Source organism: Myxocyprinus asiaticus, chromosome 25 (genome assembly GCF_019703515.2).
Source record: "Myxocyprinus asiaticus isolate MX2 ecotype Aquarium Trade chromosome 25, UBuf_Myxa_2, whole genome shotgun sequence".
In the NCBI taxonomy this organism is placed as follows: domain Eukaryota; kingdom Metazoa; phylum Chordata; class Actinopteri; order Cypriniformes; family Catostomidae; genus Myxocyprinus; species Myxocyprinus asiaticus.
Window position 1 is genome coordinate 9,930,001 of NC_059368.1, and position 120,955 is coordinate 10,050,955.

Below are 120,955 nucleotides of genomic sequence, written 5' to 3' on the forward strand. Positions count from 1 at the left end.
GCTGTGTGTGAGGGACAGAAATAAAGAGGTTTTGTCCATGTGGAGGGAAAGCACACAGAGTGCTGTGTGTGAAACAGGAGCAGTTGTGTGTGTGACAGGAGGCCTTCACAGAGAGATAGCAAGTGTGTAGGGAGGACATCAAAGATTGGGACATTAGGGTGTTGAGGGAACTATCAAAGCAAAAAATGTGAAACACTTTTTATATCCCTCCTTCTTGGACACTGGCATATTAGTTCAGTTTTTAAACTAAGTGAGTTGCCTTGCTGTCACCTGATGAAAAAAAACAAAAAACAGCTTGAACCAACCTAAGCTGGTTTGCTGGTCTTCACAGTTCTCCCAGCCTTGTCTCGTTTGCTGGTTTTAGGGGGATTTCGAGTACCTTTTGGCTGTTCAGGCTCTGGGACCAGCTATACCATCTTAAAACAGCTAAGACCATCAAACCCAAACTTTTTCTTATTGAATAATTGAATAATCAATTAGTGGGCTGCTAGCTTTAGCTTAGTAGCTACCCTGCATGCAGCAGTCTGTTACACTCTTAGGTGCCGTTCACACAGAAAACGTTTTTGCGTCTGTCCTAGGGATGGACATTTTGAGTCATTTTGCAGTCAGGTATTCTATAACACTTAAAAACATAACGAGTAATCGATATCTTGAAATTTAGAATTTAAGTTAAACCTTTGAACCTGTTTCTATTATGAAAAAAATGAGCACTATGCATACACTCAAAAGATAATTTACAGATTTACGCATTTCAATTTTATAACACAGTTCCATCAATTTAACTGAGTAATCAACCAATTTAACTGAGTAATCTTTAATAAAATTATAATCAAAGAACAATATATTTAGAAGTTTAATAATTGTATTGAACATTTAAGCGTTTGAAATTAAATGGAATTGTGTTATGAAATAAAAATGCGCAAATCTTAAAAATTGGCAAAAAAAAAAAAAATTTTTTTTTTTTTAGGGTAAACAAGAACATCTAGATTTAAAAAAAACAAAAAACATTTGCCCTCACCAAAAAGGAAACATGAGGCAATACGTTCACTTTAAATAATGACAGAATTTATTTTTGGCTGAACTATATCCTTTAGCAACAGCATGCATTCACACAGCGCCAAACCAATGCAGCAAGTAAAGGCAGTATTTAGGTGAGAGAAGCCGTTCATTGTTGCTCACGGTAGGCAGAGGCACAAAGGAAAAACAAATTTCAATATTCGAGTAGTGTTTATACTAGTCAAATATTTAAAGCTGAATGAGTACCTTATTAATCGATTACTCATGCACATCCCAAGTCCGTTCTATATACAGTAAATGTGCTGTAGATGGCCATCTTTGACTGATTGTGTTGCATCAAGCTATTTACTCAACTTCTAGTGCAGGAGCACCATGTTTTTCAACCTGGTCTCATAGTGAAAATGTGACTCTATATAAATTCTTGTAAAACTTGTTAAATGTGTCTCCATGTAAAATTCCCTGCAGTTTCCAGGTGAAATCAACAATAGAGACACTACAACAACTGTGTGTTTTATTCACTTTCACTCAAATCACGACTTCGATGGTTGATTATGTCTTTATAAATATTTATTTTTCTCTATTACTCAGAACCTGCTATGTTGTGATTTCAACACGCTTTTACTCTGACGCATCATTTGAAATGCAAGACATTTAACGCTTATATTACATAATCACCTACATACAGTATATACATTTATTCCAATGTGATTAGCTTGCACAGTAGCACACCTGATAGAGTGCTGGACTTTGAACTCAGAGGGCTGCAGTTCAAGACCAGTCAAGAATGCAAGCTGACACATGACACAACAATGTCATAGAAGTGACACAAAATTATGCGGTTGCTTCAGAAAATGTCCTTTTCACTTCTGCATTCTAAACACTATCGGTAAAGATTAGGCATAGGTTGGCTGGTTGCTTTAGAAAATGTGCTTCTCATTTCACTTTTACATTTTGAAACATTATTGGTTAGGTTTAGGAGTTGGTTGGATAAGGATGTCTTTTTTAACATCTCATTTACATTTTAATATACTATTGGTTAGGTTTAAGCTAAAGTTTTAGGTTAGTGAGATATGTTTTAATCACTGATCCTAAGGTCAACTTCTTTTGTTTTAAATGTGCTTTAGAAATAAACTTGACTTGACTTGATTAAAACATCCACCTTAAATTCACCTTAAAACCTTGTCTGATGACATCATCATTTCAATTGCTTTTGGCACCCCCAGCTGGACATTTCATTGGAAAACTGCAGCCAAACATGTAATGCAGCACGTATATTTTGAATTGCCGAAATGTTTTCATGGTCATGTCAATTTCATGAGATCAGGCTGTTTATTAGACCAGTGTTTCCCAACTTTTATTGCCGTAAGTACCCCCACAGCACCATCAGTAAGGCTCAAGTACCCTTTCATCGACACAAATCAAAGTTGTGTACCAAAGGTTAAAAATTATTTAATGTCATCATTAATATTGTAATATCCCTGAAAATTAAAAGATGAAGTTTTCCAGTTAAGATCTTTATTCATCAACAACAAAAATAAAACTGGGCCAAATGAGCCTTGAAATGCAGATTCATACATACTAATGCTGTTTATTATACAGGGGACCTTCTAACTTGGTACATTATGAAATATTAATTTTACAAATTGTATTTTATCAATAGTTAATTTAAGCTATTTAAGTGTTTACATGTGCTAAAACATTTCAGTCTCTTTAAGAAAACCAGCAGTTCAGTGTTTTGTTTGGTTGAGTGCATTTTTACGAGAGAGTCCCATGGCTTCTTTATTGTAATTAAATGCTTTTGTTGTTGTTGTTTTTTTGTTGTTGTTTTTTTAATTTTATTTTTTTGTGGTGTTTTTACATTTACATTCCATTTAGTCATTTAGCAGATGCTTTTATCCAAAGCGATTTACAAATGAGGAACATAAGCAATTTATCATACAAAAGTCAACAATATCTGCACTGCCAAGTTCTAAAAGTGGCTTGAGTAGTAAAGATGCTAGTGCAGTAGAAAGAGAAAGACAAGGATTTTTTTTCATTTTTATTTATTTATTTTTTATTGTTAAATAGTTTGTGCATTTAGTGTGGATTGGTTAAGTGCTCACGGAACAGATGTGTTTTCAGCTGTTTCTTGAATGCTGAGATCGTATCAGCAGATGGTGTGGAGGTTGGAAGCTCATTCCACCACAGAAGAAAACAGACAGTGAATGATCATAAAAAGGACTTTGTTCCTCTTTGAGATGGGACCACCAGGCGCCGCTCGTTCACTGACCGCAGAGAGCAAGTTGGGACATAGACCTGGACGAATTAACTAAAGTAAGAGGGTGGTGTTCCATTGGCTTTCCTGAAGGCCAGAGTCAAAGCCTTGAATCTGATGTGGGCAGCTACTGGCAGCCAGTGGAGTGAAATCAAGAGTGGGGTGACATGGGGCCTGGGTAGCTCAGCAAGTAAAGACACTGGATACCACACCTGAAGTTGCAAGTTTGAATCCAGGATGTGCTGAGTGACTCCAGTCAGGCTTCCTAAGCAACCAATTGGCCCGATTGCTAGGGTGGGTAGAGTCATGTTGGGTTAACCTCCTTGTGGTCTCTATAATGTGGTTCTCACTCTCGGTGGGGCGCGTGGTGAGTTGTGGAAGCTGTGGAGAATAATGTGAGCCTCCACACGCACTAGTTCTCCACGGTAACGCGCTCAACAAGCCATGTGATAAGATGCGTGGATTGACTGTCTCAGACACGGAGGCAACTGAGATTCATCCTCCGCCACCTGGATTGAGGCGAGTCACTACACCACCACGAGGACCTAGAGCGCATTGGGAATTGGGCATGTCAAATTGGGGAGAAAAGGGGAGAAAAAAACAAAAACAAAAACAAAAAAAAGAGTGGGGTGACATGAGCCCTCTTTGGTTGATTGAAGACCTGATGCGCTACAGCGTTCTGGACCAGCTGCAGTGGCTTAATCGTGCTAGCTGGCAGACTGGCCAACAGGACATTACAGTAGTCCAGTCTTGAAATGACCAGAGCTTGGATCAGGAGCTGTGAAGCATATTCAGACAGGAAAGGTCTGATTTTCTTGATGTTGTAAATTGCAAACCTGCAGGACCGGGCGGTTGTTGAGACTTTGACGGTTAAGTTAAGCTGGTCATCCACCAACTCTCCCAAGTTTCGGGCTGTCTTGGTTGACATTAGTGTAGTCGAACCAAGATGAATAGAGAGGTTGTGGTCAACAGAAGGATTGGCTGGGATCACGAGAATTTCTGTCTTGGCAAGGTTGAGCTGTAGGTGATGTTCCTTCGTCCAGGCCGAGATCTCAGAGAGACAGACAGAGATACGAGCTGAGACGGTGGGGTCGTCAGGCTAGAACGACAGGTAGAGCTGCATATCATCTCATAGCAGATAGGTTTTTGATCAAAAACTGACTGTAAAGAACAGAAAGTTAATTTAAATAGACATTATCAATGACAAATGGAGTGCATGGATCTCGTCTTTGGACATGCATTAAACGGAATGAGTCAAATCAAAATTTTACTCTCAACACACAGTGAAAGGATATTGGTGCTTAACTCTGCATATTAAAAGATCGATCTTGGGATTTTAAGAATCAATATTGATTGTTCAAATAAAGATCACGATTAATTGATAAATCTGTAATTTTTATCCATCCATAATCTCTATAATGTTTTATTTTAATTAGTTTTGTAAGCAAAATCCAATTCATTTGTGCACCCCTGGAACCTGCTTATGTTCCCCCATTTAAAAACGCATCTCGAGACACCTGCATTTTGATCTTTTTTTTTTTTTGCGCAAGAATGCATTCAGTCTCAATTGCCCCTCAGGGCCTCTCCTGAATTAGATTCTGTAGCCTTATTCAAAACTGCAAGGCACTGTGGGGCAGGTCAAAGGACGAAAGCAAAGTGTGGCCTACACACAGCCTAAAGAAACAAACACAGGAATATCAGTGGCTCCAGATCCGTTGACTTAGTCTGATTAGTCTTAGTCTGACTGCCCATTTTGTAAATTAGTTTGTAGCAGTCAAATGAAGCATGTCTTGAGACTGACAAGTTAACATCAACAACAAAATATCCACTGTGATATTTTCTGGCCTACATGTCACTGCATGTTCCAGTTGTTTCCAAACCACCTCTGTTGTGTTGATTTTCATTAGGTGAAAAAAAAAGTTTGACAAACCTCCCACCACTTTTCCTCTTGGTTTGTAAAAAATTAATAACTCTCTTTCATACAATTATCCTCGATTCTCCACAGGAGCTGACATGCTAAGCCACAAAGCTTTCTCTTGCATTGTGTGTAAATACTGTAAGTCGGTCTTTGAATTAAGCTAGAAATGAATAAATCGATCTCATGTGGAGAGTGGCTTTACATCATCTGTGTCATGTGTGCAATATCAGGTTATGATACATGGGCTAAATATGTGGCTAAATTAAAAGGAAAAACATTTTTACAAAATAATATTGCATGGCTCCTGAGTCCTGACATGTATTGCGGCAGTTATATATCCACTGAGTGGCTAAAACACAATTGCTGAAGCAACCACATAATTTTCTGGTGCTTTTTTAACACTTTCTCCTCCCGTGTCGACTTGTGTGCTCTTCAGGACTTCAGGACTCTGGTCCTTTACATTGCAAATGCTTTTAGTGGTGACATGTACGACAAGTTATGTTAAAATAATTTTCACAAATTTAAGTATAATAATGTGATTCTATTAGACCAGGTTGCATAAATGATGTCAGAATTTTCTTTTTTTGGGTGAACTAACGCTTTATGTTACCTCATGTAATCTAAGAGCAATACTATCATAACCATTTGACAGCTCACAATCAGACAACAGTGTAAGAATGTTGGAAGAATGCATTTAGTAAAGTTCAAGCATCTGAACACTCAAAATGCACTGAATAACTAAGATATACATATCTGCATCAGATGTGCATGGGATTCCAGCTGTTACAGTAAGTGCTGTAATTATGTCCAGAATCCAATCATTTGTTCATTGTCTTCCACTGCACACAAAACTCTAAGCAGCATTCCAGCATTATTTCATCTGCTCAACCTGTGGGAGAAAAGACCCAGCCCTTGTCCGATATGAGATAAGAGACAAGTGTAAATGTGTCGATGATAGATTAATCTGGGCATTTTTTGAAACTCATTGAATGCCTTCCAACCAGACACTTTGGCTTGCAGCACCAGAGCTCTCAAGACCAATCAGGAAATGACTGCTATGGTTGTTATGCTTTCTACTCGTCAAGGGTCTATTATCCCAGCACGAGCATGTGGATTTATTCAATCGATGTGCGATGTGTGGACCTTGTAGTTTGAGGACAAGGGGCTACTCCCAGTGGGATGGTTGATCAAAAAATAAAACATGTTAAGTAACTTCAAGCACACACTCAGTCATTCAACACACACTTGACCAAAAATTTTGGATTACTAAGGGGGAAAACATTGAGGACCTGTGCCAACTGACTTGCACTGAGACATGGGAAAATGGTTCAAGAAATTGGCCACTGTCTGGATCATCATACTATGGCACAATCAGTGTCCCACAGACCAATGGTAAGATGGTAATTCAATTAAGGCATGAAGGCAGTCTCCCATACAGAGATTCAGTATTGTTCAAAAAGATGAAAGTCACCAATATCCGCCACTTCTCATGCTTCTTATTTTACAAGTGATGGGAATCAGAGAGATGTGGCATTCATGAAGGTCTCCTTTCATACGGGATACTTTCCCAGACCCTGGAACTGTGACTGGGAGATATTCTGCATGTCTATCCATTAACCTTATCATTCCTCTCTAGACCATCAAGTCAAAGCTTCACAAATTATTTTGATCCTATTCTGCTGTTCTTTGAGCAAAGTTAGGAGATGGATGAAATTAATGAATATGTGATCCTTGGAAATTTGTGTCAAGTGAAAGGAATATAGTAGTTCACCCAAAAATTCTGTCTTCATTTACTCATTCCAAACCCAAATGTCTTTCTTTCATCTGTGGAACACAAAAGGAATTGTAAAGGATTTCCCTTTTGCTGATTTCAATACAATGACAGTGAGTATTGCCTCACTTTAAAGATTAAAAAGGACCCAAATGTATCATAAATCATAGCAACTTTGCAACTTTACACTTCACTTTTCACTCAGTGATATGCAAAAGGAAGTCAAGATTTCAAGTTATCAAGTAATTATTCTAGACGAGTATCAAGTATTCAGAAATGGAAAAAAGTGTTGAAAGCTATTTAAATTACTGTAAATTAACTGTATGATCATTAATACTTTTTAAAGCTTTTATAGGTATCCAGTTAAAAGCAGTGAGTGATTTTCTCGTTTTCTTGTTATTGTTGTTTGATTAATATTAACAATATACTAGACAATGTCAGGTCTATTAGGCTGCATTTACATCTTCAAGACTGATATTTTTGTAGCCCACACAGGATACAAAAATGTTTTTTGGGGTTTTATTCTGATGGCTGTTTATAAAGAAAATGGGGCCGTATATATAAAAAATGGAAAAGAAATACAAAAATGAAATATGGTTAAGCTAAATACAACAAATGAAATATGGTAGAGGCTAATGTTAAATGAAAATACAAACAGGGCATTAGCCTACCCATATGCTTCAGCATACATCATCTTCATGCATGCTTTTATCATTCACAGCATTTTATACATTCAAGTACTTGCTTAAATCACTCAAAGCATTCAGTGCATTTAACACGTTTAAACGCTCACAGTATTGTATGCATATAACACATGCTTAAATCACTCAAAGCATTTTATGCATTTTTAACCAGGCTTTAAGGAAATGTACTGTGTAACAGTTTACATACCCAGTTCTTGCATGTGCAGCAAACGTGATCAAACTCCACACATGCAAACCATATGCATCCTTCAAAAATAATCCATAACAAACACTCAATTTTAACATACGACTCTTGTGAACATATTTAATGCAATTTAACAACATTTTGTGTAGAGTTTTATATTTACCCAAAGAATTATGGACAAAACCGGGAGCTCCCTTTGATACAATTTTGCTTTTTTTATCCTGCTTTTTGACGTTTACCTTTAGACTTTAGACATAAAGTAAATTACTTTGTTTACTTGAACACCTGACCTTGAAGTACATTTTACAGTTTATCCGCAACTCCACCGGCGCGCTCAGAAGACATACTTGTAAAGCACGCACTTGCCTGTCATTTCAATTGAAGATACCGATTAATCCGATTTTCTTTTTTTTTTTTTTTTTTTTTTTTCAGCCCTAGTAAAATAACTTTCTGGCTAACTTAACCTAAAAATTGTATACCTTCAGAAGACTAAGAATGTCATGCACAAGCTGGATGGACTACTTTTAAGATACTTTTGGGTCACTTGATGAGTCATCAATAGTTTTGGTCCATTTTCCTGGAGGAGAGAGTTTTAATTGTGTCAGTTTTAAATGAGATATATATATATATATATATATATATATATATATATATATATATATATATATACTTTTCATTTCTTTGAGCATTATGTGATCTGTATCTGTCAAGGCAACAAAAAACTCATTATGGTTTAAAACAAAAACACTTTCCCATTGCATTAAACTCAAGTCAATATCTGCAGCCAACTCCTTGGAAAGTGTGCGACACTGCCTGTGAGAGTCAACTAGTTTGACAGCACTCCACACAAGTGAGGAGAGGGCTAGCTGCAGGAGGCACTCCACAATGCCAGAATCAATATCACTGTCAGTGCTGAGCACTGTAAGTAACAGAGGTTGCCAAATTGGCAGAGCTTGAGTTGTCTGCATAGGAAGCTCTGGTGTGGGCAGGGCCCCTGTTCAAAGCATAGTTGCCCTGAAGGTGGAGGACCTTCTTCCTATTGCATCGTATATTGCAGAACTCACTCACACTAGCTTTCTCCAGCTCCTGGAAGTTTGTATCCACAGGTTCTCACTTCTAGCCTTCTGCAGAGAATTTTGCTGGTGTTGGTCCACCACCAACTAGCACTAAATTACCAAAAACCAGCATAAACCAGACAAAACCAGCATGGAAATACAAACTAATCTTTTCAGCCATCTTCTAACTTGCCAAAAGCTGACACCTCCTCTAAGTGATCTTTTGCCTTTGGTTGGGCTCTTGGCTCACCATTACAAGGAAAGCACGTCATGAAAGCACGTCACACTCACCACTCTTAAAGGCCTTTAAGGTGAGGTGAGTAGGCAGGACTATACCCTGCACTGAAGTTGTGCACCTATTTCCTCTGTGGTTTGGAAAAATAAACACTCAAATAGTTGCTTGCTTAAGGCAGCTATATACGATGCTTGTTTTGCTTGAGCATAGTACAGAGAATCTGGGAACTTTGAGGTACTTATGCATTCCATTGACAATTACAGATGGTTTGACTGGGCATTAGCTTTCATCCATTGGAATGATGGTTGTGTTAATGTTATTTTGGCACCACTTTACAATAAGGTTCTATTTGTTAACATTAGTAAAGGCTGTAGGTATCATGAATTAACAATGAATGAACAATATGTTTTTACCACATTTGTTAATCTCAGTTAATGTTAATTTATGAAAATATTATTGTTTATTATTATTTCATGTTAGTTCATAACGCATTAACTAATGTTAACATATACAACTTTTAATTTTAAAAATGTATTATTATATGTTGAAATAAACATTGCAACATGCTGCAACATTAACCAAGATTAATACGTTTTGTTCATTATGTTAACTAATGTAATTAACTAATGTTAACTAATATAAACTTATTTTAAGTGTAATTGGTATTTTTAGAAGCTAACAAACAGCAAACACATCAATAGTTTTATGTTTTTCTAGCCTTTTTAATTTGATACCGTCATTCACGTTTGATTGTCTTTTTGTCCAATTTTCAAATATGTTTTGCTTCACATCAAAGTTTATAATGTTGTGATTCACCTTGGAAATGGTTGGTTTGGTTCATTGCATAGAACTCTTTTATGAAGGATTTGATAAAATTCCTATGGAAAAAATTTTTTATGGGGAAAATACTTCCAAAAGGCGGCTGAAAAAGTGGGTGGGCACTGTTGCTCTCTGTTCTGCCATCAGCCAGTTGCTATGGATTCATCTTGATTCATTTAATACTGAAGTAGTGATAGGGATGGGACAAGATCAGGAACTGTTGCAAGCCAGATTCAAACTTGCGTCTCCTGTTTAAGCACCATAGCTCAGTCTAGCGGAGCACACACACGAATTGCAAAGACGTAAGAAGTTTGAGTCGAATATGATTTGTGGAGATCAACCAAAAACTTAAATGAGGAAATTAAATAGCTTTTTTACTATAAATTATTTTTAATAGATTTTTAAAGCTGTTAAAAAAAAAAAAAAAAATTTCACACTTCAGCTTTAACATCACTTTAACAAATCATCACTTCTGTTGAATATAGATAAATTAAACAGTTGGTACTCTGAGTCATTGCACTATGAGAAACTTCCAGTGCAACATCATCGCTGCGGTCTCGTTCGGGAACTCTATGTGAAAACAATAAGAATGCTAACGGATATCTGTTTTTAAACGAGCCTGTTGATGGAGAAGGAGACCTTGAGATCAACACGTAATAACAATCAGCATTAGCTCGGTCCTCTGCTGCCGGCCAGACTAATTGTGTTGTGTCGGACGTGCCACCTTGCGCTATCCAGCAAGCACCAACAATTGCGTTACCACAGAAACACAGACCCCACAGATGCCATGGGGCTTCCTCAGAGTCCTCTTTCCCATTGTTAAATATTAAACAGGTGGTGGGAGCATATGCTCACCTGTGCCCCGGTCATGTGATCATTAGTTATATGATAGATCATTAGAGTGACTGAGGGGGCTTTGTGGTTAGCTCAGATTACATTACGTAAGCTGTGTGGTTAATAACAATTTACAGTATTTAACATGAGTCAGGGGCGGATCTACCGGGGTGGCAAATGGTGGCAAATGCCACCCTTAGAAAAGGCAATGCCACCCCATCTGCAACCCCAGTATAAGTATACAAATGTATAAAATATAAATGTAAGATGTTGACATTGTGAAGGGGCTTATTCATGTCGAACTGCCTCAACTCTCACCGGATGCACAAATAACTACACAGACTGATCGTGTGATTGATAACTGCGGCAGCCAATCACATTAAAGTATATTATTGGTCAATTGCGTGATAGGTTAAAAAAGCGGCCAATGGCATGATGGGTTACAGCAGCAGCAGCTCTGGAGCTGTCCTTAAAGACGTTACTCAGGGGGTGGAGTAATAATTTCTGCTGAGATCAAGTGGATATCAAATTATAACAGCTCATTTACATGGACAGAAAGCCGTTTATTGTGCAAAAACTGCTTAAGACACAAAACAGACATTTATGTTTATATGTACTTTGTAAGTGGCATACTCTTTACTACAGTATACAAGGAGTTCAGTCAGTAAGCAGCTCCACAGCAACATTATTTCCCCGCGCTGCTGCTGTAAATAGCGAATATGGGCCTTGGCATCTGAGGACTACTTGTTATTTTCTTTTCTCCATTGTTTTGCTTTATTTTCACATGCCCCTCTGTTGCTCTTGTGTTTGTTTTCATCACAACCTCTCGCTGCATTGAGCTGCAATGGTGGGGTTTCCCTCTTACCTCAATTTACCGCACTTGAGCACATACATACATATGCACACACATATGCACACTCTTCAAAAACCAGTAAGAACGGCACTTTTATTCTTGACACAATGAAAGATATAGAATTAAATATATATATGGAGTGAAAGATACAGACTGGGTCTGGCAAATGGGCCTCTGGTGAAGCTGTGTGGTGCTACATGGCAACAAACATACGATTTTCAAGTTGTTTTTCAATGACAAAGAAGTTAAATCCCTTCACAATCTGTATTTAAATACAAAATATAATATCCCATTTGATGACCAAAAATACTCTGTCATTTTTTAACATGTGTTTTGAGTTAGTGCTTTTCTAATACACTGGGAATTCATCCAGTGGTTTAACATGTAGAAATGAGCACATAATAGGTGATACTTGTGACTTGGTGCATCACAGTAGCATTGGAATGCCAGATCAAATGTAAGCAATTATTATGTGAATCATATCATGCAACGTCATTACTTCATTATCAACTACCAGAATAATGTCATTAATAAATTATATACTGTACATGTGATTATGAATCCTATGTATGGAATGAAATACAAACCTTTATTGTTTTGCAGTGGTGATGACCCACCATCACATACACTACAACAGTCAAGTAACTAAAGCTGGCTATGTAAAGATTTTCTCAATACACAAGATAATAGCCATGATAATATAAGCCAAACATGACACAAAACACATCCTTTATTTAATGAATCAAATTAAGCTCTGCCCTATTACTGTCACAAATCATTGATGAAACACTCACATTTGGCTAGTTAATTTAGATGATTATTAGCCACCAAGGTGTTTCTATCCATTCCTCAGGTGCATCAGTAGCATGTGTATTAATGACTCTCCTAACAAATACACTATCTATGTGTGTATCAAATGCTCAACAATGGAGGCTTTACACCTTAAATCCAGCAGTGCAGTTCTTAGCTGCATTATTGTGCTGTGGGAATTTTGATGGAGGTGTTTGGTGATGTCCTGTGGCTCAGCAAGTCTTAGGTCATCAAGGCTGTGAAAGCAGTAACACCTTTGCTGTTACAACTTATGAACACCATGCTGACTTTCCCCAAAACTCCTCAAACAATCCAGTCACAACATTGCAGTCACAGAAATTTGTTCAACTTCCTGAGGAGGAAGAGGGGGTCATGCTGGTGCTGATGATGATGCTGCTGCTGCTGATGATGATGATCCACTGAAGCCACATCAAGGCAGAATGCATCCTGCAGGAGCAGAAGTCAGAGAACATTTAATTCAGAAAATGTTTGGTTACATTTTTCCATTTTTAAATACAGTTTGGTTACTGTATTTTCTATTATTTCATCTGAGTGACATAACTTGTGTTAATAAACATTTTGTGCAATTTCCTACCTTGGTCTATTTTTCCCCCTGCAAACATTATTTGAAAGACTACTGTAAACAAGAAGTATACATTTGTTTTCTATAACAAAGCCTATTGAGAATATTCCATATTCTGTTATATTCTACTTGTGTGAACACCTCACTTACAATTTTTTTTTACACTTACATAGTGCTTTTCTGACACTATGTTCAAAGTACAGCAGATATGTTGCATATACTGTATGTACAGTACAGATAACTTTTTATATCAGTGAAAACCTTTAACATGCATATTGTGTTTTACATATTTAACCATATGTGAAATTTCTCTTTGGAAAATGTTGTAACAAAGATATTCGCTTGTAAATATTAAATAATAAAATAACTCACCTTTTCTACACAAAAACGAAGCCAATCCTGTGTTCCAAGCGTCATAAATAATGCCTTCGGAAGGCACTTCGAAGGTAGAACAATTGTAACAGTCACACTGGAAGATCGTTTCAAACTGAATTTCCAATAAAAATAACTTTGAGCACCACAACTTCAAGCCTTCCAAAGCTCTCAAAGTGGATGGTGAAGTATTTGAAAGGAATTGGGCATAGGGGTGATAAGTCTGAATAGAACACACCCCAGCTGCAGCGAAATCAATGAAGTCAACAACGCAAACTAACAAGGAACTATGCTTCTAACCACAGGTGGAGAGATGTAGTTCCAACTACACAACTTTGCGACGCTGTTTGCGAATGTTCATTGGAACTACGGTTTCGGGAAACACCAAATCGTTGAACTATGTTGGTAACGATTAAACTTGCGACCATAGTTGGCTAACGATGCTTTTTGGGAAACACATCCTAGGTGGATTAAAGACCCCAACAATGGAATTTACTAGATGACCTTCGTCTTAATCCCACATTTTTTACTTGCTTGGCACACTTTATGTCCCAGTTTTTTCCATTTTTTTTTTTTTTTTTTTGGTAAATAAAACAATTTCTGTAATAATAGAACTTCACTGGTTCATTGAACTTTGCTCTCCGCCCGTTGAAGCTTTGCAATTCGTTCTATTCTAGCTATTATTAGTGGTGGTGATTGCCAAGACAAGCATCAGTATTATTATTTTTATTGCTCATAATTTAGAGGTCTGTTCTAAACCCTAACAGGCATGAATGATACTTCAAATCATGCGTTTGTGATCAGATTTATGATTTTTGCCTGGAAAGCGGGCTGAAAATTTCCATAGACTTACATTGAAGGAGGGACCAACTTAGTCTCATGACAACTCATAATAATTTGTATCAGATGTCAAAATAGTACGATTTGTAACTTGACTTGTATGAAAAGGTACTTTTATTCCAATAGAATCAAACTTCTATATATATAGAAGTTCTATCTATATATATAAACTTCTATTACTGTATTATAGAATTTCAAATAGATACAATACAGGCATAACAATTTTTTTTTAGCCTCCTATCCAACACTTTATTTTTAAGAAAGGAAATGTCTATGAACAAATGTGTTTCATTCTATATTTATTCATGCAATACAAATGACTGATCTATATGTCAATAACCTGCAATACGCTTCTCTTGTCTTATTCCAAACCCTGATGTTTGCCTTCTTCCGTGGAACACAAAATTAATTTTCTGATTAAATCATGGTTAGGTTTAGGTATGGGTTTGGATTAGGGGTTAAACTTATAAAAATCTTTAGAACACTCGTTCAAAACTCTGATGTTTTTCTTTCTTCTGTGGTAAACAACAGTGATTTTCCTATTTGGGTAAGTGGTTACATTTTATGGTGAGGTTTAGTTTTGGGTTGGGGTTAAGCTTAAGAACAATTATAATAACAGTGTTTGTTGGTTTGTTTCTTTTTTTCTTGAAGGAATTAATAGTCGCATGTTTTTGTTCAAGTCCACTCATTCGATTTTTTTTTTTTTTACAATTTCACCATCTCATACTATTATTACATCTTGTCATGAGACTGGATTGGAGGGACCCGAACCATATTTAATGATAAGAATATCATAGAGACTTGAGCCAGTAAGCAAAGATTTTTCTAATGAAATTGTAAATAAAAATCTAGTTGCAGCCTGTATTGAAATGTAACAACCAAATTCATGCACTTCAATTCGGCTGACATGCATGGTTCTGACATATTTTTCAAGGAATGATACTAAAATTTTGTAGTGTGTTATCTGAGAAATCCTCTCCAAAAGATCTTGTAGCTCTTACAGTAAAATATAAATTGCTAAATAGTAAATCATTGACCCACTGCAGCATTCTCTTTCACAGAGCATAATTACATTTTTCGCTCCACACAATTCTCACAGTCATTTGAGCAGCTAACTCCCTCGGCTTATTCTCATGCGTCATTGAGACGCTCTAATTTCCACTGTCATACTCTCATGCTCATTAATTAGGGTATGATTTAAGGATGCCATTTTGGTTCTAAATTAACACTAAATCTTAATATATATTTAGCGAAAATAAATTTGCACAAAAATTTGATGTTGTACCAGATTTATTGTCTTGCTCTTTTGTCTGCATATATGGGGAATAAAAGAGCATTTTTTTAATACCTCAAAAGAAATAGAAACCAGTTAAGCCCTGTAATTGACTCAGTGATTCATTCTGGCCCAGTGATTCATTCTGATTAGAGTGGCGGTGGTCTCGGAATATCTTTGGTGTGTCTTTGAAACCCAGTTCAACATACAAAGACCATTTTATTTAGGCCTCATACATTTGCAAGAGAACAATCGAAGCAATTTAGAGGTTGTGGCAGCCACTGTCTATGTTCTGATCACCCTGAACCCTGTGTGATAGAAACAGACCCCATAAACAAATGGAAACTGTACCAAGAATTAAACAGGAGGATGAATCAGCTGAACCAGGGAGGGCATTCAACCTCAAGGTCTTTCCCACACCCCCTGCGTTCCTCACAGGAATGTGCCCGAGCAAAAGCTCTGCATCCTGCACCCCACTGCTTGCATCTCAGGAACGTGTGGGGTTGCACAGCCACAATGCGTGCTCTGACACACTAAGGTCATGCAAATGAAAGGTTGAGTCGTGTAAGTAGCTGGTTTATTTTGCATAAATGTGAGCTGTGCTGACGGTTTGGCCCATTGTGTCCGAAAAACGAACCACCTTCTCTCATTCTACAAGTGGGCCAGGGTTTTGTACGTGCCTTAAAGCCGGCGATGTAGTCCATGAACGCAGATAATCAAGCTTTTCTTCATCAAACGTGACCAAATTACACACTTCTGTCATGCACTGTCACTAAGATTTAGGTTTATATGGCAGATTTAAATATTGAAATGGCGAGCAGCTAGTCAAAGGCTCTATTGCGATGGTAATTTGTAATGAATAATTCTGATTTCATTATAATAACAAATCACTGGCTTGTGAAACCAGTCCAGCACTGAGACTGCTGTCTGGATGGCTTTCATGTCATACTGTATAACCAGTTCATATTTAACATTTTCAGCTTTGCAGACTACACAGTTTAAGCCCAGAATTATTTTCAATGCCAGTCTATACCAATTCCCATAGAGTGTCCTGATTAAACGTTTTAAACATTAAACGTTTTTATATTCTAAAACAATTTTTAAGGAATGTTGCTGATTCCATGCAATACCACATAAGATATTTGTTCGGGGTAAACTCATTATGAAAAGTCAAAACAAATACAATATTCCATTATTCCCAATAGCCATAGCCTAATTAGAGGTTTAAGGCACACTAATGTATTTGGAAACACTGGTTACAGCAATACCTATGGGACCTGAGAACTTGTTTGTCTCTCACCACTCTCTCGCTTTATAAATAGATCCAAACAATGGCTCAGACAAAAAAAAAAAAAAAAAAAGAAAATGGTCTGCTCTGTAGACCACAAAAGTGTCACAAACCAGAGAGTGAAAATGACAATGGAGAGTGCCAGAGGAAGAAAAGGTCTGGCTTTAAAAAGCTTGTATTCAGCATAAAATAGACATTGTGTTGAAGGACACTGATACTGACATTGATACACTGATCTCTTTGTAAAGCTGACCACAATTAATGAGCAAAGTATGGTTCTTATTAAAACATAATTATGTCTTGGCCTTTTTCCCATCAGTAGCCTAATTGTTGACCAGCCAAATGCTAAAAGTCGTAACATGCATTTCAATGACAGATTAAAAATAATAATAATAATTTCATAATCTAAAATTGTTGCCTTTAAAATGTAATAAAAAGCTCCATACTGTAAAGTAGTTTGACTTTTGATTGTTCACTTCATCAGTGTTGCTCAGAAAGTTGATTTAACTACATTCAAAAAACATTTTGGCCTATTTTTAAGATTTAAGCATTTAAAGTTCATCAAATTGAATTTTGTAATTTTTAGCTAAATTACATTTATAAAACTTTAAATATTTTAATTTTTTTAATTTATTTTGTTGAAGATTACTCAGTTCAATTTGATGGAATTTTGTTATGAAATTGAAATGCATGAATCTTAAAATGCATTTTTGAGTGTATGTATTATTTTTATTTATTTTTTTAACTAAGGAATGCATGTTGGAAAAACAAAAAACTAAATAGAATGCATGCACTCTGTTCACTTGCTTTTTCGTCGTTTCAACTTATTCAAGATAAATGAATATATGTACACATTGGATTGCAAAAGCCAGACTAGAGAGTCAATATTCAGAAATAAAATCCTGCATAATCTGCATAATTTATTCATTCCACAGCATGTACTGGGAATTTAAGTAGGCCTACATCATGTTACAATTTATGGTGCTAATTTCATTACACATAATGAATTTACTAATGATTAAGCTAATGAAAGAAACCACCTTGAAACTCTAAAAACCTCATATAATCAGGCAGAAATTATTGCCACCTGTCAAATGGATGGAAACAAACATGACAAATAAAAAAAAATAAAAAAAAATTCAGTCAAGTGTAAGTCAAGATCTAAGAAGGCACTAAGATAAACTTATTCTTTTTAGTACCCCAAAGCCAGTGGTCTCGCTGACCACTGATGACCATTGAGGTACGAAGCCAAATGACTATAAACTTTCCATTTGCAAGAGCGCAACATTGGTCAAACATGTAGTAGGCCTGCTCATATGGATATTTCCATATGATTACACAGTGCTTTGCCACCACTAGACAAGTCACTTGTTCAAATGAACTCTCTGTTTCAAATGCTAAGTGCTTTTTTAAGGCCATACACATTCTGCCCTCTGTTGATGCTTAAGAGTTAATAGGGCCCATGAGAAAGAGTGTCTCACAGACTTTATTTAGACCCTTGAAGAATATCCACCTCCTGCCCAGTCATTGCCACAAGCTTTTCACCATATTCAGCATTCCCAAGGTGCATGTAATGTTTTATGGGGGTTTGAGGGATGCTTTTCAACACACTGCCTATTCAAGTCTTGAATATGATGGAAGTTAGAAGGACATAACTCAGTAACACTTTAATAAATGTAAATGTTAAAATAATGCATTATTTAATCACTCTTTTTGTCCTTTATATGTAAACTTTATAAGTGTTAAAACTGTAAACTCAGCAAACTGGATTATGATTCTGACATCGTTTTCATTTGTAGGTAAACTGCTCCTTGCCTGTATATCAATAGCCTATGAAAATTAAGGAAATGTACACATTTCTGCATCAGTGCATCACTGACTCATTCTACAGATGAGTGCAATGAGCAAGGCAAAGAATTTCAGTATTATTTGGGGAGCCATCAATGATGACTCATCGATGATTTCACTCGTCCATTAGCAGGGACGACGGTCTACACACGCGCTTCCCGCGGGTCTGTCGGTGGCAGCTGACTTTCTCACAGGCTTCATGTCATTACGGAGCTATGCATAACACAAACAACTCCTCGTTCCCAGAGTGTTTATCTTGTGGCACAGAGCGCGGTGTGCCCACACATCAAAGTCTGAGGGAACAGACGCCGCTCAGCGCGGCAGCAGCTGCGCTCAGATCCTGTCCACACCCTTCCTGTTTGCCGCGGTCTACCTTGGGGCTGTTATTTTCCCAACAGAGCGACGATAACCCCTCTCTCCCTCACTCCTTCCACTGGTTTCACTACCACTGAGTGCTGCAGTCTCGACCAGCGCAGCACCTGCAGCTAGCTGCTCACTACCTGAGCTTCCCTTTGATGAGCAGAACATTGTTGTCAGTTGCCTAAAATAGGGAATAGAACCAGTCTAGCTAGTCTAGCTTTGAAATGAATGAGAGACCAGAAATGCAATTTAAAAAATAAAAGGCATAATTAGAATTTAAAATATGGGCTTGTTTTTGTTTTATTTGATATTTCAGAGGGTGGACATTCAGTGGGTATAATTAGCAACTACATTATCTGTGAAAGATATCCAGCTAGCAAAGGTATAGTGATGCCTTTATTTAGGTTAACATAAATATATAGAAATTTTAAATTGCATACATTTTCCCTATATCTTTCCATAACAGGGTGGATATGTTATGCTTTCATCACATATGACTATCACAAAATAAAAGGAAAACATAGAAAACAGAAGAGTTACACACTTCAAGTAACACCAAGTTTATTTAGCTGAATGGCTGATGTCCACCTCCAAAGTGTGACATCATTTAATAACATAGACCTTTAATTAAAGGTCGCAGTATCATGACATCATGGGATGGACAATCAAGTCAAGAGACACTTAAAAAAAAACAAAAAAACTTCCATAATAGTGTTAAAAGTACACATTTACCACAAAGGAATACATGCTATTGAGAGAATGTAATACTAAACATTTAACTGTAAGGGGGGGAAAAACAAAATTGTATTGTTCAGCACTTATCTTTGTCAAAGATGTGTATGATGCAGCTCTGGGGACATGAGGACTTGACACTAGTGCAATAAACTAAAATGATTTCAATTATTTAAAATTTGACTTCTAGGCCCACAGAAGTGTGTAACATTACATAGGCTTAAAAAGACTATTAAAATTGTGATCTGTTGAAATGAAATATTATAAATACCATAACTTGTAAGGGGGTCTAAAAAGTCACCAAATTGTAGGACTGACCCATTTCTATTAAATAATCTTTAAAAGGGCCGAGGGAATCTACTTTATTATTATTATTATTATTATTATTATTATTATTATTGGTATAACTGTGGTAGTTTAAGTTTTTAATTGTGTTTAGGTTACCACTGTTTATAAAAATGTCATAGTGAAACCATAGTACATAGACCTGACCATGGAATGAGGAGCCATCCATGCTCACTCTCCAACCTCTGGTTGCCATGGTCTTACTACAAATGCCACAGTTGAACTACAGTTAGCATGCCAACACTATGGTAAATTTTTATAAGGGTATTATTTTCAGATTGCAATACCAATATATATATATATATATATACACACACACTGTTTCCTCGGTCAGAAAGGTTTGTGTGGAGAGAGGATTGTGTCTCCAGCTGCCATCACACAAAAACATCTTCACAAGGGTGCAGCAGCAGCCATGAGCTACATCAAACAGAGCTGATCAGATATCCCCTAGACCTTCCTTTCGAACGCCTCTGTCTCATAGACCATCACAAAGGGTCAGAGAGCACTGTTACACTATCCTAGGGACTTTCCATGGAGTGCAGAGCCTGTACCTCTGTGGCATGTTGGCAAACAATATTTGAATGTTTCATTGATATTTCAATATTTTAATATTTTCTTGCAATTTATCTTAAACTTCACTCAAACAAATTTGGACATCAGCTGGAATTGTGTAATGTTTAACCACATTTAATTAATAAAACGTAATATATTTGTTTTTTTTCTTAAGGTTAAGCAGAACTGCCTGTTCTGTGTTTTCAACCTTGAGACTCAGCAAGTTTGACTTCTTAGGGACTTTTTGGGAGTTCTAGAGGGAATCTTGTTGTGAATGTTTGAGATCGACGGGACGTATCAGTTTGTCAGTCAGGATGTGAGTTCTCAGAAGTGTGGAAGCATCTACTATAATCTAAAGTAAACAATCATGTTCCAGGAGAGATTGCTTTACGATATATGCAGCTCAGACAGTAAGAGGGTGTCAAGTGATGTTTCCCCTGCTTGTCTCTGCCATTTATCTTGAAATTTACAAAGACATGTCAAGGGATGTAGGGATTCCCAAAACTTCACTCAAACTGTTTATGTTTTATTTTTATCCCTGTCCACTTGTAATGCAAGTTAAGGTTTCTTGCACCACAAACAGTCGTAATTTAGTTCCAATGACGTTTTCTATCCTCTCTCTGACCCTTTGAGTGGAACGAGCCGATTAATTCGGCCTCTAAAGCCTGCATTACATTGTGACACATTCACAAAACAGTCCATGCTGAAATGTGCTGCACAATTTGTAAAGGTCGAAATGATGTAATCAGGAACCTAATTGAAAATAAACTTCAGCCACTCTTTTCTAACAATATGCAGAGCATGTGCTACTCACAATCAGGAACAGCACAACATTTGGCGGACTTTCCCTATACAGAACCTTACTCTTATTGATAGTTATACCAAATGGAATGGCCGTATCTTCCTCTAGTCTAGTGTTTAGAAATAATGGTATCTATCCTACTTCACTGCAGCTGGACAGGCCAAGATGCTAATACTGAATGGAGGCCATTGACATGTAAATGTGGACAGTTGTGTTAATGTTTCAGGTTTCTGATTTTTGGGCGAATGGGCCATTTTTGCAGCTTAGTTTCAATAAATGGTCTCTCAAACCTCATTGGTTCTCATCGCGTCCTGTGACAAATTATCATGACATCATGTCACATATTTGGTCCCGAAATGTGATAAGAATCGATGAGATTTTGTTATCAACGTAGCCGCTATGTTTATCGGCATGGTATGATCTGAGAGTGAACAACAACTTAAATTTTGTACTGTTTGCACAAAGTGATCGTATCACTTCAGAAGACTTGGAGTATAGTCCATGATAGTATAGTATGTTAGTATGGTGTTTATGTAGGAGTTTAGAGCGACATTAGGGTAATAATAGAGTAAATAATGACGGAATTTTCATTTTTGTCAAACGAAAACCTAAGAATAAATTGACCTTAAATACTAACTAGTGAATATTTTGAGGTAAACAGTCAGATGCTGTATATATATATATATATATATATGATATCATGTAAGTGAGGCTAACTGTTCTGTATGTTCATGTAAGTGAGGCTCTGTTCTTACAAACCATTAATTATTTGTACCAGAAAAACTTGGGATTATTGAGAATTAATACAAACACATTGATAAATTGGTTTCCTTTGGCGTAAGCCCCATCTTACGATTTAGCTCTCGAATACTTGCTCAGCTGTCAGATCTTGCCGAAAGGCGATGACGACAGGGGAGAGGAGCTTACCCCTATGACAGGACGGGATTTAAACTGGTGGTGATGCGGTGGTGGGAGATGAAAACAACAGAGGCATAATGAGTGATGAAAGACAGCTGTGCAGAGTTTATAAAGCAGAGGCTGGATTGTGATTGGATGAGATTCCTGAATTGAATGAATGCGTAAATATCCCAATTCTTCCAGACAGAACTACTGCTTACGCTTTCATTAATTTAGCATGGCAATATCCTCATTATTGCCTATGCCAGCTGCCTGTCAGCTCCTGTTAGTTACTCTTACTGGCCCTTTCTGGAAGTCAGCTCTCTGGTCTCTGACCGGAGGCCATTCCTCTGCTGCAGTAAAGCCAGAGTAGCCACAGTCAACCTGAACACTACATTACAGGAAGAAAGAGAGTGTGGATACAAACAATGGAAGCCACAGCTGTTGCCTTCCCATACAGTAGCGCGCTGCATCCAGTCACTGCTAAGACTGCCAACACATCTGCCACTTGAAGAATGAGTGTAATATGTCTTTATTACATAACATAGATTATTGAAATTATCCTGTTGCCTAGTTAAACAATGGCCTGCCACTTTAGTCATTGCCTCAGTTAAATGTAAAGTCCATATTCCTTTTATGAGGTAAACAAATGTCAACACTCAGCCTTATCTACAGCTTTACATAAATACAGAGTTTTTTTCATCAGCAAAAAGCAAATGCTACACATAGCCATATTTAAGTACTCAATTGCCTATTTTTAAACTGTATATACAACGCACACATAAGCAAACATCCAACCCTTACAACCCACTCGATATTTACATCACAACCCAATGGTGTGTGGCAGGCTACTGAAATGAGAACCCAAAAGTCCAGTCTTCCGTTTAAGTAAACCCTTCAGTTTAAGCGTTAAAGTCAAACATGTTCTTGCGCTAAAAAAAGATAGACTCACCACAGCGAATATAACAGAACACGGGTGTCTCAAAATCTGTTTGAAAATTTCAAGTTCTTTTTAACTGGAGTCTAAAAACACGGCGCTCCTGCATGAGACACTGAATAAACAGTGAGATGCAGCACACTGGTCAAAGACAACTGTCTTGCGCATATTTACATAGGAAAACAATTGGTAACACCTTACAATAAGGTTCCATTCATTAACAATAATGCATTAGGTATCATGAACAAATAATGAACAACATATTTTTTTTTACAGAATGTATTCATCTTTGTTGATGTTAGTTAATAAAAATAAAATTGCTCATTGTTAGTTCATGTTAGTTTATGGTGCATTTACTAATATAAACTAATACAACTTTTTATTTCAAAAATGTATTAGTGTATGTTGAAATTAACATTAACCTCGATTCATAAATTCTGTAAAATTATTGTTCATTGTTAGTTCATGTTAACAATGAAAAAACAGAGCAAAGAAATGCAAAAACTTGTTCGGCACTGGTTAGCCATAATGGTTTGTATCTTCAACAACAAAAAATCCCACACATACAAGGCAATAAAAAAGTACTCAAAAGCCAATTTTCGAAGTGTGCCATGTGTGTTTACAAAATACAGTGCGCACAGATGCAAACAATAAACCCACACAATATTTACACCACAACCAGTTCGGTCCATTGAATAAGAGTCTTTTTGCTTAGAACAGTCAATACGTATGTGGATGCATTACACAACGTGGGTCAATACTGCCATTTTGCACATAAACAAATTTATTACACGGCTCTCTGGATTACTTTATACTAATTGGTCAGTCGAGGCATTCTGCAGTCAATAATTATTGTAAAATTGTATAATTGACTGTTGTTCCAGCTAACAGATTTCCAATATAGTTGTCACTTTATGGTCTCTTTTTTTCTTATATTATGTTAATTTTGTTCATTTATTTGTTAAGTAAAAAGCAGGATAATGTACAGTCAGGCATTCATTATTGCAAAATAATCAGGACCCTGATACAAAGTGTCGCTCTAACACAAGTATATCTAACTGTTATTGTATTAATATGTTATCTTATCAGAATGGCCCACTGGTTGACCTTACCTTGCATTGCCTTGTATTGCTTAATCCAGGGTTTTCCAAACTGGGGTCTGAGGACCTCCTTGAATAAATGAATAAATAAACAAATAAATAGATAATTACATAATGTAAAAAAATAAAATAAAAATAAAAACAAAGTTTGACATTAACAAATTTGACATTATTACTGTTTAATTCTGCTTTCTAAAGACTGGTTGTAAACCATGAAATAATTATGTTTTTTTATTCTAATAACAGTGAATGTTTTTATAGGTTTTTAAATTTATGTTTGTGATTAAAAAAAAAAAAATCACAAACCTTTTGTTTTCTTACTGGGGGTTTTAGGCCACATTGTCAGTAAGCTGCTTTGGAACAATTGTATAAGTGCTATACAAATACATTTGAATTTAATTGAACATTATTTACATACAAATATTAATAGTGAAAATGGTAATAAAAAGGGTTGTAAATACAAAATAAATATTTGTGGACATAATATTGTACAGATGATATTTTAATCATATCTTTTAGCTTTAGTACAATGACAAAATAAAAGCCAATTATTTAATTTCGCTAACATGTTACCTTTATAACATTACACTATTTTTCTCACACAGTAAAATTGGTTCTTTATACAAAAAAAAAAAAATATATATATATATATATATATATATATATATATATATATATATATATATATATATATATATATATATATAATCTTTTTTCTCTTTAATAGACCTTCTGCCCTACCCAACAACTTTGACACAGAGTTTTTGGGCAGTGTGTTTTCTGCCCTTTTGAAAGATCTGGTAGCTGTCGTGGACACCTCTTCCTCTGTGTTACTCCTGGTGTAAATGTAGCAAGATTCCAGCAGCTGATCGCGGCTCTTCTGATGACAGGTATTTTCCAGACCTGGACCACCACAACCACTGGCTCAGACCCTCTGGCCAGGTTTTCCCCTGCAGGGTGTGTGAAGAACGGGCAGATGTGTTGTTGATCTGGGGTCTGCATATGGTCAGCCGGTGGCCCTCACTCAGACTGATAAGGGGAGCTGACCCTGCTGCTGTCACATTCTCCCCCAGAATCAACAGTGCTGTCTCGGATGATAGCACAAGACCAGAGTGTCTGGAGGTCAAGCATGTGCACTAGTGCTTTTCAACTGCTCACACTGATAAGGCAAAGTTTCTGGACTCCCAAACAATGACGGAAGATGAGTCAGTCGTGCCTAAAATAAACCACACACAGATTTATTTTTAGATTCGGTAATATTTAAAGATTAACTATATTAATGATGCCTCACAGATGTAACATTTAAAGTTGTATTATAAAGTGTATTATATTCCAATATTTCATCGGCCCTATACATAACCACAAAGGTCTGGGCTAAGCCCCGAATATTCACTGACTCTAGAACCACCCCTGACCTTTGGCATCATTTATGTCCAAAATTCAAGCATCAAATTTGAAAATGCGCAAGTGTGAAAGAGATTTGGGAGCTATGGCGAAGGAAGAATGTCAAACATTAATTACAGAATTACATTTTTAGATAAATTGTTCCTTTAATGATCACAGTGCTAACAAAAACTGAAATCTCCTACCTGGTCTCATAGAAACAAGTTACTATATCTACATTTTTGCAAGATAATTTTTACATTTTAATGTTTTGTTCTACATACCGCCTGGTAAAATGAACACTAGAGGTACTATTACAACAATTTCATTCCCTTTTACGCAAATCACGAAAAGGCAGATTATCAGTTCAGAAACACTTTTCACTCTGTTCCTCTCACAGTGCTATCTTATGTCATCAAAACACTTTTACTATAGCACATTACTTTCAAGGCGATACATTTTTAACATTTTCATTACATAACTAACTACATTTATGAGCTTGTTCGAGTGTGAGTAAATTGCACGGTAGATCAACTGATGAAGCGTTGTGATGCAAAAGGCCAGAAGAGCATGCGAGTCGACACGTGATGCGAAAGTGTCATAGAAGCATCACAAAATGACGTGGTTGCTTCAGCAGTTGCGTTTTTCGTCTCACATTTTATTTATTATGACACTATTGGTTAGGTTTAGGTTTAATGTTGAGGGTAGGTTTTGTTGATTTGAAAGTCGATTAGAGCATTAACCTTAAAAGCCTCATCTGTTTGGGAGAAAATGCTTTAAGGTCCATGCTTTAAGATCCACACAGTGGGCATTTCACCTGGGAAGTTTCGAAAAAATTCACCACAGTCTCTTAATTTTCATGAGATCATGGTTCCAAAAATTGTAATATCCTAAATGCATTGCCCATGATTCTCCATTACAAAAGTCCATCACTCAGTAGTAATAGCACACCCATTGCCATTTCACAATCATGGGGAGTGGAAGGATGCATGCTGATAAAGAACCAGAGGGCACAGCCCAAAACAACAATATGCAGCATTGTTTATCACCAGCAAGTGACAACCCTATCAATGTTGTGGCTCTGTGGGGTCTTACCCTGGTAGAGATTAGCAGAGAGCTCTTTCCTGGCTCTTTCTCCAACCTTGTGCTTCCTCAGGGTCGGTGATACCCAAACCAAGCAAGCATTAAGCTCCTGTCTTACAAACAGAGGGGAGAATCACACAGAATGGCTGGGGCTGTTGCCAGGAGGCCAAACTTTGTGTTATTGCTTGAAGGTTTATTTTTTTGTTTTTTTTTGTTTTTTGCACATCATAAGAGACCAAGATAAACTCTGTGCATAAGCTGTTTTGAAAAACAAATTTCGCCCTGTTCATAGATAAATGTGAACAATGAAAGGTTATCTTTTAAGAGATTCCATGTGTATCAACTATAAATCCAAAAAAATATATAAAGAGTTCTTATTCCTTTCAGACACTCCTTGGTAGTCTTTAAGGCATCTGTAAACAACAGAAATTCCATAGATTTCCAGCCAGGAAGGCCTTACCAATAAAACCAGACCAGGTCACATGACCTCCTTTTGTTTGTTTCTGATATTATGAACTATATTTGGACATTTTTTGAAGAAAATGTGAGTGGTACTTGCCCTGGCAAAGCTCGCTAACACGATACTACGGTGTTGTTAGTGGTTGCCAGGGCGTTGCTTTGCGGTTGCTAGGTTATTCTGGGTGTATGACAAGGCGTTGCTAGGTGGATGCTAGAGTATTCTATGTGGTTGCTTACAGGCCAAAGTCAAAAGTGCCCAACCCCAAGATTCTACGATATTCTGGTTACTAGATTTGGCTTGGCCAGTCCTTCAAATGCAAATTTATGGGGGTTTTTCGACTGTCTTGTTGTCCGCCAGGTGAAAATCTAGTCTAGTCTAATCACTTCAAAAAGTAATAGCATGCATTTAATCAACAAGTTTCCAGTGAGTGGCATTAAAAGCGAGTTAAATTTTCTCCCAAACAGATGAGGTTTTTATGTTAATGCTCTATTGCGCAATATGATCACAATCAAACAAGCTTCTAAATGTAGTTGGTTGTTTAATGCAAATGTAAAATTTAACATTTAACACAGCCTTACAAGTCATGCACTATAGTACAAGTGTTTTGATGTCATAAGGTAGCATTTTGCGAGGAACAGTGTGAAAAGTACATTTTTATGAACTGATAATCTGATGTTTTACTTGTGATTTGAGTGAGAGGGAATAAAAGTCATTAATGTTGATGTGCCCGAAACCAAATACCGTATTCGGAAATGGCACAAATAATGATTTCAAAATGGATAAATGATTCATGTGAATACTAGGAAAAAAATTTGTTTGACTGATTATCCAAGAAGCACAAGAATAAAGCAATGTTTTAAATAGACACATCCCAAAATTACAATTAATTTATGAGTTTGTGAATCAAATATTACCAAAGTGAAAACCGTATGAATGAAAATGCGCACGATGTGATTTCAAATCGGATGGCCATGGCCTTGACGCCATTTGCAGTCTCTGTTTATTGTGCACTTCTGGAGCTTGTCAAGAGAAACATTAACTAAGATACTACATTATATAGATTTTTTTTCACTTCTTGAAATGTCTACGTTAATGTTATATAAATAATATTCATTTATAAAACAACCTGAGCGCAATGTAAATTCCTGACCTGAAGTGGTGACTTCTCAGCGGAGCTTCTCTTGAAGTTGACCACATTTATATCCACATCAGTGATTAAGGTAATTATATGGTTAAAACTTTATTCCAAAAACATTTTTTAAATGCCCCATAAAGGTTTAAATGCTCCATAGAATGTACATCTATTCAGAATATTCCTGCTCATGTAATACGAAGAAACTGAAACATGCTCGTTATTCCCCTGACGCATTTCCGGTTTGAGCTCATTCACATCCGGTTCTATCCGAATACAGATACAGATACAGATAACTTTGCAATAGGAACAGAAACAGATACAGATAATTGCTTTTCTGCACACCCCTAGGGCCTTCAGTGTTTATTTCACCAGCAAACTGCCGCGATATGCACCACGAGCAACGCAAAATAATTTTGCAAAAATGTAGGTATAGTAACACGATTCCATGAGACCAGATTGTGATTAGCACAGGTGCCAGAAGAGGATACCCTTCCTTTCTTCTGTTTGCATTTCTACACTGTGTAGAAGAGGAGATAATCTTGTTGGCCTTCACTGACTGGTGTTTCGTATTAAAGCATATCTCTATCTCTCACTGTGGTTGTATCCTGTCGGCTCAAGTAGTGATTTCACAGTGGTCGGGTCACTTAATGTGTATGCTGATGACTTCCTTTCTCTTGTCTGTTAATTACTTTTACACATTTGCCTCTTGATTCTGCTCAGACTGGGGGTGTTCAGGGCAGCTGCTTCCCTCCAAGCAGAGTTAGCCTGAAGCCACTGATCTGGGATCAGAGCCAGACTGCTTTTGCAGTCATGCAAATTTGCAGTGTCGTACAGTAACATCAATGTACTTGTAACCTGCTCCATCATTTTGAGTCATTTATTGACCCATAAACACATTTTGTCCTTTTTACTCCAGTGCATAAATATCTAAATGTGTTTCTGGGTCTCAAAAGTGACTCAAAATGATGGAGCTGGTTACATTTGTTTTAGTGTGTCACTTAAAAAACAACAACAACATTTTGGACAACACTGAAAGCAAAGTAGCAACAATAACGAAAAAAATAGCTCCAGTCAGATGACTCCAGTGAGAGAACTTTATTTGGATGATTATGAATATTTGGTTGAATGAAAAGATGCTGAAGCTTTTTTTTTTTAAACAAAAGTACATCACAACATCTGTAATAGATATGCTGTGGAATAGGGCTTTCCATTGGTGGAACTGGAAAACAGTGAGCTTAATTGAACACATGAAAATACTGTACTACAATGGACTTTTTATTAATTAGATTCAAGCCCTTATTTGATATTTTATTTATTTGGCCCATATGTTCTGATGTTCCCCTGCAAAATAAATAAATAAATAAATAATAATAATAATAAAAATAATAATGTTCATATTCAGTATTATTGTCCTGTTTTCCAGTAAAAATATTGAAACTATTGAAAATATTGATCCTTAAAACAAGATAAATTTACTTAATAAGCAAAAATGAATGAGCAAAAATAAAGACTGATTTTCAGAGAATATATCATGAAATAAGTTTATTTTTCTACCCCATTGGCAATTTCTTTCTCATTTCAGGTATAAATATAACAGAATTTAGTGAGGTACTGTATATGCTTAAAACAAGAAAAAAACTAATTCATGAACCTTACTTATTCTTTGAAAAACTTGTTTTTATTTTGTACAATTTTGCTTCTCAAGTAAATTGATCTTGTTTTAAGGATGTTTAAATATTTTTTACTGTAAGATGAAAATACTTAATAAGAAATTGACTTTTTGCACTGTAAGAAAAAAAAGGAAAAAAAAAGTAGTATTTAGCCCTCAAACTTTGTCGTAAGAACTGATAATGTTTCAGAACCTTTGGGTTCCAAGTTCCTACAGTGGAAACGAAGCTATTGTGTATATAATGTAGGTGCCACAGTGAATAAAAGGTATGCACAACAATTGAGTAACAAAGTTTGAACAATGAGAGCTGAATGCAGGGGGGAAACCCCATGGCTTCCTCAAGCTCATGTATCCTGACAGGAAGCTCAGGTCATAAGACAGGAAGTAGAGTAGGGGCACCTGTCTGTGTGTGTTCTCTTAAAGAGATAGAAGCGGGCTGAGTGGCCCCATAAATGCCAATAATTATGCAAGCTATTCATATATTATACAGTGAATCCACACTGCACACTATGTAACAGTTTAGAACTTATTTCTTAAAATAATTAGCATGTTGACATGAGTATAGACTCTCTTGATAGTCATGCAAAGTGACTTTGTACTGACACTGTGACATAATGCTGGCACACACTTTGTGTCAAGCCACACAGTCACCATTCATTTTAATGCATCTTTTTTCCATACAGTGAATGGTGACTGATGCTAACATTCTGCCTATCATCTCATTCTGCATCCCACGGAAGAAAGAAAGCCATACAGATTTGAAACAACATGAGAGTGAGTAAATGATGACAGAATTGTCATTTGTGGACGAACGGACCCTTTAAGCATGCGGGTTGATGGGTGCCATGGCCAAATGTCGTCCACATTGCGATGGAAAGCCGTAAAAGAAATACTGCCCTGAATCTGAGAATGGCAGGAAGGGCCCTATTATTCTGACCCATTCTCCTCAACGTTGGCCCATACGACGCCTGGAGCCTGTCTGCCATGAACTCGCTTACCAGGATTTCCGACTCACAGCCAGCGCTTCGACTAAAAGCCAAATATTTCACTCCAGAGACGCACAACGCTTCCTGATATAGGATGCACTTGCTTGTCTCTCTGTGACCTTAAAAACTAATAAAGCGCCTATAATATGACTTTGGAGTCAAAAGTCCACAATCCTAGGATATTGTCAGTTTGTGGCAGTTCGCTCTTCCACTGACAGGAAAAATAAACAGATGCCTGTGTGTTTCAGATTGGATAACAATAAGAAAGAAGTATGATTATTTACTCGGGGGTTAATTGTTTTAGTTTGGCACTGAAATGAAATCTCTTCTTGTGCTAAAATTCAGAATGTCATCAAGGGAAATAACCAGGTTGGTGATAATAATTTTTTTGGTGACATACTTTAAAGTCATACAAGTTTCCAAAAACAAAGGAAACTGTATTTTACTCCCTTAAACCAGTTTAAGGTGGTTAGCTTATCTCCCAAACTGGACAGGCTGGTGTGTTTTGCTGGTTTAAAAGGGTTTGGGGCACTTGTCAGCTGATCATGCTGAGAGACCAGCTGGCTGACCAGCAAAACCAGCTGAATACCAACTTAAAACCAGCTTAGGATAGGGTTATGATCTCAGTAACTTCCCAATTTATTTTACTTCAATAGAGTGCAAAAGTGTTCACCCACTTTTTCAGCCCTTTTGGTTCCGGAAGTATTTTTTCCCCCATTCATTTCTTCCATAGGCATTTCATAAAATACTTCATTAAAGAGTTCTAAGCCATGAACCAAATCAACCAGCTCGGAGGTCAATCACAACATTTAAAACTTTGATTTTAAGCAGAAATGTATTTGAAACTCAGACAAAAAGGCAAAGACTGTGTACTTAAAGTGATAGTTCACCCAAAAATGAAAATTCTCTTATCATTTACTCACTCTCATGCCATCCCAGATGTCTATGACTTTCTTTCTTCAGCAGAACATAAATGAAGATTTTTAGAAGAATATCTCAGCTCTGTAGGTCAATACAATGCAATGCTGATGAATGGTGATCAGACCTTTGTAGCTCCAAAAATCAAATAAAAGAAACATAATAATATCCATATGACTCCAGTGGTTAAATCCATGTCTTCAGAAGTGATATATTAGGAGTGGATTAGAAACAGAACAATATTTAAGTCCATTTTACTCTAAAACTCCACTTTAAGTTTCACTTTCAGATGAGAAAGCGAAACTAAACAGGCACCACATGTAACTTTCAGATGTGAAAGTGAAAGTGGAGATTTAGAGTAAAAAAGGACATACATTTTGATCTGTTTCTCACCCACACCTATTATATCGCTTCTGAAGATATGGATTTAAACACTAGAGTCTTATGGATTACTTTTATGTTTCCTTTATGTTATTTTTGGAGCTGCAAAGCTCTGATCACCATTCACTTGAATTGTATAGACCCACAGAGCTGAGATATTCTTCTAAAAATCTTTTTTCATTCATGCCATTAAGAAAACACAGTTTCACAATGAATAAGACACCGTATGCCTATCATACATTACGTGGCAGTCAACTAATAATACCAGTTGACATTTTAAAAACATGTCCATGCACGAAAGCCAGAACCAAGGAGGTCTAATACCAAGAAAAAGCTCTCTAATAATATTTGCGATTTAAATTTTGCTTGCAATAAATTTTGTTTCATCAGGGTACACAGTTACTTTTCAAAACTTGATCCGACACTGAATGCTCAAGCAGCCTAATTTACACTTAGAAAACTCCTGATGTTGCTATAACAATGCAAAAAGCACTTACCAATTTACTTGAAGTGAAAATCAGTCCTCCTTTCCTGTTTAATTAATCAATTGCACGATCATGCAGAACATCTTAGGTTTTTAAATCCATAACGATCTCTTTCTCAGTGGCAATAACATCAGTGACGATAGCCGACTCAGCAAGATCTTGCGCACTTCGCTTTCAAATTACATACATCACTTAAAGCGTGATTGCGTCACTCAAAACCAGCTAGAAGGCCTGGACTGGGACATATCCTAAAGACCACAGCCACCAAGAACAAATAAATCAATCTGATTGGCTGAGGAATCTGACAATCTGACTTTAGATGCCTATTCATTGCAGTGTTGAGGGATTCTGTGGAAATTCTGAAGGCCTGACGGGGTGGAGCTCAGACTCACGTGCTACTTCGGCTAAGGAGCATGGCTTCGGCCATGCGATTTGTGAAACAGTTGTCACATTTTGCTTGTAAGCATCGAGGAATAAATTCTGATTTTAAATTTTTTTTTGTTTTTTGCTATTCGTTTGTAGATGAATTAGGAGTGGAAAGCGATTGAAAAATACATAGGCAAAAAGATCAATGAGAATGAAAGGATGAAAAAATATTTATTTATTAGGCATGTTATGCCAGTAGAGAAGGCTTTGCTGGCCCTGAGAAATCACCACTGCGATCCACCTCACTTTGGTTGCATTGCTTCAAAAACATAACATTTTTAGGTTGCTGTGTTATGTTAAACATAGAGCGACGCAACCAAAGTGAGACACGCCAAAAGCATCTGTTTGACGCAGGTGTGCATTGACGGGTCCTTAGACAAGCCCTCATTATAAATCTCTGACTGACTGACTGATTGACTTGCAAAATGGATTGCTGTGAACTGTATGCCAGTAATTGGCTTATGTTCAATAATATGCAATTAAACAATACATTGGATTCTAAAGCCGGTTTTTTGTTATCAATCCTTACAAAATCAATGCTTAACTCCTCTGCTTTAATAATATAATGCATATAATATAATATATATATATATATATATATATATATATATATATATATATATATAAAGATAACTGTAATTATTTCATCATTATATAATGAATTATTTTTATTTGAGGGGCTTTCTCAGCAATTATTTATATATGCGATTAATTAATTGAGACACCATGTAATTAATTCGATAAAAAATTTTAATCGATTGACAGCCCTAGTAAATAATATATTTTAATTTATTACTAAATATTTAGATAGAAGCATATATGAGTAGTTTGAGAGTGTAGGAAGACCGACCCAATTGCATCATCCGCATTGCGTCACGGGAGTGGGAAGTCACTGCAGAGCTTGTCTGGCGCACTTTGTCCTGTTTCTCTGATTGGTGGATCGCTTTTAGAGTAGTTCTTCATAAGGAATTCTGCTGTTAAACAGAACCTTTTTAAAATAAAGATAAAACTCAGAATTATGGCTTCAACAGAAACAAATGCCATCAAACAGCAACCGCAGAGCACAAGGTACAATTGGTTTGTCTTTTAAGGTTTTTAAGTTATCGTTAAAAATATATTCCCCTATTTTTTATTTTTATTTTTTATTTTTTTAGATTTTCTACCCTTTTCTCCCCAGTTTGGAATGCCCAATTCCCAGTGCGCTCTAAGTCCTTGTGGTGGCGTAGTGACTCACCTCAATCCAGGTGGTGGAGGACGAATCACAGTTGCATCTGTGTCTGAGACCGTCAATCAGCGCATCTTATCACGTGGCTTACCGCGGAGACGTAGCGCGTGTGGAGGCCCACGCTATTCTCCATGGCATCCACCCACAACTCACCACGCACCCCACCGAGAGCGAGAACCACACATTATAGCGACCACGATGAGGTTACCCCATGTGACTTTACCCTCCTTAGCAATCGGGCCAATTTGGTTGCTTAGGAGACCTGGCTGGAGTCACTCAGCACGCCCTGGATTTGAACTCGCAACTCCAGGTGTGGTAGTCAGTGTCAATACTTACTGAGCTACCCAGGCCCAATATATTCCCCTATTGAGAAATTGAATCAGATTTTCACTTCCAGAACTAGACTGTTGTGCTCTCTTGACATTGAACATTCAGTCTTTGTGTTGGCGGTCCAGATCTTTGCTCCATTTGCTATCATCACTCCAGCTATAATCATTGTTGACTTGTGAATCCTGGTTCTGAGGAGAATTTACTGAGGGGTACTAAATGCCCATGTTGTTTTAAACACAGACTTGTTTTAATTTTATTCTCACTATACTTAAATTTAACTAAACAAATGTTTGTTCGCCCTGAATCACAAACAGGTCAGTGTACTCTCAAGTAAGAGGCCAAGCAGAGGAAGCTGGTGCCGGGGCAAATAGTGTCCGTTGCCATGAAGCAGTTAACTTTGTTTTAAAAAGGCAGTTTGCGACTGACTAAGGGCAGCCTTGTGTTCAGAGAAGGGCTTGAGATTGTGGCTGTTGCTGTTGTTTTCATTGTGTGCTTGGGACTCGGGGAGGGTAAGAACAATAATGCATGTAATGCTGATTTTGGAACGGGTCCACCCAGCTTTTCCCAGGCTGGCCAGCCTTGGGAACCACTGATAGCATGGCACACCAGGGCTGGGCCCCTCTTGCCGGGCCCAGGGGCAGGGCTGCCTGCCTTCTGCAAGCAAGTATGTTTGGGATTAAAGGAATCCTTCCTCCTGCCTGGGAATAGAAGAAGCACACACAAACATCCACACCAAGTTGCATCCCAAGGTTGGACTGACTTTGCCACATGCTCAAGCCGCAAAATTCTCAGAAGTGACATTGATGAGCTTGTAGCTCCACGCTGCTTTCCGGCAGACTTGATGGCAGCCATTTTCTGATTCTTGTTTTGTAGTCCTGGCCTGAATTGATATCAAAAGCTGTTGTTTTCTATCAGCCAAGGATAAAACACATACACACACACACACACACACACACACACACACAAACAGAAACCAAGGAGTCAGGGAAACTTTCGTTTGCTTCACATTGAGTAAAAACACGACTCCTTTAAAGGGCTAGTTCAGACAAAAAAGAAATGCAGAAAATTCTGTCATTAATTACTCAACCTCATGTCATTCCAAACCCATTTGAATTTTAAGAATGTTAATGCTGCACCTTCCCATATAATTATGGTTGATTGTGACCAGGAACAGAAATTTGCTTTCTTATCCACCTTTTTCATAGGCAGAGAAATTACCCATTATGCTTAGCTTGTTCTTCCAATGCGGATGCAACAGACTTCCGCTTCACAACTTATTCCCATTACCAAGCACTGAAATATCACTAACAACAGTCAAAAATGGAAGAACAGTCTGTGTTTACTTAACGTAAATCACTTTCTCACTAATGTCTACGTATGGACATTAGGTTTCGACGGCAATCCCGAATAGATGAGAACACAATCACACATATTTGCATGGTAAATTTACTGGATTCCCAGTGCTCTCTGCACTCACCCTGTATGTGTGTGTGTGTGTGAAAGAGAGAGAGACACAGACATACAGCATGCAGAGAGAGAGAGAATTCACTTATATGATGAGCTAGATTTCATTGCGTTTCTTGTTGTGCACTTCAATATGAAAACAGCCAAATCCCGGACATTTAGGGAATCTAGAAATCTGACCGGATGCTTTATTAAGGTTTGAAAAAGAGGACATGTTCGTGAAAAGAGGGTGTATGGTCATCAAAGGTTCCATTTAGGGGCCTGGGTAGCTCAGCGAGTATTGACGCTGAATACCACCCCTGAAGTCGCAAGTTCAAATCCAGGGTGTGCTGAGTGACTCCAGCCAGGTCTCCTAAGCAACCAAATTGGCCCGGTTGCTAGGGAGGATAGAGTCACATGGGGTAACCTCCTCGAGGTCGCTATAATGTGTGGTTCTCGCTCTCGGTGGGGCACGTGGTGAGTTGTGCGTGGGTCTCCACACGTGCTACGTCTCCGCAGTAACGTGCTCAACAAGGTCCCAGACACAGAGGCAACTAAGATTCGTCCTCCGCCACCCGGATTGAGGCGAGTCACTATGCCACCACGAGGAATTGGAGCACATTGGGAATTGGGCATTCCAAATTGGGGAGAAAAGGAAAGAAAAATAAAATTCAAAGGTTCCATTTAAAAATTTTCCGATTTATGGCGTTATTTCTGCATTAACAAGTGCCGCCTTCTCACGCACTCTGCCAACAACTACTCTGTCTCTACCTCATTCACATACACTCACAGCGTGACATGAGATATGAACCTTGTAAAAATGATTGATAAAAAAACAACAAGGAGCTTGGTTTAAATGTGCTTCATCTATGTTATCTTCCAAAATGACGGACAGTATTTGGAATTATCTGTCAATGTTTTAAAAAATAGGCAAGTGACAGAGAATTCGTTTAATGCAACCTCTGCTTATTACATCTGGTTTGACTCTAAATGTTTCAGCATTGGCAGCTTTTGTGGGGGCTTATTGTTGTGACATTTATTTTCCAGTAGTTTTTAAGGCACCTGTAGTTGTTATAACACCCTATAACAGCGCATAATTATCCAGACCCTTAGCTGCTCGCAATCACCAGTAACGTTAGTCTAGCTGATAACAACAACTAAGCGTCAACTAACCATCAACTCAAATTATGTGATAATATGTATTAGGCTTAGAATAAAATATTAGAAAATATATCCTAAGCCCCCATTCATTTCTGAACCTAAAAGTGAGTTTGTCAGTCCCTAAAGTTCTCCCTTACATTTCCCTTTGTGTTTCACAGAAGAAAAAACATCATATGGATTTGGAACAACATGAGGGTGAGTAAATGGCAGAATTTTCATTTGTGGGTGAACTATTCCTTTAAGAGTATATGTTTATGAGACAGTGAAGGAATTAAATCAGGAGCTGCCCTGTTCAACAGCACAGTTATATTTGCATTTATTTTTGAAATTTCAATGTATTCTGCATTTACAATCTAAATGCAGTGAAACAAAGCTTTACAGCTTAATGTATGGCTGCTCTCCTGTCAATATTATCATAATAATACTGTTTATCCTATAAAAAGATTTTGAAAATTCTTGAGTGGGCAACTGGGCATATCCATCAACATGGGAAAACGAGGGAAATTCCAGCTCTGTGAAGCCGGACAGACTGCTTTAATTAGCCCTTATGTACTTTAGGTCACACCTGGGAAAGCTGCAGTCTGCCCAGGGCAATGAGAGGCTGTTGACAGGCTGATTGGAGCTATCTGTGGTGAGGACTGGATCTGGTGTGGGGTGTTAAAGGCAGTGGATGATGCATAAGTACTGAAGTTCCAGCCTACTAAAGAATCTGTTTATATAAATATGCATGCATTTGAAAGTATCCATGGTCTGTCAAAATATTATCTTCAAAAAATGCTGCTGTTATTGTATATATTATGAACTTTACATAAAATGTTCTGCAGACTAATCAGCACAACAGAAAAAATCTTTCAACAAGTTCAACAGATTCCAATGCTAAGTTGCAGAAATGAACGAAAGCTCATTTGCTGCCCTCCTCTACAACGATAGCTAGATATTTCTGAGGTTTTATGTCATGTTAGTTAAATTGGGCATGCAACAAAAAATGTGAAGAATAGGGTTATGAGCTGCGGCTGCAGTGGTGGGGGTGCCGCTTGGCTTACAGTAACCTCCCAGTGGCAGCGGCCCTGCAGGCCCTCCCAGTGTTCCTGGCCGTCTCTTACATAGTGATTGGGTTTCAGCGCAGGGCTCCAAGCTGTGGGAACGAGTCATCACACTGGCGGCCTGCCTGGGAGACTGTGCTCCACCAGGGGGAAGGCACATGATGGGGGGGGTGTTTGTGAGCCCAAACAATGTGCCATTTTCACTGTTTTAACACAGAAAATTCACTACATCTGCGGCCTCCAAGTGGATGAGAAGCCCATGTGAGAAAGTGTGTGTCTCGGTCGTGTGGACAGGTTTGGGTGGTTTACGAGGACATTTTTTTTAGGTTACAAACTGGTAATCACTAGGGTATTATGCCATAAATGTGGTTTATGAGGATATTTCTAGTGCCCCCATAATTCAAATCACTTAAAAAACATAATAAATGATGTTTTTTTGAAAATGTAAAAATACAGAAAGTTTTTTGTGAGGGGTAGGATTAGGGGTAGGGTTAGGGTTAGGGGATAGAATCTATAGTTTGTACAGTATAAAAATCATTATGTCTATGGAGAGTCCTCATAAGGATAGCCGCAACAACAGGTGTGTGTGTGTGTGTGTGTGTGTGTGTGTGTGTGTGTGTGTGTGTGTGTGTGTGTGTGTGTGTGTGTGTGTGTTCATTTCGGCAGCCTACTGTTTTGGGCCAATCCTTACATAAATAAAATACCTGAATACGACTATCATCCCTCTATGTGCAGTTTTTATTGAGACACTAACTGAATTTGAGTGTCAATTTATATGTCAAGGAACTTTTGAAATGAAAATAAAGCCAGCATTATTTCCAAACTTGCTGATGAATTTGAATAAATGTGTAAATAAACATAAAATAAACTCTTCCCATTATAATAAAGTAAAATAATAATAATAATAATTAATTAATTAATAAGAAATCCATTTATAAATAAACTAAGTATAAGTAAAATAAAGACATTTCAATAAACTGTCAAACAAATCAATATTTAAAAACTCCAATACAAATATCACCAGTAAAATAAAGTAAAAACAAGAAAGCAAACAAACAAATATATACATATGTAAATAAGACATTTAAATAAACGGTCAGACCATCTTGTTCCAAACATATTCTTTGTATTTGATTAATTGCGATTTATAAATTCTTTCCATACTTGCTCATTAAGAAATGTGCAAAAATAATAGAATAAAATAAAATGCGTCTTTCCCTAACCTGATTCTTTGTATTTAATTACTTGCAATTTATAAATTATTTGCATACTTGCTCATTAAGAAATGTGCAAATAAATATTTGTAAACTTTTGATAAATAAACAAATACATGTAATATATATATATATATATATATATATATATATATATATATATATATATATATATATATATATATATATATATCATCTTGTGTTTCAGAACGATTATTTGTATTTGAGTAATTGCAATTTTTAAACTTTAAAAAGACAAATTTGCGTTAAATTGTGTATAAAGAAAATTATAATGCGTTTTCATGTTAAAGCTGACCACAGTTTAGAAAGTCTGCATCCTCATTTCACCCTTGCCAGACACCCTTTACCAACATGTCTTGCCTACAGTATCTGCAGACCGCAGCCAAGCTCTGTCAGGCGATGAATCCCCGTCGCCTTTCTCGTGTAAAGTGTTTCTCACGCTTCTGGGGCCCTCGGGTGCAGCGCGCGAGTGTTGAAGCAGAGCAGAGTCAATTATCAAGGGGAATGAAGTTTGAGACCTCCATTCGGTGACTCGGGGCGTGTTTGCTGTTTTTTTTTTTTTTTTTCTTCTCCGGTGGGTGTTCCCAAAGCAGGACGTGGGCGTGAATGTGAAACTGAGGCTCCAGCAGTTCGTGGGAAAGCCGCTCAGAAGGATTTTGTGACTGTACCTGAGCGCACGACATCATCATGAAGCGGCCTTGTGAAGACACCACGTCCGACAGCGATATGGATGAAACTATTGATGTGGGCAGCGAGAATAACTACTCTGGGTAAGCACGCATGCGAAACACAGTTTGTCGTTCTGTAGCATCACTCAAAGTATTCACTATTAGGTGTTATATCTTATGTCGCTGGGAATAGACATAATTAATAAGTCTAGTTTTTTGTTTTTTTTTTTTTTTGTTTTTTTGTTTTTTTGTAGGCTAGTTATTCTTTGAAATTGGATATATTCGGTTCGGTTGACATTTTTAGATAACTTTTGAGAACTTTTAATAATATTATCAAACATAGACCATAATACTTAAAAGTTAAATTGAAACAGAAATGTCATTCAACTTTGATTTTCATTTATTTCATGTTTATATTTAAATGTATAAAGTACTGTTATGCCTAAAGTTTAATGAATTATAATAGGCTTACATTTTAAAGAATGTTATTATGAAGTGTTACTGAAATTTCTCAATGTTTGAATGTATAGGCCTATTAAAGTAGCCTCTATAAAGCAGTCTAGTGATTATAATGACTTATCAAAGTTATAATAAAGTGTTAACAAACAGCTCTGTTCACACAGAAATGTTTTATTGTATATCCCAAAAAATGTGCTTCTAGTATAGTCTGTTCAAATAAAAAATAGCAAGTCAAAAATATTATTTAATATCACTGAATCAACCCGACTACATGAGGCTACACCAACAAAAGTAATTTTAAGGGTCAGATCAGGTAGAATTAGCTCATGTTTACAGTGTACTGATACACTTTCCTCACTTTTTTCTTCCCTGAAGTCAAAGCAGTGGTTCATTTATAAGATGTGGCTCACCTACCACAACATCCCAAGTTATGGCCAGAAAGAAGCGGAGAGGGGTAATTCGCCACTTTGGACATGTTCTTGATTTGATTTTAAGATAAAAGTGGATTCATTTCAAACACTGATATATTATATGTTGATTATTATGTAATCATCATTGCAGATCATTGAGAAGAGACGCAGAGATCGAATAAATAATAGTTTATCGGAGCTGCGTCGCCTGGTCCCAACAGCATTTGAGAAGCAGGTGAGTTCATGTTAGATTTCTGCTCTAGTTTCTGTCTGCTTTATGTATGCAATTTCAAAGTACTGGTTATTATAAAAACACTAAATAAACAGTACGTAAATAGAAGAGGGTGTTGGCACATGATTTCATCCAAGATATCATATTAAAACCATATAAAACGTTTTTTTCCCCCTTGCATATCCCATTTCTTCTCCCTAGGGATCTGCTAAATTAGAGAAAGCAGAAATATTGCAGATGACGGTTGATCATTTGAAGATGCTCCAGGCCACAGGAGGGAAAGGTATGAGCTGTTGGCTACATGTTTTGTACTCCACCTAACACTGTAGTGAAATTTGAGCGTGGAGTTTCCATTTGACAGGATTAAAGTGCAAATCAATGTTAATGGTAGGACTGAACTCGTGGGAAAGCGCTGGCAGGACAAAAGAAGCACTTGACCCTGGGAATGTGTTTGCTTTCATAAATCCATGGGAGGGGAATGAGGACACATTCACAGGCTGCACTGTTGGGGTTTGTTAGGCTTTTCCAATGAGTGTTAAAACCGAAGCACTGAAACACAACAAACATACAAACAGTTCAGGTCACAATCCCAGTCAGTCTCTTGAGCACTGTGGGGTTCCATTGGTCGGTGCTATTGACGGCGTATCTCTGCTTTGATTCATCACGACCAACACCAGCTGTTGGCTCACTCTGGTGCATTTTTGGGCTTCCGCCTGCAATTTTTCACACTCAAATTTAAAAGCTCACCATTCACACAAACTGTGGACTAATTGAAAATAAATAAAAATAAACAAATGTGTCAAATAAAAAAATTAAAAAATAATAATAATAATCCAAATTAAAAAAAGACTCAAATTTTTCATAATTAATATTGTGTACAGTATGTTTACATTCTTTTGATGAACAAAAAGTAAGATTTTTTATTGTTGTTGTTGTCCTAAATTTGTAAGCATGTGATTCTGTTTCTGTTCACTCTATCTCACGTTGAAAAGTCTTATTTCATTTCACAAGATGGCAGCAAGCATTCGAATTTTTTCATCAAATGCCATCAAAATTTATAGATCTGAAATGTTGTAGGTGGCGCTCTAACGCATTTCAGCCCTCACAGATGTGATCATCCTTAGACATTCAGTCTAATTTTCAGTTCATGCATTACCCTCATTGTTTTATTGAATATCTTAGACTCCAAATGGACTAGAAGCTCAGTCTAGGTGTCATTACAAAGCTGAGGTCCTCCCATTTGCAATGATGTATAACATTGTATAATTAGTAGTCGAAAATATATTTTTCTGATGATATGTTTACCATACTTTTCCTGCTGGATGACATATTTTGTTCCGGACATCTAAGATATAACATTGGATTATTCAGCCTAGCAAGCTCAAAGACAAGTAAAAAAAAAAAAGGCTTATTTTTTAGAAAACTTCCTGAGGTAAGAGCAGATATACCTTTTTTGGCTGCTTGGGGCTTACAGCAGCAATGATCAGCGTATAAGTGAGACATTTGTATTTGATGTCTTACAGAAATCATATTTCAGGTTGTGATGCTTTTGAAAATCTTTCGAACTGTGGTATTAGGGCAATTAAATAAACTATATAGCCGCATTCCTGAGAATGAGAGCTTTCTTTTGATATGTGACTTGTCTATTTAAGTGCTATGTGAATGACATTTATATTCACATTAATATTTCTACCTATTACCTCTAGGGGGCACTAATTTGCAACACGGATGTTTTCAGCCCATATTTTGTTATTTTATGTAATATAAATGCAAAAGTGATGGTATTCTTTGAAAAGTTCAGATTGTAAGCTTTCCAATGATACCTCATATGCCTGACTTACTATATGTATACGGGAACTTTAAAATTTTAAGCGCAATCTTTTTTCGTGATATAGCGCCGTGATATTGGACCCACCGGTGGATTCATAAAGTTTAAGGGATTTTAAAGTTTCTGATAAAAGAGCTTTTAATTATTCACTCTCTGTCTCTCTCTCAGGATATTTTGATGCCCATTCCCTGGCAATGGACTTCATGAGCATTGGCTTCAGGGAGTGTCTAACTGAAGTGGCCAGGTATTTGAGCTCAGTGGAAGGTCTGGACTCCAGCGACCCCCTCCGCGTCCGTCTGGTTTCTCACCTCAGCAGCTGCGCCTCTCAGAGGGAAGCGGCCGCCATGACCACATCCATGGCCCATCAGCAGCAGGCCCTGCACCCGCACCACTGGGCATTGCATCCCATTCCCGTGGCGTTCCTGCAACAGAGCAGACTTCCGTCCTCAGAGAGCTCCTCAAGCAGGCTGTCTGAGGTCCCACAGAGGGGTGCAGCCCTCCTGACCTCGTCCTTTGCTCACAATGACACTGCACTAAGAGCGCCATCTACAGGCAGTGTCACTCCATGCGTACCGCCACTTTCCTCCTCGCTCCTTTCGCTATCAGCTACCGTTCACGCGGCAGCAGCCGCGGCACAAACCTTCCCTCTATCGTTTCCTGGAGGATTCCCGTTCTTCAGTCAGAGTATAACAGCATCAACATTGGCTTCTTCGGTTGTAAGCCCTTCTGTTTCCACATCCCAACAGAGCAGCGGAAGCAGTGGGAGCAGCAGTAAACCATACCGACCATGGGGAACTGAAGTGGGAGCGTTTTAAGTGTTGGATTAGCTCAAAGCTCTTGTTGCAGCTGGAAATCTTCCATTATTTGTACATAAAAGATGTTTTGGTCACCACCACGGGGCTTTTTGTGACCAGTTTTACACACTTCTGCACATATGCAACATCAAAAATGAGAAAACTCTCTGGAAGGAAAAAAAAAAGATTTTTACTCATGTGAAAATCTCAAAGGTGATGTGTGTAATTTCTTCAATGTTTAAATACTTGTACATATCCCATTATGCAGGGACAACTATAAGTAAGCCATTCGTTGATTGATTCCCATGAAAAATTTAAACACTGGCTCTGTGGCGCTTTTAACCCTGATTGGTTTGTTTGAATATTCCGACTAGCCTGACATTGCAACACTGGTTCAACCAATGGCGTGATTTTGAGTGAGTTTCACTGACAAATAGAAGTCGGGGAAGTGTTCGGGAAAGCTGTTTGTAAACAATTATTATTTTTGCAATTCAGTTTAGTGACACTAGTGAAATTACACACTTCACCTTTGAGGATGAAGAGCAATGCCATTTTTAAAGAAAAAATCCCCATCAATCTCTTTATTCTCTCACTCATCTACTTTGTTTTTGCAGAGAAGTTTGGCTGTTTTGCTTAAAGGAATATTCCGGGTTCAATACAAGTTAAGCTCAACTGACAGCATTTTTTGCATAATGTTAATTATCACAAAAATATATTTCGTCTTTCAAAAAAAAAAAAAAAATCTGGGTTACAGTGAGGTACTTACAATGGAAGTGAATGGGGTCAATCTGTAAATGTTAAAATACACACTGTTTTCAAACATATAGCCATAAGATGTAAACAACATGCAAATTAACATGATTTTAGTATAATAAAATCGCTTATCAACCTTTTCGGTGCAATGTTATATCCAATTTTTCAAATTTGTTGCCATGACCCTGTGATGGCGTAAACCAGAAAACCCTAAAATGACCGTAAAAATGATTTAAGCAACTTAACAGCTCAAATAATGCACAATAATTAAAGTAAATGCTTCGATAATTATAAGCTTCACATTTCTCCCTGTAGACCCTCCAAAAATTGCCCTTATTTGCTACAATTGTAAGTGCCTCACTAACCTTGATTTTTTATTTTTTTAAGAAAAGGAGGGACAAGTAGAAGTCTTTTTCTGTAGTAAACAACATTATGCCAAAAATGCTGTCAATTGAGCTTAATTTGTATTGAATACAGAATATTCCTTTTTCGTTGTTTCATTTGAAAAGGGCTATACTGTGTAACAGTGCCTGCAAAAACACTCCTAAAACAAATATGCTACATTTGAGATTTAATGCTTTGAGATTTTTCAGAGAAAAAGTGTATTGTCTGATTTTCACAAATGCTTACACACACAGTATTTTTTTTTTTTTTTTTGAGTAAAACAGAAAAACTTTTTCAAAGACAAACCAAAGGTTTTGCAGATAATCACTAAAGTGAGGCGTGAATCAGTTTTGTAATGATTTAACAATCCAGTTTGTAAATCTGTATATGTGTAAGATTCAAACTAGAGTTTATATTGAAAATAGATGAGTAAGTTGGTATGATGCACTTCAGTCACTACTGTTTTTGGGGAGACAGGATCTTCTCCATATTACACAACAGACCTCCTGAACAATTTAAAAATAACATTCATTAATACTCATATCTGAGATTCTCAGTTGAATAATACTACTGTGACTTTGTTACCTTTTTAATAACCATGCCACATTCTGTAAGATGTAACCATTTTCTATGCAAAAAAAAAAAGAAAGAAAGAAAAAAAAAAAACAGCTGTCCTAAAGAAATTGAAAGAGTTTTGTTTTTCATTTGAACACATATGCCATAAAACCATCATTCTGTTTCCTTCACCACAAAAGATCCTGGAATGTTATGAGAGAAAGTAATTGTTTTCCCATAGCATCATTTGAGTTCTTGGAATTGTATGGTAGAAAAAAATATTTGTGTTCTTTTATGTGTTTTTCTAATAATGCAAAAGAAACCAATGAATGAAACAAACAACTGCAGTTATACGTGCCACTTCAACACTAATAAATCTGTCAACAAACTTTCAAGTTTGAGTAAGCAATAAACTAATTTAACGAAGAAAACACATACACCATCAAGAAATTGAGAAGTTAGTCAGTATTGTTGCATTATCACCAGCAATTTTGTCATAATTTACTCACTTTCATGTTGTTCCAAACCCATATAATTTTTTCTTCCATAGAACACAAAAGGAGATGTTAGGCAGAACGTTAGCCTCAGTCACCATTCATTCTCATTGTACTGAAAAAAGATGCAATGAAAGTGAATAGTGACTGAGGCTAACATTCTGCCTAACATTTACTTTTGTTTTCTATGGAAGAAAGGAGGTCATACAGATTTGGAACGACATTAGTGTGACTAAATGGTCACAGAATATTCCTTTTTGGGTAAAAAAAAAAAAAAAAAAATATATATATATATATATATATATATATATATATATATATATATATATATATATATATATATATATATATATATATATATATCGAATGCTGCAACAAGTTCTCAAAACAAAAAACATATAAGCTATTTTCATTGGATGTTTATTGTTTTTTGAAGACAAGGTCGCTCAAGGCCCCCCACTGGTCCCTCAGGGAAAGCTCAAGTCAAAACGTTTGTGGCAGTTTTGGTGTGCGTGAACAAACCATTGGTCCGGGTGCAGTGTGCGCCACATGAAAGCAAAACAACGCCCGTCTCTCCTCCCCAAGATGGGTCTTTATGCTGGCCTAATCCACTCCCTTTATGCCAGGGTCTGTTAGACAGATTTACATTAGTAAATCACTGTCACACCATTAAATTCCTTAAGAGAAAAAGTATCAGCATTTCCAAGTGAATAGGGATTAAGGCAAACAGCGCCTGCTGCCCACCGACATTCATGGGAAAAGTGCGGGGCCATAAATCCGCCAGTTATCTGCTTTAGAACGGCTGATTCTCACGCTGGGCCCCTGCCTTTGAAGTGGCCGTCATATATCAAGGGCACACATGATCTCCCCAAAACACCACACAGCCAGAGAGTCAGCAGTGTGAAAGTGGCCAGGAAGCCTGTCAGCTGAATCATTTTCCACACATGAAAATGGTTAAGCTTCTACAAAATGTGGTTTATATAGTCTGCCTGCAAGATATAAGGAGTATAAAGATGTGATCATGGCTCAGATAGATCTCATTCTAGGCTTTAGGGCACAGTGAGTTTGCACACAGTCGCTTTGACTTACTGACCTCAAAACTGGTAGGGCCAATATCTGGCATATCTAACACACACACATACACACACACACACAGGGGCACATGAATTTGACCTTTAAAATGCAAATTTGCAACACTTTTCTTTTCTTTTTTTTTTTTTTTTTTTTGTAGTTTGTCTAATTATGTTATTATATACTATATCTAGCTTTAATTAATTGTCCCTGGAATGCACGTTTATATAATTATCTAGCATAAAATTAAGTTAATAAATAATAAAATAACTAAACAATAACATCCTATACCTATAAAGCATATACGTACATCTAAACCCTCCAACACATGTCTCTGTACTGTTTGTAATTTTGTAATTTTTGGAAGTACCACTGTGAAGTACTTTGGAGTGCCATGTACATACCATGATCCATGATACAGGTAGGGTAATCATTCTGTACCTATCACAATAAGCATAAAAGAAAATAAAATAAAAAAATTAAAAATAATTTAAGAGAACGAATTATCTTTTATGTTTTATATTAATGATATTAAATCGTTGAAAACATAAAAACATTTGAATGAAAAAAAAAAAACAGAAAAAAATTACTGTAATGAACTGATTGATTTTTGGGGACGTTTGAGAGGTCTGAGGAGGCAGTGGTCTTCACGAGAGAAATGTTGCCATCTAGTGGTTATAACCTGATAAGCGTCATCATTAGTGACTACATACAGTGATTACTTAGCAGAGACGGGCCACTTCTATTTAAATGAATGGGAGACACTGAAACGCTCAACCAAGGAGCTCTAGCGCCCAATGGTCAACGGCTGTAGAAAGAAAATCCCGTCTTACAGTTAAAAGAGCCAATCACCTTATAGATACAGACATCGTCTGTCAAGCAACTGTAGAACGCGCATGCGCATTAACTATACAAGGCGGAAATATTTCGTTTATTAGCTTAATATGGGGTAAAGAATTACAATTTATGATACCAGTATTGTCATATTTTATTGATGATTTGAAATATATTCTTTGATCGTACTCTTGACCAACCGTTTTTGAGATTTTGGTCTTTCTCCATTCAAGTTGATAGGAGCTGCACTGGCATGACTGGAAATAGCCTCCCGAAAGCGTTCCAAAGATGGCCGACAGTGGACTGACTTGCTGTAAAGCCTTTGCTGCAAACCATTCATAACCCCTTTTGACCAATCAAAGTGCCATGTTTTCCACGTCTGTCAAAACGCGTAAGTAAACAGCGATACAAGAGTACAAACTCCAGTAACTAATATGCACGTGCTTTTATGTCAAATGTTTTAATATCTTAGTAATTTTTTTTCTTTTCTTTTTTTTTTTTCGTATTCTGTCATTGCTTCGATTGTAAATTTATTGTGCGATCACCGTTGCAGTTCAGGGTTTTATAGACTAGAATGATTAATTATCGTGATATAATAGCTTCACCTTGGCGTTATATCAAGTAAAAAGTGAGTATGAAGTTATTCAGGTCTCCAGGGCGTCATGGTTATGCGGTGGAGATATCTCCTTTTCTCCCTTCAACACTCGCCTGTGCTTCATCTCAGTACTATGGAATAGCAGGTAGTGCTAATATTGTGCATAATCATATAATTTGCATAAATACACATTATTTAATAAGTTGATCAGTTACATTTAATTAAATGTTTTAAAATCGTTTTTGTTCCTTTTAGGATGTGGGACACTTCTTGTGCTGGAGCAAAGAGAGGCAGAAGTTGCACTTGTGAGGAGGTAATTTGTTGTATTTCAGTACATTGTATAGAGTGTGCATATAGTATGGTGAATCTCGCAAAGAAATGCCAGAGTCATGTCACCCAGACAAAATAAAATAATAATAATAATAATATATATATATATATATATATATATATATATATATATATATATATATATATATATATATATACATACATACATGCATACAGTATAGATAGATAAAGTAGATACTGTAGATAGATATACAGTATATATACACTACCGGTCAAAAGTTTTGAAACACTTATTCTTTATTATAATTATTTTTCTTCACATTTTAGAATAATTATAAAGTCATCAAAACTATAGAATAACATAAATGGAACTATGGGAATTATGTTGTGACTAAACAAAATCCAAAATAAATCAAAACTGTTTTATATTTTAGCATCTTCAAAGTGACCACACTTTGCCTAGAATTTGCAGACATGTACTCTTGACATTTTCTCAACCAACTTCTTGAGGTATCACCCTGGGATGCTTTTTAAACAGTATTGAAGGAGTTCCCATCTATGCTGGGCAGTTATTGGCTGCTTTTCTTTATTATTTGGTCCAAGTCATCAATTTCAAAAAATTTTTTTTTTTTAAATTAAATTTGAGTTTGGTAATGAAATAAATTAATATGGTGGCACAATTATATTTTTGTCTACAAAACTAATTTCAAACATTTAAGCATACGCCTTCAAATCAAAATATTTTATTTCTTTTTTTGGATTTTTCCCCTTTTTCTCCCAATTTGGAATGCCCAGTTCCCAATGTGCTTTTAAGTCCTAGTGGTCGCGTAGTGACTCGCCTCAATCCGGGTGGCGGAGGACGAATCCCAGTTGCCTCGTGTCTGAGATCGTAAACCGGCGCATCTTATCACGTGGCTTGTTGAGCGCGTTGCCACGGAGACATGGCGAGTGTGAAGGCTTCACGCCACCCACCGCGGCAACCACGCTCACACGTGCGCCCTACCGAGAACGAACCACATTATAGCGATCACGAGGAGGTTACCCCATGTGACTCTACCCTCCCTAGCAACCGGGCCAATTTGGTTGCTTAGGAGACCTGGCTGGAGTCACACAGCACGCCCTGGGATTCGAACTAGCGAACTCCAGGGGTGGTAGAGATCAAAAGATTTTTAAGATCATGAGAAACATTTCAGTCAAGTGTTTCAAAACTTTTGACCGGTAGTGAGTGAGTGTGTGTGAGTGTGTGTGTGTGTGTGTGTGTGTGTGTGTGTGTGTGTGTGTGTGTGTGTGTGTGTATGTATGTATATATATATATATATATATATATATATATATATACTGTACACTAGAGGCCAAAACTTTGGAATAATGTACAGATTTTGCTGTTTCAAGAGGAAATTGGTACTTTAATTCACCAAAGTGGCATTCAGCTGATCACAAAGTATAGTCAGGACATTACTGATGTAAAAAAACAGCACCATCCCTATTTGAAAAAAGTCATTTTTGATCAAATCTAGACAGGTCTCCTTGAGTAATCATGCTAAATTGCTAATTTGGTACTAGAAAATCACATGCCATTATATCAAACACTGCTGAAAGCTATTTGGTTAGTTAAATGAAGCTTAACATTGTCTTTGTGTTTGTTTTTGAGTTTCCACAGTATGCAATGGACTGGCATGTCTTAAGGTCAATATTAGGTCAAAAATGGCAAAAAAGAAACAGCTTTCTCTAGAAACTCGTCAGTCAATCATTGTTTTGAGGAATGAAGGCTATACAATGCTTGAAATTGCCAAAAACTGAAGATTTCATACAAAGGTGTACACCACAGTCTTCAAAGACAAAGGACAACTGGCTCTAACAGGGACAGAAAGAGATGTGGAAGGCCAGATGTACAACTAAACAAGAGGATAAGTACATCAGAGTCTCTAGTTTGAGAAATAGACACCTCACATATCCTCAGCTGACAGCTTCATTGAATTCTACCCGCTCAACACCAGTTTCATTTACAACAGTAAAGAGAAGACTCAGGGGTACAGGCCTTATGGGAAGAATTGCAAAGAAAAAGCCACTTTTGAAACAAAAAACAAAAAGAGTGGGCAAAGAAACACAGACATCGGACAACAGATAATTGGAAAAGAGTGTTATGGATCTTAACCCCATTGAGCTTTTGTGGGATAAGCTAGACTGTAAGGTGTGTGAGAAGTGCCCGACAAGACAGCCACATCTATGGCAAGTGCTACAGGAAGTGTGGGGTGAAATGTCACCTGAGTATCCGGACAAACTGACAGCTAGAATGCCAAGGATCTGCAAAGCTGTCATTGCTGCACGTGAAGGATTTTTTGATGAGAACTCTTTGAAGTAGTTTAAGAAGTTCTGAATTTTTTTTTCAAATTGTAATAGTAATTTTTCACGTTATTAATGTCCTGACTATACATTGTGATCAGCTGAATGCCACTTTGGTGAATAAAAGTACCAATTTCTTTCCATAAGAGCAAAATCTGTACATTATTCCAAATTTTGGCCACCAGTGTGTGTGTAGATGTATATATATATATGTGTGTAGGAGTGGTGGTGGCGTAGTGGACTAAAGCACTGAACTGGTAAGCAGAAGGTAAGCACCATTGTGTCCTTGAGCAAGGCACTTAACTCCAGGTTGCTCCAGGGGGTTTGTCCCTGTAATAAGGGCACTGTAAGTTGCTTTGGATAAAAGCATCTGCCAAATGCATAAATGTAAATATATATATATATATATATATATATATATATATATATATATATATATATATATATATGTTATATATAATTTTTCACTGTTTTTTAAGGCGAATCAGTTGGTTAAAAGCAATTGCAAAGAAAAATTATGTTAGTCATGTATAAACTGTAGCTATAGCTATGTTTCTAATACAGTGAAATTTACATAATATTTATTTGTGATTTACATGTACATTATTTCATCTTGCAAGGATTTGGTGCACATGAAGACCCTAATAAGTTTACTTTACTCAATTGATTGAGTTAACTCGTTCCCTCAAAACTTGTGTGATTAAGTTCATATAACTTGGTGTCCATATGGAATGAACGGAACTATTTAAGGTAACTAGATGCAAGTATACTCAGACTGGCTATTTTTGTTTCTACTTAATAATTTAGTTGAACTGACACAAATTTAGATCTTACAATATCACAGCTCAAATAAAGAAGATTAAACGATTCTTGGTCAGTCATTAAATAAATCAAATGTTCCCCTGAAGTGCGTATTTACATGTACTTCAGTTGCACATTAACTGAGTCCAACTTGACCAAAGGGGGCACAGATCACCCTAATGCTGACATCACACGAAACAACTGCATTTTCAACAAAACAACTTAAATAATACCACAAAAGAGCTAAAGCGTCTATGATTTCCTAATAACAACTATTTAAATTCCCCATATGTTCCCTTTGACCAAGGAAACATAATTAAATAATCAAGCGCAAGGCATTATGGGTAGTCCCCATCGCCTCAACTTTTTACTCAATAGTTTGAGTTATTAACACTTAAAATGTTAAGTCTATAGATTTTTAAGATAAACAAGTTCAAGGAATGTAGATATTTGAGTTATGAACCCAAAACATGACATTTCAAATTATATTTAGACAACTTGATTTTTCCAGTAATGACAACATTAGGGTTTACAGTGCAGTGAGTGAAAGGATGATTATCTTTTTGTCTTATGGGCCGTTTTGACTGGAATGATGGGCTCTTCCATGTAACATGGAGCGAGAACAATGAACATGTGCTGGTGACGGGAGGAGGTGATGGATCTTTGCAGATCTGGGACACAGCCAACCCTCAAGGTCTTCTGCAGGTGCTGAAAGGGCACACACAAGAGGTGAGTTCACACTCTCAACTCCAAATACAGTTGATGTTAAAGCTCCTTTACTTTCATTTACTTTCATATGTAACACTTTGTAACTTTTATGACTGTAAAACATATGATCTTATAGGTCTATGCAGTAGACTGGAGTCAGACACGGCAAGAGAACCTGGTGGTATCAGGATCATGGGACCACACAGCCAAAGTGGTAAGTGGAGTGAAAAATGCATGTTTTCAAAAAACAAGGCCTTGATCTTTCTTCCTGTTGAGTCTGTTTTAAAATTATGATGGCATTATAAGGCATGATACCCCAACATAATGGCAGATCTAGCATTAGATTTTTTTTTATGTATTGATTTTTTATTTTATTTTATTTTTTTCATATAATTATGTTTGATGGTTGTCCTGTTTTCCTACAGTGGGATCCAGAGAAATGTCAGCTGTTGGGTTCCCTGCAGGGTCATGAGGGAGTGATCTACAGCACCATCTGGTCTCCTCACATACCTGCCTGCTTTGCTTCAGCCTCAGGTAAGTAGAATGAGTTGAAGTAGAAGTTCTACGGTGAAGGTGGATCAGAGTATGGGGTCATGGATTGTAGACTATCTCACAGATAGGCCACAGTTTGTTAGACTGCAGGGATGCTCATCGGAGCTGGTACTGAGTAGTACTGGTGCACCGCAGGGTATATATATACTATACACTAGCGGCCAAAACTTTGGAATAATGTACAGATTTTGCTGTTTCAAGAGGAAATTGGTACTTTAATTCACCAAAGTGGCATTCAGCTGATCACAAAGTATAGTCAGGACATGACTTCTGTCACCTTTTTTGTTCACTGTATACACTCCTGACTTTCAATATAACTCTGGAGCGTGCCATTTGCAAAAGTTCTCAGATGACTCATCCATTGTCGGATGTATTACAGAGGACATGGATGGAGAATATAGAGATCTTATAGGGAACTTTGTAAACTGACAGAAACCATCTTCAGTTAAATGTAAAGAAACTAGGGAGCTGGTGGTTGATTTTAGGTGAAGTAGGCAGCCACCTACTCCTGTCACAATCAGGGGGGAGGGAGTTGAAATTGTGGACAGTTCTAAATTCCTAGGGGTGCACCTCAACAAACTGGATTGGTCAGATAATACAGAGGCAGTCTATAAGAAAGTGCAAAGTAGGTTGTTCTTCCTTAGGACGTTACGGTCTTTTAATGTGAGTACAAAGCTGTTGCAGATGTTTTATCAAGCTATGGTGGCCAGTGTACTTTATTTTGCTTTTCTGTGCTGGGGGGAGGCACTGGGACAACTGGGGCCAATAAGATAAACGAACTAGTGAGGAAAGCAAGCTCAATGGTGGGGATAAAATTAGATAATGTGGAAAGGGTAATTGAGGTGAGGATGAGGGGGAAGCTGGGAGACATTATGGGAAACCCTTCACATCCTCTTTATAAGGATATGAGGAAATTGAAGAGTAGGTTTAGTCAGAGATATATTCAACCCTGTGCTTCAAAACGTTTAGGAGGGTCTTTTGTGCCATCTGCCATTAGATTATTCAATGCCACTGTCCACAGCATGTCTCACACTATTGATTAAGTGTCAAACATTTTAAATTTTAAGTTTTAATTTTTATGTATGTGTGTGGTTTTTTAACTGTGTTTAAAGCATGTGTTTATGTATATTTATGGATATTTATTTATTATGTATATGTATTACTATTATGTGCTACTGTGTCGGATTGAATTTCTCCTGTGGGGATGAATAAAAGTATATCGTATCTATCTGTCCTCCCATGAAACTCTGAGGTATTGCTGCTTTATCTACTCCTCAAATTTACTGTGTTGGGATACCATAAGATATTCAAGAATCTAAGTGTGATCAGACATGCATATGCATTAAAAACATCGTTCACTCAAAAGCAAAAATTCTGTCATCATTTACTCATCCTCGTCTTGTTCTAAACCCATATGATGTACTTTCTTTTGTGGTAGACGAAAGGAGATGATTGGCTGAATGTCAGCCTCTGTCACCATACACTTTCACTGCATCTGTTTTTCACACAATGAAAGTGAAAATTGACTGAGGTAAACATTCTGCCTAACCCTAACATCTCCTTTTGTTTTCCATGGAAGAAGGAAAGCCATATAGTTTTGGAACAATATGAGGGTGAGTAAATGGTGACAGAATATTCATTTTAGGGTGAACTATCACTTTAGGGCAGCTATGAATAGAAGAAAATGTATCGGTATGTTTTTGGCAATGCCAAGGTCACTGATTCCAATTTCTGGGAGCCCACATACTGTATTGCTTGAATGTAATGCAAAATGCCAAATGCATACATGTAAACATAAGTTCAACATATTTAGTGGTTAATAAAGTAAAATGTTTATACATATGCAATGTTTTGATTTTTGATCTAATACTTGGCTTATTAAAATTGAATTACAGGTTAATTAAACACCATAGAGCAACTTGTTACACTCTGCATTTTAAGATTTACGCATTTCAATTTAATAACAGAGTTCCATCAAATTGAATTGAGTAAACTTTAATAAAACTAAAAAAAGTATTTTAAGTTTTATTAATTTAATTTGGTTAAATATTGCACAATTAAATTTGATGGAACTTTGTTACGAATTTGAAATGTGTCAATCTTAAAAAAAAAAAATAGGCTCAAATATATTTTTGAGTTCTACAATCACAACTGTATCTGAGATGTGGCCTAATGGTTGGAATTCATGCTTTAATGTATTAAGTTGTGTTGCATCATTTTACAATCCTATTCCCCCCATCATTTTCTGTGTTCTCTCTGCTATCCCTCTCAGTAAAAGTGGCAAAAAGGCCTAAAATAAAAGATCACAAATTTGTTCCTGAAAGCCAGAGCATCCGTACATGAACTTAATAATGCTGTCAAGTTTTTAAACTTGGACGGGTAGTACCATCATTCACCACTCGAGGTCAGAAGCATACTGTTGAACTTACAGAAGATTTACTGTTTGCTTTTTGTTTTGATACTGGTTGAATATCTGCATCTGTGTTTGCGTGAGAAAGAGATCACAAGGTTCTCATGAGTATGCCCAAACAGAAGGGATTGGTGAGCACTTTACTTTGCTGTCAGAGCCTAGAGTTCGGCAGCTCCAAACTGCACTGTTCTGATCTTATCAGCATCACAGACGGCCTTCAGCAGCATATTATTTGTGTGCTTCTACTGTTAGTGTTAAATGTACCGGAGCTCTCCAATTGAAGCCCAGACTCATTAAACTTGTGGCCTTATAAGCACGTCCACAGAATGACAAGTCCCTATGAAGATCACTTTTTTGAGTCATGTCAATATTTAGAAATCATTTTTGTGTTCCACAGATGAAAGAAAGTAATGAGTGTCTCATTACTGGGTTAATGATGACAGAATTTTCGTTTTTGAGTGTTGACTCTTATGCATTTTAGGAGTGCTTGACTCCTTGTCACAGTTCTTGAATGCATTATAAGGGGGGAGCATGTAGCAATAACCATCACAACAGAAAAAATATGTCTCAGTGTATGTCACAATCCTTTAATGACTACATCTGAATGTACATATCTAGCCCATCTCTGGTTCTTTGAGAGATCATGTACATAAAACCTCTATTAAATTTGCTATTAGGTGTTGACCCCACATATATAATGAGGTGTGTCTGAAAATCAATACTAAACCCCAGGATAGAGGCAACGCTGATTGTGATCATGGGAGAAAGGTTCTGTGAAATGCAGCATCATCAGAGACACATAGGTTATTGATATGCTGGGTTTTCTCATCAGAGGAACAACTTATATAAGCAAAGAGCAAGAAGCCAACATCAGACTTTTGCTTTCCTTTATATGTGGCAACCTGCCACAGCTTGCCATCAGTTTACAGAGGGCTGGTTGTTACTTTCTGCATAAAATTATTTAAAGGGATAGTGCATCCAAAAATGAAAATTGTCATTATTTACTCACCCTCATGGTATTTGTTTTTTTTGCGGAAGGGTAAATACTGACCCCGTTTACACCTGTATAAAGATGCGTTTCAGGTGATCTGATCACATGTGATCAGCGCTACATACAGGTCTAAACGGGATCTAAAATGTTTTGTGATCACAAAAAAGAGATACGAAGTTAGTCCAAAACGCATGTGAAGACATTGCATTTGAGGTGTAAACACTAATCTGTCCTGAATGTGTCCTGGACACCAGTGAAGCAGGTTTTCAGGTACTCCAGTTAAGTAACGGCAAATTCTGCTTGAAATGTTGCTATTGTGCTTAGGTTAAATTTCAAATGAATCTAGGAGAACCAGTGTGTCGTTTTTTTTTTTTTTTCACGCTTTCTTGTCTTTTCTTATTTTGTTGCGCTTCAATATCATGCAGTAACACAGTAACCTAGTGATTGATGTATGTTGCCTTGAAATCAGAGACCCTCCCCTCGAAATCCAAATGCAAGTGGTCACAGGAGACACATTTAAGTGACCAGGTTTAAACAGCGATGTGTCTCGTCTGACCACATGTGATCGGATCACCCAAGAAGCATCTAAAAATCAGGTGTAAATGGAATATTCTTGGTTCAATACAATTTCAGCTCAATCGGCATCATTTGTGGCATAATGTTGATTACCACCAAAAATATTTCCCTTCTTTAAAAAAAAAAAAAAAAAAAAGCAAAAATCAAAAATCTTGGTTACAGTGAGGCACTTACACTAAAAGTGATTGGGGTCAATCTGCAAACATTAAATTACTCACTGTTTCAGAAGTATAGCCACAAGACATCAACAAAATGCGTGTTAACGTGATTTTAGTGTGGTAAAATCGCTTACCAACCTTTTCCATGTAAAATTATGTCCAATTTTGCAACTTTTTGCAATGACATGTAATGTGGAACATTAGTCTGCTGCAAAAACAACGATTTAAACAACTTTACAGCTCAAATAATGCACAGGTTTTAACTAAATTAATGTAAGTGTGTTTTTTATAAAATTATAAGCTTCACATTTCTGCCTTTTAAGCCCTTAAAAATTGGCCACATTCACTTCCATTGTAAGTGCCTCACTGTAACCTAAATTTTTACTCGAGAAGAAATGATGTCCAAATTAATTGTTGTGGTAATCAACATTATGCCACAAATGCTGTCGATTGTGCTTAACTTGCATTAAACTCAGATTTATAGACTCTAAGAGGTGTTGTTCAATGAAAAAGAAACTGTGAAGATTCTTCAGAAATGTTCCTTTTGTGTTTCATAGAAAAAGGTAACAACAAACAACCTTGGAATGAGTAAAAAATAACGAAAGGCAGAATAGGTGTTATTGATGTGAAATGGAGTTGTATTAACCACATTTATGGTGCTTTTTTTTTTATTTTATTTTTTTTCATTTTTGAGTGATCTATCTCTTTAAAGATCTGAGTTGGTTACTGAAGGGTTCAAACTCCACAAGGGGCGATCCATGAACCTTTGTGTCTTTAAGCAAGTCACTTCACCCCACGTTGCTCTTAGAGGAACCAGTGTACTGCTGGAATACTGTAAGTGTACTGTCAGTTGCTTTTACATAAAAGTTGCCACATGTTGGCCAATCATGAAAATGGAACCACATCTAAACCAATCTGTTAAAATCTTCCTAGAGCTATTTAAATACACCCACACTCTGCTTGTATGTGATAAGCCTGATTTATTGGGACTGTGCGGCACAGGCTGGAATCCCCTGTGAGTTATGTTTCAGAGTGGCTTTTATTTATTCCATCAGCTTCACATCACCTAATCAATAGAGGTTACAATAGTCATAAGCCTCCTGAGACATAATTAACTAAAGTAGGGCTGTTCATTTGAATTGTGATATATTGGATCATCAATAAGTAAACCTATTTTGATTGTGCCATTTTTAGTGTTGTGAAACTGAGATTCATTCTGTATTGATATGGACCTATTTACCACATCATCCCCTGCTAAAATAAACAGCTAAACCTTTAAGCTGGTTTGCCAGCTGACAAATGCACCAAACCTCTCTAAAACCAGCAAGCAGACCAGCTAAGACCAGCCAAGCAGCATATGTTGTTTTAAGATGTTTTTTGTCAGCTGGGACCCCAGACCTGGTTTGTATTCACAAGGAACATCTCGTAATTAGGATCAGACAAGATTTTATACTATACTTTTACAACTAGTGCAACAACTTCTACAGACAATGTGAGTGTTGCTTGTTAATGCAAAACTTGCTGCCACAATGCTTGGGTGGTTTGTTACCAGGGCATTATTTTGCAATTACTGAGGTGTTCTGAGTTTTTTAAGTACCTTGCTATGGGGTTGCTAGGGTGTTCTGGGTCGTTGCTATGGGGTTACTTACTGGTCCAAGTCAAAAGAGCCCACCACCAAATCTCTGTGATATTCTGATCCCTAGATATGGCTCCATTTTAAATAGTTCTGCAGTGTTTCAAATGAATTTTTAAAAGTAAAAATATACCATGTATTCCCTCAATTAGAGGTAAACTGATTTGTCAGTTTTGCATAACGGTGCCAATAGTTGCTTTTTTGAACTATTGGTTATCTGCAAAAATCTATGCCGATAGTTGCCATTAGATTTGTTTTAATTTTTATTATTATTCCTCTTTATTCCTTTGTGGACAGAGTCTACAGTTAAAACAGCTTGATTCTACAGTATGGCAGCGGCCACTAGAAGTGAAATAAAACAATCACTGGCACCTCATGGTGATCTGAATCTGTCATCATTGATAATATTCATCTATATTTTTATCCTCACTTCAATGCATATTTTTATTTTGATTAGATAAATCAAGTGTTCGAAATTAAAGCGAGGGCATGCAAAGAAAATTGCGACTATATGGAAATGTCCCCCGTCAGCAAATACATTGTCTCACCAGCTTCATATCTTGTGAATAATAAACCTTATTCCTGAGGATATCTATATATGGGTGTGTGTGTGTGTGTGTGTGTGTGTGTGTATACAGAATATATATATATATATATATATATATATATATATATATATGTCAACTTCTCAAAAGTATTTCTTGTCAACAACATTTATTGTAGATTGAGCTAATCATACCAGCTCAGAGTTCCTATGCATTGCTCTAATCTAAACCATACAGAGTTTCCCCCAGTGACTGAATCTTTTTCTGTAGTTTGGAGAAAGTGCTAACATTGTAGTTTTCTTGCGACTTAAAAGGTGAACGGTGAGGCTATTTACTACTGAATGGAAGTGCTGTGCTTTTAGAGGAAGGTCAGAGACCGAGAGTAAAGACAAGAATAAAAGAGAGATACAATAAGAAAGATTCCCTGTAGAAATCTGTGGCCCGTGCAATGTGGGGTCTGATGCAGTTTCTTGGCAAGCGATCGTTCCCTCCTGCCCCGAGTCCATTCATGCTGAGGGCGAGTGGCCCTTGAAATTAGCATTATGGTTCACTGGGTTCTGCAGACAGTGCAGACTGGGGATTTATTTGAGAGTTTTTCTTGCTTTTTTTTTAGATTATTTAAAAGTATAACATTTAAGATTTGAAGCTCACCTTTGTTGGTAGGAGACAGGAAACTGCGAGTATGGGATGTGAAAGTGGGATCGTGTAGGCTGGCTATCCCTGCACACAAGGCTGAAATCCTCAGCTTTGATTGGTGCAAATATGACCAGGTAAGTATTTCCTCTATTTAAGCAGAAGTCTATTCACTGTCAGTCATTACATATTGGATTTGTATTTAATTATAATTTCAAAACTGAAGATAACTCATAATAAGTTTCTCATACAATGGACATTTAAGCGTCAAAAAGCCAAACGTTAAGACCTTTTTAAGCTTTTGGAATACATTTTTGATGAAAATTGTATTGAAATATGCAAAAGCACTGTTTAATTCTGGAATCAAAACTATACAGCCGCTCTCTGATTTGAAAATTATCTTATCATTTACTCACCCTCATGGAATTCCAAACAACACAAACAAAGACTCTACAGGCATAATGGTTTGTCCATACAATTTAAGTCAATGGGGTCCATAATTTTCAAGCTCCAACAAGGTCATAAAGGCAGCATAAATGTAAACCTGGTCTGTTGCTGGTTTTGGGGCTCTTGCCATGCCGGGAGACCAGCTAAGACTGTGTACTGCACAGTATGCAGTATACAAGTAGTATTCCATGTCTTTCAATTACTGTATGCAACAGGATCTGAGATGACAGAATAGATGTTGGACAAAACATTTAACTCTGTTTTAGAATGTTCTGGTCACAGGGTCCGTAGACTGTGGTCTGCGCGTGTGGGACCTGCGAAGCATCTGGCATCCTATAGCTCAGATGATGGGCCATTCCTATGCCATCCACAGTGTAAAGGTATGTATCAATAGTTTAATCTCTGCTACTTTAGAAAAAAGTTCTGGTATTTTCTTTTAATCTTTTTTTTTTTTTTTTTTTTTTGTCTCAAGTTCTCCAGGAAAAGAGGGTGAAATTACTTAACAGTTTAATAGTCAGCTGGATATACATGCATTACTTCTGCCTTTCAATGTCACATTGATTTGATCATTGCTTTGACTTAAATTAACTTAACAAGTGTGTAGTACATTAATGAGGCATGAGGCAGCTTCTGCCTGTGTGAAACTCCCCATGTGTTTCTGTGCTTTGTGAGACAGCTATGGATTTCCTTATGTAAACAGATTTTCTTTAGGGATGTGTTTAATTGAGTTGGAGAAAAATTGTGGAGAAAAGTGCTTGTGTGTCAAAACAGTCACCAATTACGAACATTACCCAGAGTTCAGTGCACTTTGCACCTGACCAGTCTGCTGTCAGACATGTGACTCCAATATAAACAATCTCCATTCCTATCTGAAGGAGTAAATCCTAAAAAAAAAAAAAAAAAAAAAAAAAGCAACAGTCTTTCCACCTGTTTTTTGGTCATAATGCTAATTGTTATGTCCAGATTCATTACTTTATTCAAAATACATTAAAAACGCAATTCAAATAGACTCTGTGATGTTATTTTACATTTCTGAATTAAAATTCTCATGGGGGGTGGGGGGTTGCATGTGATGTATGGACTTTTCAGGCTGTGCCTTATCACACCCTCCACAGTATTACCACGTTTCGGCACAATGTGTGGACTTTTCAGACGACCCCTTACCCACCGTATTAGATAAAAACTTGTTTAAAATTATATAAATGTTTTTTCGAAAACATATGAAATCAATATGCATACAGAAATAATATTTGTAAGAACTTCGCACATGCGTTTTAAACTAGATTGATCATTTTCTTCATCTCAAACATCCTTATTTGCGATTGACTCTTATGTCACAAAAGCAACCTGGTATCTCCAAATAACCACTCATGAAAACTACCCTCACTGGGTCAGAGTGAAATCACAAGCTGTTTCAAACTAATGGTTTTGCTCTTAACTTTCAGATAATGTTAAAAGAAATACAGAAAGTGTGAAATAATGAGCTACAAGCACAGATAAAGAGTATTACTGCACTGAGAATACAGGAGGGCTGTGAACCATGGGATTGTGTATTGTTGAGTGTAATCACATCCCATTGCTTTCAAATGATCTCGGTTTATTTTTATTGAATGATCATTATATAATCTTCGATTGCACTATAACAGCCTTATCAGTGATCAAGAGGTCCATTCATTGTCTTTTTTCATTTACTCTTCTGCATATTATGGAAAACTCATTCTCCCTGGACATGAGGCAGATAAAATATTTGTGATCTCTATGTGTTAATTCAGCTGAGATGATAGAGTCAGGCAGAGGGAGAGAGTTAATCAATAGACATGTGTAGATCTCTGAGATCTCATTTTGATAACACATTATTTTAGCCTGCTAACAAGTATAGATTTCTGCATCAGGCCTTTGCCTGATGTCTTGGGGAACATCCTATCTCAGCATTTCAAGGAAATCACTGACACTGTTTGAAATAAATGAAGTGCCCTGCAAACTCAGACATTTTAAATCAAACTGATATTTTGGCCAGGCCAATTCGTTGGGCAATATTTGCCTATTTTAAGATAACTGGCATCAACCAATTACCTTGCCCTCTTGGCTGTTTAAAAATGTATCTACCAACGGCTTACCTTTGACACTGAGTTATGTGTTAAATTGAGATAGGAAAAAGTATTTTTTTTTTTTTTTAAATTGTGTATTTGAATCTTTTAACTATATTGTGTATATCTTATTTGCTATCATTAAGATGTATTTTATACAGTATATTGCAATTAGAACGGCCATCAACCACACTCCTCTCTAGATGTTGATATTGGCATCAGCCATTAAAATATCCACAACCTTAACTAAAAATAATTCAAATCACATTTCGAAATGATTCATGATGCATGAACAACGCATGCATTAGGATATCTCATTTCTAAAGAACTTTCCAAAAAAAAAAATGTCCTGTACTATCTAAATCTACTCAACCATGTTGTGGGCAAATGATGTTTCCTAGTGACATTTGGATTACAATATCCATATTTAGAAATGTTAGTGTTTTTCATAGGATTCATGGAAAAGTCTGCATTGCTGGCACCTTAGCAGAAGAACTGGTGCTCTGGTCTATCAAATGAGGCTGTAAAACACATTGATCTCATTTCAGGGTATATTGGTTTATTCCTTTTTCCGAGAGTTCATTTGGTTAGTGCGCGCTTGTGTTTTTATCGAGCATGCTGCTAGGGTTGTGTGGATTACCAGTACTAATGAAATATCTCGGTACCAAAAAAATAAAAATGGTGCGATGTCATCTTGTTGCTAATTTCAGTACCATATTACAGTATACTGTTGCCTAATTACCGAATGATATGAAATGTGACAGTTTTGAGATTAAATCAATAACAATTTGAAAATAAAATAAAAACCCTCTGGATATGGCCAAGTATGATCATTAAACAGCAGAAGGATGTTATTTAATTAAATATTATACAGTCACATGTGCTGCACCCTACAGAAAGAACAAGAGGCGCTGCTCTGCTCTCTGTCATCTGCTTCACACACACGCACACATTCACACAAATGCAACACACACTACTGGTGCTTAATTTTCATGCAGTGTGTTTAGAGTATAAATGGCTATTAACACTTAAATGAACTCCATTGGTGCAGCTCAGAGATTTCAGCTCGAGAGTCACGATGGGATTATCCCAGCTTTAATGGGAAGCTTGATATAACCAAAACATTAAAAACAGGAAGAACTCAAAGGTCTGTCAAAATAAAAGTCCCACTTAAATGAAAGCTCTATTCAACTGGATGCGTGAAATTGAAGACCGAAAAAAGTAACTACTGTATAAAAATGTAATATTCAAAAAGTACCAATAATACTCAATTATAATAACAATTATATAATAAGAAATTGTTGTTTTAATATTAGTAGTAGTAGTAGTAGTAGTAGTATCTTTAAGCAATATTACAAATGCAAGTGTTTTATCAGCATGTTGTGATTCAGCCATAGCAGCCTTGTGCCACAGGTAATCACATTTTTTTCCCATTAATGTTTTCATTAATACTGTGAAGCTCTGTTGTGCAGCATTTAATTTTACCCCCTCCCCCCCAAAACATTTATTTGATTAAAGCTGTATGTATCAATTTGATTAAACACCATTTGATCATAACATTCAATTAAAACATGTAACATGGAATCCAGTAAAATTTAAATTGGAAACGCATAATTTGTACCTGTGAGACTTTCTGCAGTTCTTTTAATCAAGTCATTTTCTGTGTAATTTCATCAAAAAATCTGAGGCTTTTTATTTGTTGATTATAGTATCAATTTAGTATCAATACCGAGGTACCAGGGCTGGTATCGTACCAAAGCCAAAATTTTGGTATCGGAGCAACCCTACATGCAGCTCATTTTTACATAGGGATCTTTAGAGGGCCATCAAGGACATATCAACAGTAGGCATGGTTGCAAATCAAACTTCACTTCACTTCAGCAACAGAGATCTTATTTTTGATAGTAAAATGTTTTTGACTTCATTCTTTCCTAGCTTCCTGGCTTAGATGGTGTTTCCCCCCAGATCTTATGCAAATACACTCTCTGAGTGTTATGATCAGATCTGAACATACCGATTTTACTTCCATTAACAGAATTCTTAAATATCATTTCAAAGATAGCATGCTTTTATACCAGTGCCACACATATTATTCTTATCTTTTTAAGGTGGTTAGTGATTGAGGAATGTAGGGCTGTCATGATTACTCTATTTAATTTGATTACTCGATTTTATAAGTTCCTCGATTATACAGTAAAATTGCCAAATCGACGAATCGAAAATAAGGCGGAAGTGACAGTCCACGAACGAGGGTCCAAACTTAAGGACAAGTGGTGTCAGCTGTATAAGACTTTAGATTTGAAAAACAATATAGTTGTGTGTCGATCTGAAAACCCATTTCATCACTATAGCAATGCAGCAGCTCTTGAAAAGATGACATCCCGTTTTCACAGACCCGCTGAACTGCAGTGCTGCTTTCAGATGCATGGGAGAGAAGTTGAGTCCTCGTTACTGCACGGGACACGCTGAACTCAGCAAAAAACACATTGGAATGCACTCTAAACCTTTTTATCTACACAATCATTTGCAATACAGGCTTTTATGAAGCAACATAAAATAATGTCATGAAAAAGACGTCTGTCGGACTTGATGAAAGTTACACGTGCAGTTACGGATGCACAAACATTTTCTGTTCAATAGATCTGACTGAATCCTGACAGTCTTAAGGTGAGAGTTACAAAAACAGCAAAATCTCCATAAAATATAACTCATTCTCAATAAGCAAGATTGGTGGGCATACATTGTTTCCGAAAAGATCAAATGTTTTATTTCCATGACCAGTTTTCCCATATTTGAGTTCTGAACTGAAATGGGTAGATCGTGTTGAATTAATTCATGAAAAAAAGTAGATCTTGCATTTAAAAAAAGTTGGGCACACGTGGAGTTGCCAATGTCTGTCAACTTGAATTATATAATTTTTTTATATTATAGATCTGCTTTGGGTGTCATTTGGCTTTAGATATTGTTTGCACAATGTTTTTTTATCATTCAGTTGTAGAGTTTATCAAAACTTAGGCTAATGAATGCATTTTAGCCAAACGTGACTTTACCTCGACAACTTTATGCAAACAGAGTTTTTGAATAATTTTTCTGATTACTCGATTAATTGTCAGAATAATCGTTAGATTACTTGATTACAAAGATAATCGATAGTGACAGCCCAAGAAGAATGTTCTGGCTTCAATGCAAGTTGATTACAGCATGCTGTTGATTACCACAGAAAATTATTTCAACTTGTCTCTCAATTTGTAACAAAAATCAAAATAGTGTGTTTACAGAAATGCAATTACATTGGAAATCTTTGGGGCTGTTTTTTGAAAGGTTTTGAGTATAAACTAGAATAGCCAAAAACAAAATGCCTAAACATTATACATGTTAACATTAGACTAGTGTGATTTTAACTTCTGTCATGACAGTAAACCCCTTAATTTGCATGATATTCTCACAAGAACAGATTACATGGAGAAAATCCAGCAACATTAATTACGTTGCTAACACAACCAGAAGTTTACACGCCTATATGACAGTAATACCACCTCTAAAAGGACAATTTAGACAACCTTACAGATCAAATAACATAAACTTTTTGTACAGAATAATTATTATAAGCATTAAAAAAAAAAAAAAAAAAAAAAAATTCTGCTTTCAAAGCCTCTGGTACAGTTGCCCATAGATGTCCATTGTTAGTGCATTACTGCAAAATATGTGCAAATGTATTTTATTTTTTTACAAACTGAGGGACAAGTAAAAATTATTTTTTATAATAATTAACAGTATGTTACAGATGCTGTCAAAAGACCTTAAAATTGCTTTGAATCTGGAACAATCTCTTAAAACTAAAGGAAATTTAGTCTACTTTTCTCTCCCAAAAAGGTCAACTGGGAGCCACCATCATGGTTCATAGAGGGATGTTTTGCTGGAGTCCTTATATACAGTATATATATATATATATATATATACAACCCCAATTCTGGAAAAAGTTGGGACAGTATGAAAAATGCTAATAAAAACAAAAAGGAGTGATCTGTAAATTATATTCACCCTTTGCTATATTGAAAGCACTACAACTAAACATTATATGATGTTTTACCTTGTGAATTTCATAGTTTTTTTTTTTTTTTTTTTTTGAAAATGTACAGTAATTTCAAATCAGATGATTGCAACACACTCCAAAAAAGTTGGGACAGTCGAGTGTTTACCACTGTGAAACATCACCATTTCTTCTAATAACACTTATTAAGCATTTAGGCACTGAAGACACAAGTTTGTTACGTTTAAAAAGTGGAATATTCCCCCATTCATCCATTATGCATGTCTTCAGCTGCACAATTGTACGGGGTCTTCGTTGCCGTATTGTGCGCTTCATAATGCACCACACATTCTCAGTTGGAGATGGTCAGGACTGCAGGCAGGCCAATCTAGCACACACACTCTCTGCTTATTCGGCCAGTATGTGGTTTGAAGTTGTCCTGCTGAAAATTCTGGGATGTCCCTGGAAAAGACTGGATGGCAGTATATGTTGCTCCAAATTTGTACATATCTGTCTGCTTTAATGGTGCCCTCACAGATGTGCAAGTTACCCATGCCATGGGCATTGACACACCTCTGGCCCGGAGAACACAGCGATTTGAAATGTGGATTCATCGGACCAAAAAACACGGTTCCACTGCTCTACTTTCCATCTAAAATGAGACAGAGCCCAGAGAAGTGGGCAGCGCTTCTGGACAGTGTTGACGTAAGCTTCCGCTCTGCATAGTAAAGTCTTAACTTGCATCTGTGGATGCAGCGGCGAATGGTGTTGACTAACAAAGGTTTACTTAAGTAATCTCAAGCCCATGTTCATGATATCCATTACAGATGAATGATGTTTTTTAAGACAGTGATGTCTGAGGGATCAGAGATAGCATTCAGAAGTGGTTTTCGTCTTGCCCTTTACGCACAGAGATTTGACCAGATTCCTTGAATCTTTTAACTATATTGTACACTGTGGAGGGTGAAATGCCCAAAATCCTTCCAATTTGTCTTTGGATAACATTGTTCTCAAAGTGCTGGATTATTGGCTGAAGCATCTGTTGGCGAATTGACTCAAAAGTCTCGAATGATCCTTGCTCTTGAAGGACTAGGCTGTTTTTGGAGGCTCCTTATACACTATGACATGATTGCCTCACCTGTTTAACATCTCCTGTTTCACATCACCTTGTTATTTCAACTCGTCAAAATGTTATTAGTCTTAAATTGCCCCGTCTCAACTTTTTTGGAGCGTGTTGCAATAATCTGATTTGAAATTACTGTACATAAAAAAAAAACAATGAAATTCACAAGGTAAAGCATCATATAATGTGTAGTTGTAGTGTTTTCAATTTAGCAAAAGGTGAATATAATTTACAAATCAAATCTTTTTTGTTTTTATTAGCATTTTTCACACTGTCCCAACTTTTTTGGAATTGGGGTTTGGAATTTTGTGTGTGTGTATATATATATATATATATATAAATGATATACACTTCCATTAATGTTATTTCATAGTTTTGATTAATTTACCATTATTCTAAAATGTGGAAAATAGCAAAAATATAGAATAAGGTGTGGGAGTATATACAGTCATTGGGGGGGTTGCAGCGTGAAGCATTTATATGTTTCCAATGATCATGGTATAACTACTGGGGGGGTTGTAATTGCTTGTTTTGATTATTGGGGGGGTTACCTCCCCCTCATGCCCCCCGGAATCTACGCCAATTTATACAGTATATATACAGGGTATATATATATATATATACAGTACTGTGCAAAAGTCTTAGGCACATAAGATGCTTCACAAAAACATTTGTCTTAAGATGGTTATTTATATTTTCAGCTTTAGTGTGTCAATAGGAAATATACATTTTAGACTCCCAAACATTTCTTTTGCAGATAGAATAGAATAGAATAGACGAACATATAGCCCTGCAACAGATGGCATGGCCCCACAGAGACCCCCCCTGAATATCGAGTCAGTCTGGGATTACAAGAAGAGACAGAAGCAATTGAGACAGCCTAAATAGATCTGTAGATATATATATATATATACAGGTGCATCTCAATAAATTAGAATGTCGTGGAAAAGTTCATTTATTTCAGTAATTCAATTCAAATTGTGAAACTTGTGTATTAAATAAATTCAATGCACACAGACTGAAGTAGTTTAAGTCTTTGGTTCTTTTAATTGTGATGATTTTGGCTCACATTTAACAAAAACCCACCAGTTCACTATCTCAAAAAATTAGAATACATCATAAGACCAATAAAAAAAACATTTTTAGTGAATTGTTGGCCTTCTGGAAAGTATGTTAATTTACTGTATATGTACTCAATACTTGGTAGGAGCTCATTTTGCTTTAATTACTGCCTCAATTTGGCGTGGCATGGAGGTGATCAGTTTGTGGCACTGCTGAGGTGGTATGGAAGCCCAGGTTTCTTTGACAGTGGCCTTCAGCTCATCTGCATTTTTTAGTCTCTTTGTTTCTCATTTTCCTCTTGACAATACCCCATAGATTCTCTATGGGGTTCTGGTCTGGTGAGTTTGCTGGCCAGTCAAGCACACCAACACCATGGTCATTTAACCAACTTTTGGTGCTTTTGGCAGTGTGGGCAGGTGCCAAACCCTGCTGGAAAATGAAATCAGCATCTTTAAAAAGCTGGTCAGCAGAAGGAAGCATGAAGTGCTCCAAAATTTCTTGGTAAATGGGTGCAGTGACTTTGGTTTTCAAAAAACACAATGGACCAACACCAGCAGATGACATTGCACCCCAAATCATCACAGACTGTGGAAACTTAACACTGGACTTCAAGCAACTTGGGCTATGAGCTTCTCCACCCTTCCTCCAGACTCTAGGACCTTGGTTTCCAAATGAAATACAAAACTTGCTCTCATCTGAAAAGAGGACTTTGGAACACTGGGCAACAGTCCAGTTCTTCTTCTCCTTAGCCCAGGTAAGACGCCTCTGACGTTGTCTTTGGTTCAGGAGTGGCTTAACAAGAGGAATACGACAACTGTAGCCAAATTCCTTGACACGTCTGTGTGTGGTGGCTCTTGATGCCTTGACCCCAGCCTCAGTCAATTCCTTGTGAAGTTCACCCAAATTCTTGAATCAATTTTACTTGACAATCATAAGGCTGCGGTTCTCTCGGTTGGTTGTGCATCTTTTTCTTCCACACTTTTTCCTTCCACTCAACTTTCTGTTAACATGCTTGGATACAGCACTCTGTGAACAGCCAGCTTCTTTGGCAATGAATGTTTGTGGCTTACCCTCCTTGTGAAGGGTGTCAATGATTGTCTTCTGGACAACTGTCAGATCAGCAGTCTTCCCCATGATTGTGTAGCCTAGTGAACCAAACTGAGAGACCATTTTGAAGGCTCAGGAAACCTTTGCAGGTGTTTTGAGTTAATTATCTGATTGGCATGTCACCATATTCTAATTTGTTGAGATAGTGAATTGGTGGGTTTTTGTTAAATGTGAGCCAAAATCATCACAATTAAAAGAACCAAAGACTTAAACTACTTCAGTCTGTGTGCATTGAATTTATTTAATACACGAGTTTTACAATTTGAGTTGAATTACTGAAATAAATGAACTTTTCCACGACATTCTAATTTATTGAGATGCACCTGTATATATACCCCTGTATACTTCATATACCCCCCCCCCCCACACACACACACATTTTTCCACATTTTAGAATAATTGTAAATGAATCAAAACTATGAAATAGCATTAATGAATGTAGTGACCAAAAATGCTAAACAAATCTAAAAAAAAATTATTTATGTATTTATTTATTTATTTATTTTTTTTTTAGCTTATTTTAGATTCTCTCTTCTAACTTCATGAGGTATCCACATGTGATGCTTTTAAACAGTATTTAAGGAGTTCCCATTATGCTGGGCAGTTGTTGGCTGCTTTTCCTTCACAATCCAGTCAAATTCATCCAAAAACATTTCCAATGTGATTATTATTATTATTTTATTTGTATATAAATTCATATGTTGGCACAGTTTTTATCTGTCTACAAAATTAATTTCAAGCATTGAAGCAAAGCCTGTTGGTCAAAAGGTTTTTAAGATCACTAGAAACATAAATTCAGTCAGGTGTGTCCAAACTTCTGACTGTTACTGACTACAGTTGGAATTGACAGTCTAAGATTTCAAGCAAGAACTTTGAGTTTGTTATCATTCTTTCAGCTCTTTTAAAATGAATTATAGCCAGTTAGCTGTAGAACTAGTATTTGTGGTTTTGCTCTCATAAAAGTCAATTTTATTTAAAACAGGAAATTTGCTGTTGGAACAGGATGGGTGCTCGTACTTCACTCAGGTGGCATCTAATTAATTCTACTAACACTTTTACACTGTGTAGATTAGATAATGCAGACCGCGTGAAAATTACCGGAAATGATTTGCACAGGAGGATGGAAGAACGTTAATCTTTTTTCCCCTTCAACATAGAGAAAAGGGTGTTTATTTAAATACAAAGCCATTTTAAAGGGTTTACATTCAAAAGAACATGAGAGCCACCTGTTGCCACACACACATACACACACTTTGCTATTTACTTAAACCAGTCTACTCAGTCACTCTTTTGGCTCTGTCATCTCTCGTTTGCTGGAGATAAGGTGTCCTCTTTCATACACAACAGCTGGCTTTTTTAGTTGCTATGGCGGCACACAAAGCATACTGTACATGCTAGTTTAAATCAGGTTGAGTACAGAAGGAAACGTATGTCTCTCCCTGAGTTATTTAAATTGAATTAGGCAGGGATGTGGATTTTTCTATATTGTTTACTGCATTGTGTTAGTAAAGGAAGTGTCTTTGTCTTGTCAGCCCATGACAACAGTTTGCTCAGTGATTACACAATACCTTAAATTAACTACTGAATGACAGATAATCAATGATATTATTGGTTCTAAAGGGGCCTATCAGAGAAAATATCTATTAAACAAACCTGCTTCCTTCACAAAAGATGACCTGGACTTGACCAGCCTGTCAGGTGCAGCCTTTTGTTGATTGAGCATCCCTCCCAATGTTTACAATTTCAGAGAAACAAGCATTATGTCACAGTATGGTACTATTGGTTTTAGTTTAGTTGGAATTCATTTGTTGGCCCAGATGGAATTGGAACTTATTTTTACATTTTCTACCCTGACTGTGGGGGGACAATCTGCGAAAATCTTAGGAATGGATTTTAAACCATGCTGAGAGATTTATTATTGGTAGCTGAAAGTATTATCAAATAAGCCATATTATTAAGTTAATTTGTGTAATTTCTGCACCACTATTGGTAAAAACAAAAATATGTTAAAAAGTGGAATTTCTGGTGAACTACACGACCCGTAAATCCTAAAGATAAAGCTCCACCAATCAGAGCTGTGACAAGGAGGAGGGCATTGCCAGGCCGTGAGGAGGCACGCCCAGACTTGAATTGTTCTAATCACCCAGAAGGGGGATAAAGACGAGCCGGAGGCGCCAGTTCAAGAGAGAGAGAGACATACGCGGCCGCTGTGTGTGTCTGTGTGTTTACGGTGATTTAAATTGATTTATGTCATTAAAAGTTTCGTTGACTGCTCAGCCAGTTCCCGCCTCCTCCTTGCCCATCCTTACCCATTACACTGGTGCCGAAATCCAGGAGGGAGGAGGGATGCGCTGTCGTGGAGTCCTCGCAGCTGCTGTCCGCCAGGGGAGGAGTCGCTACCGGCCGCCAGGAGTCGGAGGAACTGCTGCCGTCCACCAGGAAGGGGTGGAGCCGTTCCGTCCACCAGGGGTCGGAAGACTCGCTGCCGTCCGCCAGGGGAGGAGCGGCTGTCGTCCACCAGAGGGCGGAGGAGTGGCTGAGGACCAGGCGACCGCATGTCCGGGGACCGGCGAGCAAGTTTTTCTCTCTTTCTCCTCTCTCTCTGTCTCTCCTCTTCGATCTTTCCCTCTCCCCTCTCCCTCCCCTCGTCTCTCCCAGGGCTCCAGAGAGATGCCGGCAGAAGGACGGCCAGAAGGGCAACACCTCCCCTCCAGGAAGGGAGGGGAGGGGATTACGTCATGCCGGAGGTTTCCCCGGCCTGAGTCGGGCAGTGGAGGAGTGTGAGGAGGAGGAGGGCATGGCTGGGCCGTAAGGACGCATGCCCGGCCCTGAATTGTTCTAATCAGCCTGGAGGGGGATAAAGACAAGCCGGAGGCACCAGTTCGAGAGAGAGAGACACACGCGGTCTGTGTGTTTAAGTTGATTTAAGTTGATTTACAGGTATATCATTAAAAGTTTCGTTGATTGCTCAGCCGGTTCCTGCCTCCTCCTTGCCCATCCTTACCCGTTACAAGAGCGTTGTAGCAAACAAAGTGCGCCAAAAGAGCTCTGCAGCGACCGCCCACTTCCACGATGCACTCTGAATATGACGGGATCGAATCGGCCTTACTACACTCACAAACTACTTATATCATTGTATAAATCTGAATATTTTGTAATGAACTTAAAATATGCTGTTACTTTTCTTATAATCAACAACTTTAAATCAATAGTTTTGTATTTTTTCAATTGTTTTTAGTACGATTATGCAATTCGCAATGCTTCATGGGTTTGTAGGTTCATTCCTTCATTAAATTTGTAATTTTGTCCGATATTTTTTCTTTCTTTTTTTTTTTTTTTTTGCTTTTTGCTTCAAATTAAAGCTCTTAATCTTGTGATTAACCTCATAGCTGGTTGGTTTGGTTCATGGCTTAGGACAATTTTTTGAAATCTCTGTGGAAAACATTAATGGGAAAAACACTTCCGGAACCAAGACGGCTAAAACAGTAATGTGCACTCTATTGCGAAAATAACTAATGTTTTCAAACAGGTGTTTACAAACACTCAAAACAGGTAGCCCCCCACCCCCCAAAATCATGCATTTGTTGAGCCAGAAGTTGTCATGTGTTGTCATGAAACATAGTGTTTTTAAAGTGCCCCAGAAGCACAGTGTTAACACTCTACGAACCTACGAATGGCTTATTTATAGTTATCTCTGCAAATAAAACAGAGAATGGAGAAAGTGTTTTAACATAAAAAATGTATACGCATAACCTTTAATAAGCGAAAATGCAAAAGATGGGGGGAAGTGTGGAAGTTTTATGAATGACTGGCGATCAGATTCTGTGGCTCTTCTTGCAGAATTCTGTTTTCACAGGTCTAGTCATTCAGCTCAGGTTTTGCTTTTTGAATTGTGCTTTGCAACATAATTGTTGGATGACTAATTTTTTTCTGAGTACTTTCTCTTTTAGTGCTCTCTGGCTTTGTTGTGTCTCTGAGCCTTTAACACACACTCATTGTATTGATACCATACTGCTGATTGATATCAGCAACTCTTTATAAAGACATCCACACCCCGAGCACCTGTCGCCCCACTGCGCTTATTAATAATATCCTTCATGTCTGCTCTATGGCAATGCTAGTATTAATGCCTGCCTAATGTTTTCCTATAGACGGGGAGTTTTTTTTTTTTTTTTTTTTTTTCAGAGTGGTGATTTAATTACATTTGCTGAATTGATCAGTCGGGGCCTGGTGAGCCAGGGCTGCGTCAGGACTTTGCGCCACTGCCCTGTCAGAGAAGACAAACGGGTGTTCAATTAGCATGAGTGCTTTCTGTTGTTCTGCGTCCACAGATTCTGGGACTACTCCAAGGACCAGCCACTGCTGGAGACACTGGAGCACCACTCGGAGTTCGTTTGTGGCCTGGATTTTAACCTGCACATCCCTAACCAGGTAAATCTGCAAACACACACACTCCCAATCCTGCTTTGCTGTGGGGAACACCTGCAGCGAAAATGATGTATTATTGAGAGCTGTAGCTGAAGTGAAAATTCTGAAAATGTAGTAGTTTTCGTTAGAGCCAAGTCCTTGTGATTAGTGCAAGTGTTCAGACACATGTGCTATGGTGCTCATGTGGGAATCTGGAGTTTGAATTCAGCTTTTCCTGTCCACTTTCTTTTTGTTCTATTAATAAAAATGGCAAAACTAAAAATTAATGAAAAAAATGTATGAGCTTTAAATAATGCAAAAACTAAACTCCTTACCTCAACTCCTGATGAAAAGACACAACCTCTAGTCCTGTTTTAGCTGCAGAAGATTCAGTTTAAAGGTGCTGTAAGTGATGTTAGCCAATTTCCCCTCTTTCCAAATTCCCTCCCTCCAAAGACATTTGAGCAAACCTGAATGCTTAAAATGACTGACATACAGAGAGTGCCTCAAAGTCTTCTGACTGGCTAAACCAGGTTTTTTAAACATTTTCAGACCCATGGATATCCCCCTGACTCTCATCCAAACCAGGGTCCCCAATATAAAATTACAAGATTTCCTCAGTAATACTTTATAATAACTTTCAATGAAACATTAACTAACAGAATTTGATATGTAATACTTTATCAGTTTGTTAATTCAGTTAATCTTTCAGGTTTAATACAAGTTAAGTTTGTGGCATAATGATGTTTACCACAAAAAAAAAAAAAACTTCAACAAACGTCCCTTGTTTGTTTATTTTAAAAAAATATATACAAAATTGTGGTTACAATAAGGCACTAACAATGGAAGTGAATGGGGCCAATCCATAAGCATTAAAATACACACAGTTTTAAAAGTATAGCCACAAGATGTAAACATTATATGTGTTAACATTTAGTGTTATATGTGTTAGATTTTTTTGTGATAAAATCACTTACTTACCTTCTGTGTAAAGTTATATCTATTATTACAACTTTGTTGTCATGCCAATGTAATGCTGGTGAACCCTGAAATCTGCTAAACACCGTAACGCTGGTAAATTCCTGATTTTATCACACTAAAATCATGTTAACACGTATTATGTTTACTTGTGGCAATACTTTTGAAACAGTGAGTATTTTAACATTTATAGACTGGCCTCAATCACTTCCATTGTAAGTGCCTTACTGTAACTGCAATTTTTTTTTTTTTTTTTATAAACGAGGTACAAGTCAAAATTATTTTTATGCTAATCAATATTAGGCCACTAATACTGTCAGAACCCAGAACATTCCTTTAATGTTCATTAAAATTGTTAGAAATGTCATGATCATTTTTTATGAACTTTTCTGTGGACCCCCTGCAGTCCACTCACAGACCCCGACTGAAAACCATGGACTAAACAATTGCGTTCCACAGTCTGATTCACCGGAGTTGGGTGTGATATCTCAATATGCCTGTTTCAGTGATATCTGTCAGGGAGTAGGGACATTTGAAGTGTGATATTTGCTAAAAATTGCTTACAGCGCCTTAATTGAAATCTATCCATCTTAGAACGGCAGCTCTTAGCTGAGAGACATTTCCATGACACCATCAGTGGCTCCTATCAATTCCTATTAACCCTCAGCCTAAGGCCTGGTCTGTTAGAGACACCACCTTGAAACACCTGTCTGTTGATCTGGGAAAACGGTCATCGTTGCAGAAGTGGCATACCCTGTTCGTAAAGCACACATGGAAGCAGTCACGTACAATAACAGAGCAGTGACGTCCTGGTTGCAAAGCACTCAGCTCATTGAGATGTGGGCTGCAGTCCTCAGGGGAGTGACTTCTGTCTGACAGCAGCACTCACAGTGATGAAAAAGAGTCAGAGCAGTCAATGAGCCATCAGTGAGCTTGACAGGGGAAGTCTGCAGCAAACCCCCATCAGCTCCACTGTGCCAGTATGCCATGCTTCTGGGTTTGAACTTTGAACACAGTGTTAACTATAGGTCACCTACATGCCTCTTCTTGAGTAGCCAGACTTTTGACATGCTGCATGAAGTCTGGTCCTTATTGCAGCTTATTCAGGGAAAGAACTGCCCACTTAGACAGGAAGAGAACGCCTGACTGTCATGTAAAGTGACCAATCACATTTTGTTTGTTTACATGCCATTAGGGACATTTAATACGTTTGGTCTTTTTTTGGGGGGGGGATTCTGGAAAAACCCTAATAAGCCTAAAGCTTCATTCACACCGAAAACGACATTGTCGCTCTGTGTCGCTAGACTCTATGATCTGTTTTGCTGGTGGTGGTTCCTACTGCTGTCACTGTAATGTTATTGGTGGACTGCACGTCTGACCATAGTAGCTTTGGAAATTCTGATCACAGATTATACGGCCGGTAAAACTACCAGCTACTTGTTTTTTTACATGGTTTGCATAAGAGTACTATGACTCCATTCAGCTTTTTCAATGAGTTACTTTTACCCTCACGTCTTATTTCATTAAAGAAGAATTACGTGCCAATCTGACTACAAATTGAGAAAGTTTTTAAGCTCACTAAGACGTCTTGCCCATTTTTAAGTATTTTGTATGTCTCTTACAAGATATGACTTGCCTCTTATGCTATTAGTGCACAAGCAGTGAAATCACAAAAATGGACCACATTATGACAGAGCCAAATTGCAGGATTGAAAAATTATGCATGTATGGATTCTCACGTATTGTTAGTTCTGCATGGGCGTGTGTACAGCTGTTGGCAGGCTGCAGGTGGTGGGTTGTTCCTGCAAGACGAGGCCAAGAACTGTGAAATGCTTTTTCTACTGCAGTCCCCCTGTTCCCAGCCAACCGTACATGCACACACACACACACACACACACACACCAGCTCATGCTTCTCTCCTACTCACTCACACCGAGCCATTGTTCAAATAAAAAATATAATTGATAAAATCACTGTAACACATGGCCTTGAGTGGCTTTTTGCTTTAATAATGACCACTAAACTTTATTATTGACCTTTTTCCCATCCAACCAATTTCCTACATAGTTTCTTAGTGAAAACTTTAAGATAATCTATTTATATGCTATTGGTCAGTGCTGATCATCTCCATAAGGCCCAGCCGATATATCGGTTTATGCCCACTTTACACACATACATCAGCTTAAACATACAACATCCTCAACCAAAATTCCTCATCACCCTCTTCTTCCACCTTACTTCATTAACATTAGTTTGATGGATCACCTCCGCTCAAGTTTGTGCACCACACTGAACATCTGCAGAGTCATTACGCCTTTGAACATAGGCAAGCCTTCAAATGCAGAAATTATACTGTTACGAGTTCTTAAGAAAGAGCCAGCTTCCGACTTCATCTACACCCACAGCAGGTGATACATAATGCCTTCACACCTTTTGCCAAGCAGCTCTAAAAGAGGACATGCATTCTTTTCACATAACAGATATTGTTCCTTTGCCTGCAGTTAAATTGTACTTTGTGTTATCAGCTGACCACCCCTTCTCTCTACCGCCATCCCTGCATCTGTTTCTTTTGCACTGCTGCTGTCTGTCTGGCACTCGGTCCCTGTTATGCATTTTGTAGTCAAGTAATTAATGAAGGACTTTTCCTCATCAGTGCTTAACTCACATGCTGGATGCGAGAGTACTCTGGAATAATGAGATAAATAGAAAAGGACTGAAAGCGGATCAGAGCTCAAACGTTTCTGCAACACGTTGGCAATATTACAGTATATACAGTATATTACTTTCATATTGTGCTGAATTTGAACTCATTTTAAAATTTGAGTTTTACATACAATATTGCATAGTGTATCTAATGGGAAGTCATGAAATTTGCTATACTCCATCTGAAACTATTTTAAACTTTATTTTCTAATTCTTGTATAATTATTATGCCTGCTGTTTTTATGACTGTTTTAATTGAGAAACAAAATGGAATAATGTAGGCCTGCTTTTATGAATTCATTTGTCACACCGCAGGACTACTTATGAGAACTGCTAAAATGTGATTGTAAAAGAAGTGAATATTTCTCAGGGCACTGGAAGTTTTATTAAGGAAATATATTTTTGTATAGTTACATACCATAAAGTCTTGGATACAGCAAAACTATTAAACATTTCCATTGTTATTGCCCATGAAATAAAAAGTGTGGCTCTTTGAACACGTTCAATTAACAGCTTTGCTTGACAGCATGACCCAGTAGATAGATTTTCCTCCTAAAATCTACATTCATCATATAGTTGGCAAAAATAAATTCTAATTTAAGAGGGTTTTGAACTCTATAGGTGTTTAAAACCATTATACAAAGTCTCTGTAGGAGAAAACACACATTTAAGTGATTGGACTTTTGACTCAAAAATGTAGTTGCTGTGACAACTTGCCCCAGTGCCCCTTATATATACATTTTAGAGCTCATGTCCATGTTTTATCAACTACCCGATTTGATAAGCTTTTTATTCGATTCGTTTCATGTGGGTGTGTTTCAATTTGAATGTCCATTTTGCTTACATAAGTTTATTTTATCATTAATTTTTCTTACTTTTGGTCACATTTTAGCAATTTAAAAATGTACAAAGTATTACATAAATAAATATGTCTTGAAAATGAATATATTATATTGCATATATAAATATTGTTGCATGTTTATTGTTTACGTGCAAAATTTGTACTGTTCACAAGTTTTTACCTTGATTTGTAGAACACGTGGAACCGTCTCTTTAAGAAAAGTGGCAGTTCAGCCAATGTCTAACAGAACTGTTTTGGTTGAGCGCATTTTAATGGAAGAAGAGTCACATGGCTTCTTTACTGCGTCTGTGTGTTTAGGATTAAAAGGTTTTTTTGGGGGGTTAAAAACTGGCTGTAAATAAAAGAAAAATGTATCAAAAGAGACATTATTCAATGACAGATTATGTGGATCTCGGCTTTGGACACACATTACACGAAACAAGTCAAACCACACTTTACACTCAACACACAGTGAAAGGATTATGTGGTTAATCACAGACATTTTTAATTGTGTAGCACGAAAATTGGTCAGATATGTGAAACATTTACTTACATTGTAGAAGGTTGAGTACAAGATCGATCTTGGGACTAAAGAATCAACATTAAAATGTTCAAATGAAGATTGCATTGCATTGGAAAATCATTTTTATTTTATTTTTTTGGTACTATATTACTATTTACAATAACATAACAGTGGTTCTCTGTTGAGTGTACTCACATTGGTGGCAATTTGAATAACCACTTGCATGAGCAAAAGGAGGTGTTTTAAAACCTTTTTGAAGCTGCATCAAAAAATAAAGACAATTCACTGGCTCACTGGTCTTACCTGCAGCATTGAGTTAAACATCATTACTGTGCATTTCAGGAAAGCAGCATATGTAAGTCAATTTCTTTGTTTTCCAATATCAAGGGTGCACTCTCAGCACTGCCAGATGTACTGAGGGAAGTCAGCAGAGGTTCCTTTTCTTTTTTTTACTCCAGTGACATTAACTAACATTTTAGTGGATTTTTTTTTTTTTTTTAATTGGTCCCTTTTTAAGCTCTTTCCATACACAGTTGGACTATTGCTCAATCAATCTATAACAGAAGTGTCAAGTTTTTGTATCTCAAATAGTTGTTTCACTTTTTTCTGAGTTAAAGATCTTAATTGTTGCTTATGAGTCATTCATTGGTGAGACATTCAGTTTCATTATTCTTTCCAATCAGGCAATAAGTTGACAGATCTGCAACTAGATACAGTAAAATGTTTCTTTTAAATTGATGATGAGTTAACCAATTATGCTGCACAATAACCAGCATCAAGCGAGTACTTAAGCTTTTCATTTCTTCTTCTGTTACATAAATGCAGTTTTAATTGTGTGACCGCTGTCTTTTTTTTCACAGGTTGTGGACTGCTCTTGTGATGAGACCTTAAAAGTCTTCACCCCTTCATACCTGGCCACTCTATAGAGCTCGCTCCGCCGTAGAAAGATTGTGCTGCAAGGCACGGGGGAGTCGCGGCTCTGTTTTAAGCACAGGTGCAGAGTTTGCCAAGATTTCACTGCGGTTTTCTTAATAACGCTATTAAAGGAGAACACAAGGGATGCATCAGGAGTAGTGAGTCAAGAGCACACTACAGAGGAGGGGGAATCTCTTGCGGTCACTGTGTGTAAAAAATACTCACCTTCAAGGGCTTTATTGTACTAGGATGTTTCAGAGGTGTAATAAAAACTACCTTAAAAAATTGAGTGCCATTGTTGCCTAATGCTCCTTGCCCTACTGGAATAAAACAAAAACAAAAAATAGCTAAAACCAGCCTAAGTTGGTTTTCTGGTCTTAGCTGGTTTAAGTTGGTCACCCATCCTAGCTAAGCTTGTCTCGGTGGTCTCCCAGTCTGACCAGTTAAAAAGTCCCCAAAACCTCTCTAAAACCAGCCAACTGATCAGTCTGGACGACAAGCAGGTTTAGATTATTTTTTTTTTTTTAACAGAGTGGTAGTTTATTTATTGCATATTTGTTGTCTTTCCATTGTTGAGCTGATATTAATAAATCAATACAATCTTTCAGTCTCAATTGAGGTAAAATCTCGTTATTGCAGCTATTTCAAACTTAAAATAAATATATGCGCTAGCAAATTCAAATCACAACCCTAGTTCTATGTGATCTAATTAAGATATTTAATGCTTCATTTCACACAAATGTGTCAAATGTATATAAATATTTTATATATAATGTATATAAATATGAATATTTGTGTAAAGACACAGATTAGTCTGCAGAGTTTAAAAGCTGCCTTTACCTAAACTGAAAATCAACAAACAAATGGAATTGAGGAATATAGGATAAGTTTGATAAATGTATAATTATATTACTATATAAGACTAATATATAAAGTTAAAATTTAAACTAGCACTGATATCAAAATCAAGATTAAAGCAATAATAATACTACCATCACAAAAAAGTACTCTGGCTGAACAATTTGATGGGATCAGATGGAACTGCCATGATTTCATATACCATGGTATCTGATATATATATATATATATATATATATATATATATATATATATATATATATATATATATATATATATATATATACACACACACACACACACAGTACTGTGCAAAAGTTTTAGGCACTTGGGAAATATGTTGCATAGTGAGGAAAAAATAATGCCATAAATAGTTTTCATTTATCAATTAACGTCATACCAACTCCAGTAAACATAAAAAAAAGCTAAATCAATATTTGGTGTGACTACCTTTACCTTCAGAACGGCACCAATTCTCCTAGGTACACCTGGATAAAGTTTTTCTTGGTTGTTGGCAGATAGGATGTTCCAGGCTTCTTGGAGAAGCACAGTTTTTCTATCTATTTCGGCTGTCTCAATTGCTTCTGTCTCTTCTTGTAATCCCAGACTGACTCAATATTCAGTGGGGGGCTCTGTGGGGACCATGCCATCTGTTGCAGGGCTCCCTGTTCTTCTATTCTATTCTATTTGCAAAATACATTTTTGGGAGTCTAAAATGTATATTTCCTATTGACATACTAAAGCTGAAAATATAAATAACCATCTTAAGACAAATGATTTTGTGAAGCATCTTATGTGCCTAAGACCTTTGCACAGCACTGTATATATATATATATATATATATATATATATACAGTGCCTTGCAAAAGTATTCAGACCCCTGACTAATTATCTCATATTACTGAATTACAAATGGTGCAATGAAATTTCATTCTGTTTGATATTTTATTTTAAAACACTGGAACTCAAAATCAATTTTTGTTAGGTGACATTGGTTTTATGTTGGGAAATATTTAAAAATAAAATAAAAAACTGAAATATCTTGCATAAGTATTCAACCCTTGTGCTGTGGAAGCTGCCAGGTTACACCGATGAAAGAAATTGCCCTAACGAGGACACAGTTACTTTACCATTGGCATCCACCTGTGAATCATTTAAGTTGCAATCACATTTTCTGGATAAAAACCCCATTGTTGAAGGATCATTGGTCAGGCTGTGAATCTGAAGGGAAATGAAGACCAAAGAGCATTCCACAGAAGTTAGAGATAAAGTAATAAAAATGCATAGATTAGGGAAAGGGTACAAAATAATATCCAACTGTTTGGATATTCCAGTGAGCACAGTTGGATCAATAATCAGGAAGTGGAAGCTGCACCACACCACCCAGGCACTGCCAAGAAAAGGCCATCCCTCAAAACTCAGCACTCTAACAAAAAGGAAACTTGTGAGAAAAGCCACAGAGAGGCCAACAATCACTTTGAAGGAGCTACAGAGTTCAGTGGCTGGGAGTGGAGTAATGCTGCACCAGTCAACCATATCAAGAGCACTGCATAACGCTGGCCTGTATGGGAGGGTGGCAAGAAAGAAGCCGTTACTCAAAAAGTACCATATGAAAGCACGTCTGGAGTTTGCCAGAAAGTATGTGAGTGACCCAGCTGTGATGTGGGAGAAGGTTTTGTGGTCAGATGAGACCAAGATAGAACTTTTTGGCCAAAACTCAAAGCGCTATGTGTGGCGCAAACCTAACACTTCCTATGCCTTAAGACACACCATCCCTACAGTGAAGTATGGTGGTGGCAGCACCATGCTGTGGGGATGCTTCTCATCAGCAGGGACTGGGCATCTTGTTAGAATTGAAGGAAGAATAGATGGAGCAAAATACTGCAAGAGAACCTGCTTCAGTCCACTAAAAAACTGAAACTTGGGAGGAAATTCACCTTTCAGCATGACAATGATCCCAAGCACAAGGCCAAAGCAACACTGGAGTGACTCAAGAACAAAAAGATAAATGTCCTACAGTGGCCCAGTCAAAGTCCTGATCTCAATCCTACTGAGAATCTGTGGCACTGTTTGAAAATTGCAGTCCACATGCATCACCTAACCAACCTGAACAACCTGGTTGAACAAGTTCTGCCGAGAAGAATGGGCCAAAATCACTTCGTCACTGTGTGCAAACTGGTACATATATGTACCCCAAAAGACTTAAAGCAGTTATTGCAGCAAACGTGGCTTGACCAAATATTAATGTGTGGGGGTTGAATACTTATGCAAGCAAGATATTTCAGTTTTTTATTTTTCATTAAAATATTTCCCAACAAAAAAACAATGTCACCTTACAATAACTGATTTTGAGTTTCAGTGTTTTCAATAAAATATCAATCAGAATGAAATTTCAGTGTACCATATGTAATTTGGTAATATGAGAGAATTGGTCAGGGGTCTGAATGCTTTTGCAAGGCACTATATATATACGGATGGACGGACGGACGGACAGATAGACAGATAGATAGATAGATAGATAGATAGATAGATAGATAGACATGATACTTTTATCAAGTGTATTATAATATTATTCACCATTTCCACAAGGTTACATTGAAATAAATAGTAGGCATAAAGTGCATGTCAGTTAAGGAAGTTACTGTAAGTATTTTCCAAAGGCATGTTGTTAACCAAATTACCTTGAATTTCCAGAACTGATATAAAGCCTTTGCATCATTAAACACACAATTTTGAAGCTCAAACGACAGCTAGAGATAATCTAGTCATTTTCCATGTAGAGCTGGACCTGGTGCACAAGGAAGGCAACATAACAGTCTATAGTTCTAATTTACGCACAGTCTGTTTTGTTGTTTTAGTACTGTAGACCTCAGAGATTCAATAAAAGTGTAAAGTTCATCAAAGTTAATGGATTGGCTGCAGTGGACCCCAATGCAGTCCTTCCACAAAGATGGAAGCAGAGCTGCGCCTTGTGTCGCATTTAATCAGCAGCTCCAGAGCTTTGTGAATTACGCACGGGAGGACAGAAGCGCGGAGGTGAATATTCAGTAGTGCACTCAGGACTCGTTGAGTGCGTAATACGGAGATTCCGGGAACCCCCAGTCTATGAGGACACGCTTGGCTTTTCCTAATGAACAGCTCATCTTCATTTTGATTCGTTTGTGCTTATGGTTTATATTCGCGCACACTTCTTATTCATGGGAGCTCGTACTGTTAGGAATTCATGCTGAGTTTTGTCTTAATGCATGTAAATGGTTAATGTTTTAGATCTGATCTGATCATCTGAATTTTCCACCATTCGTGTAAAGCATTACAAGGAAGACATGGAAGTTTGCAAAGGACGTTTGCTGGGCATCTCGGTGGCCGTCGCGCATGGATTCTTTTCAGGATCGCTCAATATTTTGTTAAAATTCCTCATCACGACCTATAGCTTCACATATCTCACTTTAATTCAGTGCCTGACCAGTGGCACTGCGGCGCTCACATTAGAGGTGTTGAGGAGACTGGGCAAAATAGACATTCCACCTTTCAGCTTTCATTTAGTGAAAGTTTTCGCGAGTGTCTGCATTTTGGCAACTTTGCAGTCCACGTTAACCCTCTGGTCTCTGAAAGGACTGAGTTTGCCCATGTATGTTGTGTTCAAGCGATGCTTGCCCTTGGTGACGCTAGGAATTGGAGTGTGTGTTCTGAAGAATGGGATCCCATCAGCTGGGGTTATAGCAGCAGTTCTCATCACCACTGGAGGAGCTGTATTGGCTGGTAAGAATATGTTGGATATTTATTGCAAATAAATTGTTTCTACCATCTTTTGTCCCAGATGGGGCTTAAAGAAAGAAAGGTTTAAAAGGAATCATTGCTTCCATTTGTGAATGATTGTCCTTTTCAAAAATAAGTGAAAATAACACTTAAAATAACACAGTAGTAACTGTAATACTTATTTGTTACACATATTACATTTTAACACAATAAATGATTATATAAATAATATTAATGTGTTAACAATGTGTTACAATCAAGTCCACAATGTTATAACACAAAGAAGTTACTCATAATAATGATACAAGACTACAAAATTGTATTTAATAAATTTTTGCTTTTTTTAAAAAAATGTATGCATTTCAATTGCATAACAAATTTCCACCCAATTGAACCAAATATCACCTTAATCAAAGTTTTATTTATTTTAAAATACTAGTGTAATTTCATACATTTGTAGTTGAAAGTGTCACATAATACACTCCATTAAAAAATATTTTAAACAGCATTTTGCTTTTTTAATTTTAAATTTTACTGATGCCATTTTATAGCCTAATATTAGTGGAGAGACTACATGTAATATTTCTACTAATATATATATATATATATATATATATATATATATATATATATATATATATACACACACACACACACACACACACACACTGGCAGCCAAAATAATGTACAAATTTTGCTGTTTCGGAAGGAAATTGGTTCTTTAATTCACCAAAGAGGCATTCAACTGCTCACAAAGTATAAATCACTATCACTGTTTGAAAAAAGTATTTTTTGATCAAATCTAGACAGGCCCCATTTCCAGCAACCTTATCCTTGAGTAATCATGCTAAATTGCTAATTTGGTACTAGAAAATCACTTGCCATTATATCAAACACTGCCGAAAGCTATTTGGTTCATTAAATGAAGCTTAACATTGTCTTTGTGTTTGTTTTTGAGTTTTCACAGTACGCAATAGACTGGCATGTCTTAAGGTCAATATTAGGTCAAAAATGGCATAAAAGAAACAGCTTTCTCTAGAAATTCGTCAGCCAGTCATTGTTTTGAGGAATGAAGGCTATACAATGCTTGAAACTGTCAAAAAAAAAAAAAAAAAAAAACCTGAAGATTTCATACAAAGGTGTACACTACAGTCTTCAAAGACAAAGGACAACTGGCACTAACAAGGACAGAAAGAGATGTGGAAGGCCAGATGTACAACTAAACAAGAGGATAAGTACATCAGAGACTCTAGTTTGAGAAATAGACGCCTCACATGTCCTCAGCTGACAGCTTCATTGAATTCTACCCGCTCAACACCAGTTTCATGTACAACAGTAAAGAGAAGACTCAGGGTTGCTGGCCTTATGGGAAGAATTGCAAAGAAAAAGCCATTTTTGAAACAGAAAAACAAAAAGAAATGGTTAGAGTGGGCAAAGAAACACAAACATTGTTCAACAGGATAATTGGAAAAGAGTGTTATGGATCTTAACCCCATTGAGCTTTTGTGGGATCAACTAGACTGTAAGGAGCGTGAGAAATGCTCGACAAGACAGCCACATCTATGGCAAGTGCTACAGGAAGCGTGGGGTGAAATGTCACCTGAGTATCTGGAAAAACTGACAGCTAGAATGCCAAGGATCTGCTGTCATTGCTGCTCCTGGAGGATTCTTTGATGAGAACTCTTTGAAATAGTTTAAGAAGTTCTGAACATTTTTTTTCAAATTGCAATAGTATTTTTTCACGTTATTAATGTCCTGACTATACATTGTGATCAGCTGAATGCCACTTTGGTGAATAAAAGTAGCAATTTCTTTCCATAAGAGCAAAATCTGCCAGTGTATATATATATATATATATATATATATATATATATATATATATGCCTATGCATGTAATGTCTGTATTACACATCTCTTGAGCCTGTTTTATGATCATAAATTTATGTACAGCACACTGGGCACGGTCTGTTTAACTTTGCACCTCGTCACTTTGTTTCTGTGCAGGTGCTGGGGATCTCACAGGTGACCCTTTTGGCTACGTGACTGGTGTTTTAGCTGTGATTGTCCACGCCTCCTACCTGGTGCTCATCCAGAAAGCAAGTGCAGACAGCGATTATGGCCCACTCACAGCCCAGTATACCATTGCCGTAGTGGCCTCTCCTGTTCTATTCATCTGTTCCATTGTTAGCATGGATGCCATTGATATGTGGACCTATGAAGGTTGGAAGAACCCTTTTATCACAGGTATCTTCTGTGCTTGCATCCTCATCGGCTGTGCAATGAACTTTACCACACTGCATTGCACCTATATCAACTCTGCCGTGACCACCAGCTTTGTAGGTGTGGTAAAGAGTATAGCCACCATCACGGTTGGCATGCTGGCCTTTAGTGATGTCACACCAACCAAACTGTTTGTGGCAGGCGTAGTGGTTAACACAATCGGGTCCATCACATACTGTGTGGTGAAGTACCATGAAACTCAAAAGAAGGTGACCTACCAAGATATGGATGAGGCCACCAAGGATGAAGAATTTCCAGGGGAACCTTATGTGGAACCAGACAAGCCTGATGGAGATACGGAAACTCTTCCGAACAATCCTGACAGTGTTCCTAATGGCAGCCTGACTGCATCAGTTGATGGTGATGACCAGGGTCCCATTCGTGAGAATAAAGTTGCAGAATCCATACAACTAGAAAGACCAGCGGTCCAATCAGATGGGGAGCCTACGAGACAGTCTCTAAGCGACAGTTATGTAGGGGTCTGGAGATCCATTCGCACCTTGAAGTTACTTAAGAAAGACACTTTACTTGACAATATGGAGGTTCAAAGTCCTTGATGATTGCTTGCCCGCCTGAAATGCATGTTAAATATAAGTATTATTAAAAACTGATGGTGTGAACAATGTTTGCCTTTTTCTCTCCTGAACATAGTTTTATGAATCACATTTTTTTTAAAGAGGTATAGTCTGTTTATTCATTGAGTAATACAACATAGCATTTTGGAGATTATGCTCTAAACTAAAGTATACGACATTGAAGAATCCCCAATAACAAATGTGCCAATGTTTTGACTTAAAAAAATAATATAAAGGATCATCTGATTTTCATAACTTTCCTCACCAAATGTAGAAAATCAGTTTGAAATGACTTTGGAAAAAATCAAGAGACAGTACAAATATAAATATCTTAATTTAATTGGATTGCTTTTAATTTTGAATGATTATTTTGGTTTATATGTACGTGATGTCTGTGCCTGTAAATTCTGTGTTTTCTCTATGAATGCATTTCTTGAACAGGAGGCAGTGAATTTTCCCATTTGCATGTTGTATGCAATATTAATTGCAAAGGATTTTGTATCTAAATTATGATCTTTGTGTATCTTTAATAATGTGTATAATACATTCAACCCACCAAAATTTTGATAAAACTGCAATCATTTAAAAAAAAAAAAAAAAAAAAACATTTGACTAACAAATAGATGTCCATGATACGGTTTGATTACAAAACAATGTACTGTAGATCTGAAAGCTACATTTGGAGCAAAATGACAGCAGGTTATACAATGTGAATTCAATATCTTTAGAGCTTGTATTGGCTGACTACCAAATTGAATGTTTTCTCATTCCATTACAATGCATTTCACTTGTTTATTTATTTATTTATTTCAGCAAAAGCAGGCCACCATCACCACCAGTAGGGATTGCTAGACTACTGAAGATGGTAAAACTATAAAGCTATAGTTTTATACAAACATTTCTACAAAATGAATGCAAAATATTTACAATTCTGCACATGCAGGGTAAGTTTCTACACTAAAAAAACATGACATTTCACTATTGTCAGTTTTACTTAATGCTCTCATGTTCATATTACTCAAACAATTAATGTAACCATGAGAATTTTACATTAACTGAGTTGATTCAACAACAAAAAAGTGTATTGTTAGCTTTTCATAATCTATTTGCATTGGGACAACATGCATATTTTTTCTTTGGTTAACAGAAACTGGGCAGAGGATTACTAGTACCCAACATGGTTTTCATGGGACTCAACAGGGAGAATAAATGTTCAAAATAAATGTTATTTTATGTGTCTTTGTGTAAGCTGAATATAAAGGGAGACCTGTTAGTGTTTAATGTTTTGTTATGTTGAGATTTAGAAGAATTTCTGTAATGTTGTCGTTTTGGGGTTACCATCATGGTGAAGAGTTGAGGTTGAGCCTAGGGTGAGGACCAAGGCTTTTATCATATTCTGTATATTATTTTATCTTATCCTTTGAGCAATTGCTGTGCTAAACATTGTGATCAAGTTGTACTCAGTAGTACATACCAGAATGTATTTAGCATGCTAACATTTAATGACACTAGCTAGTGTATTATTAAAAGATATTAATTTGAGTTATTTTGACATAACTAATTTTGTTGGGTTTACTTGATTTATTTAAGTTCCCTCTACTTGAAGTATTTAAATTGAAATTACATGTTCGTTTTAATTTAAGAACACTCATTTAAATCATGTGGAACCACTGTCTATGATTGAATCAAGCTCAGCCAAAGAGTTATTTTTGGACAGTAGGTAACTAATCAATAAGGACATTTGTGACTTTCCTTGCTTCTATTGAGGCACATATGATGCTCTATGGAACTCAAATCATGTTGAATAATATGAATCATCAGGTTTTGCACAAACTTGCTAAAGGGGGACATACCACATAATGTACAAAAAAATTCATGTTCATTTTACTATTCAACTTTTTCACTCAAATTTTTATGCGGATATAATAATATTATTTGTAATACAAAAAAGAGAAATGCAAGATACAAACATTATCACAATAGACTCAAAGCTTTGAACTCTTCCAGTTCCAGTTACCATTGCGTTAACTATTTATTTAGAAGAATAGCATCAGCTAAATAAATACTCTAAACCAGACTTGAATGAACTAGACTTCATAACCAAAACAACCTACAGTATTAACTGTTGTTACATTAAAAAGTACAGAGAAATGCAAAAGGTTTAATAGGCAACCTTTATTTTAAACACCCCATGGATTAAAATCTTCTTTACCAAAGTAAAAGCAAATAAACTTCTCATGAGTACCAAGTGCTTTTGTTATAATGTTTTAAGCGATAACAGCCAGGGCACAGAATGGAGCATTATCTTCTTCACTTTGCTCAAGGCATTGTATGAAAAGACAATTTGCCAGACAATATAGCACAAACCCTCAAAACCAAAGTTAATGTCATGCTTCAGGCCACTGCAGTAAAGATGTTCTGCTTTGTGATGTTGTACATATCACATGGCTTTTTGATGAAGCATTGGTTTGCTTTTGGTTTTGACTTGTGTTCCCATTCGTAAAGCGATTTATGGCCAGTGGAAGGTTAATTTAATGTTCAGTGGCCGTACGAGACTATCAGATAGATATTTCCAGGACAGATTGTTCTTTAGATGAATGATAGCAGCTAATTTCCACTCTAAACATGCAACATTACAACAATATAAAATACACAGTACCTGTATTTTATATTTATAGCTATAAATTCTGTCTGAAAATCTTTTTATTATTATTATTAACTAATGCATTTGGGTCATTGCTGTTTTATGGAGCACTTTCTCCTCTGATATTTATTTATTTATTTTTATTTTTTTATCAGCACATTCAAATCTTGGATGGAAGTGATTTGCAAAGCATTGCTTCATCGGATTGGAGTCCACCACTTTGCCTTCAAATTAGTTTTTCTCTCTTCCTCCCTCTCTCAATCTCTCACTTTCTCCCCAGCAGAGTAACTTGAATACAGAAGCTTGGAAAAGGACACACTACACTGAAGTGCTTGGACATGGGCCACTAAATTTGCTAGACTCGCCTCTGGCATTACAGAACATTTAAGAAATATTGTTGGCACAAATGCATGATAATAATAATAATAATAATAAAAAAAATAAAAATAAAAAATAAACTATGATAGTATAACGCCATCTAGTGGACAAAAGTAACAGATGTTCTCCACTACCTATCGTGGTAATTGGTACAGTTTAGCAGTATAAACTGAGGGCACTAATAATTATATCTATTTTTAAAACTTTAGCGTAGGCTATAATTTATTGATCTTGTGAGATTAAACAGATTTTAAAGCTAAATTTAGAGACCCTTTTAACATAGACTTTCAGTAACTATCATTAAATCCTAGATCAGCAGTTTATGAACATTCACCACTGGACCAGCCAAAAAAGCAAAATGCACCCATGAAATATCTGAAGCTCTTTCTCCAAACTTTCATTTTATTCCCCTGACAATTTAATATTTTATTTTATTTACATTTATTTAATTGTATTTATCTATTGGTGCTATTGCCTTGAAAGTTACTCTGTATACACATTGCAATCCCACATTGTGTTTGTTTGTATATATTTAAATCTTTCATGTTAATAAAAAGACCATCACTGTATCGGTTGTTTCAGAAGACAAATAATATTCAGAAATGTGTAATTATTTATCCGTTTAATTAATTACCTACTGAGCGTTATATAATATAATATAATATAATATAATATAATATAATATAATATAATATAATATAATATAATATAATATAATATAATATAATGTGCAGTGAGGAACTGAAGAAATAAACGAAAACGCGCACATTGTCCCTCTACGGACACAGTAGCTCTATATTCGCATGACGTCATTCAAACGGGTGGATTTGAAAGTCGGGCGCGTTTTTCAGCAGCTGTGACATTTATCTCGAGTGTAATTTAAATTATTTACATCATACTGCACATGTTATGTATCATTACTGTACTTTTTACTCTCATCGATTTGTGTATACCGTGATAAATTAAACTTGTGTTTTAAGAGTGTCTTTGTTTTTCGTATTGTGGCAATGTAAACAAATGATCTAATGTTTCTTAATTTTAGAAAAATGGAGGCCAGCAAACAGTCGCCTTGTGCCTTTAAAACACCTTGCAAGCCTGCAAAAGTGAAAAGTCCAGGTAGAGTTGTCTTTAAACTTCTGATTTTCTGATTTTAAAGTGCATTTAATGTAATTTAAATTCGGCTTTGTCTTTATTTAAATGAGTTTCTCTCCCATCTTGACTCAGATATTGTGATCTGTCTCTTTTGGACAGTATGGAAGTTTTTCCATAATAAATTATATGTATTTGTTGTTAGCCAGTGCATGTGGGACCCCAGTCACCATTCCTGCCTCTCCCTTCATGAAGAAGCTTGGCTGTGGGACTGGAGTTAATGTCTATCTCATGAACAGGTAGATCCATATTTGAGCCATATTGCATTACCTACTCCATATTAGTGAAATAGAAAAGTTTAAACATCTATGCATCATAAGCTATGCTTAACCTGTCTGTACATCAGGATGGGTAAGCAGACTCATTCGCCATGGGCCATCAAGAAGATCAACAGCAAGTGTGCAAAGAGTCAGATGAATGTCTATCAGAAGCGTCTGTGCGAGGAGGCAAAGATCTTAAAAGACCTGCACCACCCCAATATCGTTGGTAAATATTCCTTTGTATTATCAATGGCTGAATGTCAATGTGAAATGCAATTTGTTCCTCATTTTACTTCCAAAATCTGATCTGAGGGGAAACAGGATGTTTAATGAGAAAAAAATTTTTAGTGAGAGAATTGATTGAATCGTGACAAGTGTCGGTAGTTGGAGTGAAGGGGTTGAAAAGTAAGAGGAATTTGTGATGTCATCTGAAAAAGGAAAGTCATTTGAGAGTTAAAGTTATTACATTTAATAAAAGATTACAAAGACAGACGTTTCCTTTACTTGGAATAGCGTGCACCATATGGAGGTATATTTAGATGTTGACTAAACTGTCAAAAGTTTCTGTGAATTAATCTATGTAAAATGATTATATCATTCAGACATGGCTGATCTTTACTATGATTTTCTATACTCAGGCTTCAGAGCTTTTACCACAGCAAAGGACGGCTCGAAGTGTTTAGCGATGGAGTATGGTGGCGAGCAGTCTCTAAATGATCTCATTGAGAAGAGAAGTGAGGAGGACCTACAGGCATTTCCAGTGGCCACTATTGAAAAAGTGGCTCTTCATGTCGCACGTGGCTTACAGGTGTGAACATCATTGGCAGACAATTTTCCATCAATGATCCTATCGATAGAGATAACTGCTTTTTATTTGATTAGCACTTGCAATCTTGAGCTTGTATTAATGTGTACCTTAATTATTTTCCTTCAGTACCTGCACAATGAGAAAAAGCTTTTGCATGGAGACATGAAATCATGCAATGTTGTAATCAAGGGCGACTTTGAAAGCATCAAAATTTGTGATGTTGGTGTGTCACTCCCACTGGATGAGAACATGCAGGGTATGTCAAATTTCGATATTATGTTTCCCCTTTCTTATGATAATTTGAGAGATAAGATGATCTTCTTTGGTATTTCTCAGTGAGTGACCCAAAGGCCCGCTACATTGGAACAGAGCCATGGAAGCCTAAGGAAGCTTTGGAGGATGGAATCATCACTGACAAATCTGATATCTTTGCATATGGGCTCACGCTTTGGGAGATGATGACTCTTTCTGTGCCTCACCTGGAGATGCTTGACACTGAGGGTGATGATGTTGATGGTAATGCAATATCACACAGACCAGCTTTACTGTTTAAGCATAAGCTCATTTCCAAGTCAAAACTGCAATATCAAAAATGTTTTACCATGTAAAGAATAATTTTAATAGTAGGGAACAATTGGGGCTAAAGGTACATTTTATTTTATTTTCTCCCAATACACTAAATAGCAAAAAAAAAAAAAAAAAAAGTACCACAGCACTTTCCTAAACACCTGTTTGTCACGATGCACTGTAAAAGTTTCCTGATCCATGAGTTCATTGTGTGTAATGTCAAAGATTGATTTTGAGGCAATTTTAAACGTTGCAAATTCGGGGACCTGGGTAGCTCAGGGAGTATTGACGCTGACTACCACCCCTGGAATCGCGAGTTCGAATCCAGGTTGTGCTGAGTGACTCCAGCCAGGTCTAATAAGCAACCAAATTGGCCCGTTTGCTAGGGAGGGTAGAGTCACATGGGGTAACCTCGTTGTGGTCGTGATTAGGGGTTCTCGCTCTCAATGGGGCGCGTGGTAAGTTGTGCGTGGATCGCGAAGAGTAGCATGAGCCTCCACGTGCTGGGAGTCTCTGCAGTGTCATGCACAGCGAGCCACGTGATAAGATGCGTGGATTGACTGTCTCAGAAGCGGAGGCAACTGAGACTTGTCCTCCGCCACCCGGATTGAAATGAGTAACCGCGCCACCACGAGGACCTACTAAGTAGTGGGAATTGGGTATTCCAAATTGGGAGAAAAAAGGAGAAAGTAAATCAATAAATGTTGCAAATTCATGTAGCTAATGAAAATCCCAGAAATTATCACATTTATTTGGAGACAAAATGCTTAATTTTCTTCCATTGTTTTGTTCAAGGTGATTAAATATATTTGGGGTAAAAATCCCCCTTGTTGCAGGGGCTGAAGTCCCCCATTAAACGCATTGTTTAAGTGGTAAATGTTTTAGTGGTAAACTATAAATGTTCAAAGTGGGCTCACGTTGACTGATCTAATCACAGTGGAGATTGATTCGTTTATATTATGTTTAAATTTGTTGAGTTCCTGTAGCTCAGCTGGTTGAGCATGGCACTAGCAACGCCAAGATCATGGATTCGATTCCCAGGGATCGCTAAGCAAGCATAAAAGCGTCTGCCAAATGCATAAGTGTAAATGTTATACAATACTTGAGATGTTATGAAATGCTAACTGTGTAACCAGGGAATGATGCACCCTTTTCTGAAGTAGTCATTTTGAATAAGCATTATCTTAATTTAAGCATCTTGCTGTCTCAAAGTAATTTACATTAGTTGACAAATTTTGCACTATAACTATAGTCCCTATAAATTATATTAATCAAAACAACACTGTTATATTTCTCATTTTCATGCAAATTATGCTGCTCCATCAATTTTCAGTAAAAAGAAATACAAAATGTTATATCTTTTGATAAAAATTTTTTTTACCAGAAAATTGTCCTTAAGGTGTGACTTTAGCCCTGTTGTACCCTACATTGAATGCCCTTTTTCTATAGAAGTTCTGTTTTACAGTTATTTTTGGGTGCAGTAATTGTTGTCTATAAATTCAGATGCTCATGTGACGAACTCTTCATTTGATGTCATTAAAGCTGACACTGTTGATGACAAAACAATGGATTTTTTTTGTTTCAAAGTACATTTTTACCTGAGTGTGTGTCCTGGGTTAAAAAAAAATAATTTTTTTTTTGGTGAGGATCACATTTTTCTTTGAAGTGCCTTTTATGACCGTTTTATATTTTTCTTAGATGACTCCTTTGACGAGGAAGACTTTGATGAAGATGCATATTACGAGAGACTGGGGACTCGACCAGCTTTGGATTCAACCACTCTTGGTGGAGCTCTTCTGTCTCTGTACAGAGGAAGACCCTCATAAAAGACCCTCTGCAGCTCACATTGTCCAGGTGCTGGAATCCAACAGCCAGCTTTGTAACAAAGACAGTGAGGTCACTGTAATTGATTAATTATGTATTACTGTTACTGTTTTACTTGTCATTTTACTTCGTGGGTTATTTGTCACATTGTAAATACTTTGCTGTTAAGAAATGAATCATAATGTACTCTTGACATTTATGTTTAGACAAACTGTAGAAACTAGTGGCTGCAGTGCAATTTGAAAAAAATAGCGTCCGTATTTTGAACTGTTGTCTGTATAAAAATCAGCAAACTAACAAAATTTGACAGGCTAAATGAATAGGAATTTTCCTAAATGTTATGCCAAACTGATTTTAGACAATTCATGAATGAAATTCATAGTTCATCACAATGAGTGTTATCTACAAATACATAACATGTGAATATGATAATTTATTAAAAGAACAAACTCATAAACATGGCACTTTTCAATTGAGATTTTTTTTTTGTTTACTTTACAAAACTTTAACAAGAAATCGATGACAGAACGTAAACCGTTCCCTTCATATGAATTAATGGAATCACATCAAAAACAAAACCTCAGTCTCAAGAGGAAGACAAAGATTTTCTCCAAGTACAAAGCAGGAACAACGTAGGGGGACATTTACCTTATAAACAACATTTGAACATCTAATAATTTCTTTAATCCATTCAAAACATCCTCAACAACATTAACAAATGCAGTCAAACTAAAACCTAAAAGAACATTTTCTTTTAACTGACAAAGTTGTACACCAGAAATGTTGGTGTCCCGCAATACTTTGTGGCAAACAGCTTGCCTTCAGGTGTAGGGTCAGAAAAGGCGATTTCCTCCTTGGTCAGGTGGCTTCCATACATGAAAGAAGTTCTAAATCAAAACAGAAACAATTGTTATACACACACACCAAACTTGTTTATCCAAAATCCCATCTAAAAGGTCATGATTTCCTAAAGGCCAATCCTAAAATGTTTAGTACCTGACAGTGTCCAGCATTCGAGTGCCGATGCCCTGCCTCCTCAACAGACTGAAGACCCAGATGCGACTGACGCCACAGATTGCTTTTTCTGGCACGGTGGAGCAGCACCAGGCTCTGTGGTGCTCCATGAAGTCCTCCTTGTTCATGTCTTTGGGATTCTCTGGCTGCTCCAACACCCGAAATGCCTAGAAAATCCAAGTACTTAGAACCTCGCCCAACAGTCATATGATAGCTCCAAAGAAAAGCGTAAACCTCCATTCAACTTACCCAGTTTGTGTTTGATACATAAAGATGTATCCAATCCTCACAGCTTTCAAATAGCTTTTTTTTTTTAAATGAAAATCTATGTTGGTGGTTTTTGCTTATTTCCAAGTTTGAGGCACTGTCTAGACCAGGGGTGTCAAACTCAGTTCCTGGAGGGCCACAGCCCTGCAGAGTTTAGTTCCAGCCCTGCTCTAAAATGCCTCCTTGTAATCTTCAAGCACTCCTGAAGACCTTGATTAGCTGCTTCAGGTCTGTTTAATTAGGGTTGGAGATTAACTCTGCTGGACTCCAGGAACCGAGTTTGACACCCCTGGTCTAGACTATAGTGATGGCCTAAATGTATGAACTTACAAATGTAAACAAATACAAACTAACCTCAGGCTTTAATTCAAGACAGCATAAATACTTTATAGTTGCGAAGACTCACCAGTCTAATGTTCTCAGCCACCAGACATCCCACTACCATTCTGTCACTGTTAATGAACAGGTAGGTTTTAGCTGAGCTCGGGCTGCTGAGAGTGACCTGCTGGAAGCCCAGTTCACTGTCCGCAATGCGTCTCACATCGTCTGCCTGAAACGGAGCAGTATAGCTTATAACATTTACCTGGACAGAACTTGTGGAGAGTTACCACATGCTTGAATGTTCTATAAGCAGGCACTGAGAGCATACCTTTTTAGTTGCATATTTTGGATCGTCAGGAAGAACAAGAATGATCTTTCCATCCCAGAACTCAGCCACAACCCTCTCTTTTTTCCAGCCCTAAAAATGGATACAAATATATGCAAAAATCACCAATTCAGTTACAATACAATATGATGCTACAACTTCTGGACTGCACTGATCAGCATCAAGACAGCTCACCACAAACTTAATAGTGTCCAGGAAGCGCTGATGGAACTGTGTGTGCTGGAAGTTGTCCTCTGGACTATCTGTGCTGTAGAGCATGCCACAGGAACCACAAGTGGTAGCACCAAACTGTTTCTGACCAGCATCCTACATAGTAAATGAAACATTAACCAGTAAAGTCAGTATCACTGACTTATTTCTGTCTATTCCACTTTCTACTCACAATGATGAGCTGGTTATCTGTTTGCTTCTTCATCTCACGTCTCATGACACTCCTCTCTTTGGCTTTGAGAGCAGGGGTTCCAGTCAGTGCAGATGGGGTGCTGGTGTTGAGCGGAGGTGACAAAGTTCCTTTTTTCTGGGATCTAAGATAAAAGACAATAAGAACTGATAGAGGCTAAAAAAAAAAAGGGCATATATTTTCAAACATGGAAACATTATGCAAGGAGGAGTTCTTATATTGCATGTGGAAACAATGCATGTTGACTGTCTTACCTTTTAGAGCCAAAGATGGGATACAAAGATGACCCTTCTAAAGACAAAAAATAAATCATATTTAAAATAATGTAATACGATACAATCAGGTGAACCTTACGAAACCAGTCAAGAACATGTCCAGGTTAAATTTCAAATCGCAAAATCAAGGAGAAAACAATAAGAACATGTATTTTGCAAAAAGATAAAATTTTAAGTCTATATTAAGATCAAACTTATTTGCATTGTGACAACATTTTCATGACAATCAAGTATCCACCCCAATTTTCGTTACAGTAAAAGGAAAGAAAAAAATTAAATAATCATGCACATACTGATTTTGAATTACAGCAATAAAAATCAGGGCAGAAATGTGGTTAGTTGACATGAAAATGTCACAATACCAAAAATAAAAATCGTACTGGTATAAAAATAGGCTTCATTTTCTTTCTTTTTGGGGGGGGGGCAATGTGACATGGACACATTTAGTAAGATTTAAAGGTGCACCCATTCATTTTCATCCTAATTACTCCAAAAGAAATTAAAAGTCATTTTGAAAAATATACGTAAAATCACGAGCATTCGTGAGATGAAGACTCTACTCGTATCAGTAACCTTATAAAAGCCGTTTAAATCTACACTGAAAGAGTCCCCTCATGGGGGCTGCCACGTTATGATCACATGACCAGCCGAATAGTACTCGCTTAATCTCAGTAACCACCCTGTTACTGGACACTTTCACTTATAGATTCAGTTAATCATGGGTGACTGTGAATAATACATTGACAAAGGCATCGGCTACTGAAAACCATTGTGTGTGAATGATGCTGCCTCCACACCACTAGGTGTCAGTGTAAGTCCAAGACGATATATAAAAAAAGTGCACCTTTAACCTTTAATTTTTTTACCCATTAAAAAAGTTTAACTCCTAAAGAAATTAATTGTAATTTTGAAATATATGTATAAAATAATGAGCACTCACATGAGATGAGGACTCATATCAGTATCCTTATAAAATCTGTTTTATTCTACATGGGGCAGGGGTGCCCTCATGGGGGCTGCCATTTTAGAATCACATAACCAGCTGAATACTACTCGCTTTGTTATTGGACACTTTCACTCTTGGATTAAATTAATCATGGCTGATTGTGAATAGTGAATTTCCAAAATGGCATCTGTAACAGAAATCTACTGATTTTGAATGATGCTGCATCCACACCACTAGATGTCACTGTAGGTCCAAGATGACAAGAACAATAAAAATACTAATAAATGTTAAAATACCAATTTACTTAATTTAAGCCTCTAATCAGAAAAGTAGTTCCTCTACTGTATTTTGATTTTTTTGTATTATTTTATTATACCTTCAAAGGAGTTGTGATCTGATGAAGGCATGTCACTCACATCACACACCGAATCAGTTTTTCTGGGTGAGTTCTGGAAAACCTTTTAGAGTTACAGACAGGGTTAGGAGATACAGATGCGAAAGCTTCACATTTGAAATTCAGACGATTGAATTACTAAAACCTACCTGGCTAGCACCTTCAGAGCAGCAGGATTTGTTGGGGCTAACAGATCTTCTCAAAACCACCTTTAATTCTTTTGTAATACCATACAAACCAGCCAGTTCACGAGGGGACATCTGCGCAGGACTCAATGCCACCTGTGCTGACTCACTGGACTCAGCAACTTCATCGTTGGCAATTTTACTTGCCGTTTTGGGCACTTCCAGGTGCTTTTTTAAAAAGACGGCATGACGGACTGGAGAACGCTCTCCTGGTGCTGTTGTCACTACTTTTTCCTTTAAGGACTTCTGAGCATTGGGTTTGTCATAGCTTGAAGATTGTTTGGGCTTGTTTTGAGCAGATTTTTTGAACATTGAAGTTGGCTTCTTTCCAGTGTTGAAGAACGCTGCTCCCACAACAAGCTTGGGTTTGCCTTTAAATTTCATACTGTTAAATGTAAAAGGGGCTTGAGGTCGCTCTTGCATGCCCTTTGATGGATTCGTTTTCACGTCAGACGGACTTTTTGTCTTGGGTTTAGCAGTGAAGTAACCTTTCAGATTAGACTGGGGACCGGTGACTTTATTTGGAACCTTATGCACTGTTTTTTTAACAGGGTACCCAGCAGTTGAAGAGGAGTGTGATGTATCTTTGCTTGAGATCAATGGTGGAGATTTGGCTTCTTTTAACAGTTTCCTTTCAAGAGGGGTGAGATATAGAGGTTTCTGCTTGCTGTAGAAGGACCCTGCACGCAGAGTTGTTTTGCGTGGCGAGGCTCTTTTTGGGGGAGACTCTAATGAAAAGAACCTCTGCATCTTTTTGGGTGTACTGAGAGAATGTGATGCGGCTTGAATCTTTTGGGGTGATGCCAAAGAGACAGGAATATTCTCTTTTTGTCGAGTGGCCCGTCTCCTTGGAGAATTGTTCGGGCTTATTATGTGCTTCTTAGATGGGTTACTGAGGGAGGGTTAAAAATAAAATAAATAAATTAGTTCACACTCAGTGTCAAAAAAAAAAAGCAAAAAAAAAAGCACAGAACATTTCAAACATCTGATAAAAATGCATTACATACCTCTCAGCGTCAGGAGAGCCATGCTTTCTTTTTCGGGATAACATCCTCAAATCACCTGAAATATGAAAATAAAATAGAAAATATATGATCATGCCAAAGCATATTTCACTTCACAGACTTCAGTTACATGTTGTATAGTATTATCTTTATATCCCATTCATGCTTACTATACTAGCTTAGTAAAAGCTCTGAAGTACTTTATATCCTCAGCTCACTTAAAATGAGACTACTGACAGTACTTTAACTATACACCTCAGCAGTACACTCCATAAAGAAAACTGTACAGGTAAAGCCCAATTATAATGTACCAGATATATTCTGAATGCACGACCTTTTCAAAAACGCGGAACACAAAACTCTTCTAATACAACATAAGTAACACATCACGAAAAGATGTCAAATAGACAACTAATCTTGCAAATGCTTGAAAAACATTTGATCAACCTCACAACATTTGCCTTACAAGAACCTCTTTGCACCTTTTTAAGCGCGAAGATGTCAACAAGCAGCCCCTCACAAAAAAACTCCTCACTCAACACTAAACATGAAACACCTCACCAAATATTGCAACAGTAACTATACAGACTGATTATAAACCACTTACCAAAGACAACAAATACTGCTCGATTTTCAGTTTGGTGTCTGAAAACCCGTCCTTTACACAAATATCCGCGGCAAATGTCTCTCAGTTTCTCCCGCGATCTGTTTTGAAACAGCGCGCCAAACTTGTGTAACTCGTAAGTGGCGCAAACGGAAACGGAAACGGAACCAGCGTGTGTTCGTGGCAACTTCCGGTGGCAATTTCTGAATGTTCTTGTTTTCGTCGGAATGGATTTTACAGAGGACATGTGCCTCTAATATACATCATTATAGATCCCATTTACCTCTAATGTGGTCTTAGGTCTTTTTTTATTTTAAGTGTAACCTTCTAAAGGTTGTGTTTGAGGAAAGATGGTGTTTTACTTTACAAGCGCTGGTGAGTAGTGAACTACTGTTTGCTCTGTTGATGTCAACAATGAGAGTATAAACACTTTTACCTGGCTGTAAATTGTGTTATGACATCCTAAAATAGTTCTTTTATATAAGGCGGCCCAGCAATATATGCCTATTAACCACAACTGTTTGTACACCACCCTTTCAAAAAAAGTACAATGGCAGAGTGATGATATTAGATGGTAAAACCATGGTACTGTTATGATTACCATATTCATATACCATGGTATTTACATGGTACAACAGAGTACTTATAATTACATAGTAAATGTGCAAAAGGTATATATATATATGTATGTTGTGAAAAAGTATTTGCCTCTTACCAGTTAATTCTATTTTTGTGTATTTTTAATACTAAATTATTTTAGATCTTCAAACGAGATATAACATAAAACAAAGCCAACCTGAGTAAACACAAAATACAGTTTTTTATTGAAAAAAAAAAAAAAAAAAAATTCAACACATATCACCCATGTGAAAAACTAAATGCCCCTTAAACTTAACAGCTGATTGTGCCACCTTTAGCAGCAACAGCTGCAAACAAACGCTTCCAATAACTGGAGATCAGACTTTCACAACGCTGTGGTGGAATTTAGGCCCACCACATTGGAGGGTTTTCGAGCATGAACTGCCCGTTTAAGGTCCTGCCACAGTATCTCAGTCGGGTTCAAGTCAGGACTTTGACTAGGCCACTCCAAAACTTTAATTTTGCTTCTTTTGAGCCATTCAGAGGTGGACTTACTCCTATGCTTTGGATCATTGTCTTGCTGCATATTCCAGTTGCGCTTGAGCTTCAACTCACGGACTGATGACAGGACATTCTCCTTTAGGATTTTCTGGTAGAGAGCAGACCTTAAGCAGCAAAGCATCCCCACACCATCACACTACCACCACCATGCTTGACCGTAGGTATGTTCTTTTTGTGGAATTCTGTGTTTGATTTACGCCAGATATAATGGGACCCCTGTCTTCCAAACATTTCCACTTTCACAACAGTTCGACGGAGTCTCCCAAAATGTTTTAGGTGTGTTCTGGCAAAATTCAGGCAAGCCTTAATGTTCTTCTGTGTTAGCAGTGGTTTTCACCTTGCCCCCCTTCCATGGATAGCATTTTCGGCTAGTGTCTTTCTGACAGTGGAGTCACGAACAGTGACCTTTATTGATGCGAGAGAGGCCTGCAGTTCCTTCGACGTTGTCCTTGGCTTTTTTTGGGACTTTCTGGATGAGTCGTCGCTGTGCTCTTGGAGGAATTTTGGAAGGTCGGCCCCTTCTGGGAAGGTTCACTACTGTGCCAAGTTTTCTCCATTTGGACATAATGGCTTTCACTGTGGTTCTTTGGAGTCCCAGAGCCTTTGAAATAGCTTTGTAACCCTTCCCTGACTGATGTATTTTAATCACCTTTTTCCTCATCATTTCTGGAATTTTTAACCTTGGCATAGTGTGCTACTGTGTAAGACCTTTTATCCAACTTCATGCTGCTGAAAAAGTTCTATTTAGGTGTTGATTTGATTGAACAAGGCTGGCAGTAATCAGGCCTGGGTGTGTCTAGTCCAGCTGAACCCCATTATGAATGCAGTTTCATAGGTTTGAGGATTTAGTAACTAAGGGGGCAAATACTTTTTCCACACAGGTCCAGTTGGTATTGGATAACTTTTTTGCTTCAATATATAACATTATCATTTAAAAACTGTACTTTGTTTACTCAGATTGCTTTTGTTTTATGTTCAATTTAGTTTGAATTTGTGAAATGATTTAGTATGAGATATACACAAAAATGGAAGAAATCAGGATGGGGGCAAATACTTTTCCACAGCACTGTATGTGTATACACACACACACACACACACACACATACACGTGTGTGTGTGTATATATACACACAGTAGTGGCCAAAAATACTGGCACCCTTGGTAAATATGAGCAAAGAAGGCTGTGAAAAAAAAAATCGGCATTGTTTATCCTTTTGATCTTTCATTAAAAAAATGCACAAAAATCTGACCTTTGATTGAAGTAAAACAATTGAAAGAGGGGAATATCTCATTATTAAATAATAGTGGTGGTGGCATAGTGACAGTCATCACCATTGTGTCCTTGAGCAAGGCACTTAACTCCAGGTTGCTCCAGGGGGATTGTCCCTGTAATAAGTGTACTGTAAGTCGCTTTGGATAAAAGCATCTGCCAAATGCATAAATGTAAATAAATATTTGTCTCCAAAACATGTTGGCCACAATTATTGGCACCCCTAGAAATTCTTATGAGTAAAATTCCCATTCATATTTTAAATTTTTTAGTGCACCTGGATGACTAGGAACATGAAATTGTTCAGCCATGATTTCCTGTTTCACAGGGGTATAAATATGAGGTAACACACAGGCCAAATTCCCTTAATCAGCAATCACAGTGGGTTAGATTAAAGAATATAGTTCTGATGTGCGGCAAAAGGTTGTTGAGCTTCACAAAATGGGAAGTGGCTATAAGAAAATAGCCAAAGCATTGAAAATGCCCATTTCCACCATCAGTGCAATAATTAACAAGTTCCAATCAACTGGAGATGTTAAGAATCGGCCTGGAAAAGGACGTGTGTCTGTATTGTCTCCTCGCACAGTGAGGAGGATGGTTCAAGTGGCCAAAGAATCTCCAAGGATTACAGCTGGAGAATTGTAGAAATTATTTGGGTCTTGGGGTCAGAAAGTCTAAAAAAATAAAAGAAATAAAAATAAATCAGACATCACCTACTTCACCACAAGTTGTTTGGGAGGGTTTCAAGAAAAAAAACCTCTGCTCTCATCCAACAACAAACTCAAGTGTCTTCAGTTTGACAGACACTACTGGAACTTCAAATGTGACCAGGTTCTATGGTCAGATGAAACAAACAAAAAAAGCTTTTTGGCAGCAAGATGGGTTTGGCGTACACAGAGATGAAGTACCCAATGCCCACGGTTAAATGTGGTGCTGCATCTTGAATGTTGTGGGGCTGTTTTTCTGCCAGAGGTCCTGGACATCTTATTCGGATACAATGAATCATGGACTATATCAAATACCAACAAAAAAAAAAAAAAAATCAAAACCTGGCTGCCTCTGCCAGAAAGCTTAAAATGGGCCCTGGTTGGATCTTCCAGCAGGACAATGATCCAAAACAAACATCAAAATCAACACAAAAATGGTTCACTGACCAAACATTTGTGGGATGAACTGAAGAAGAGAGTCCACCAATATAGATGTCAGAATTTGAAGGATCTGGAGACATTCTGTATGGAGGAATGGTCTCAGATCCCTTGCAAGGTGTTCTCTGACCTCATTAGGCATTATTAGAGAAGACTCAGAACTTTTATCTTGGCAAAGGGAGGCTGCAAAAAGTATTGAATAAAAGGGTGACAATTCTGGCCAATACGTTTTGGAGAAAAATATTTATTTAATAATGAGACATTTCCCCTGTTTCAGTTGTTTTACTTCAACTAAAGGTTAGATTTTTGTGAATTTTTTGAATGAAAGATCAAAAGGCTAAACAATGCAGATTGTTTTTTCACAGCCTTCTATGTGCGTATTTACCAAGGGTGCCAAATTGTTTGGCCACTACTGTATACATGAATTAAATTGAATACTTAAACATATTAAATTTGATGAATATGTTATATATGAATATGTATGTATATATATATATATATCTTTTGCACATTTATTTATTATATGCTGTTCCAGTTCACCCCAAAAGTGATCAGTGGGGTTCAGGTCTGGGCTTTGTGCAGGCCAGTCAATTTCTTCCACGCCAGACACAGTAAACCGTTTCTTTATGGACCTCACTTTGTTCACAGGGGCATTGTCATGCTGGAACAGAAAAGGGCTATCCCCAAACAGTTGCCACAAATTTGGAAGCACACAAAGCCCAAGCCATTACATAAAGAAACATTAAGATTTTTCTTTACTGGATTTAATGGAGTAACCAAATTCGTAAATTAGAAGGGGGTGTCCACAAACTTTTGGCCATATAATGTGTATATATGTATATATATATATATATATATATATATATATATATATATATATATATATATATATATTAGTCATCAAATTTAATGTTTTAGTAGTAAATTAAATATAAGTATATACAGTATAGTATTTATATATATATATATATATATATATATATATATATATATATATATATATATATATCAGTTATTTACTAATAAAATTTAATACAATAAAATGGAATTACATTTGATGAAAAAAATAATATTTTACATATATATTAATGTAATAATAAAAAATAATTTATATAGAACAAATATTATTTATTAATTAATTAAATATGTATAAGTATTAAATTATATATATATTACATTTGATGAAACCAAATGTAATAATCAAATGAAACCTTAAAAATTGGCATGTTTTCTCTTCTTTTACAGTTGTCTCACCACACTATACCATCTACATGGGTAAAGACAAATATGAAAGTATGTACTGATTCTCTCATCAACAATTGTATTTTATCCTCTGCTTACTGGCCAATGACAGCTGTTTCCCCCCCCCCGCCCCCCAATCAGATGAAGATCTTATAAAATATGGATGGCCTGAAGATATTTGGTGAGAACAATTTTAGTATTTGTTCAGTTAGCTACTAAAATCAGATGCTGTGGTATGGTATTCGTGTTATAGTTCAAGTGAACCTTCATGAATGTTTTTGTGGTTCCAGGTTCCATGTGGACAAGCTCTCATCTGCCCATGTATATCTCAGAATGCCCAAGGTAAGTTTTTGTTCTTAAAAATATTTTCTTTGTTGACAACGTCACTTCATTTAGATATTTCCTTGACTGAAGGGTATAACGATAGAAGACATACCAAAAGAGGTTCTGATTGACTGTGCACAGCTGGTGAAAAACAACAGCATTCAAGGTACAAGCTTTGTTCGAGGAAAAACATCAGAATTGTTTTTAACACTTACGTTTAAGTTGTTTTCAGATAACTGTTTTATTTTCAGGTTGCAAAATGAACAATATTAATGTTGTCTACACACCATGGAGCAATCTGAAAAAAACTGCAGACATGGATGTCGGGCAGATAGGATTTCATAGACAGAAGGAGGTATGATGAAAGATTATTCAACAATCTGCTTGAACTATTGGGAATGTTATTTCTGTAGATGTAATAACACCGTGCAACTTCAAATCTTCTAAATAACTGCAAATCCTTTATAAAATACCCAATTACTTATGAAAAACCTTAATATCAACAGGTGAAAATTGTGGCAGTAGAGAAGAAAATTAATGAAATCATCAACAGACTGGAGAAAACGAAAGAGGAGCGCAATCCTGATCTTGCAGCCGAGAAGGAGTCTAGGGACAGAGAGGAGAGAAACAAGAAGAAAGCTCAGATACAAGAGCAGAAAAAGAAAGAGAAGGAGGAAATGAAGAAGAAAAAAGACATGGAGGAATTAAGGTGCTGTGCATGTCTGATCGCCATTCAGTGCTTGCACATTATGAATTGAAAAAATAATTTATATCAGTATATCAGTCCTCTGAAACCTTTGTTATTGAAAGTTGCATTCACAAACTGAAAGTGTGGCAGTGTGTATTTACCTTGTTGTACTTACAAAATCTGCCTGTCTTTTAGGAATTATTCATCACTTATGAAGAGTGACAACATGACCACAAATGAGGTAATATGTCGTTAGTGCTTACAGCTGAAGTAACTTTTTGAAACCAGCTTAACATGCATAGTAGTGGAACAAAAATTATAAATTTTAGCTTTACTATTCTGCTAAATATTAACACTGTGCTACATGATGACTCAAAATTATGTTTATGCAGGATGGCTATGATTCAGATGACTTCATGTAAAGTAATGGATCTGCGATAAAGAAAACCAGCATCTTTCCCTACAGTATCTTAAAGTTTGTCAGTGCACGTTCAAAGGAGCTCAATGTGCACTAGAGGCATCGAAAATGTATGATCTTAGGAATGATCGGAAACCGTACTTGTGCCAATAAAGCACAATGCCAGGACTTTTCTAGAGCAGTTGGCTCCACCATTCCCTTGAAAATATCAATAAAATAAGTAATGTAAAGAAAAGAATGCTCTGTAAATGTCAAGATTGAGTAGACTGCTCATTAAACAAGAATTTGGAGAGTTCTGATTCTGTGTTAAGTTTTGTTATTGCTCTCAGTGAATGAAAGATATTCACTGTGCAGATTTGTCACTTATTGATGTGTACACTAAGAACTAGGTGGTATTTGTGATTATAAATGATATACCTTGCAGGAGGGACAGCATAAATGATTGAACAACAAGCTCTTAGATTTTTATTCCTTTGATGTTGTACAATAAATACATCTTTGACTCTCAGTTCATTTCCTAATCTCCGATATATCAATATTATTTTGTAACATTTAAATACTATTATCTGCTACTGAAATGGACAAAGTTATTTACAATATGCAGAAAAGGCAGCTGGGTGAACTGTACACTAAGAAACAAACACATTTCTAGAGGTTCTATTTACTACTAAAATATCTGAAATTGGGAATCAGAAGCTTTACCAAGACACTGTATAAAGCCTTTGGTGAACTGTTTCATTGATTTGATTTAATTGATTATCTATTTTTCATTAAAAACAAGATAAATATCCTGCACAATTAAAAAAATAAAAAATAAATATTCAAGTGAATTTGCATGATTCACTTTCATTCAATAAGAGTATTTTCCACTAGATGGAAGTGTTTCTCTGCACCAGCCAAATGTGAGCTTTTAGCATGAGATTCGTCTGAATATTCATTTATTTGAATATTTACATACATTCATATTCCCATTTGAATGTGGATTTGATTATTTCCATTGTTGCCTCATCTGTATAATTTGTGGTGGAGAATTTTATTAATCCCATAGACTCAAAGTCATTTGAATATGTTAACCAAAACAATTGTTCAGTAAAGATTTCTTAAGATTAGCAATCTGCAGAAATGTTGACAGAACTAATCTTTTTGGTGACTGAACAAAGCTTTTTAGTCACTGGGATAGTTATCATAGTGAGTCAAGTAATCATTTATTACAAAACAGAGTTGTTTACAACCGAAACAATGGAAGTGAACAAGAACGATTCGTTGACTTAAAAGATTCTTTCAAAAACATTGTTTTGTTCACGGACAAAACACTAGTAGGCCTGAAAAACTACCCCACACGGGTCCTTTCATGTAAATGCCTTAAGTCAAAAAGTTGCACTCCTATAGAAATCAATTTCAATTTTGTAACATTTTAATAAAATTATGTTGACTCACATGACATCAGTACTGTTTATATAATGGCATGTTTCGATAATAAAAAAAAATTGCATTATCTGTACATTGCATAATGTGCATTGGTTCTGAAACAAAACTTTTTTTCTCATTCAAATATTTCCAAACATCTTGGCTATTAAATTAACATAGCCTATGAAACTAATGCACCGACATAGAGGAGATGACAGCATTTCTCCAGATTTGGAATGAGGAGCTTAAAAAATCTTGGCAACTCCTTCATGCCAATTGAAGAAAACAATTCAAAAATAAACATTTCACAATGAAAATTTGTCAGAGATTTGATTCATACACTTAAAGTGGTTAATGTAAAATTATTATTGTATCATTAATAATGTTTTATTTCACATCAAGCTATTTATCTAGATATTATTTTTGTTAATATTATTATTAACTACATTGTAGCATTTGGTTACATTATATTTTGTGATCTCTCAGACCTGATATAACATCCATCCCTCCCGCACTTTTAGCTTCTAGCAGGTGAGGAGGCTTTTCAAACAGAGAGATGCATAAGTGAGATGAACCGATGGTAAGGTAAGTAGGCTATAGCACAGGGAGTGACAGTGTTACTTATTAGGCATAGGCGATTCCAGGACTTCTTAACAGTGGGGGCTCTAGAACCGCCTGTTACTAGGACAGTATATTTTGAACAAAAGGACTGGATGGTAATGTAATTTAGCACGTGAGCACAACACCGAACTGATACGGAGCATGAGAAGCGAGTGCCCGATTGTGCGTGTTCATGGCACGATCATCCACTACTCACTCTGCACAACAGACACCACGAAACAAATTATGTTCAGCAAAAATTCCAATGAAGATTGCAATGTATGTATTTGGAAGTAGGCCTATAGGTTATCAGATGTTATTTATAAAACTACAAGAACTCTTTGCGGGGCATTTTTTGCCCCCATATTTTGAATTTAGGGGACATTTTTGCCTAGAGCCCCTGTTAATTTCTGACCATGGATGGAGAGATGGAGATGAGAGATGTAAAAGGTGTTTAAGTGTTTCTCTTCACCATGTAGCTGGTACACAAAGCATTTTTAGTATTTCTGCCTTTCTTGTCAAACATGCTGCATTATGACTGATGATGGAGCAGCAAGATATGAAAGGTGTCAAAACTATAGATCCCTTCAACATCATGCGCTTGCAACGTTAACAGTTTTGTTCATTATTAACAGGAGCGATAGTTTTATCGTGACACTCGCTAATGGAGACGCAGTATAATGCCATGTTGAATTAACAGGTTTAGAAAAGCTTATACATCTGTAACATCTTAAGTTCAGTAACTCTCTGACGAAGCACTCCCTCACTGCGCACGCTCACATTAATTTCAACAGGTGCTCAAACACGCTGCTGACAGCTGCACGTGAGAGAGAGGGAGAGATAGAGCGGATTTACTCACGCATCTTCTGGAGTTATTCCACTCAATCTCAGTACCTGCCCTGTTATTGGGCACTCACTTGTGGATAAAAAATTAAATTGATAATGGCTGACTGAGAATAGTGATTTTCTACAATGGCACCTTTAATGAAAACAATTGTGTTTGAATGATGCTGCATCCACACCCCAAGGTGTCAATCGTAAGTCCAAGACGGCATGAACAAAAACTTGAGCACCTTTAAAAATTGTATATTTAAATGATCTTATTGGTTGACTCTTCATTCGTTGTTTCATTCAATCATTCACTGAGTTATAGTTGTAGACTACAAAAAACGTTTTCACTCTGTTCTACCTTGAGGCAAGTAAATTATCTAAGCGAAAATAATTAAGACTTTTGAGGGGCTAAGGTTGCTGAAAGATTTTTGTTATTTTTAAAGAAATGAACAAATTTTCTGGCCAAATAAGTTTTTTTTAATGCAAATGTACATCTTCAGATACTGTACAACAACTGCCAAGGTTTTTTCTCAGTTCACAATAAATATTTTAGCTTAATTCAAGTCTAAATCCAAATCAGTTTAGCGCTACAACAAAAACAATAGCAAGAGTACCTATGTTGTGGCTAAAAGCTGCTGACAGACCACATCCTTCAAAAGACATCCTCCTAAACACATTTGTTGTGGTACAGACAGATAAAAAATTTATTCTGTGAAGGAGGCGTCTCTGTTCCAGGCTGGAAAATATGACCTTGGATTGCCACCTCAGATGTCCTTTGCTGGTTGGATGTTTCTGGTTTGTGTTTATAGGAAAGATTCAGTCACATTCTTTTAAGTCAATGGCATGGCCCTATTAAAGCACAGACCTTTCCAGGGAAACACTTACAAAAGACTTGTCTGTATTAACGTAAATTAGATTTAAACTGGAAGTAACATCCTCTTGGTGAGACAATGTTATACTGAGACTAAATCATACTGTCACGATGGAAAAACTTTGTTTGGTGTATTTTTTATTATTATTTATTTTGTGAAGATACAGTTGTGCTCAAAAGTTTGCATACCCTGGCAGAAATTGTGAAATTTTGGCATTGATTTTGAAAATATGACTGATCATGCAAAACAATCTTTTATTTAAGGATAGTGATCATATGAAGCCATTTATTATCACATAGTTGTTTGGCTCGTTTTTAAATCATAATGATAACAGAAATCACCCAAATGGCCCTGATCAAAAGTTTACATAACCTTGAATGTTTGGCCTTGTTACAGACACTCAAGGTGACACACAGGTTTAAATGGCAATTAAAGGTTAATTTCCCACACCTGTGGCTTTTTAAATTGCAATTAGTGCCTGTGTATAAATAGTCAATGAGTTTGTTAGCTCTCACGTGGATGCACTGAGCAGGCTAGATACTGAGCCATGGGGAGCAGAAAAAAAAACTGTCAAAAAACCTGCGTAACAAGGTAATGGAACTTTATAAATATTGAAAAGGATATAAAAAGATATCCAAAGCCTTGAAAATGCCAGTCAGGACTGTTCAATCACTTATTAAGAAGTGGAAAATTCTGGGACCTCTTGATACCAAGCCAAGGCCAGGTAGACCAAGAAAGATTTCAGACACAACTGCCAGAAGAATTGTTCGGGATACAAAGAAAAACCCACAGGTAACCGCAGGAGAAATACAGGCTGCTCTGGAAAAAGATGGTGTGGTTGTTTCAAGGAGCACAATACGACGATACTTGATCAAAAATGAGTTTCATGGTCGAGTTGCCAGAAAGAAGCCTTTACTGTGCCAATGCCACAAAAAAGCTCGGTTACAATATGCTCGACAACACCTTGACACACCTCACAGCTTCTGGCACCCTGTAATTTGGAGTGACGATACCAAAATAGAGCTTTATGGTCACAACCATGTTTGGAGAGGGGTCAACAAGGCCTATAGTGAAAAGAATACCATCCCCACTGTGAAGCAAGGTGGTGGCTCACTGATGTTTTGGGGGTGTGTGAGCTCTAAAGGCACGGGGAATCTTGTGAAAATTGATGGCAAGATGAGTGCAGCATGTTATCAGAAAATACTGGCAGACAATTTGCATTCTTCTGCACTAAAGCTGCACATGGGACTCTCTTGGACTTTCCAGCATGACAATGACCCTAAGCACAAGGCCAAGTTGACCCTCCAGTGGTTACAGCAGAAAAAGGTGAAGGTTCTGGAGTGGCCATCACAGTCTCCTGACCTTAATATCATCGAGTCACTCTGGGGAGATCTCAAACATGCGGTTCATGCAAGAAGACCAAAGACTTTGCATGACCTGGAGGCATTTTGCCAAGACGAATGGGCAGTTATACCACCTGCAAGAATTTGGGGCCTCATAGACAACTATTACAAAAGACTGCACACTGTCATTGATGCTAAAGGGGGCAATACACAGTATTAAGAACTAAGGGTATGCAGACTTTTGAACAGGGGTCATTTCATTTTTTTCTTTGTTGCCATGTTTTGTTTTATGATTGTGCCATTCTGTTATAACCTACAGTTGAATATGAATCCCATAAGAAATGAAAGAAATGTGTTTTGCCTGCTCACTCATGTTTTCTTTAAAAATGGTACATATATTACCAATTCTCCAAGGGTATGCAAATGTTTGAGCACAACTATATATACAGTGGGGTCCAGACTGCATTGAAAATCTGGCAATAAACAAGTTTTAGAATTTTGAAAAATATAAACATCATAATGTAAATAAGTAGGAAATATTTAAGGTCCTACACTTTTTCTAGCTCACTCATTATACTGTATAAGGAAAATTCTAACACTGATCATGTGAACTCCTTTGTACAAAAGGTCAGACATCTGCATGCTGTTATCAAAAGTGGGGCATATCAAATACTTAGAATTTCTTAATTCAACTTTTCACTCAAATTTTTATGCTGATAATTTAAATTGTAATGAAAAATTTTAATTAAATGAGAATAATGCTAAATATAAAAACTGATAGTGGTCTAACACTTTTAGGCCCTGTTGTATAGTGGTATATAAAGATTGAGTGAATAGTGTAAAGATACGGTCGGTAGGTAGGTCATGTCCTCATCCCATTTCCCCCTCGCCAATAAGTTCCTTCTGTCGTGTCTAATTAAAGCCAAAAAGTACCAAAATACCTGATTGCATGGCTAAAATTAGCATTAACAAAGCAGAGGACACTTCCTCAGACCCTAACAAACACTCACTTGGTCCAATCATCTGCTGTCACAGTTAGCCAAGACCTCCACTGAGTGGCCGGGGGTCTGCCACACATAACCTGTCTGCTCCATTAACTTCATGTTTAGAAAAAAAGGCTCTCTAGATGTGGCTTGCGGGCACAAACCAGACCATGTCCGCTATTCTTCACGTCTTTGCTGGCCATTAGCATGCACTGTGGCCAAAAGGACCACACACACTCACAATGACAGAGCAGTTAGAAGCGTGGACCGCCACAAAAATGAAAATGGATGCGCCTATTTACTGTGGCCTTCAAAACTATCCAGGCCAGCTGGAGCCTTCAACAAAAGCAAACAAGATCATAAAAATGGAGCAGGGAAGAATGGCCTAGAGATGGGCCACTCTGATGTGAGGAAATGTGGCGTACACATGGGGTTGATTGAACAGTTTCAGCGCTGTTGGGGAGAGAGAATACCCTAAACAATGAGATGAACTGTTTTCCTTTCTGTACTGCTGTGCAAAACACCAGAAATGGTCAAAAGGTCAAGCTTATGAAGTGTTATATTCCCAGTGGTGGCCAAAGTACACTAATCCTGTAGTTGAGTAAAAGTACAGATAACCTGATGAAATATTACTCCAGTAAAAGTGAAATTTTACTCAATTTCCACTTGAGTAAAAGTACAAAAGTATTTGCTTTCAAATGTACTTCAGTACAAAAGTAAAAAGTACTGGTCTATTAAAGGGATAGTTACCCCAAAAATGAAAATTCTCTCATCATTTACTCACCCTCACGCCATCCCAGATGTGTATGACTTTCTTTTTCTGCAGAACACAAAGATTTTTAGAAGAACATTTCAGCTCTATAGGTCCATATAATGCAAGTGAATGGTGGCCAGAACTTTGAGGCTCCAAGAGCACATTAACAATAATTGTATTACCATGCATAGCAAAATAAATAGGCTTATTATCTTTTCAAAAGAGAGGAGAAAATGCTTCCAAATGTTTTTTATTGTTGACGTCAAAGGCCATGCATCCTGTCAAACTCTACAGTATTTTGGTACAAATCCATCTGTCACTTGGTAGAAGCAAGTTAAATTAGGCAGATGCCAACATGAACAGGTTGCGTGACATGCCCTCATCCTTGAAAAATGTGAACAAAACAACACAAGGTAAACGAAATACAATCTAGACTTCATTAAATATGGATTCACTCACAACAAGGACATTTTCCGACCACATTGAGTTTTGTGCGCTGAATTATTGCCTGCCAAGAGCATGAAACCATCAAAATTTTATTTTGTATGATAATCAATTTTGGTACTGCATTAGGTCGCCTCTTGATATCCAATGCGAAATCAGGGTCCTAGAGCAAAGCAAATTGTTATAGACTTTCTAGCCAAAATATCTTGACTTGCATTCAGACATCAATTGCAGTCACTACATCAGAAGTGCAGCAAAGTATTGTTACATTACAAAACTAATCTTTATTCATACTGAAGGCCAGTATACAGTACTTGCAATTGCAATATAGTTGTTGTCGCACTAATTGGTTTACACTTGAGGTCATTGAGCATGTTTACATGCACAATCTTACAGTATAGCAATTTAGTCGATAACATGTAAGGTCATGCAAACGCCATGTCAACGGTTTTCTTTTATCGGATTAAGGTTATCAGCGGTTTAAGCATAAACCGATCGGCAGAGGTAGATTTTTGCCTATTACCCCACTATCATGTTATAATGAATGAAAGCACTTTTACCAGCATTCTTATGGCTTGTAATGTGCACAAGTGTTATGTGCATGCCTTTTTACGTTTTGATGCCAAAAGTAGAGAATAATCCAATCATTTCAAATATGTAAACATGGTTTTCTTGCATTGTCAAATTTTTGGAATAGGCTGATTTTTGATAGTTACCAGCATATGTGTTGGTGTGCATGTAAACATGCTCATTCTTTGATATTACAGTAATAGCTAGCTGAATTCACAAAAGATGTTGCAGTGGTGCTTTTGCAGGTGACCCAAGACCCAAAAATGTAAGCCGATTCAGAAATTACAAACATCTCCACCCTTACTCATGCAGTGAGAGGCACTGGATCTCTCAAGCTTCATTTTTCCTAACACATGAGCATTCCTTAAGGGTACAGTTTGAGGTTTATTTTGTGCTTGACTTATCAGCAGTATAATTTATGCTGCTCATTCACTCCAGAGGTGCATGACACAGTGATTAGACAAGATCAACAGAGACATGACCTACTGATCTATTCAACCTGTCCAGCTGACAACACAGACTCCTCTGGCACATCTGCTAGGTTTAGACCAGCATAAGATATCGAGAATTCCAGTCAAACCTGATCTCACCTCGCTTTTTTAAAAAAAAAAAAAAAAAAACACTGCTAGGAAATCCAGCAAAATCAGTTTAAAGGGATAGTTCACCCAAAAATGAAAATTCTCTCACCATTTACGTACCCTCATGCCATCCCAGATGTGTATGACTTTATTTCTTCTGCAGAACACAAACAAAGATTTTTATAAGAACATTTCAGCTCTGAAGATCCATACAATGCAAGGGAATGGTGGCCAGAACTTTGAAGGTCCAGAAAGCATATAAAGGCAGCATAAAAGTAATCCATATGACTCCAGTGGTTAATTGGACACGTCCCTGCCCAGTAAGTGTCAATATGCACGAAGAATGCTAATCAGCAAAAACAAAAGAATGTGAAAGTGAAAGTGGAGATTTATAGTTAGAAAGAACTTAAATATTGATCCGTTTCTTACCCATACATATCATATCGCTTCTGAAGACATGGATTAAACCACTGGAGTCTTATTGATTACTTTTATGCTGCCTTTATATGCTTTTTGAGCTTCAAAGTTCTGGCCACCATCCACTTGCATTGTGAGGACCTACAGAGCTGAAATATTCTTCTAAACTTCTTCAGCAGAAGAAAGAAAGTCATACACAACTGGGATGGAATGAGAGTGAGTAAATGATGAGAGAATTTTCATTTTTGGGTGAACTATTCCTTTAAAAGTTTGCAGTGCTTTTAAACATGGTATCTATTTTCTAGCTGGTATAAGTAGGCAATTAACTGGTCCAAGCTGGTTTGTGTGGCACCCTGTCACATCCGTTTACTGCCAGCACTATGCAACATGCTGTGCTGCATAGGATGATTCCAGTGTAGACAGATTCATTGATTACAATGGGATCTATTTGCTTTTAACGCGATGCTCACGTTCAGTGTTGGCAGGGTGTGAGCCCTCAAAAGTGGTCACTGGCAAAACATCTGTAATGTTACGTTGCTTTCAAATATATATATATATATATATATTGTTTGTGTGTGTGTCACTTTCCTGATTGTATGTGTGTTTCATACTTGAAAAGAAGTCCTTTTCATCAGAAGAGTTGGAGGTATCATCTGGTGACTGGGACGCAGTCTCTTCTTGCAGATGGTCTCTAAAGTAGTCCTGACCTGAAATTGAATGATCTTGAATTGATACTAATCTTTTTTGCAAACATACAATGCATTTTCCACATTTAAATTGTAAAATGACAGCACTGTACTAAACAATACAACAGTAGCATGGTCAAGTATGGTTAAACTAATGCTACTTTGTGAATGCAATGGTACAGTATGGTTATTTGAGTTATGATTATTCATATTATAAAACCATACTGCCATACTGTGGTGATGTGGGCATGGTGGAGCGACGTCAGTGGAGAGCGAGGACAGGAGAGGAAGAATGGTAAGGATTGACACCTGTGGGAAATTATTTATAACAGCTGTTCTGTGTTGCACTGAGAGCTGGAGAGGGATAAAAGAGGTAATCCTGACCGGCGAAAGAGAGAGAGAGAGAGAGACGCACGATGCTGTCGGAGTGTGATTCTGTTTGGGCTGAAAAACCATTGATTTGTGTGTCGCACTGAAAGAGTGTTGTAAATAAAAGACTCACGTTTGGTTGTTCACCCAGCTCCCACTTCCTTCTTCAGAGCGTTAAAGAACCTTGTCACAGTGGTGCCAAAACCCGGGATTAGGAGGAAGAAAATGCCATCATGGAGTCCCTCGCCAGCATCCACCAAGTGCAACATCAGTCTCTGCTTGAGGTGCATCTGGAACAGGAGCAGCGGTTCCAGGCGCTCTTCCAGGCTCAAGCGGAGGACCGGCAGGTACTACGGAGTTTGGTACACCAGGAGCGGTCTTCAGCCGGGACCCGGACCCACTTATGGCAGTGCCGCACACTTTCCAAGATGGGACCTCAAGTAGACCCGGAGGCTTTCGTTGAGCTCTTTGAGTGGACAGCTGATGTATGTAAGTGGCCGAGGTCCCAGGGCAGCCCGCCTACAGCCGCTGTTGTCCAGGGAAGCCCAACTCGTGGCCCAACAACTTCCTGCGGCCAATCTCATGGTGTACAAGGACTTGAAGAAGGCCATCATCGGCAGCACTTCGCGGACGTTTGGCGAGCATGGCCACGCGGCATCGTTGAATGAGGCGTATTCGAGGGCCAGTGAGCCTTCTTCCTCTTCTCTCTCTCTCTCTCTCTCCCCCGCTCTCTATCCTTCCCCCCGTCCTGTTCCGGTTCCCCGGAAATGGGGAATCATGTCCCCAAAACCTGTTCCCCAATCCCGTGGACCGTTCAACCCGCCGGGTTGCCCTAACCCTCTCCGCTCTCCCCCACAGGCTGGTGAATCTGCTACCGCGGGTGTGGGTGTGAAGTCTGGGCTGATCTGCTGGAGCTGCGGGAACCTGGGCACTTCCAGGGCCGGTGCCCCGTGAAGGTGGAAACACTGGTCTGGATCCCCGACGCACCACAGGCCGTCCCCCAATCGAGCAGGAGCGTTCCGGATACCTGTGACTATTAAGGGGATTACATACCAAGCCTTGGTGGATTCAGTTTGTAATCAAACCTCCATTCACCAAAGCTTGGTTCAATCTGAGGCTTTGGATACAAACTTGCGGGTGCACAGAGATATACAAAATGACCCTTTAGTGACAGTCATTATTCAGTTTCAGGGACAAAAGCATAGTGTCGAGGCTGCAGTTAGTCCCCGCCTCTCCCATCCACTAATCTTGGGTACGAATTTACTGGCATTTACAACATTAAGTCAATGCGGTGTCTAAATTTGATGCGTACCTGATGCCTCGGATTGATGAGCTACTCGATCGGTTAGGCATGGCTCGCTTTTATACGACACTGGATTTGACGATGGGATATTGGCAGATCCCCTTAACTCCCATTTGCTGTAAAAAGATGCCATTTTCCACACAGTTCAGATTACACCAATTTGTGGCACTTCCGTTCAGTATTTTTGTGGCCCTGGCTATGTTTCAGCAGCTCATGGACAGAATCCTCTTACTGCAATGACATCATTATTTTCAGTAATGATTGGCAGCGCCATCTGCGGCATCTGAGGGCTGTCCTGAGATCGTCGAGACGGGCGGGACTCATAGCAAACCCAAAGAAGTGTGCAGTTGAGAAGGTGGAAGTACTGGGCTTCCACTTGGGTCATGGGCAGGTGCATCCCAAAATTGATAAGACCGCAGCAATTGCAGCCTGCCCCAGACCTAAGACCAAAAAGGAGGCGAGACAGTTCCTGGGACTGGCTGACTATTATCGCAGGTTTGTGCCTAATTATTCGACCATCACCAGCCCACTGACTGATCTAACTAAAAAGGGGGCACCAGATCCCGTCCAGTTGACAGAGCCATGTCAGCAGGCATTCACGCAGGTGAAAGCTGCACTTTGCGGAGGCCGTTATTGCACTCTCCTGACTTCACTCTCCCTTTTATCTTGCAGATGGATGCATTGGACAGGGGGTTGGGTTGGCCCCCCGTGCTGTAAATTACTCGCAATGAGGGAGACTAGGTACAGCACGAAAGAGAAGGAGTGTATGGCCATCAAGTGGGCTCACCCTCCTGTACCATCTGTTGGGGTATGCTTTCACCCTCTGTTCAGGTGATGGGGGTATGTGGTGATGTGGGCGTGGCCAAGTGACGTCTGTGGAGAGCGAGACCGGGAGAGGAAGAATGGTAAGGATTGACACCTGTGGGAGATTATCTCTAACTGCTGTTCTGTGTTGCAGTAAGAGGGATAAAAGAGGCAATCCAGACCACCGGAGGAGAGAGAGAGACGTACGACGCTGACAGATTGTGACTCTATTTGATGAGATTGTAGATTGCAATAAAGCTAGACAGATCTGGTTTCATGCTTTAGCCTTGTAATTCATTTTATGATTTGATATTTCCTAAAACAGCGATTAATATATTTTCTTTGACATATAAAGAGAAATAGGCCTAATAAACTGTTCTCAGCTCTTTATATAGCTCTCTCTCTATTACCCAGCTACTTCTGATTGGTCATCATAGACAAAGATTCCAGAAGCGCTTTTCCTCTATTGGGAAGAATGGCTCTGTGCATGGTGAGTAACCGTTCCAATAGCATTTCCATTTGAACATGGTTTGGTATGGTGCGATTAAAAACCGTTCCCGGCCTGGATTTCCAAGCATGGTTAGCTAACCATACTCAGGAGGACAGAGAATCATTCTGATGGAATGACCTGTCGACTCACAATTGGATGCTTGCCCAATCAGTGCATTCTAATCCTGATGTCACAGCACCACAATGGAAAAAGAAACCATAACTGTGTTAACAAGACCAGATTAAAATTTAACCATTTTTCAACAATAAAAACAGTTTGGCACGATGGTGGACAAGCACCTCAGGTTTACCAACATAAGCTAATCAAACTAGGTTTTGAAACAATGGTGCTGGTTTGTTGTGGGTTTAGGATATTCTACCTGCTTAGCCACTTAAATCAGGCTTGGACCAACTAATGGCCAGCTAGAAACCAGCTACATGTTTCAAAGCCAGAAACCAACATGCTGATTTTAGCTGGATCTTTCATCAGGAAAAGTAAAAGTAAATGCAGCTTGTAAGACACACATGGAGTTATTCATAATTCAACCATATCAATCACAAGATTCAGAGTGATAGAATGGAATTTCCAAAGCAGAGTTGGTTCAAATGTTCAGCAATACTAAGTAGGACAAAGGAAAAATTCCTTCTTGAAAGACATTTTTGTAAAGATATGCATAAAGCAGGTCAGGCATGTGTGGAAAGCTGGAGAATGTGTGTGAACTGCACCAGAGGGAGC

The 120,955-nt window shown here is 37.3% G+C and overlaps 6 protein-coding genes across 6 annotated transcripts; 5 read left to right on the top strand and 1 right to left on the bottom strand.

The window, feature by feature from the left end:
* The first annotated feature begins 40,396 nt into the window (after positions 1-40,396).
* LOC127416065 (hairy/enhancer-of-split related with YRPW motif protein 2-like) lies at positions 40,397-46,224 on the top strand. The gene is made up of 5 exons (XM_051655183.1): positions 40,397-40,516; positions 41,249-41,327; positions 41,435-41,518; positions 41,717-41,798; positions 43,512-46,224. Exons 1-5 carry the CDS (start codon positions 40,434-40,436, stop codon positions 44,156-44,158), a joined length of 975 nt encoding a protein of 324 aa, XP_051511143.1. The 5' UTR covers positions 40,397-40,433; the 3' UTR covers positions 44,159-46,224.
* Positions 46,225-48,636: 2,412 nt separating this feature from the next.
* On the top strand, positions 48,637-80,939 carry LOC127416071 (peroxisomal targeting signal 2 receptor-like). Its single transcript, XM_051655190.1, has 11 exons — positions 48,637-48,968; positions 49,079-49,135; positions 52,836-52,987; positions 53,103-53,180; positions 53,392-53,500; positions 60,495-60,601; positions 61,178-61,295; positions 64,778-64,791; positions 66,167-66,204; positions 74,652-74,751; positions 80,633-80,939. Exons 1-11 carry the CDS (start codon positions 48,863-48,865, stop codon positions 80,696-80,698), a joined length of 945 nt encoding a protein of 314 aa, XP_051511150.1. The 5' UTR covers positions 48,637-48,862; the 3' UTR covers positions 80,699-80,939.
* Positions 80,940-84,477: 3,538 nt separating this feature from the next.
* Positions 84,478-89,569, top strand: LOC127416058 (solute carrier family 35 member D3-like). Its single transcript, XM_051655173.1, has 2 exons — positions 84,478-85,304; positions 87,306-89,569. Exons 1-2 carry the CDS (start codon positions 84,869-84,871, stop codon positions 88,136-88,138), a joined length of 1,269 nt encoding a protein of 422 aa, XP_051511133.1. The 5' UTR covers positions 84,478-84,868; the 3' UTR covers positions 88,139-89,569.
* Positions 89,570-91,968: 2,399 nt separating this feature from the next.
* LOC127416067 (lymphokine-activated killer T-cell-originated protein kinase homolog) lies at positions 91,969-96,102 on the top strand. Its single transcript, XM_051655184.1, has 8 exons — positions 91,969-92,052; positions 92,221-92,294; positions 92,473-92,566; positions 92,674-92,813; positions 93,226-93,395; positions 93,522-93,651; positions 93,732-93,911; positions 95,661-96,102. Exons 2-8 carry the CDS (start codon positions 92,225-92,227, stop codon positions 95,786-95,788), a joined length of 912 nt encoding a protein of 303 aa, XP_051511144.1. The 5' UTR covers positions 91,969-92,052; positions 92,221-92,224; the 3' UTR covers positions 95,789-96,102.
* A 97-nt stretch (positions 96,103-96,199) lies between these two features.
* LOC127416047 (N-acetyltransferase ESCO2-like) lies at positions 96,200-101,666 on the bottom strand. Its single transcript, XM_051655155.1, has 11 exons — positions 101,546-101,666; positions 100,942-100,996; positions 99,899-100,826; positions 99,732-99,813; positions 98,389-98,425; positions 98,117-98,258; positions 97,909-98,040; positions 97,717-97,806; positions 97,474-97,617; positions 96,783-96,967; positions 96,200-96,673 (listed from the first exon to the last, which is right to left on the bottom strand). The coding sequence occupies exons 2-11, from the start codon at positions 100,983-100,985 to the stop codon at positions 96,541-96,543; spliced, it is 1,917 nt and encodes a 638-aa protein (XP_051511115.1). The 5' UTR covers positions 100,986-100,996; positions 101,546-101,666; the 3' UTR covers positions 96,200-96,540.
* A 51-nt stretch (positions 101,667-101,717) lies between these two features.
* LOC127416077 (coiled-coil domain-containing protein 25) lies at positions 101,718-108,061 on the top strand. Its single transcript, XM_051655197.1, has 9 exons — positions 101,718-101,917; positions 106,343-106,390; positions 106,481-106,520; positions 106,630-106,681; positions 106,754-106,829; positions 106,915-107,018; positions 107,170-107,372; positions 107,547-107,592; positions 107,744-108,061. The coding sequence occupies exons 1-9, from the start codon at positions 101,893-101,895 to the stop codon at positions 107,771-107,773; spliced, it is 624 nt and encodes a 207-aa protein (XP_051511157.1). The 5' UTR covers positions 101,718-101,892; the 3' UTR covers positions 107,774-108,061.
* The last annotated feature ends 12,894 nt before the right edge of the window (positions 108,062-120,955 follow it).

Excerpts from the sequence above, each read along its gene's own strand:
- LOC127416077 (XM_051655197.1), top strand. The coding sequence starts at position 101,893 with ATGGTGTTTTACTTTACAAGCGCTG. Across the intron at positions 101,918-106,342 it reads GTTTTACTTTACAAGCGCTG|TTGTCTCACCACACTATACC; the intron begins GTGAGTAGTGAA and ends CTTCTTTTACAG. Across the intron at positions 106,830-106,914 it reads GAAAAACAACAGCATTCAAG|GTTGCAAAATGAACAATATT; the intron begins GTACAAGCTTTG and ends TTTTATTTTCAG.
- LOC127416058 (XM_051655173.1), top strand. The coding sequence starts at position 84,869 with ATGGAAGTTTGCAAAGGACGTTTGCTGGGCATCTCGGTGGCCGTCGCG. Across the intron at positions 85,305-87,305 it reads TGGAGGAGCTGTATTGGCTG|GTGCTGGGGATCTCACAGGT; the intron begins GTAAGAATATGT and ends GTTTCTGTGCAG.
- LOC127416047 (XM_051655155.1), bottom strand. The coding sequence starts at position 100,985 with ATGTTATCCCGAAAAAGAAAGCATGGCTCTCCTGACGCTGAGAG. Across the intron at positions 100,827-100,941 it reads GGCTCTCCTGACGCTGAGAG|TAACCCATCTAAGAAGCACA; the intron begins GTATGTAATGCA and ends ACCCTCCCTCAG. Across the intron at positions 96,968-97,473 it reads TGGCTGAGAACATTAGACTG|GCATTTCGGGTGTTGGAGCA; the intron begins GTGAGTCTTCGC and ends TGGATTTTCTAG.
- LOC127416071 (XM_051655190.1), top strand. The coding sequence starts at position 48,863 with ATGAAGTTATTCAGGTCTCCAGGGCGTCATGGTTATGCGGTGGAGATA. Across the intron at positions 53,501-60,494 it reads CTGCTTTGCTTCAGCCTCAG|GAGACAGGAAACTGCGAGTA; the intron begins GTAAGTAGAATG and ends CTTTGTTGGTAG. Across the intron at positions 66,205-74,651 it reads CAAGTTGATTACAGCATGCT|ATTCTGGGACTACTCCAAGG; the intron begins GTTGATTACCAC and ends CTGCGTCCACAG.
- LOC127416065 (XM_051655183.1), top strand. The coding sequence starts at position 40,434 with ATGAAGCGGCCTTGTGAAGACACCACGTCCGACAGCGATATGGATGAA. Across the intron at positions 40,517-41,248 it reads AGCGAGAATAACTACTCTGG|TCAAAGCAGTGGTTCATTTA; the intron begins GTAAGCACGCAT and ends TCTTCCCTGAAG. Across the intron at positions 41,328-41,434 it reads CCAGAAAGAAGCGGAGAGGG|ATCATTGAGAAGAGACGCAG; the intron begins GTAATTCGCCAC and ends TCATCATTGCAG.
- LOC127416067 (XM_051655184.1), top strand. The coding sequence starts at position 92,225 with ATGGAGGCCAGCAAACAGTCGCCTTGTGCCTTTAAAACACCTTGCAAG. Across the intron at positions 92,567-92,673 it reads AATGTCTATCTCATGAACAG|GATGGGTAAGCAGACTCATT; the intron begins GTAGATCCATAT and ends TCTGTACATCAG. Across the intron at positions 92,814-93,225 it reads GCACCACCCCAATATCGTTG|GCTTCAGAGCTTTTACCACA; the intron begins GTAAATATTCCT and ends TTCTATACTCAG.